At 38.3% G+C, this 121,896-nt stretch overlaps 10 protein-coding genes and 3 long non-coding RNA genes across 25 annotated transcripts in view; 5 read left to right on the top strand and 8 right to left on the bottom strand.

Annotated features, from left to right (window-relative positions):
* Nucleotides 1-450: 450 nt before the first annotated feature.
* On the bottom strand, nt 451-12,391 carry jam2b (junctional adhesion molecule 2b). The gene is made up of 10 exons (XM_042495313.2): nt 12,215-12,391; nt 8,088-8,153; nt 7,833-7,943; nt 7,528-7,677; nt 4,708-4,889; nt 4,476-4,584; nt 4,271-4,378; nt 2,266-2,284; nt 2,113-2,164; nt 451-1,965 (listed from the first exon to the last, which is right to left on the bottom strand). The coding sequence occupies exons 1-10, from the start codon at nt 12,255-12,257 to the stop codon at nt 1,927-1,929; spliced, it is 879 nt and encodes a 292-aa protein (XP_042351247.1). The 5' UTR covers nt 12,258-12,391; the 3' UTR covers nt 451-1,926.
* A 5,198-nt stretch (nt 12,392-17,589) lies between these two features.
* Nucleotides 17,590-20,433, top strand: LOC148188530 (uncharacterized). Its single transcript, XM_088083361.1, has 2 exons — nt 17,590-17,747; nt 18,784-20,433. Exons 1-2 carry the CDS (start codon nt 17,711-17,713, stop codon nt 20,199-20,201), a joined length of 1,455 nt encoding a protein of 484 aa, XP_087939487.1. The 5' UTR covers nt 17,590-17,710; the 3' UTR covers nt 20,202-20,433.
* Nucleotides 20,434-22,007: 1,574 nt separating this feature from the next.
* LOC148188529 (uncharacterized) lies at nt 22,008-32,293 on the bottom strand. 2 transcript variants are annotated; one of them, XR_015777657.1, is made up of 3 exons: nt 32,068-32,293; nt 29,085-29,217; nt 22,008-22,146 (listed from the first exon to the last, which is right to left on the bottom strand). It is a non-coding gene; the product is annotated as an uncharacterized LOC148188529 (long non-coding RNA). The 2 variants fall into 2 exon arrangements; XR_015777658.1 differs by having other exon boundaries at nt 22,032-22,171.
* On the top strand, nt 29,173-36,542 carry mettl21cb (methyltransferase 21C, AARS1 lysine b). The gene is made up of 5 exons (XM_042495312.2): nt 29,173-29,295; nt 31,139-31,268; nt 33,164-33,327; nt 33,410-33,527; nt 35,022-36,542. Exons 2-5 carry the CDS (start codon nt 31,151-31,153, stop codon nt 35,417-35,419), a joined length of 798 nt encoding a protein of 265 aa, XP_042351246.1. The 5' UTR covers nt 29,173-29,295; nt 31,139-31,150; the 3' UTR covers nt 35,420-36,542.
* LOC121949224 (rhodopsin kinase GRK1-like) lies at nt 36,516-42,520 on the bottom strand. Its single transcript, XM_042494851.2, has 7 exons — nt 41,612-42,520; nt 40,799-40,926; nt 39,375-39,532; nt 39,203-39,286; nt 38,966-39,090; nt 38,677-38,878; nt 36,516-37,623 (listed from the first exon to the last, which is right to left on the bottom strand). The coding sequence occupies exons 1-7, from the start codon at nt 42,308-42,310 to the stop codon at nt 37,334-37,336; spliced, it is 1,686 nt and encodes a 561-aa protein (XP_042350785.1). The 5' UTR covers nt 42,311-42,520; the 3' UTR covers nt 36,516-37,333.
* Nucleotides 42,521-44,423: 1,903 nt separating this feature from the next.
* On the bottom strand, nt 44,424-56,756 carry tfdp1a (transcription factor Dp-1, a). 2 transcript variants are annotated; one of them, XM_042495288.2, is made up of 12 exons: nt 56,599-56,756; nt 54,453-54,538; nt 53,755-53,821; nt 52,117-52,238; nt 51,186-51,307; nt 50,891-51,056; nt 50,596-50,742; nt 50,442-50,510; nt 48,602-48,753; nt 47,059-47,225; nt 45,734-45,812; nt 44,424-45,622 (listed from the first exon to the last, which is right to left on the bottom strand). In XM_042495288.2, the coding sequence occupies exons 2-12, from the start codon at nt 54,462-54,464 to the stop codon at nt 45,484-45,486; spliced, it is 1,242 nt and encodes a 413-aa protein (XP_042351222.1). In that variant the 5' UTR covers nt 54,465-54,538; nt 56,599-56,756; the 3' UTR covers nt 44,424-45,483. The 2 variants fall into 2 exon arrangements, with proteins under 2 accessions (XP_042351222.1, XP_042351223.1); XM_042495289.2 differs by lacking the exon at nt 56,599-56,756 and adding an exon at nt 55,354-55,491.
* A 5,027-nt stretch (nt 56,757-61,783) lies between these two features.
* On the top strand, nt 61,784-68,777 carry dcun1d2a (DCN1, defective in cullin neddylation 1, domain containing 2a). Of its 2 annotated transcripts, XM_088083351.1 has the most exons (7): nt 61,784-61,909; nt 64,191-64,407; nt 64,549-64,717; nt 65,051-65,181; nt 65,266-65,348; nt 66,252-66,348; nt 67,409-68,777. In XM_088083351.1, the coding sequence occupies exons 2-7, from the start codon at nt 64,233-64,235 to the stop codon at nt 67,486-67,488; spliced, it is 735 nt and encodes a 244-aa protein (XP_087939477.1). In that variant the 5' UTR covers nt 61,784-61,909; nt 64,191-64,232; the 3' UTR covers nt 67,489-68,777. The 2 variants fall into 2 exon arrangements, with proteins under 2 accessions (XP_087939477.1, XP_042351191.1); XM_042495257.2 differs by lacking the exon at nt 61,784-61,909 and having other exon boundaries at nt 63,893-64,407.
* On the bottom strand, nt 64,564-75,793 carry LOC148188528 (uncharacterized). Its single transcript, XR_015777656.1, has 4 exons — nt 75,656-75,793; nt 72,580-72,667; nt 66,783-66,908; nt 64,564-64,694 (listed from the first exon to the last, which is right to left on the bottom strand). It is a non-coding gene; the product is annotated as an uncharacterized LOC148188528 (long non-coding RNA).
* Nucleotides 72,403-79,773, top strand: LOC121949403 (growth hormone-regulated TBC protein 1-A-like). The gene is made up of 9 exons (XM_042495077.2): nt 72,403-72,542; nt 72,641-72,748; nt 74,034-74,179; nt 74,249-74,407; nt 74,629-74,750; nt 75,711-75,807; nt 77,547-77,719; nt 77,818-78,003; nt 79,117-79,773. The coding sequence occupies exons 2-9, from the start codon at nt 72,687-72,689 to the stop codon at nt 79,216-79,218; spliced, it is 1,047 nt and encodes a 348-aa protein (XP_042351011.1). The 5' UTR covers nt 72,403-72,542; nt 72,641-72,686; the 3' UTR covers nt 79,219-79,773.
* Nucleotides 79,774-80,718: 945 nt separating this feature from the next.
* Nucleotides 80,719-88,986, bottom strand: lamp1b (lysosomal associated membrane protein 1b). The gene is made up of 6 exons (XM_042494608.2): nt 88,626-88,986; nt 85,028-85,221; nt 84,796-84,924; nt 84,596-84,662; nt 83,888-84,055; nt 80,719-83,467 (listed from the first exon to the last, which is right to left on the bottom strand). The coding sequence occupies exons 1-6, from the start codon at nt 88,684-88,686 to the stop codon at nt 83,328-83,330; spliced, it is 759 nt and encodes a 252-aa protein (XP_042350542.1). The 5' UTR covers nt 88,687-88,986; the 3' UTR covers nt 80,719-83,327.
* A 4,203-nt stretch (nt 88,987-93,189) lies between these two features.
* On the bottom strand, nt 93,190-102,139 carry LOC148188527 (uncharacterized). The gene is made up of 3 exons (XR_015777655.1): nt 102,000-102,139; nt 98,133-98,247; nt 93,190-93,326 (listed from the first exon to the last, which is right to left on the bottom strand). It is a non-coding gene; the product is annotated as an uncharacterized LOC148188527 (long non-coding RNA).
* LOC121949471 (T-cell surface glycoprotein CD3 zeta chain-like) lies at nt 93,320-102,507 on the top strand. The gene is made up of 7 exons (XM_042495165.2): nt 93,320-93,480; nt 98,116-98,210; nt 98,853-98,882; nt 99,016-99,039; nt 99,119-99,178; nt 99,267-99,293; nt 100,606-102,507. Exons 1-7 carry the CDS (start codon nt 93,417-93,419, stop codon nt 100,690-100,692), a joined length of 387 nt encoding a protein of 128 aa, XP_042351099.2. The 5' UTR covers nt 93,320-93,416; the 3' UTR covers nt 100,693-102,507.
* A 1,207-nt stretch (nt 102,508-103,714) lies between these two features.
* pou2f1b (POU class 2 homeobox 1b) overlaps nt 103,715-121,896 on the bottom strand; it is a 33,514-nt gene continuing 15,332 nt past the window's right edge. For 5 of the 10 annotated variants that reach the window (XM_088083341.1, XM_088083345.1, XM_088083348.1 and 2 more), the window contains 11 exons: nt 120,620-120,799; nt 119,253-119,373; nt 118,971-119,062; nt 118,634-118,807; nt 118,347-118,487; nt 117,201-117,356; nt 116,146-116,334; nt 114,681-114,795; nt 114,252-114,576; nt 114,045-114,136; nt 103,715-111,117 (listed from right to left, as the gene is read on the bottom strand). In XM_088083341.1, the coding sequence (XP_087939467.1) occupies nt 110,855-111,117; nt 114,045-114,136; nt 114,252-114,576; nt 114,681-114,795; nt 116,146-116,334; nt 117,201-117,356; nt 118,347-118,487; nt 118,634-118,807; nt 118,971-119,062; nt 119,253-119,373; nt 120,620-120,799 (1,848 nt within the window). In that variant the 3' untranslated portion in view covers nt 103,715-110,854. Of the gene's footprint in view, nt 111,118-114,044; nt 114,137-114,251; nt 114,577-114,680; nt 114,796-116,145; nt 116,335-117,200; nt 117,357-118,345; nt 118,488-118,633; nt 118,808-118,970; nt 119,063-119,252; nt 119,374-120,619; nt 120,800-121,896 lie in introns of all 10 variants that reach the window. The other 5 variants (XM_088083349.1, XM_088083344.1, XM_088083347.1 and 2 more) reach the window with 3 other exon arrangements.

Raw genomic sequence — 121,896 nt, 5'->3', positions numbered from 1 at the left:
TCGCTCCTCAGTAACTCCAACCTCTCCACCAAATATGGTCACAATACTTGCTTCGAAAAGCTACAATGGCAACGGCCAAAATGCCGACCTCTTCAAAATGTCAGTTCTCAAACCAAAAGGTGACATCACAGAGCTACATCCAGCATTTGCAGTCATTATTTAGTCATAAAACAAAAAATTGGACCAATTACATGTTTGACCTGATGATGGTGCTAGATTTAAACTCTACTGCCATCCGTTAGTCATGCTAAAGTGTGGTTACAAAACACATCGTGATCAGGATTAAATGACACTGTTAAATATTCAGGGCGCTGGGACACACAAAACTATGTGAATTGTTTTTTTTTTTAACACATGCAGATTTTAATGACACTGATTAAATCCCCATTATACCTCCTACTCCCTCCACCTGGCTCTGTTCCACCAATAAGCCAATAAACTCCGCTGTGCCAATTTTTCATCTTTCTTTATTGAATAAGAGAGAGACTCATCAGAACAGTATCAAAGATTTTAAAAGCTCCTAAAGCACCATTCAGTGTGTGCAGACACCCGTTCAATTCACATGATTTGAATTTATACAGCCAAACGTTACACAATTATGAGATCAACATGCAAACATGTTTTAAAAATATACACAAATAAATTCATATAAAAAAAAAAAACATCTCTGTATCTAAATATAAATGAAAGGCAAAAAGAAGAATATGTTATGTACAGCTTTTGTCATAATCTGTGTGGATGAGGAACAGTTAAGTGCCTATAGTTGGCATATGAGAGGTAAAAGACTTGGCACCCTATAGGGATAGTTAGGACTTTTTGACATGGGGTTGTATGATGTACTTATACGTAGTCAGTGTATTATCTACAGTAGACGTGGTTGGCACACCCCCAGACAGGAGAAGCTGCAGGAGTACAGAAGCTAAGCAATGCAAAGCTGTGCATGGGGGTCAGCAAACAAATGCATAAAAAAAGTCACACCTAAAGATGGACAGACAGACAGATTTACAAGAATGACACAGATAAGATCAAAACGACCTTGACTTTGATTTATATGATAGCTTCAGTTGCCAAACAAAAATCATTGTCTGGGGCGTCAGGTGGATCAGTGGATAAAGCAGACGCCGCATATATAAAGGCAGTATTCTTGGTGCAGCGGCTGTGGGTTCGATTCCGGCTTGCAGCCCTTTGCTGCACGTCATCCCCTCTCTCCCCCCTTGTCACACAAGCAATTTCCTGTCCTAAAATGCCAAAAAAAATATCTTTAAAAAAAAGCAAACACTTTCTGATGGTTAAGTAAAGCGGTGAAAATACTCTATATATTACACACAAAAAGTGATATTGATTTTTTAGGTGGACTTTTTTTAGGGGCCTAAAACAGGTTTTGTTAATGAACCCCATCCATATCAGCAGATCGCTTATCTTCCACATCAGACTCCAGCCTGCTTCTCGGCTGTGTGCAGACTGCCATCTTACTGTCTGTAATACACTGACTACTGACGGATAAGGACCCCATACGACCCCTCCTCAAAAGATCCAAAGTTTCCCTTTAAGTCTGAGAGGAGCTGGGGGGAAAAAAAAGACTTAAAAAACAAGATTTTGACACACAAGAAATATATGATAATGAAACATTATGTGAAAGCATTTGAAAGAGCAGAGTCAAACCCTGAATTTACAGCAGTGAACGTTTGTAGTAAATATGAAAGCAGTAACCTGCTTCCAAAATATCAACATATAAAAGTCAGTGTTTACAAAGCAATTGCGATTTTGCAAAATCTTTTTCGACTCTCTGTTTTTGCAAAACATTTGGAGATCCGTCCGTCCCAGAAAGCACTGAGCAGCCACCCAATAGCAGGGCCACAGTGGAGTAACTTTCTGGTGTGTTGAGTGGAGAGTATTCACTTTAGACTGTGGGAGAGAGTTTCCCCCTCAGATCATGAAGGAGTGAGCCTGCTTGTAGTGTTTGATCTGTAGAGAGCAGAGAGAGACATACAATGAATCATTTCCTTTAATTAGCAAGGGACCAGTGTTATCAGCCACTTATCAACTGAATTTAATGGCAACCCAGCGAGCAAAACAAGCCCTGGCACGATAACAATCCCTCTGATCACTCACGTTGCGGATGGGAGGAGGAGGAGGAGGAGGAGGAGGGCTGTAGGACTTGGTGCTGAAAGACAAAGGGTGGCCGTTCAGTCTGAGCTCATTACGAGCCAGTAACACAGAGCTACAGGCAAAACAAGAGTCCGACTGACAAGTGAAGCCTCTCACCTTTTTGTTTTCTTGTCCTCTGTTCAAAGACAAAGAAGAAAAGTTAACATTTATCATGATCGCTAACATACCAAAGAAGCTGTACATACGTCTGTATGCATTAGGACTCTTGTTTCTGTCCACCTGATAAATGCAAGTCCAATACTCAATCTCTCGCTGCTCTCCTGAGGGAAATGTTTGTGTTTAGAAGCTAAATGCTCCACTTTGTTAACTAGCTAATCCCAAATGTAGTCTGTCTGCTGTTTGGTGCTCTGCAGGGAGTGTATAGTGGATTTATCACAGCTTTTTCACTGCTGACCCATCAACAGAAGCACTTTGCTGCCACGACAGACAAAAAACCCATCAGTATCAGGTAATAATGTTTCTTGTTAAAGATGTTTTTCACATTTTTACAAAATATTTTCATGTTATAACAAGATTTTTTCACATTATTACGTCATAAAAACTTAGATCTGAACTTATGAACAGATTTTCCGTTAAAATCCAGACACGTCCCTGCTGATTTTGGCAGAGAATAGTTAAAATCTTTTCTAGTGTAGGTTTAAAGTACACATACTGATCACAATATCATCCACCAGGCACAATAACTGCAACATTTTGCTATCACTCATCCGAAGTATGAAGTGGAACTTAATCAAATTTGGTAAATGAGCCATATTCTTCATTAATCTGCTCCGCACACAGTTTCCATATTTTAACATGAGCTTCACATTAAATCAATCAGTTAAGTGATCACATTATGACGCAAAACGTTTTATGATACAACAATAAATTATCCCGTTTCAACATGAAACATTTTGCATTGTAACTATAGTTTTCTATAACGTGATAAGTTTGCATGATGTAACAATGTGAAAATGTCTTGTTTTAACATGAAAATATCTTGCAATAACAAGTAACCTTCAAAGTTATTACCTGATACTGATCAGTTTTGTTTCCCCTCTGGTTTGGAAGCAAGATGCTTTCGTACTGATCAAAGCAGTCGCCTGAACCAAAACACAATGAGTGAGCTAAAAAAAAAAGCTCTGTGACGCTGAGGTAAACTGCAGCGATGGATGATCATAGCTGTCAAATGAGATTCATTTTTGTGACTGATTCTCTTTTTTTTTTGGTAGATAACCTTATTCTGCTCTCTGGTTTCTTTAGACAATTAAGTTCATTTCATTAATGCTATATTCATACATTATATTGTATACTACCCTTTAAGATAAAATTACAAGCTACATTATGTGGTGCACCTTCTCACAGCTCTCACGTAATCAACTTATAAAGTTAATGCTGGAAGAAGGCAGCAGCGCGTTTGTTTAGAAATCTCGACACAGGTGCTCAAGATAATCAACAGATTGTGTTGTGAGCAGATTGTCCTCTGAGGACATCATGATGTTTACTTCGACAGAAAAAAAATAGTTCCTATGTGAAACTGCTTACAACAGGGTCAGTGGATTATCTTGAGTAACCAGGTCATGATTTCTGGAAAGAGACATTGCTGTTGAGTTTTTCAAAAAAAGCTTTTTTTTTGCCTCACTGTGTTACTGATGACACGTCTGTACAATTCTGTTTTACACATTAAGAAATGTTTTCTCTCGTATAAAAATTCATTTCACTTGCTTCGCAAGATGCATCTTTATTCAAAGTCAAAACTCTAATTTTCACTGCCGAAAAGGTAAACACTTAATGTATCTGTTGGCGTTGAGTCACTGAGATTTATGGATATGGTTTTTGTTTTAAATAAAAGTTTTTTAAATGACCTGCTTGTTTTTACCTCTTAATTTTTATACTTTATATCTCAGATGCAAATGTTTTTATTAATGAAATGTAAAGTCTGATTACATGAGAAGCTCAAACTGGGGCCTCTCTTTCCATCTCTCTCTCTCTCTCTCTCTCTCTCTCACACACACACACACACACACACACACACACACACACACACACACACACACACACACACACACACACACACACACACACACACACACACACACACACTCAAACAACCACTACTCACTCTTGCAGCAGCCTTGGCGTCGGCAGACACACACACAGATGCAGCAGAAAAGGATGAGCGCCAGAAAACCTGCAGCCCCCGCTATTAGAATCGTCATATTCAAAGGATCTAGGAGGGGAGGGAGGAGATTATTTCAGCATTTTCTGTAGTTTAAATGTCTCACTCCAATCAACAAAGAGGAGTTGTACAAAAAAAAAACACTAACATTCAATAACTTTCAGCTGTTTGGCCACACAGCTCTTTGGCGCCCCCACGCTGTTGGAGGACTCACAGCGGTACATCCCTGCATCTGTTTTGGACACGCTCTTGAACTTCTGCTCCAGACAGACACAAGGTGAATTACAGAAAGCAGCACCTGCATGTGTTTCTGCACATGTAAATCTGTGTGTTTATATTCCTGGTTGCATTTAATCGTTTGTGACTTAGTGTACACTCACCAGTGTGCCTTTGTTTGTGTCGACGCTGTATGGAGTATCTGCTGTGGTCGTGAGAGCTCTGTTGTCTTTGTACCAGCGGTAGGTGGCAGGAGGCACACTGAGTTTGTCCTTACAGAGGAGCTCCAGGCCGGAGCCCACAAACACCGAGCTCGGCACCTCGCACGACGGGATGTGAGGAGGCACTGAGGATGCAGAGAGAAAAAACAGCTTAAAGATTTACAAAAAGATAAGATTTGTAATTTCTGAGAATATAAATTGTGGATGAAGATCCGAAGATTCTGGTGATTTATTTACTGCACCAAAGCACCAATATTAGCAATAATCAATAGGCCTGCACCAAAGTTAAACTGGATTTAAATGACTTACTCCTCTACCAGGTCTTGAAGCTGAAACCGGTGTTGTCATTATACTTTGAGTTGGTGATAATTCTTCGCTCTTTGTATGTTATGATGTATAAGCAATATACTATATCATAATGCTTTTCCATAAAATCAAGTATGAAACTGTTCATGATGAAAAAATAGTGGGATTTTTTATTTTTGGCTAATCCAGCAAATTAAATATTTAAGAGATTAGGAATTTAGTCACACTATGCCATGCAGAAATCATTTTTAAAAAACAATTTTGCCATAACAAACAAAAAAAAACAACAAAACTGCATGTCTCTGAGAAAACTGGATCCGGTAAATTTAAACCGTTCAGTTGTAAGGTGGCCGTACTAACGCCTGAGCAAACACCGTTCATAGCATTCATCTTTTCCCTCGTTCTTTCACATGACACTGAAATACAGAAAACACTAAACAAAAGGTAACAAGGTGGCGTGTATTTTTGTTGTCAGTTGCCTAGCAACGTTGACACTAAACCACTTGATCACAGAAAATATTCACATGTGCACGTTACTGTGTCAAGGACACAACATTATGAGTTACCAGCACATGGGCCTTTTTTAAAGACACCTTGAGGTGAAATAGACATTTTCAAAGCTCTAATCTAGTATTTACACTGCAAAAACTGCTGATCTAACCAAGTGTAATAATCTTATATTTAGATTAAAAAATCTAGTTAGTCTTGTTTTAAGTATAAATGGATTATCTCGTGCTGACTAGGAAAGATCATTTGACTTAATTCAAGTAAATATCACTTGCCTGGTCTTGTTAAGCATCTTTGTCTTTTTCTGAGTTATTTTTAACTAGATACAGGAGACAAGTCTGGAAACATCCACTTCAGGTCTATAGAAACCTTATTTTAAGCACTAGTATGTCCAACTCGGCTTAAATAAATTGCTTGAAATTAGTGTTTTTGATCTTATTTCAAGATTTTATGGGCTATAATGAGAGTCACACAGTTTTACTGGTTTTAAGACATCTTAACAAGCAAAATTAGCTTACTGCACTGGCAGCCAAATTTGCTTCTTTTAAGTGCAAGTATGCTTAAATCTAGGGTGTTTGGCCTTAAATTTGACAGGCCATTTTTGCAGTGTATTAAACATTGTCTGTTGTTATGAGCTAAATTTAAAAGTTAAATGTGTGTTACAATGTGTTTTTAGAATCAATACTCACTACTACTACTACTACTATCAATACTAATGACTTATCTTGAACTCGGGCGCAATAACACAATGTTCTGAATAACGTGATTTGGGGCGACTCTTAAAAGCTCGTAAAAGTGCACTTCACTGTTAGTTAGTAATCTCTATTAACAGATATCTGCATATGTTTGCAGAATCTGAAGGGCTCATTCGAAGGTGACAAAAAGCCAAAGATTCTTAATTTCAGGTTACTATAAACAATAAAAACATAGCTGTAAATGGTAAATGTAATATTTTCCAAACAGATCCCCCTAAAGCAGGGGTTCTCAGACTTTATATTCAAAGGTCCGAATCTGATCTCTATTCAAGGCCAGAGGTCTGAAACAATTGGTGATAAGCAAATTACTTTTATTAACTTTATTATAACTGAATTTCTTTGACATCCCTCGTCTCCATTTTCCCTCAAACAGAGTCTTAACTATCTCATTTAAACACTTTTTAACTACCTCTGCATCAAAAAAAAAGGACTTTTTGCTTTTACCCAGCACCCAGGCCACTCGCAGAGGCTTCAGTAGGTCTCTCTCTGAGATTTAACTGTTGAAGTTTTGTTCTCCTCACCTCTGTATACTGAGAATATTGCTGTTTGAAGTATCTGAGCTTTGTGTCATGGTGGCGTTTAACATTTCCACTCTTTAAAACCTTCCAAATCAAACACACGGGCTTCGTGCTGGATTGGGGCCAAATGAATGTATATTTCTCTGTCCACTCGTCGTTGAAAGCTCGGTTTTCTCGGTTCCTGGTTCTTTTCTTTGCACATTTGGAAATGCACATCCTCACCACTGGAAACATAATTTACACTGACAGAAGACGCTGAACGTCTCGCTTTCTTGTGCTCGCAGTACAGAACGTGAACGCCTGTTAGCCGACCCTTGAACTCTGACCCATGAGGGCCTAAAGACTGCACACCGCTCCTTTATCTCTCATCCTCCTAACCTGACAACAGGTGAGGGAGAAGAACAGTTCTTAGCTCTGAATAATTATGCTGAAACAAAATGTTTAATTAACTCTGATCTTGCAACTAAATCCTGCCCATATTCTTTCAAAATTACGCGACGTTACGGAAGCTAAAGATGCTCTAACAGTAATATGATGCGATTTTAAAAGGCGGCATTTACTGTCCGACACTTCCTGGACAAAACAAAGCAACTGACAAAGTTCACAGCTCATTTGTCCCACACAAATACATTTACATCACCCTGCTCATAATCACAAAAACAAATTTTCTGTCATACCGAGCACATTGAGGGTTACAGTTGCTTCTCCGAGGTTGACGTGGTCCTCGCTGGCAGTAACCTCACAGCGGTATTCCCCCGAGTCTTTCTGAGTTACTGAGTGTATCGTCAGCGTCGCTCCCTCCACCTTCGCCCGTCCGGCATAAGACCCTATCAGTGAACGGTGATAGAAGATGAACAAAACTTAAAAATAGAATAAATCAAATGGGAATTACCAATTGATGACGGGGAGAAAGACAGCTAAATATCAAGGATTCAGTTTGAAGAAGTCTGAGGAATTCATGCGGTAAATGTCTGTTACTCACCAGTAAATTTGTGATTAAAATAAACAAATGTCACCCCCTTTCCTTTCTTCTTCCACTCGATTCGAGGGTTCTGATCTTTCTCCGTCTTGAACTCACAGGCGAGCACAGCATCTGGAAGTCGATAGATAGACTTTTGGTTTTGCAGGTAGTTTTTCCCCAATATTTGTTGCTACTAATCCTGATGTTTTTCTGTCACAACTGCGTACTCATGAAAACTGATGAAGTGATACTGAATATGCGGATGTACAGTCTCACCTGTGTGCTCGTGGACTTCCACTTTGGGTTTACTGCTGCTTACTATCACTGACAGAGAGACGGGACCTGCAGGGGAACATAATCCATCACTGTATGTAAATGGTTAAACAGTTTTAAGTCAAGTACAGTAGTCTAACGTCTGCTAACAATATTGACAAGAACAAGAATTACATACTGCTGTATTTGATATATCTGATATGTCTGTTTTCAGAAGTTGAGCGTGGTGGAGCTTTTCGGACTTAACCAATGTTAACATGATAAAAAGCCCGAAAATGAGTCACAACCTTCACATACAAGACATGGATTCACATTTAAGATAAGAAACACAAACAAAAATTTCAGTACACATATGCATATGTATACGTACATAAAGCTGACCAAAATAAACACAACTAATGGCAAACAAGATTCAGCACATCTGATGAAACACAGACGGCTGTTTAAGAGTTTGGGAGCAGAAACCCTAAACTCAAGGTCACCTCTCGATTTAATATAGGAACGGGGAACAGACAGGAGACCCTGATCGGAGGATCTGCTGGTATATAACTCTGCTATATATGCAGGGGCCAGGCCATGCAAAGCCTTGCAATTAATTAGCAAAATTCTAAGATCTGGGTTTAACTGGAGGCCAGTGAAGGGAGACAAGAATAAGGGTGATATGGGACTGATGATGTACTGCATTTTGTACCAATTGAAGTTAAAGACGACTGCAATGCAAGCGAGGAGGGAGCTGCAACAGTCTAAGCAAAAAAAGATTAAAGTATGCGCTAGAAGTTCCAAATTCTTTGCTGATAGCATTGGTTTCATTTTTGCAATATTTCTCAACTGGAAAAAAATGACTGAATAAGTTTAGTAATCCAAAGTTCAAATGTTGGTCAAACAGGATACCAAGACTCTTATGTGTGTAGCATCATCCTGGTGGTGCCAGGAGCGGTGGCGTGTAGGAATGCAGGTGATGGATGACCCTCCGACAAGCTGCTTTATCCCGACCTGATAACCTCTCAGTAATCTGTCCCTTCAGCTCGTGCACAAAAGCCCACAGAGAGCTCACATTCATCACACAAAAATGCATCAAAGTATGCAAACATGCTGTAATGTACCAAAGAAAAAAAACACATTTAAAGTTATGAAACACCCAACATCCCTCTGCAGCCTTCAGCTGATCCAGAACTCTGCCTCCCAGGATTTTGACATTTCACCATCCTAGCTTCCTTACAGTGACTACCTGTTGCTTTTTTGGATTTTATGGTATTATTGATTACTTACAAAGCCCTGACAGACCACACTGCAAAGGAAATTATCTGATGGGTTACTGCACTGTCCCTTCTTGCACCCCAAGAACCTCAAATGTGTCAATCTTTGTCGTTCCCAGGTCCAAATTAATTTACAAATTGTGATGGATTTCACTAGCAACATGTTTTCACAGCAGAAAAAAACCCAAATCAAACCTTTATTGAAATAGGGTTAAATATATATATTCCTATTAATGTTATGGGTTTTTTTGTATTGTGAAAACATAAATCTGCCATAAATTCATTGCAGCTAACTTCATTTCAACCTGCCCTCAGCTGTTGTCAGTACCTGGATTTAATTCATACATCTGCCATCGAAATTCCATAATGTATTTACTATACCTCAAATATGCAGGATTTTTAAGGAGCAATACCACTTTATACGTTGTCTTAACTGCAATATTTGGTGCAAGAATTCCACTACAGCAATCCTCTGTGCAATTATTCAAAAGAGCAACATTTTTCAACTCTTAAATGTCGGCTATATTTACCATGTTACACATATTGTATATATCCATAATGTTTTTCTTACTCTCGTATATATCTGTTGTACATTGTAGCATCACATGCATATTTTATATTTCCAGCTTTACATACTAGTTTTACACATTGCATTGTAGCACGAGGCACAAAGTTTCATATTTTTACACACTTTAAACACTATGCACATTATACATATTTAGAATTGTAAATATTAACATACAAGTGCTAATTCTTTCTTATGATTACTGTATTTCTATTTTATATCTTATATTTTTACACACTTTACATGCTCAGCACATTATACATACTTACAATTTTAAAATATTTACATACTAGTACCAATTGTTTTTAGTATCCCTGTATTTCTATTTTGTATTTTTACATACTTTGTGCTGGTACTTATTTCTGCTTTATATAATTCTCTAACCTTTGCATCAGAGTGACTGTAATGAACCACAATTCCCCCTGAGGACCAATTCAGTATTTCTGATTCTGATAGAGGACAAAAGTACTTCTAACAAGACAAAAGGGAGCAATTAACAGTAAAATGACAAAAATCTCTGTGTCAAATCACCTGAGGAGCTTTAACTTGAGAAACATCCATGCATACGTCTTGTTTTGGCATTATGAAGAGAATATTTGGGAGCAGTAAGCGTGTGTGTATGTGTGTGTGTTCTTGGCATACACATGCATGGAAAGCATGCTTTTATTGCACAGACAAAGCAGCTCTTTGTGACAGTAACCTTACCCTTCTCAGCTGGCACAACACACACACTCACACACACACACACACACACACACATATCTGTACTGGACAGGATCTATACTGATTGAACCTTTAACCCGCAGTCTGACCTAAACCTGATTTTAACAGCAGACCTGAATCTTCGCCATGAACTAATTTACAGAATGTCAACAGAAAACATTTCTACATGATTAAAAAGCATTATAAAGTGCTTAATATCTACTTTAAATTCAGTATTAGGGACCATACCATTACAATGCACTGGGCACTAATGAAAACGCTTCACCAGCCTTCTCCTAAACTGAGGATAATGATTTCAATCTTTTAATCTCTGTTAGGAAATTTGTTCCTCACAAGTAAATGCTAAAAAAAAAGATCAAAACGAACGTCAAAGCTGCAATTATCGACATAAAGCATGTTGTTTGGAAAGTAGCCTCTGCCCCTTAGAAATCCCACAGCAACTTCAAATACATTATTTCTAGATAACAAGTGGCCGTTTTCATCTCAGTCCAATCAAAAACAGGGTCATTTGGGGGCCATCTTCAAACTAAAATGCTGGGATCCCAGACTCCTCCGCATGTAGAGCCACGAGATGTGTTTCATCAGCTCGTTGATCTCGGTTTCAAACAGCATCAGAGCAGGTTCGATGTAAACATGTAAACCCAGCTACAACCACACCCTGCATAATCTCAGCCTCTGACGCAGTCCCTTAACACAGCACACCTCCTCCGCTTAACATACATGAACTTATCGCACAAACTGATGATCAATAAAAAACAAACTAGTCTGCTTTGTGTTGTGTTATCACAGTATAAATCGCACCTTCTTATTAGAAAAAAAATCACATTGTCCTGCATTTCTGAGGGACTGTGCAAAGGTGATTGTGGAGAAAGAGGGGGCAGAAAAGGGGTAAGGTTATTTTTTCTTTCTTTTTGTTGAAAAACAAAAAACTTCTGGAAGTTTTTTTTTCTGTTTTTAATCTTTAAAATGTATTTTGCCAATTAGTTTTTGGGACTAACAAACGAAGAAATGACAAAAATTATTCAATATTAAGGTGTATTTTCAAGGTTATTGCACTTAAATGTTTATACTTTGTTTTATGTTAATGTGAACTCATTTGTATGAAGAAATATTAAGGTAAATTGTAGGTTTTTTCTTAATGAGGAGGGTCTGAGTAAATAGTTAATACTGTTTACAGTCTTACTTTTTAATTTCTTAAAAAGCAAAACGTTAGGATGACACCCCCTTCCTGCACAAATAATTTTTGTACAGTCCCTAAATGTCTTACTTACTTTTTGATTCTTCTATGGACACCTTTACAAACTTTACCGTTTTTACCAAATTAATTCTACTGAAATATGAAATAAAATATAAGACATCAAAATCCAAAATTGTGAAAATGTAGTTGCGTTAATAAATGAGCATCTTGATAAAAACGCACCACAAACTACAAGCTCGTCTTAACACGTGCCTGTTTACATTTTCTAAACTTCCCTACACATCCTCTGTTCATGCAATGCATCTCTTGACCTATCAGCTTCCCTTTCCAAGATTAATAACTTTAATATATTGTTAAATAAAGTTTCTAAAAGCAGGAGGAAACTCACAGTGCAGTAAAGTGATGAGAAGAGGCAGCGCCAGCATCTTCATGGTGATCAGTCACGGTGAGTTCAGATCCGTCCTGAGGTCTGTGGTTGTCCGCTGAGTCTGGATGGGATTAGTTTTACTCCAAACTTTTTGCAGCTTCTTCAAGTTTCATCTGCAGCACGCGCGCACTTTCGCGTATCCTGGACAACTGGCGGGGAGCGCGCGCAGGGGGTTGAACACACTGGCCTCAGCACGCAGAGCAGCCAGGAGGAATATGAGCTCTGTTTTCACGCAGGTCTGTTCTTTGAAATGTTAGTATCTAATTAAGTATCATTAGGTCTGTCTTCAAACTCTTTTTTTTTTTTTTTACTATTCTATTTTACTTTATTTGACATTAGAATATTAAAAAAATATGACACAATAAAGTCCAAGACAGATTTGCATTGTGGTCTTTTGTGCAAACATAAAATTTGCACAGGAGTCCACATGTAAATGCAGCATCATTCAAGCACAGAAAGGTTGAAATAAACTAAGTTTATTTACTCAGTATGACTGATATTTTTTGTAATCAGAATCTAGTTTGGAAACAATATGACAAAAAAATCTAAAAAATGTCCCTCATAATTAACCTACAGAGAACTGTCACCTGAATCTGCAGCTCTTTTCAGCTTTGCAAAGCTTTACTGAGAGTTTCAGCTCATTGTCTTGCTGTCCAAGCTGTAACTTCAGTGTTCTGCATAGTGTTCACTCTCATTGCGCCATTTTCAGACAAAAAAACCCTTTAAAAACTCACTGTTCACTGCTTAGCCAGCAGCAAACAGAACATAGAAACAGTTAGAAACTAGCCGGCAAATGCAAGTTGCTAACAAAAGCAAATGTTTGATAAAAACTTTACTATACCATCTAAAAAGGTGATGATATATCAGCGTTAACTTGTTTGTGCAGCCCCCAAGTAGCCAAAAAGAATCTGTAATTTTATTTTATTTTTTTAAAGTAAAACAAATCAAGTACAATCAAGTACAGTAGGTTGGCTACTTAAGTCAACCCAATCACCAGAAAGATGTTGGCATTATATGTTTCTGCAAACCATGAATATGTAACATTTGTACATTATTCTGTATCAGATACATTTACACTTTATTTCTCAACAATGCTGTAGTGAAGGTTCAGGTACAAATATCTCTTGGTTATGGTTAGGAAAAGATCATGTTTTGGCTTAAAACACCTCTGTTTGGTAGCACAAACGCTGCTGTAAAAGCAGGGATGGGTTTATAAATAAACCATCCAGGTTCAGTGGTACAAACTCAAATGCTGCAAAGTTCTACCAAAATACGGCCAGTGTCATTTTCTGTTGTACTCGAACAGATGTCTGCAACTGGGCAGGCCACACCCAGGTCCTATGGCTCAAACATCCGACAATGCCACAATTTGTTGGTTAAAAACACTCAGGTTTGGTGCCACAAATGCAGGTGGAAACACCACAAAGGCTCACTAAAATTTGTTTTTTGCTGTTGTTGGTTTTGAACTGGGGTCTGCAACTTGGTAGGCATCACGCTATGATCCATTTTTTCAGTATAAGTCATTGTTCTCAATCGAGGTAAACAACTTTTTCATTTCTCTGTTGCAATATAACTTCTACAACTTAAAAATATAAAAGCCTGTACCTCACAAAATGTTGCCAAATTTGAACATTTTGCAAAAACATCCTCAGTATCTTTGCAGCACAAGCCTCCTCCTTGTTGTCTGCAGATCTGTCAACAAGTAAGAGCCCTTATTGCAAAAAATCTGCACGGGAAACTAGGCCAGCTTTTTAGGAATCTATAAATACAGTCTCTGTCAGACATTTGTTAAAACCATGCGATGGTCCATCTGAATTTAAAAGATGAAAATCACTGTGCTTTGAGTTGTGAGTGTAATAGGAGGTGCAGAGATGTGACAGCTGCTGGTTGAGCTACTGTGTCCTTGGCTATTAGGTTTCTCACCACCAGCGGCCACACAACAGCTCATTGTCGCTCATTCTGGTTAATGTGCACACATGCTTACATTTGTGGCCATATGCACACACAAAGACACACACAGGGTCCCTACATGCAGACACGTGTGCATACACATAAGAGAGTCACAAAATCTCTGCCACAGCACCTGTTCACTATCAACAATCCCAGCTGCTCCGCTGCGAGCAGGACACGCTGATGTCATGTTACACACAGTAACACACACACACACACATCCATAACAACACCGCTCAGCACTCACTGCTCACTTTAGACAAACATGTTTCACATAAACAATCTCCCCCACACAATGAGCCAAACACACGACACTGACACTGATCTTTGATAGCAGCCGCCGTAGTTCCTCACATATTACTGCACAAACTTCAACATAACACCGTGGCTGCTTTCTGCCAAAAAGTTTCGGCTTTCAGACTCAGTGTGATGTGTAAGATCTGTGGTGTTCCCTTTAAATTAACAGCTTAATTTCAAAAAATGTGAGATTTTGCACAACATAAAGCAAAATGAACGAGTGAGTTTAGCATAAAATAAGGAGGAAACCTAATCTACAGACAAAAACACAATTCAAAGTTTCACCCGAGTTTTTTTTTTTAAGATTTAAGGGAAGGAGATTTTGTGACCTACCTGTCTGGCAGTGTCTTTTTTTAGATGAACTTGCTTGCAGGAACAAAGGGAGGAGGACTCAAATGTAGACAAATACCTGTGAGGCAAGGGAGGCAGGTAGGATGAAAGGACATTTTCTTCAGACAAAATCTGGCAAAACGAAGACAGTCAAACAAATCCAAGAGGGCACGACAGGTGAGCAGGTCACAACACGTCAAAATCCAGAACCAAGGAACAAAATCAAGTACAGATTTGGGTTTGGGTGACTGGAAAGCAAATGCATCTTTGTCAGTTTGGCAGTGAATGAGTGGAAATGGGTTGATGAGGGAAACTGGAAACAGGTGAGCGGGGGAATGAGATTGTCAGGTGACTGGGACAGGTTGGTAAGTCGGAGGGCATCTGGGGGGATGGCTGGGATGGATGATGAGGAATGGCATGTCTTGAGATTCAACGGCCTGAGGACTGAGGGGTGGACTGAATCAATGAGTATGTTTACATGCACAAAATATTCTGGTTTTTGCCCTTATTCCGAAAAAGACAATATTCTTACTGAGCTGTTTACATAAGTAATCAAAACTAACACTCTTGTTTACATGCAGTGGTGCATACTCCAAATAACATGTCACTTGTCATTTTGCTTCTTTGCATCAAAATAGGATATTTTTTTCACTTTGTTGGCCTGTGTCCGTCCTTTCTTCACCTTCTTGAAAAGGTCCGTGCTGTGCAATTCCAAAAAGACTTTCCTAGCTCGCCTTCCCAACTAGAAATGTGTGATTTTCTTTTGCATGCATTTCTTCTGCTAAAGACAAGAGGCTGTACGTTGCAAACTGTGATTAAAAAAACAATTGAGACGCATATTCCAAACTGGCTGTATAAATGTCCTGATAATGCTCCTAAACCCTAAACAATACAGACATATCACACGTCTTCATCCAAAAATGCAAAATTCTTAAAATAGTCTAATTTGGAATATTTAAACTGAATATGCTGTTTACATGACCCACATCTATTTCAAAATAATAAGGGAATATCGGTGTGCATGTAGCCAGTGAAAAGAACTGAAAATGTGTGTGAATGGATGAATGAGTCAAATAGTAAAGTGCTTTGTCTGGTGAGGTAGAGAGGTCCAATAAATGCAATCCATTTACTGTCTGATCAGCAGAAAGCCATGCCTTTGAGCCAGACTGCACAATACAGGGACACTGACTCTGGTAAAACTCATAAAAAGATTACTGAACAATCCTACTGGGCACAGGCCCAGGGGCCCAAAGTGTCAGGGGGCCCACCTGACCCTTAACTGCAAAATGTCACTCAAATTAACACAGTGAGCAGAAAGACTAAACATGACCAGCAAAGGAACTGCAAAAAGAGGCAAAATAACTACAAAAGGGGTAAAACAGCTACAAAGAGATTCAAAATGACGACCAAGAGACACAAACTCACAAAAAGATGCATTGCAGTTACAAAGATGAAAAAAGGAAGGCTAAATAACTATAAAGTGTGTGTCTGGCTCCTCTTTAGGAGAGGTGGGGAGGGGGACTTAAGAAAGTCTTAAGGATGAGCAGCAGCCACAGAGCACCCAACCACCCTGCACGTCCCTACCAACCAATCACAGCTCAGAAGACATGTTCAGAGGGACACAGACAGTAGCTCGACAAATTTTAAGGTGGGTGGTCTGCAAGATCAGAGGATCACCACAAAGGATGACTAAAGAGGGAAGAAATATTCATTCTGATTCGGTGAGCTCTGGTTTTGAGCTCTGGTTTCTGTTGAGACATGCTGATATGAGGAAATACACAGAAAAGCAATAAAAGCATTAATATTTATGGTTTACGTGTTTTTATGAACCCAAGTTTAAAGTACATTTCCTCCAAGCCACCGTCATAATGTGCCCCCTTCCATTGTTTAATTACAGCTGCATTTTGTGGCGTCAAAGAGAGAGACCGAAAATAGTTAATTGTTTCTGGAGTTCATCAGTGTCAGACATGAATACCATTTCAAATGAAAACCTTTAAATATGGCTAATTATTTTCAAATTGAACAAGTTAGAGTCCTGTTGTAGAAAACCTCAGTAACTGGAAGGTTGCTGTGAAACTGACACTATTAACTATTTCAATTTTGTGGCTAGACTGTTAGTGAAAATGCCCATATTATGTTTTGTTTTGTTTTTTTAATTTATATTACATGCCAGTTTTACTCTTTGGTCCCCACCTAACCTTCTTATTTTTTTTGGTAATTATCTTCATTGTTGTTGTTGTTTTTCTTTTAAGTTACTTTGTGCATAACTTAAATTGCACCATTATATTTGCTCTAATCCCTGCAATGTTTTAAATCCTGCTAAAGCTCTTTGTAACTTTGTTTTCAAAATTGCTTTATACATAAAGTTTATTATTAGTAGTATTATTATTACTAAATATCAGTTCAAGAAACAATGAATAATCTATACCTTCAGTATTTTGCATTCATATCTAGCATATTAAAAAGATAAATGAGCAATGAAAATATAGATTCACTTCACTGAGGAACAGTTCTGCATTAAGTATGATTGTTTATTTACCCGGTTGTTGATTTCTTTGGAGGAGCCTTGAAAACGTGAACTTTCTACCCTCTTGATTATGATGGACTGCATGCCAAGGGGAAATAGAAGAGAAAAAACATGTCCTTTAGAGAAGATAAGGTACCGGGAAGGCCTCGGTTTATGACTTACTGAAAGAAAGTCAAAATAAAAGGGGTAGGACTTATGGTGTTCATAAAGATAAGGTGTACCATAACCAAACACAGATAAATAGCCGTCACAGAGAGAAGAGAGGCATATGAACAGGTGATAATAACTCAAGGCCGTTTGACAGTAAATCACAGTCTACAATCCAAAACACAGATTCAGTCAAACAGATCAAGATGAAGACGCTGGCACTGCTCTCACTGAGCCTGGCAGGTAAGAGATTTTACTCATATTTATCTACGAGTGTGTTCCCCAAAAGACTGACTTCTACTTCACGTTTTATTGTGTCTTAGAAATTTGTTCTGTTAAATTTTGTATGTCGGATCTGTTTCCTAAACACTTCCCGTTCGCTGAAGATTTGGTATTTAGTATCAACAAAATTTCAATCAATTATCTGCTGTATTGACTTAAGTTAAAACATATCTGCCTGTGATTTGGTCTATGAGCTTTGGCGCGTCATTAAAGAGACTCTAGTTAATTATCAACACAGTGAAAGAAAGCCTCTGTTTCTTGTAGCAAAGTCTATCAAATGACTACAAAAAGACATTATATCATCACAAAAAGCCAAACAAACAACAAGTACCCCTTTTCCACTCAAATTAAAACCAAATCTTTAAACATGGGTAAAATCACCAAGATAGACTGCTTTTCCTTTGCTAGGAGACCAGAGTTGTGTACACAGCCTTTCTGTTTGTTTGTTTTTTTCTGGTGTCGCACGTTGAACATTAAAGATGCACCAGAAAACAGTTAAGAAAACAGTAGAAAGCAGCAACAGAGCCAAACAAAAATGTTACAGTGGTTACCTCATTTTTTCAAAACAAATCTGTTACTTATTCAGTCTCTCTTTCACACTCAGTGCTGATTTATTTTGAGTGATTTTCTAGTGTCGCTTATACGGAAAGTATTTTGTGGCAGCACATTATTGAACCATCATTTCGTGCTATTTTTATCAATTAGCTCCACACTTAGCAGGTGTTCGTATGTTTTTCTGCAGTGGGAAAGGGACTAAAGAGGCACAAAGTCAGACAGTCACACTGTCTTGCTCTTGTTAGAATATTTTTTTATTTTTATAAAATTATATAATAATGTAATATAAAAATATAAAGTATTCACTTACTCCGAATCCTTTTTGAACATGTATGGGAGGTGTTAGTATGTCTGTAGTCCCATTTTCTCATAATTAGTCCATGGGTACAAATAAGAGATTTGCCTTTTTCCATCAGTTTTATATTTTATTTTCTCTTTGCAGTGGCTCTGGGGATGCCATCATTTGCTTCAGATGTGGCACAAAACCCTGTGGTGACCGAAGAAGACCAGAGCCCTGTGATAGGAGACTGGGTTCCTGTGCAGGGTCACGTGGTGGTGGAGGATCCCGCACCACAAGTCAGACCTGTCTCTGAGGAGCAGCAGGAGAAATTGGCTCCCGTGATAGTGAACATGGAGCAGAGTATGGTGGAGCAGGAGATCAAAGTGAAGCCACAAGATGGACAAGAGCAAGAGGGCGAAGTAAAGACAGAGGTTAAAGCAGAGCTGGAGGTTAAGGAGGAGCAAGAAATTAAGGTGGAGCCGGACGTTCAGGTGGAGCCAGAAGTTATGGCTGAATTGAAGGTTGATGACCCCGACTTTCGGGTGGAATCAGAGGTTGAGGTGGCGCCAGATGTTCAAGAGGAGTTTCAAGCGCAAAGGAACCTCGATGCAGAGACTGAAATAAGCCCAGAGATTGAAGAGAGGCACATCGACATGGAGGGAAAAAATAACCTGGCGGGCGAGCCAATCATGGAGCTGGAGCCTCTAGATGATGACAACATGTCCGAAGAGGACTTGAGCAACACTGAACTGTCAGAGGTGGAAAAGTCTATGATAGCAGCATTTCAGAATCAACCGATGTCGGAGGAGGAGGAGGGGCTGATCAGGGAACGTTACTATACTTTAGATGGAGAACCAGATGTTCAAAACAAATATCGGGTGGAAATGATCCCAGAAGCCGAGAAAGAAACAGGTCAGGAGTTCAAAGGGAGGCACATCGACTTGGTGGGAAAGTATGAAATGGCGGGCGAGCCAATCATGGAGCTGGAGCCTCTAGATGATGACAACATGTCTGCACAGAGCAATTCAGAGCTGTTAGTAAAGAGGAAATACGAACCAGTGGGTGAGCCAATCATGGAGTTGTTACCCCTAGATGACAACACGGAGAAGTCCGAAGTGGGAGAGACTTTGAGGGCGACATTTCAGAGTCAAGATCCTGCCAGCCAACTTCTTCCAGAGGAGCAAGAGGGGCTCATACGGAAGATGGCTGGAGAGCCGATCATGGAGCTCGAGCCTGAAGAGGAAGAGGCATTTTTACACCAACAGCTGATGCCAGATGCTGCTATCATGGGCGCAGGGCCGTCTCTGGACTTTAAGGGGCAGCAGATTCAACCTTTAGAGGAGTATTTCCAAAACGAAGAGGCCAGGGTGTGGGCGGACACACGGCCAGACTTTCACCCGAAGGCGGGCTCGGAGTATGTGATGATGGAGGAACCAGGAAGACAGTCGGTTAGGGAGGAGGACCTCTTTAGGGAGCCACACATGGAGAACGACCCTATGCTCTATGAAGGAGATCAGCTGGCGCCTCAAAGAGAAAGGAGGTCTTTGATGAGGCAGGGAGTTGAAAGTCCTGAAGACTGAAGATTATCACCAAAGCCAGACTAAGTATAAATAAAATACTTCACATACAGTATGAAGAGGAATGATTACAGTGACCAAAAATCAGTGTTCACAAGTGCATGTGAGTTTTGTTTAAAAGTAAAAATGTGACGGTATCCTCTAAAGAGAAACAATACTGAGTAATGCTGTAATTTTTTGCATCAGTTTATGCTGTAAATGTCTATTTTTTTCAAAATAAAACAAATGTCCTCTATTACTTTGGTGTTTTTAATGTGAATGTTTTACATTTTGAGAGAAGTGTGGGGTAAAACTTTTAACCAACAGATACCAGAAATATTGAAATGAAATACCCTTATGAGTCATTGCCAAATTAAGTACTCCCTAATTTGCATACATTTCTAAAACACATCTAAACTTTGGATAAAGCCAGGTTCAAATGAGTCAAACATTCTTACAAGGGTATTTGTGGATATCTCTTTTTATCACTCAATAAATTAGAAATTACTGTTCACAGCCATAAAAAATCTATTAAGCCATGTTTTTTTAGGAATAAAATGTTCTATAAATCAGGCTATGGATGATGTATAAACAAATCCCTCTATTAAAACATTCATAATGCTGACATGAATAAAACTGGAAAGTTTGGTGGATATACGTGATTTTTTGTTCAGAGGATGAATACAAAAATACTCATTTTGAGAAAATGGCCTTTAATTGATATAAATAATATAGTATATAAAGTAAAATAGTATTTAATAATAATATAATAGTATATAAAGTAATATAGTAAAATAATATAATAATAGATATTACCATGACATTTCTCTAGCTGATTACTAACAATTATTTTTTGTATTACCAGTTTTATGAAATTTCATGTTTATATATGCAAATGAGGCAGGATCTAAATAATTGTTTGCTTTTTGCATAAATGTCCAGAACAGAAATCTGAACACCTAAATGTGTATTTTGGGTGTTTTCTTTCATCTAGGCTGAAGCAAAACAGGCAAAAATCTCAAAATTAACCAGAGCATGACTAAAAAGAAATGATTTCTCCTCAAGTGTCTCTCGGAAAAAAGTCAAATTTGTTTCTTTATGACACCTAAGGCGAACAACTTTGAAGGCAATAAACATGATGAAGGCAATATGGCCATAAAAATCAAAATTGTGCACGTATCTCCCGGAATTGCCCATAAATAAAGCCACACTGGGATAGAGTAAAGTTAGTACTGAATTATGATATAAAACCTCCAATAAGTGTTCCATATTATACCTGGGCAATATAACTAAAAAGATAACCAATTGGTCAAAATCCTCCTCACAGCTGGAAGGTCAATACAAGAAGAAAAAAGAGTGAAACAAGACAAGTTAAACAGAAAATGGAAAAAATTAATTAGGTTTAGAAAAAAAAATGCGCTGTATAATTTTATTGAAAATAATGTACATTTTCTTACAAAAGTTTTAATGTGCAGATACTGTATATTGATTCACTAGCTGTAACCTCCTGTTTTTAGCTGTAAGTTTAGATGTTATGTTTTTTTGTGCATGTATGAAGGCATTTAAGACTGGAGAGATTTTTAAAGATACTGTACTTCCAGCTTGTGGCCACAGGGCAGAGCTGTTGTCCTGGTGTGATACTGGAGGGGAAATGTTACCAGTTCTTTAGAGAGCCAAAGAGAGCTGAAGATGCGATGAGATATTTAGGCTACATATTCTCCACTGTCGCATAAACATACCTTAAAATCTATAAAAACTTAGACTTTTATAGAAACACACAATGTGTATAATCACCACTCTCACTTTTCCTCTCTGTTTCCCATCAGTCTTTCTGTCAGAAACATTTCCCCGGCGGCCACCTGGCCTCCATCACGAGCCGACACGTCCACAGAGAGGTGATGAACATGATGCTGCGGCAGAGTGGGGCGTGCACGAGCACCTGGATTGGCGGGCTGCGATATCTGGAGGTCTGTGTGTTCAGTGAAGGAGGAAACCTATTAATGATAATTCAGCCTTCACTAATCACATCGTGGAGTGCTTCATTTCATTGCCATGTTTGTATCTGGAGGGTAAATTAAATAAACGACTCCTCCATCTAATTTCACCTCATTAATCTGCTGTTATCTGTCAGACCGGTCGCTTTATCTGGTTGGATGGATCCCACTGGAGCTACGCTGATTGGCTGTCAGGGGATCCCCATAACCCAGCGCACGTGGAGGACTGTGTGGAGCTGCTGCTGATTGTTGTCTAAAACTATACTGAACATATATTTTTCAAACTTTTCTGTCGCACCCAATTTCTAGTTTTTAATCAGCTGATCGTTTGCCTCCTTTAGGAAATGGAAAATTTAATGACTTCACATGTTGGGAACCTCAGGCCTTCATCTGCTGCTACCCTTCTCTGCAGAGAGCTCCTTTTATATCTGCTTATATCTCTGATTTGATGTAGTTTGTTACTTGTAAGTACATTTTTAAAATATCACATATTGAAAAGGCGAATAAACTGACTTAAAGGACCATCACATAATTTACTGAATACAGTAAAATCAGGACTTCTGAACATGTTGTACATTATATTCAGTATGGTTTTATTTGTTTTTGATAACAAGATAATATCCTGTAAATAAAGAAAAATGTATTTAATTCTTATGCTTGTTGCGACTATTACCCTTCTGAAAAAAGCTTACTAAATTGAACATAATTTAAGTGTATAAAGTATACAAGTGTCCCTAATTAACTACCGAAAGCTTTTTTAAAATACATTTAAAAAACAAACTGCTTATATTTTTAATGCCACTAATTATATATATATATATATATATATATATATATATATATATATATATATATATATATATATATATATATATATTAAACAATTAGTAAAAAGTGCACAAATAGCAAGTGCAGAAGCTAAAGCACTTTTTTTTAGTAAGCTACAATCAAAGGTTCAGTGTGCAGGATTTAGGGGGGATATATTACATATTGAAATGGAATATAATGAGTTTGTTTTCTTTAGTGAAAGACATAATTGTTGTGTTTTTGTTACCTCAGAATGAGCGTTTTAATTCTACACAGGAAGCTGGTCCTCATTTCTGTGGATTATGTTTCTACAGTAGCTCAGAACAGATAAACCAAACACACATCAGCCACCAAAGTTAGCAGCCCCTCTGTGACAAGCACTTTCATAAAAATACTAATGTTTTGGTGTAACACTGCTTTATTCAGTGTTTTTACCGGTTTAAATCACTGGGTCTGTTTGTTTTGAGGAGGAGGAGACGCCCGCGGGTAATTTGGCTCCTGTAAAATCCTGCTGAATATTTGGATCTTCAGTTATCAGAGAAAAAAAGGTGAGCACACATTAGCAGGTGCTGTGCTGGGGGCTTTTCTGGGATGTGTCAAACACTGACTGAGAAACACTGCCTTGTCACATGAAACTGCTTTATTCAGTGTTTTTACTGCTTTAAATCCCTGGGTCTATCTTTTGTTGTTTTTTTTTTTGAGAGGAACAGACGCCTGCTAACTGGGAAAAGTTTCAGTTGGTTGCAGTCCTCAATCCTCACTGCTAAATGCTCCTAAATCCCCCTAAATCATACACACAGCTTCTTTAAATATTGTTTAATGCACTTTGCCTGAAAATTGGACTTCAGTAGATTTGCACCTACATGGTGTGTGTGTAACCTTCTCTCACTGATTATTTTTTAAATCATATCAAATGACGTCCTTCACATTTACATGAAGTTGATGTGATGTCCATCAGTGCTACCCAGCATGCCCTCTGTATCCCTGTTTGTTGACCTGGGGCTTTAACCAGCTGTTTTTGAGGTTTAGGTGATGAGTGTTTACCAGGAAACAGTGACACAACCATCAGTCCGATGGGTGTATCTAAACCTCCAGTCCATCCGAGACCCATACACGGCCGGCTCACCTCATCCGACTCACGAAGTCCAGGAATTCTGGCTTATTTATCAGATCAAGACGCAGTCGCTATATCTATCTCTCCTTGTGCCAAAAATCTGTCATGGCTATAGAAGCTGTTTACTCCCAGATTTCGTGTTCACCGTCTGCAACGTTGCTGCCTGGATGTTTATGCTGTTCTGTCAACGTGGCATCTATACTCAATGAATTCCAATCCTCGTCTTCCCCTTTTGAATTACAGGAGCTTATCGCCCATTAACTGATGTATTCACACACTCACGCTGCACATGCAGCTACTGTAAAGCCTGCCAGCTCTCACATGTTGCTGTGTGTGACTGTGACTCATTTTCCACTGGCCTACACAAGCTTTCCCTGACCTTTGGACGTGGAGGTGAGGATTACCACCTCTAAGGTGATGACTGGCAGCTCTTTATCCTTCTATTTTAATTGCAGACTGCTACTAACATACTAATACTAACAGCCACCATCACTATTATGAGAACATTTTACAATCCTAAGCTATTTTTTGAGAAACACAATATTTGACACATGTAAGCGTTATAGATTTTCTATTGTTCCCCTACCTGGAAAAGTGACTTTTGCTGGATTTAGATCACAGTTGAATGTGCTTCTCCAGTCTATAACTGGCCTTGCTGTGTATCACGTGGGTACATTACAAAATTATATTTTTAGACTGTGTGTGCATAAGATCTGCATCATACGGCAGGTGTATACATTCAAACTGATGAATGAGAAATAATTAAACAGCAGTTGTAACAAGAAAAAGAGGCAAAACAAGAACATCTGTGCATTTGATGAAACTGTCAATACATCCTGAAAGCAGTGCATGAGACAGATAAACTGTGAAAAAACATCTGGTTGTCTCTTCCTATTGCTCCTAAGAGCCAACACAGTCAGTCATGTCAATCACTCAGTCAATCTGTCAAACTAGGCAACGCTGATTAACTATGAATTAATATTTTGTTACGGCACTGACTGTTTCTCACCACAAATGTTTTCATAGACATATTTCAGTGTACCGTTTAGCTGTAAAATTATAAAGTTTGGTCCGGCCACCACTTTGGAAACAAGTGAAGAACCATCCACCGGCCAGAGCGAACTTTCTTATTTCACAGCTTAACAGTACACTAAAATGTGTCTCTGAAAGCATCTGAGGCAATAAATAGTCAATGCATTAACAAACTAATTAATATTTGATCTGTGCTGCCTAGTTTTTACACAGTTCACAATCAGAAAATTGACAGCTGCGTTACAGACTGGCTGTTTGCCCTCAGCTGCGGCGTATTCTTGCAAATGCAATTGAGCATGATTGAGCATGATGAGCATGATTTTTTTACAGTCTCATGTACAGCAATCAGGATACAGGGACAATTTTAGCAAATATAACAAAAAAGTTGTTTTTTTTTTCCGAAAAAATACTAACTGTAGCATTAATGAGCAGGGCCAGTCCTGCAAAGTGCTTCTTGTTTTGCCTCGTTTTTTTGTAGTGACTCCTGTTTTATTAATTTATCATTCATCTGTTTAAATGTAAATACCAGTCTGATTAGACTAATTATATTCTCTGTCTCACATTTACTGCTGTCAGGACAGTACGACTACTACTACTACTACAGTGTCAGCTGCAGAAAATATGACAAACGTTACCAACTCTAGCTTTAAGTGATATAAACAACTGCTTAGGGCCCCCCTGGTTTAAGAAGTTTTCCAAATGAATAAGAGACAATAACAAAGTAAAGATTGAACGGCCTAAGAAAAAACACAAGAAAAATAATGAGCTCACAAATTTGCGAAACCACTTAGATAGCCTAAGTGATTTACTGTCCCCATAAAACAAACAAACTCTGTAAAAAAAAAAAAAAAAAAAACATCCACAGGGTTAGGGGGATAATATACAGTCTATTATCATAGTCTATTTTTGACAGTGTTAATAGGTCTCACTTTAGTCTTTACATGCTTATTTGTATATTATGTGTGCTCAAATTAATATTAATTATTTACAAGTTGGTTTAGTGCCATTGAACACATTACAGTTGGGGGGTGGCTAGGGGGGACAAACCAAATCCTACTTTGGGCCCCCAAAAGCCTAGTGCTGCTCCTGCATCTGTGCAGTATATCATTCATCAACAATGACTGATAAATGAAACAGAGAGCTGTGGATTCCTGCTGTCGAGATGCTGATGCTCTGGAAATCCCCTAATACCTCGACTCCTTGTTGTAATGTTGCTGTTTAGATGAGAGTGACTCAGTGTTGCAGCTTGCCATCTGTCAGTTCAACTCATTTTCTAGCTTCATGCAGCCCAAACAGTTGTCTGCTGGTTTGTTTGTGTGTGAGTGTGTGTTCACGCACCAAAGCTGTGAATGCTCCCCACTGAGCCCCACAGCCCGGCTTACAGAAACACTCTGCACAGTGAATACCGCTGTATGCATCCTCGGGCATAAACTTTGCGTTACAGACTGGAATCTGGTACTAAAACAGTCTGTGAACATCGTCGACACAACAGCTTTTTATAGTGCAAATACCAGCTGTAATCTGCACGCTTTTCTTCATGTCAGCGTACTTTTGTCACGATACTAGAACTTCTAACTTTGACTATAACTAGAATAACAGTGATTTTTGAAACCATTCTCAATATCACTGGGAAAAATTGATATTAAGAGCATCAAATTTAAAATATTAATCAAAAGATAAATTTAACAAGGCCATAACGTGACGACGACGACTTTTCTTGGATCAGTAGCAGAGAATAGCAGCATGACTGTCGTAAAAATTAACATTAAGAGAGAGCGAGAAAGTGCAGCACCATTGTATGTGGAAAATGACCACATAAACTATCTCAAATTATCAGAATATGTATCAGTAAAATGATGTCGGTGCACATGGCAGTTCTGTACAGAAAAAATAAAATACTAAAAACTTCCTCATCTGTGTCTGGTCAGATATAGGAGCCATTTTCAAGAAAAAATAGCTCATATGAAAGTCGGTTATGTTCTTAAAGACCACTGTTCAACTGAAGCTTAACTGAAATAATGTAGACTTTCGAACATTTCTTTCTAATTTTGAATGCCTTCGATAAACTTTTAGATTATTTAAAGGTGGGTTTTTTTTAGTTTTGAGTCTGTTTATTGAATTTCACACTGCAGGGAAATCTATGCAAACCGATTGTTTCTTAAATTAGAAGAAAAATACATGAAAACGTTTTGATGGTTATTAAAGCTGGGGTAGGTAGAAATCTGGAAAAGGCTCTCCTCTCTGTCCTAAGCTCCTCCCACCAGAAGACCACGGATTTAAGCACGCGTTTCGTGCAGTAACCCAGTGATTCCCACATACTGATTTATTTCATTGCACAGTTGCATGCAACACATTCACTGACCGCTCGCACCCCTCTTAGAAGTCTAGCGTCCCCTTTGTGCACTTGCATTACAATATGGTTAAAGTTTATTGTGGAATTTGTGCACAGTGACGCCAAAATAAAACTGCCCACCCAAGTTTGAAAGGACTTGTCTCATCTCATTTTCTACAAATTACATGAACTTTAGGTCACAGCTCATCATGCGAAGCATCCTACTGTGTGTGGATAATGCTTATGGAAGAATGAATTAATATGTTAATAAGTCTACGGGGGGGACTGTCATCTTGATGTATACGGAATATAATAAAGAAACACCTTTAGTGCTGTATGGTCACATTTGCAGTTGCATTTTAATCGTCTGTATCCCTTCTGGTGATTCAATCTGTGGCCACTGGTCCTCTTTACTGATGCAGCTGGTTGGCATATGTTGTTTTTCTCATCACATTTAAACTGCAGGTCAACTCCCAGTTCTTTTAGTTCACGGCTAAAGACTTTTCTCTTTGCTACTGCCTTTTATTAAATAACACATTTCTCACTCTACAATGACTTCTTTTTAGTATTTAATACATGTCCTTGTATTTTTAAGCTTTTTTAAGTTTTATATTGCATTTAGATGTGTTTCTATGATGCGTATCTTTTGCAATTTGTCTCAATGCTTTTTATGTTTTTTGAAGAGTACTTTAAATTGCCTCATCGCTGAAATGTGCTGTTGCCTTAAGGGACTCTACGAAAATTACAAGGGTGGTAGAGCCTGGTCTGAAAAAAGGAGGGTATGATAGAGTTTAGGAGAGCGGGGAAGAGTCTTTTATAGCATATTTATGTTGGGTTTTTTTTATACTTATGAGTTATATATTCTGTATTGTATTGTCTGTGGTTCAAATGTGCAAATGTGACACAGACTTTTATTTTATCTCTCATTCTCGTTTCCTGTCATCTCACCTCCATCACTATTTAATAAAGGCATACCCCCCCCCAAAAAAAATATTTTTTTATAATGATAAAGTTAAGCCACCCCTCAACCCCCCAAATAAATTTTCACACAGTCCCTAAAATAGTTTTCCAGTTAATAGCGTTTTCTTCTACGTTTGATTAACTAACAAACTTAAGTTTATGTGCATCACAGTGAGCAGGAGAGAGAAAGACGGAGCACACGGGTTAAAAGATGGCACGCGTCAGATGGGTGTAGAGAGGAAGGATAAATTAATCAAAAGTATTAAAGGTGGAAGTATTAATTCCAGGTCAGCTCTGTATAAACAGCTTTCTGACGCTCTTCTTCTGATTGCTTTAGAAATCAACGCTCGTCTCTGTGGAGTCTGTCAGGTGGCACACATCCACCTCACACATCCATAACAAACCTGGTACACATCTCCCTCCCAGGATAAACATAAATATGCAAATATGTTGGCATTGCTCACAGTGTGAAAACATGTTGTTGTCAAATGTTTGCTTGTCCCCACAGCCCTACCTGAGACCCCTGCGTAAAGCCAGATGTCTGGTTCGTTAGGGATGAGAGGAGGGAGCATTCTGCAGATGTTGTGAAACATTTTCAGAGGAAAAGAAATGATGGATTCTGATTTTAAAGCAACAGTAGCGTAAAGTAATATTCAGAATATACACACCGACAGGAGGAGTTGATGTTGAAGTTCTGGGAGGGGTCAGGACTGCTCATCTCTCTTCCAGAGATTATAAATCTGTTTCTCTGCTTCTGTGTGCCAAAATACCACAGCCTCGCTCAGGGGTGTGTCACAGCGTCTATAAACACAAGAACACAGCAGAGAGAAGTTCAGACACAACAAGGAAAGAAGAAGAAGAGACGACTGCATCGAACAGGTATGTTTCAGCAACACACTTAAAGGCATTTTGATATTTTTGGTGAATGAGAGAAATAATTATAAGAAAATCAGTATATCAACTTTACTTAAAATGAAAATAATTTTAACACAGTATCATGATGTTCCTTCCACATATGCATGAATATGATGTGCATCTGCGGTAAATAACAATCCAACGAGTCCTCTGTATCCCTGCGTGTGACACGGGGCTTTAACCAGCTGTGTTTCTGGGCTCCAGACTGGAGTCCAGTGACAGCCAAAGAGACTAGTGAACTAAATCTAGTCCGTTCTTAACTCGCTCCAACTTTTACTGAGCTTAAAATGTGTGGCAAACATACAAATCATTTACCATACACACTAAAAATAAAACTCCTCGCCAGAAGAACAACGCAAATGTTTGTGATAATCCAGATAATTAAAACGTAAAGATATGCATCTCGACCACATGGCTTTTATGCCTAACTGAAGACTAAACCATGAATGCAATTTTAACAATAATTATTTAAAGACATATCAAAACTTGTTGAAACATAATAAGGGAGTAGTTTTCATATATTTATATCATGCTGTTTATTGCATTTGCTTATATCTTTTATATATTTATATTTTATTTTAGATTTATATTTATTATTTATATTTTTTATTCATTATTTTTGATGTTTACATCATATATCATAACTTTTTCTTGCTTTGAAATGGTGCGGCATTAAAAAAACAATGTTAAATAGGCATACAGTATATACATGCATCTATATATACATGTCTGAACATTTGTGGTAAAAAAAAAAAAAATATATATATATATATACACATGTTTAATCGCTGATTGTGCTTTAATAAATAGACACGTACTATAGCTATAGATGGATCTGTTATATCCAGAGGATGTGCAGAAATTTAACACATAAAAGTCACTATATTTGTCATGAGAAGCTTTCTTAAAATGACACTTCAGCATTTTTTAGCCTGGACCCCCATTTTCCAATGTTATTTATCTACTTTATCTATCTAAAGTACCTTTTACACTTCATCTTCAAGGTGGGAATTTCATGCCGTTATGCGGCCTCACAATTCTGTATAAAAGGTACTGTCTTTGTACCTTTAAGCCGGCAGCAGCGGCAGTAACAGCTCTGGAACCGTGTCTGTATAAACGAGACATCCGTCAGGGATGATGGGTGGCGAGGGTCTGACGTTTTGATAAAATGTTATGTGTGAATCCTTTTTAGCAATAAGCAGCTAAACAACAGCAGCCAAAGTCTGTAAATCTGTAAAACAATGATATGAGGACGCTCCTACCCTCTGAGCAGAAAATGTGATCTGCCGCCATATAACAGCGTTGCCAACATATGTGTTATATGTCACACTGGAGGCCATCGATGTTGTGTTACATGTCACATCCGGAACGCCTCTTTTGATTTTCAATGCCGGCATGCTGTCTATAATCATACACTGAAGCACTAAGATTGAGTGGCAATATGGCCAATGGTGTTTTTTTACCCATAATGGAGACTAAAATCCAGAATATCTCGGTCTCTGCTCAACAAATTAATAATAATATATTTTATTTATAATGCACTTTACATTTGGAAAAAAATGCTAAAACAGTGCTACAAGCATAAAAAACTGATAAAAACAACTAGCATAACAGAATATTACAAGTCATAAAAATATGAGCATAAAGCAAGTAGAGCAACCAGCAAGAGGTTACTCAAATTCATCACATCTAATCCTTGCCTTGAGTCCACTAACTTTTTAAAATGACTTAATCATAGTCAAAAGCTACACTAAAATGTACTCATGTCATGTCATAAAAGCTTAATAGCCTAAATTCTCTTCAACAGTATTCAGTGGTCATGGAGAGATTGTCCACAGGCAGTGAGCATGTCAGACAGAGGGATTGTGGAAAAAAACAAGAGATGGACGACAAACAGGGTGGGAAACTACAGGTGAAGCAGCGGACCACAGATGAAGGTAACTTTGGATTGAACACTCAAGAATAAATGTACAGTGCCTTGCAAAAGTATTCATCCTCCTCAAAGTTTTTCCTATTTTGTTGCATTATAACCTGTTATTTAAATGGATTTTTATTGGGGTAATGGACCTACACAGAGTAGTCCAAATTGGTGAAATGAAATCTAATTGTTTTTTAATTTTTTTAATTAAATTTCCCTTTGCTATGACGCCCCTGAATAAGACTTGGAGCTACCAATCACCTTCAAAAGTCACATAATTTGTTTTAAAAGAAAAAGTCCACCTGTGTGTAATCTAAGTGCCACATGATCTTAGTTTGTGTTTGTGCTCTGAAAGGCACCAAAGTCTGCAGAAACATTGTGCAAAGTTTCGCACCAAGCAAGTAGCACCATAAAGACCAAAGCCATCATCAGATTTGGGAATATGTTGAAATAATATATGAGTTAAAAGACAGAAAAAGTTATAAAGGGGTAGGGATTTATAAGTTTTACTTCTATTTACTCCTTTTTGGACACCTACTTTTTTGTTTGTTTGTTTATGTTTTAATTTTAGGTTCTAAATTAAGTAATTCATTAATTATTCGTTTATGTTTTTGCAAGGCTCTGTATGTCTGTATTTTGTACATCTGTATATAACATCATGCAGATTCTTCGATTCTCGTTTTTAACGGTTCAGAATCGATTAAAAATCCTAAACATCGATTGTGGACTATATTCACTAAATATAGTCTATTCTTAACCCTCTAAATTTTTTATTATTTAGAAAAGTCTTAATAATTTCGCACCGTTTGTCGCCTTACTTTTTTCGCCGGTGAAAGCTGCCGGCTGTGCCGCTCAGAGGGATGTCTCTCTCAGTATCCAGCCTGGGAATTCAGGTGTTTTTACGGGACCTTTTTCAATAAATACACACAGATAGATCCGATATTGTGTGTCTTCCGTCCATATTTTATCCATATTTCGATCGCAAAAGTACATTAGCATCGATGCTAAACGCCATATTGGTTTCCCATGGTTCCTTTGGCGAGGTCAGACGTTTGTTTCGGTTTTCCGCCAATCGGAAGACGAGCCGACGCTTCGTATCCGGTGACGTATGGTACACGTCATCTCGAGCAAACTGCACTGTGATTGGTCTAATCCGACTGTATCTCTCGCTATATGTTATTAGTAGCGCCTCCTGCATTAGAATAAACTCTGGTAGCCCCTATAATAATAATAATGATAACAATAATAACAACAACAACAATAATAATAATAATAATAATAATAATAATAATAATAATAATAATAATGATACAAGGTAAATCAGGAGACAGTCTAACAAGAAGCAGGGCCTCATATGATTGTAAACTCTGTGTTCGCTGCAGGCAGAGCAGGCAGGAGAATCAGGCCCCTCTCTGAAGTGAAGTGAGTGTGATGTGGCCCTCTGCAGCATCACAGAGAGGAGCTGCTTTGCAGAATGGCACAGATAATGGGATACACAAACAACTGAAAAAAAACAACAAAACAATGGGACTTTTTTTTTTTTGGAAAAGTGTGTCCATTTTTTGAACTATAATAATGAAAGTGTTTATTTTTTCACTTTTTTTCAATGACAATGTTTATTTTTTCACTTTCTGATTCCCAACAATAGGTTTCCTACAGCAAAAAAAAGCTTATACATAATAAAACTTCCATAATTTTATACACACATTGCCTTCATAACATAATATGCCACTGGCAAAACAGACTGGAGTAGATCCTAAAATAACACCATATATATTTTGAAATCGTTTTGAATCGAGAATCGATTCTGAATCGAACTGTGACCCCAAGAATCGAAATCGAATCGTGAGATACTGAAAGATTCACACCCCTATCTGCCGCGCTGTAACCTTCATGAAAAACTCTCCTCTACAGTGTCAACAGACCAGAAGGTGATGGCAGGAGAGGCTTCAGACAGGAGGAACATCTGGGAGCCGAGTGTTTACTACGCACTGGGGAAGGAGTCTTTTTATTTTGCTGGTCAAGACATAAGCATCCGAGAGTCTATGGATACTTACGGTGCTCTGATCTGGCCCGGGGTACGCTCTGTTAATATGTGACTGTGTGTATCTGCATATTATCTCACTTCTGTTGTTGTGATAATGAGGATTTATTTTGTAGGCGATCGCTTTGAGCCAGTTCTTGGAGAATAACCAGCAACAAGTGAACCTGATGGACAAAGCAGTGCTGGAGATTGGAGCTGGAACCGGCCTGCTCTCAATAGTGGCCAGTCTGCTTGGTAAGTCTCTGATAATTGAGTCCATTTGCACTTTACAGTGTGTAGGGAGGACAGGAAATGGCTCTAATTTGTCTGTCCTGCACTTTTGTGTGTGTGTGTGTGTGTGTGTGTGTGTGTGTGTGTGTGTGTGTGTGTGCGTTAAAATGTTGAATGTTTCTCAAATGTTTTTACAGCTAACCAAGATTCTTGTAAATTGCTTACCTTACAGCTAAAAGTTTAAAAAAAGATTGCTCTCACAACTTGTATGAAAGATATCCACACAAACACATTATGAGTGTAATTAAATTTGATGAGTTTAATGACAAAGCAGACAATTCTAATTCTAATTCTTGATACTTAACATAACTCATAGAGGCTTTTTGCCAGCTTGTGATAATAACAGTTGGTTTGGTGTCAAATCAGCATTAATCAAGACATTTTTATAAGAGCTGTAATTTAAATTTCATACCTAAGACACACCTAGAACAGTCTATTTAATTGTGGCTCTTAAGGAAATCCGTGGAGGGTTTATTGCATAAATATGCACTCAATATTTTGTGGGTTTCTGTTCATCTTTTGTGCAAAATTGACATTTTGGCCTTTTGGTGGAACTCGAGGAAACATCAGCACGTCACTAAAACACTGATTCATTGTGTAGGAGGCTTGCCTATCCACCCACACTAAAATGTCTGCAAACAGGCCAGTAGTTGTTAAGATATTGACAAGAAAAAGTGATTATGCTGTGATACTGATATTTACATCCTTTGGTCTCCTTCATTAAACATGCAGCGGGAAAAAATGTAATTTTATGCCAGATTAAACAGAACATTTATTCACACAAAAGGGATCATTGCAGTGATAAAGAACTGGTTCCTCTGAATCCTCTTCATTGCTTTCCTCTGCCTTTATCAACTAAGAGAAATCCATAAAAGTTAATTATTCTTTCAACAATACTTCAAAACCAGCATCACTGGACACTGGACTTATAAACAGAACCAGTTTTAAATTTTCCCCCAAAGAAGGACATGAATGTGTGAAAAATGTCATGGCATCGCAGCCAATAGTTGTGGAGACATTTCACTCAAAACTGCAAACGTCAAAATCATTTATTTTTTACTTTTTGTAATCATTGATTTGTTTCATCGTACTTTCATCGTATAATAACTCTTTTATTATACGACTACTACGAAAAAAAGGTTAACTTTTCTTCTGGAGTATTAATACAAGTGGGCACGTATGGATGAGATGCGGCTATGTATCAATGGTTTATTATACTCTGCACTAAACTAAAAAACATAATGTCGTCACTAGAGGAAAAGTCAGGGGATCGCCAAAGTCATTGGCATTGATTTTCAGACAACAACAAATATCTGTTCGAAATTCCATGGAAATTCGCTGTATAGTTGGACCTGTATCCTTCCTGGAGCTAAAAATGTGCCAGTAAACAAAGAAAGTTGGCGAATGAGTCTTACTATCTGTACCTCAGCTGCCTCGGTGTTCGTTCCTCTTTTCCAGGTGCTTGGGTAACGGCGACTGACCTGCCAGACATCTTGTCTAACCTGACCTTTAACCTTATGCGAAACACCAAGGGCCGGTCCCGCTACACCCCTCAGGTGGCCGCTCTTACCTGGGCTAAGAACCTGGAGCGAGACTTCCCCTACCCGTCCTACCGCTACGACTACGTGCTCGCAGCCGACGTGGTCTATCCCCACGGCTGCCTCGAAGAACTGCTGGAAACCATGCGTCACTTTTGTCGACCAGGGAGTCGAACGACGCTGCTGTGGGCCAACAAGATACGCTTCGAGTCAGACTTGAGGTTTACAGAGTGCTTTGAGAGCAGTTTCAACTCCATTCTGCTCGCTGAACTCCCGCAGGAGGAGGTGAGGATATACAAAGCCACGGCAAAGGAGTGACAGAGGAGCTTTGGGAGGTGGAGATTCCTGAGAGGTTAAAGGTCCAGTGTGTAAAAAAAAAGGGGGCTATATTGGCACAAATGGAAGGTTTTCATTACTCTAAGCCTTTAATATAGGGAGTGGGTCCTTGTCTAGAGAATTTTGCCATGTTGCACCGCCATATTTCTACAGAAGTCAAGTTGGACAAACTAAACACCAGCTCTCGATAAGGTCATTCGTGTTTTCACGCCAGACTCTCTCCGATAAGTGTTGGAAAACACTGTTTTCTGCTCATTGCAGACAGGCCACGCATTGTTCAAGAAACACTGACTTGTAATGTGAAACTGCGTTATTCAGTGTTCTTACTGGTTTGAATCATTTGGTCTGTTCGTTTTGCAGAGGAAGGAACCTCAACGGATAATTCGGCTCCTGATAAAAAAAAAACTCCTGAATGTCCGCATCAGAACAAAGATGAGCACACATTAGCAGTAGCTCGTCACGATATCCCGAACAGCATCGAAAAAATACAGATTCTTATTGTGAAGCTGCTTTATTCACCATTTTGATCTGTTTAAATCAGCAGGTCTGTTGGTTTTGAAGAGGAAGAAACCTCTGCAGATAATCTGTCTTTCTGTAAAAATATCTCCTTAACATCTGGATTTTAAGTTATTGGGTTAAAAAGGTGAGCATACATTAGCAGGTGCTGTCACAGACCAGGAGAATTTAAACAAAAAACTTCTTAATTTAGTGTTTTTACAGGTTTAAATCACTGGATCTGTTTGTTTGGAGAGGGAGACGCCTCTGCGGATAATTTGACTCCTGGTAAAAACCTCTTGAACAATGAACATTAAAGAATCCTAACCAGGGGAAGTTTCAGCTGTTTATAATCTGCAATCCTCACCACTAGATGTCACTAAATCCCCCTAAATCTTACACACTGGACCTTAAAAGGTTTTTGTGTTTTAATTTGAAAAGAAAAAGTAAATTCAAATTTTTTTTCTCGCTGATTTAAATCAATGTAGAAAGTGGAGTAAAAAAGTAAAATCTTGTTCTGATCCGTTTACACAACATTCCTGGACTGTGCTGTAACTGTTGTCAAACAGAAATGAAGCTCCGGTTTTCATTTCAAAAAGCTATTTTATTTGCCAGCACGTTTTCATACAGTTGATATTTTATGAATAAGTTGATACTTGACTCAACTTTTGTTCAGAAGTTTGTTGCTTTAAACATTTCTCTATATTCAGATTTGTCTCTTGACTACATCAACTTTTATCAAAGGTGCTCTGTTTTTGGCTACTTGTGCAAAAAGTGAATGATGAAATAAAAACGTTTCCCAAAAAGCATGAAACTTTGAGTTTCTGGTGTTGTAGCTTTTGGCATATCAACAGCAGCGGTTAATTTAGCTGTTTATAGTAAAAACTAAGGGACAATGAACTCAGTAAAGAATAAAAGGTACTTTCCTCTAAATGGCATACACTCTATGCAAGCACACACGCAAGAGAGTGAACCCAATACTCTACATGTTCAACATGTGATTGTCACTCAGCACCAAAGTAAATGCTTAAAAATTTGTTTTTTTTAAATGCATTTTAAATCTAAAAGCATTACAATCAATTAACACATGCACACACAAAGAGAGGAGAGTGAACGAAAACAGAGAGGGACGAAGAAAGAGGAAAGATGAAGAGAAAAAGCATGAGGACAGAGGATATAATTTCAATATTATCTTTTAACCTAAATCTATGTTTACATCCATTCCAGGTTGAAAGTCCACCTTCATTCTGTTCTTGTTGTTTCCTGCGTTCACCAATAAAAGTTTAGGGTCTCAAACTGTTTTAATCTGCCATCAGAAAGCTCAGAAGAGACTTGTTTCTGTCCTGAGTATTTGAGTCTTTATGGCGCTGTGCAGTCGATCTTCAAGCTGCTTCAGTGGCTCTACGATATGCAGCAGGTTGATGACTTTGGCTGCTCTAGTATGGACTCCCTGCGGAGGTCGTTTGGGATGCTACCCTCAGGACCCCAAACGTTGAGCTCTCCGTAGATGCCCATTTCGATCATCTCCTCTTGCCAGGGGATGGGGATGTTGCCCGAGGAAAACTCATCAAAAAAGGTCTTGTCCGGATCCTCCAAGGTCACTCCCTTCACCGAGGAGAAAGCCCCGACGTCATCCAGACTTTTAGCGTACACCACTTTAGGGTCGGGAACAAAAGGGGGAGGCAGAATACCTGGGGAGGTGAGAAATGGAAATCAAGGATTGATGCCACTTTTGAGGTATAAAGTTATCAAACTATGGCACATAGTTACTTAAACTGGTGGTAACTTAAACTGAACAAAATAACTGACGCTGCTGCTCTTTGGTTTGTGGACTGCTGTTGTGAAGCCTTGAAATTCAGTATTGGCGGTTATTTTGGAGCCAGAAGTGACCGGATGGGAGGATGGAGATGTAGAGGAGCGAGAGCTGGATCTGACTCTCAGACTGTAGCGATGCCTCGCAGACAGCCCGTCACTCAAAGCGGCTTTGACCTTAAATATGCATAACTTCAAGCCATGATCAAATAAATGTGTTATATAAAAACTAACCCCCCATACAGCTGTCATAAATGTTAAATGACTGTTTTTGTACCAGGCTGTAAATGTGTTTATTTCTGCTGTAAAGTTGGGCATTTTAACATGGAGGTCTATGAGGATTTACTCAGTTTTGGAGCCAGCCTCAAGTGGCCATTCATGAACATAGTGCACACATTCGGCCCTGATTAGTTATGGGCCAAAGTGTGATGGCAAGATAGAAAAGAAAGATGTAATCATGTCTCCAAATGGAAACTACTAGAAAAAGAAGTGTGGATCAGGTGGAGATTTTTTCAAGCAACTCTTTTGAAATTGAAGCAGATGAAAGAGAATCGAGCGCAGGTGGTGGTGTTTATTTAACTGCTGCCTGTGGAGTTGAAGTGAGCAGTGCAAAACATTAAGGCGATTTGACTCAAGTTACCTCAAATTTATATTCAGTAGGAATGGTATGGGGAGAGAACATAAAAATAACGTCCTGGATTAGGAATAAACCTGCCTCCTAAACTGTCCGTATATACAGCTATATAGGAAAGGCCTATACTATGTTTAAATGGTGATTATTAATGGTGGTACTTAGAGAGCCAAAGATTTTCCAAGAACCACTGGTTTAATGAAAAGAAATATGCCTTTTTTTGTTTTTATACATGCTAATTCATTTTTCCAGATATATTTTCCAAACCCCTGACAGGATGTTTTTTTGTTTTAAATGGTACCTGCGTTGAGTTTCCTCCAGTTGACATCATTGAAAAATGGGTGTGCTCTGATCTCATCACAGCAGTTATTCTTAAAACCCATCCTCTGATCGACCTCTTTGGCCAGCAGCCCCGCACACAGCGACTTCGCATGCTCACTGAAATTCTCCGGATATTCCACCTGCCGTGTCAGCATACGCTCTTTCATCGCCTCACGCTCAACCTAAACACAAGACAAATACCATTCTTTTTTAAAAACACATTTTGTGCAAAATAAAAGCTCAAGGTTTAAAAAAAAAAGGCAACTGACCTTTTCTCCTCTGTTTCTGAATGGATTTTTAGCAGCAATGAACTCAAACAGTGTCACCCCCAGAGTGAAGTAATCGACCGACGTGTCATATTTCTCTCCTTTCAGCATCTCTGGGGCCATGTACCCTGCAAGAACCCCATGACAAAAACAATGGGATGTATGTGAATGGGAAAATTACACCTCTACATGTAAAATGAATTGCTGAGTAACTACTTCATAGATGCAGATGACACCCACCTGGTGTCCCTGCATATCCTTTGGTTAGTGTTTTGCCTTCTTTTAGCTCCACAGCGAGACCCAGGTCAGATATACGCACATTCCCTGGTTGACAACATAAATACATCTTAATTAGCTATTAATTACATCAGCAATGGGTGTTTCTCCTTGTGTTTAACTAAAAGTGCATTACCATCATTATCGAGCAGCACATTTTCTGGTTTGAGATCTCTGTAGATGATTCTTTTCTGGTGGAGGTGCTCCAGGCCCTGGATGATCTGAGCGATGTAGAAACAGGCTCTGGGCTCCTCAAACCCCGGGTTGTTCTCATCCACCAGGTAGATATGGTACCTTCAGGGAACAGAGGAGAGATAAGCTTTGGCTACGATGTGTATCAAAATACATAAAGTTAATATAATGCTGTTTTCACATGGGTTTTTTAAATATATATATTCATTTTGCACACAAAATGAATATATTTTATATTTTCTTATTTAGCGCCGTCTGCAGACATTCAAATGTGATTTTGAAGAAATGAAGGGATTTTTTAAAATGAGAAATCAGTCTTAAAATGGTTATGCATTTTCTGAAAGTGTGACTTTAAGTGTCTGGTATATTTTAAGGAACTACTTGGGGATGTTTTTGTGATTTCGAGCCCTTATGTCTGAGAAAATAACAAAATTTGCATAAAACCTGCAGTCAAGCGAATCTTCAACAGTTGATGAATGTTACTGAGATAGTAACGGACACATGCAGCTGCAGACATTTGCGTATTTACAGACAAATAACTGTTCAGCCGTTAAAAGCGACCAAATGTGCATATTATCGCATACAGTCACTCCTGTATGATAATGTAACTGGGAGGAACCATCATTGAGGGATGAATTGTGGCACATTAGATTGTTAAATGTGTTTAAGGGCATAGGTTTAGAGTCAACATTTATCTGCCATAAAGTCTTGATAGTCAAACATTTAATTTCCTGCATTCTAGTGAATTTCTATGCACCAATTTGTGTCTTTTCTGCATCAATTTATGGTGTCAATATCTTTAATTTTGGCAAAATAAAAGTATTTTGCTACTTTCATGGTTTTACTGGGGAAGGGACAAATGCACATGTAAATATTAGGGGGGTCGTGCCACCTCTGTCACCTCTAAAATCTACACCTATGAATGTGTTCTGGTGACTAATATTCAGGGTCTTCGTGGAAAACCTGGTAAAGTCTTTGAATGTAAAAAAAAAGGTTTTGAAAAGTCAAATTTTGTTGTGTGAAATGTATAATCTTCCTCATTATTTTACATAATGGCAAATGGCAACGTTTTGTTCACCCTATCCTCTTCCCCACATCCCCTCTCCCTCTTATGTATGCCTGCTAACTGAAATTATGTGTGTTCATGTTATAGGTTATTGAAAAGACACAAAAATGTTTAGAATTTTGCCACTCAATATTACAACATCTCTCACATTATTTTTTTGGTCAAAAACACCCTCTGCAGACAGCGCAGATGCTAATAAGTACTGCAGAAACATGTTCTGTCTGTCGAGTTTAAAAAGCTGTACGAGAAACATGAGCTCTGTTTCTTCCGTCCGTGTTTGTGCTTTGAGAATGTGAAGTTACTTGAGGTCTCCTCCGTTCATGATGGTCATGACCAGACAAAGTTCATCCTTTGTCTGGAAAGCATACGCCAACGACACAATGAAGCGACTGTGAACCTTCTCCAGAATCCTCTTCTCCACCATCGCCCCCTACAGGAGGAAATCAGGAGAGACCAAAAGCAAACACGTTTTATAAAAGAGAAAAACTGAAATCTACACTTTTCTTAAATCATGTTGAAGACGAGTATTGCTGGTATACATGTTGTTTGAAACTGAGGTTAAAATGACCTCAAACAAGTCAAGGGCAAGATGTAACTGTGCCAAGAAGTTCCATTCAAAAGAGCTTTCCACTAAAGCTCCCAGTAATCACTCTATCCCTGTCTCAGTGTTTAAAACTGCAGGCTAAAGCCAAACGAGACAAGAGGCAGAGACAAAGATGATTAGCACCATCGCAGTCTGCTCAGCGCGGGGCATTTTCTCTGGAACACGGAGCCAGCGAGATGCCTTTATTAATCAAATCACTGCACGCATCGCAATTAAAAGAGCTTTGTGTTTCCCTGAAATGTGATCTGTGGAAATGTGACAATACTGTTCTCATGCTGCGGCACTTAATGTAAACTGGGGCTGGATTTATTAGTGTTTGACTGTTATTGAGATACTGTTAATACGTCAACATGTCAGACCCCTAAAAATATGCATTTCAAACAATAAGTGCCCAAAACTGGCAGCATGCATGTAAATGCAGCCCATATATTAACCCTCTATGTCTATTCAAATTTAACAAAAGACCAACAGCATGGTGAGTACAGCAGCATATTCTCTGTTGTCCTCTCACCTCATAGCCTTTTCTCTTCTTCAGCCTCTTCTTGTTGAGTTTCTTACAGGCGTACAGTTTCCCCGTTGCTTTCATCTGACAGGCAGACACCTCCCCGAACCCTCCTTTCCCCAGCACACGGAAATCCAGGAACCAGTCTGCATCCATGGGCTGCGTCTCCAGCCACTTCCACTGCAGGTACCTCTTCAGATACAAGCTCTCCAGGAAGAAAGTGTAGGGGGCCTCACGCAGATAGTCCAACGTCGTGGCCAACGCTGCGGCGAACAAATCATCGCCTGCAGCCTGCTGGTTCTCCTTCACCTTGGCGATGATGTCCTCGGGCAGGAAGGGGCAGAAGTGTTTGGCAGAGGGGTCCATGTAACGCTGGACAATCTTTGAGGCCTTCTTTTCCCTGTCTGAGTCCTCCGCCAGGTCATATCCCTCGATGTCTTTCCACAAACGGCAAGCCCCGTGGTACTCTGTGTTTGAATCCAAGAATTCCCTAAAGAGGCGTTTGCCGATGGGCTGCTCCACGCAGACCGTGTCAAAGGCCAAGTCCAGGGTGTCCCTCAGGCCCTCACACACTGTGATGTGGGGCAGCTTGAGGCGAGAGTGGTACTTCTTATCCCGAGCTGCTGCAGCACTGGAGCCATCGATGCTTCCACGAGCGTTGATGTACGCGGAGTTCGCTACCACTGTGGTCAGTCCGCCGATATCCATGTCCAGGGCCGGTGACTGTTAGGCAACGCAGAGATGAGACATTGCAAAGAGAAAACAGGATAAATGCTCCTCGCTGATGTGCAGGTGGTAAAAGTTTGAATCAAGGGTGCGAGGACAGGACCCAGATCAGGGAGCAGTGGGACAGGCAGCATGAGAGAGAAATGGGAACCTGAGACTGGTGTCTCGACTAGATCCCAGCACACTTTGAGCACTGCGTCACCCTCATTTACACACGCGCACACAAACACACACACCTGAGTCAACACCTTTCGGTAATCCATTAACACCCTAATGCCCCAGACAAAGTGTGCGAGCAAATGCTGGAACAGAAGAACACAGGCAGCATGAGCAGCTGGAGTTTCACCAGGCAGTCAGCTGGCAAATCACAGTGGGACGTTCATGTGGTGTCATCAAACAGTTGCTGGATGCTAGAAGCGAAGCGCGGCTTTGAAAAAACAATGTTTCCGATTAACTTGGAAACCTACGGTTGATGAAATACATTCAAATGACCTTTTTTTTCACAATACACGAGCTGGTGTTAAACACAAAAATTACATTAAATCCTCCTTTAAATAAAACATCCTTTAGAGTGGGAAATTTTAAATAAATTAAATCTTAATACAGGTTGATATGCCATTGTGTACAGTGAAAGGGTTACTGGTTGCAGTAATTGCCCGTGCTAGCCTCTAAGAAATCTAGGATCAAATTCAGTGTACGTGATTGGGAGACAACAGCCTAGTTCAGTGTAAAATTAAAATTCTTTAGTTCAGTTGAGCAGTCTGCTCTTTTAGTCTTTAAAACATCAAATTACTTTGTGTCGCTGTCCTTTTTCCTGCTGCGCAAGCAAACAGGTTGTGGATGTACAAAGAAGGAATCTTGTACAAAAAAGACCAATTTCAGAGGATATTCTCTTGAATTAAAGGGACGTTCAACTGCAAAATAAAAACACAAATTATTCCTCTTACGGATTCTTATTTTATCTTTTTAAACTGTGTTTTTAAAATGACTAATAAACCTACTTCATCAGAAGTGCGTTTTAAATGTCTAGATTGTTTGGGTGTAAGTTGTCAAGTGTTGGAGGTAACAACCAAAGAGGTTTCCGTCTTCTTCGCCGACATTGATGTTGAAAATCTCAACATCAATGTCTCTTTCCAGAAATCAGGACTCAGTTACTCAAGATAATTCACAGACCTTGCTGTGAGCAGCTTCACAGAGGAACTGTTTGTCTACCCAAGTACACCAACTGCATCACCGTGCAGAAGGAAGCGTGCATCTACTCATGGATGAGAAGCTCATGCTTGTGACAGCGGGTTTTATTCTCCCATTACTTGTGCTGAAATCACTCTAAGAGATTTAGTTGTTGTCAGTATTAACAGGTGGAGTAATTACAGCAACCAGTAACTGTTTCATTGCACAGATCAGTTTTAAGATGGAAAAACATGAACCTTTCCTTTAAATGCACATGGGATTTTAAGGGGAAAAAGGAGCTTAAGTGTCATGCACTGACACGTTCTGCAGCCTCAGGATCAGAATTATTGAGCAATCGCAAACACTTTACAAAACTTGGAAATTATTCAGTGCCTGCAGCATGTGCTTCATTCTGACCCTTATTGGTTCTCCATGTCAAAACCATTTGGGCACATTAGAAAAAAAAGAAAGGGTCCAGTCTCAAAGTCAGCGCATGGACCTCTTGATTCTTCCGTACATTCAAATTAAAAGCTGATAGATACTGAATGATTTTAGCACAATGTAAGTAAGTAAAGGAACATTTGATCATTTGTTCTCACCTCACAGCATCTTCTTCTTGAGTCTCTTGTTGTTTGTTGTTTCCTGCAGCTTTCCTCTGACAAAACCTCTCCGACCCCACCTTCCTCCAGCACACTCCAGTTTTTTTTTGTTTTTTTAAGAGCCATGAGTCTCACATCAGTTGAGGTTCCTTAAATCTGAAACTGAAAGCCTACGTACTTTGACATGCAAACATGAATTAATAATAATCTTACATTCTGTGATGTATGATTTCTACTTACCTACCGACAAATTATCCATCACTGCACCCTGACAAATAAACAACCTTCTTGTTTCTGCATAAAACCCACAAATTATAGATGCAAAATTATTAAAACAATCTATATTTTAATTTGCAAACTTATATTAGATTACAGAAAAGGTTTTTGGAAGAGTCAGTACATGTGTTGCTAAGTTTTAAAAGGGAGATCTTTGAAGGGAGTACAATAAAGACCTATGCAACCACACATTTTGTTACATCAATAATTTTTGAAGGTCTATCTTTACCACTGGCCTCTAAAGGATACTATAAGCTACAATCGTTGTAGGATTCATATACGTAATTCAGAAACAAAGCTTATTTACCTATCAGGAGCCTGGGTTATAAAAAGTCTTTACCTTGCTGGTGCCATTATTTTGTAAACACTACCAAGGCGTCGACAGGGCGGTGACGGAGAATAATTCAACTCCAGAATACAAAAAATAAACAAAAACAAAAAAACTAGCAAACAAGATCTGGAAAGCAGCTGCCTACAGAACAGAAGGAAGCCAGCCCAACACAATGGAGGATAAGAAACTATTTCAAATTATTGCCCAGAACACAAAACAAAAAGTATCAACACTTCTGATGGAGCCCCATCCTCGGATGCAACTGTATCAGGCCATCAGAAACCCTGGTGATGCACCAACACAGCATGTTAAAGCAGACACTTTGGCCATCTCGGAACATTTTGATCATCATCATGTCTGCCATATGTAATTGCAAAATAATAGGAATAACTATTCAAACAGGTACATTATACATTCTCCAACAGCAGTAGGTTTTACAGAGTTTTTTTTTTTTTTTAGTGGGATGGCTTTTTGAGAAGTGGATTAAACATACAAAGACTTGAGCGTGGTGGCCAGGCCACAGACTACAGTTCCCTTGGACGACACCTCCCCCAGAGCTGTGGTGCAGGTGCACGTGATTCAGGAGCAGAAAAAGGTGGGTGCAACATACACCCCTGTTCTTTCAATATTCATCTACACCCCTGAGAAAGCCAGACAGAAATACAGGCATGGGGAAACAGGGGAAAAGGTTGAAGAAGCACACACAAAAGGGGACTAAATTCCCACGGTGAAGGTGGTTTGAAGGACTGTGCTTGTTGGAGTGGCAAGGCGTAGAGAGGTTAGTCCTCGTCGTCGTTCTCGTCGTACTCGTCCTCGTCGTCGTCGTCCCCCATATAAGACACTGGGGTCTCCACACGAGACCCGCTGTAGTGAGAGTCATTGGAGCTGGAGGCCATGGTGCCATCGGTGCAGCCGTCACTACAAGAAGAGTTAAATTAGTCATTTCTTGTAATTCAATGGTGGAAGAGGTGATAGAGCAGCAGAACAACATCTGCTTTATGTCATTAACCAACAGGTAAGACCGCTCACCTGCTTGCAGGGTAACGGGCTCCGTTTGCTGAGGATCCTCCAGTGATGTAGACGTTACTGATGGGACCCTTTGCCATCTCTGGGGGGAAAAAGGAATTACATCAACATGAAGACATGATTGCTGCAGCCTGGAGCGCCCAATCTGCGCTCTCCTCATTGAGTATGCAGCTCATATGTTGAGCTGCAAAAAACCTTTAGCATTCTTCAACGTTAGAACCAGAAGCACCTTTAGCATAGTCAGATTCAGGGTTCAGCGGCTCAAAATGAAGCTGCTTACTCATGAGAGCTACATTAAGGTAGACCGAAATATTCTGCAGCCATGTTTTGGCACTGCACGTTACGAGCAGTAATCACGAACAAGCTGCGTCGCTAGCTAGCTCCCGCCTGACCCGTTTGGTGTACAGTGCATATTGACCGAGGGTAATGTTAGCTAACCAGTGGGGAGCAGAAGGTGGGCAGTAGCACTACGTTTTTGCACAGTAACACACATGGCCAGCTGTCTGTGAGCAAAGACAACAGAAAATAAACTAAAAAACAACACATTTACGTCACAAAACTTACAGTTTCGCCATCTCTACGTGGTTAGTATTTGAAATGTAACAGTAAAGCTCACTCAGTCAATAGAGCAATAAGACAGGGCTCTGCTGATTCGCGTCATTTTGCGTTTTTTTCCTCAAAAATGGACCAGTTAGTTAAGGGTTAATGGGTTTTGGACAAACAAAAGCAAAATTGACCAAAACTGGCATTCCTAGTTTGTATCCGTAACAGTGGAGGAAGATATTCATCTACTGCAGGTAAAGACTGAACTTCCAGAACCACCACTGCAAATCACTGCAGAAGTATGCAGGCCAATGTTGCTCACATTTTAACTAAAGTTGACATTTTATAACATCCCTCCCCATTTTCACATTGCCGTGTTGCTTCGTTTTCCATAATGTCTTGCAAAGCAGTTTGCTCATGGCCTCCAAAATCTTCACAGGGACAAATTTTAAGTTGACCTCAGTGGATCTTTAGATACAAATTAAAAATCAAACAATTATAAAAACACTGTAAAAGTGCTACAGTCAAAGATGATAAAATCAACACAGGTAGCACTTTGCTTATAGGTTGATAAACTCTTACAAATAATCAATTTCTAATTCATTGCGTGCCAACTTAATATCAGCACATCAAACCTCGTGTATGAGTTCAGGATAACTTTATTTCTATCAGAGGAAATGACCGGACTGAGTTAGAGTCAGGATTTGCTTTGGGGTTAAACAATATCACATCAATGCAGTCACTCCTCATGTCATATTAACTCCAAATAAGCATGTGGTACTGACCTATAACGTAGGGCTCCAGGGCTTTGGGCACCAGGCTACGTGCAACCTTCAGATCCTCTGGAGAACACTTTCCCACCTCCAAACCGCAGGCCATGCCCATACGCTTCAGCACCTCGATGTCGTCATGGATCTCAAACATGCTGTCGAAATTGAACAAATACTCGAACCTGCAGAAGAAAGGAAGAACGAGAGGCATAAGAAAGCATAATTTATAACTGTTTTAAAGAAAAAAATATGTGCTCTTAATCTAACTTTATAGTGCTTTGAGTCAAATGTGGAATTTGGAAACATTTGCACCATGTTTTAAGGAGTAGTACGTGCATGCCGAGACACATCAAAAAGACATCAAGGAACTAGTGGCGATAAAAGCCAACTGTTGCATCGTCACACATGGCTTGTGTCTCAGCCAAAAAGACCAGAAACACTTAAATTCTACGCCTTTGTGAGAGCGAGTAACTCCTGCCTACTGTCCTGTTTATACAGACATGGTTTCAGCACCGTTACCTCAGATGCCGGCTTAAAGGCGACACAACTCTGCCCCCCTATTTCACAATCATACTATACATATATATATATATATATATATATATATATATATATATATATATATATATATATATATATATATATATATATATATCAGCGCAGTATTCTCTCTTTGAACAGGTAGAGTGAAAAGGGCTTGTAATAGTTTAGATATGCCCCCCCAAATGCATTTTTTAACACAATCTTTTTTCATTATGGTGGGGTAGAAGGTGATTAAGTTCAGACTGCAAGAATTCATAAGCCCCAACTGCTGCTGAGCGACATCTGAGGCATTGCCCTGCAGTGCCATGAGCAGCATACAATCCTTGTTAATGGTACACACAGGGTTGGAAGTGCTGAGAGCAGGACAGGACTATTTTTGATCTTACATTGGCCTTAATTATTTTAGACACCAGAGGGGAGGTCTCACATTCAGAGTCAGCAGCTAAACAGCAACATACTGACATGTTGAGTCAAGAAACTGTTTATCACACCCGTCCTGACACCCAACCTTAATAACCTGGCACTCAAGAATTCAGAATAACCCTTTAGTTTAGCTGTCAAAGGCTGGAAAACCTGTTAAGCTGCAAATTCTACATTTTACTAACCCAAACAGACGCTAAATGCAGCTATGACACTGTTTACACCTGGTATTAAACGTGTGTCTTGGGTGATTTGATCACAAGTAGACTCCTCTAAGTCCGTCTGTAGAAAGCTAGACATCCTTCCCATCTGCAAAGACCAAATGGGTTTTTTTTTCAACCAGCACATTATTTTTTAATGCAAGATGTGAACTTAAACTGGGGAGTTAGATAAGTGTCGGAGGTGAGGGCCATGTGCAGGCAATCCCGGTCAAATATAGCACATTAAAATTAAAACCTGACTAAAAGGGTTGTTGATATTTATCCCAACAAAATACAATGTTATTTTGCTATTGATAAAAAATAACAGTACTTAGTGTGAAGTAACAAGTTTTCACACAAAGGTGCTGAAACTGAAGGCTAGCAACATCACATACTTGTCATTGGAGATGCTGCAGTCGATGACAGTTTTCTTGCTGGTGTTGACAATAATGAAGGGGAGGTGGATGATGGAGTTGGGAGGTGGGGGTCTGTTCGCCTGCTGCTCTGTCTGTCTGTTCCTCTGGACTAGGTTCCTAAAAGCTATTTGCTGTAAGACAAGATGAAACAAAGATAGAGACTTTGAAGCAGGTACAGAGATAAACAGCACATTCAATATTTCAAGAACAAAACATTTCTGCTTCAAACTTCAGCAATGTTTTCATTCAAATTTATGCTCCTGCATTTTTAGAGCAGTCCAGCTGTAAATGTCTCCAGCAAAGCAACTGGTTTGTAGTTCAGAAGAGAATTTCTCCCGATGGTTGAACAATCACCATGTCACTAATGGACGTGAAGAAATTTGTCAACCCCAGAATAACAGCAAATATAAACACTGATGCAAGACAACATCTCGGTGAACGTTTCCAGTTGGTGTCGGCCTCTGCCAGGTTTGTGTCTTGTTACTGGTTCTGTTTGTGATATTCATGGACAGGATCTCAAGGAGCAGCCGGGGGGGGACAGTGTCCAGTTTGTGGACTTCAGAATTGTATCTCTGCTCTTTGCAGATGTTGTGGTTCAGTTAGCTTCACCAGACGGTGACCTCCAGCACAGACTGAGGTGGTTTGTCACCGAGCGTGAAGTGATCAGTCTGAGGCCATGGATCGGGGCAAGAGGCTGAATGAGTTTCTTTCGTAAAGTATAGACGAGGTGACGAGCTCAGACATCCGGAGGGAGCTCAGAGTAGAGCCGCTGCTCCTTCTTATCGAAAAGGGACAGTTGAGTTGGTTTGGGCATCTGATCGTGTTGCTTCCTGGGCGCCCTTCGTTAGAGGTTTTCTGGGTGAGAGCCCAGGGTAGACCAAAAAACAGGCTATAGCAATTATATATCTCATTTGGCCTGGGAACGCCTCGGGATCCCCAAAGAGGAGTTGGGGAGTGTTGGGGAGAGGGACATCTTGAGTACTTTGCTCAGTCCGCTGCTTTCACGACCCCGTTCCAGATAAGCAGATGAACATTGATGGATGAATGTATCTCAGCTATGAATTACATCTTTACAAAGATAATTATGTAAAGTTCTGACTGACATGGTCAGAGAGGTACTTAAATACTTTTCTCACAGTGTCTATTAAAACTAAACATTATCTTTGGTACAATTTATCAGCCTGGGAGCCACACAAACCTGCCAGCTCAATGTTTTATTTGCTCTGGCAGATGCGTCTGGTCTTCTCCCAGACAGATTCCCAGCTGACCAATCACAAACATTTATCAAATATGGGGCGTATTTCAGGCAACTTGTGGAACCCTCGTGCTTTACACCAAAATATGCGATAACCTCATTTTTGGCTCGCACGTCCTCAACCCGCCCTGAAGTACTATTTTCACATTCTGTTGGCAAAAATGACAACACTCATTCACAGACACATTAATGCTACACCATCACAGCTCCGCACGCTGTAGTCTGCTGCATCACCTTTTGCTGTAGCTCTATCTAATTGTGTCCAGAGGCACTTTGATCTGCATCCACTGATAGCACCCCATAGAAATCTAAAATGAACTGAGAGGTTTCAGAATAACTGACATTCGTGAATTACTCCAGTGATGACAGGCTAAGAATTTATGGCAGAGCTGTTGGATTGCAGGGGCACATAATGAAGTGGAAATTGAGCATACATTCATACACTCAACAGGGGCCATAAGGAGAGCGCCATGTATGAACGATCACCTCAGAAGAACTGACATCATCGACACAGAGGCTACAGGAGAAGACTCTCCTGATAAAGTAGAAACTGCTCTTTCCCACCTGCAGTATGAGCTCCTGGAGCTGTGATTGTTTCTGCTTAATCCTCTCCAGCCGCCTTTGTCTCTCCACCTGCAGTTGATAAAGGAAGAATGATTAATGGGTGAAAAGGGCAGACACAAGCTATTGTACGACGGTCTTCACTGTGTGTTCCTACCTCTAGGTTTTGGCACTCTTGCGCTGAGTTGGTGGGAAGGCCAATCCATTTGATTTCTTTCTTCTCTTTAGAGATTATGTTCATGGCCATGAGCACATTAAGTGCATCGTACACACGCCGCCGAATGTTCTTCTGGTCATACACGTGCTAAAATGGAAAAACAAGATTTCAAAATATTGACAAACGCCTGTTACTTGCTGACAGATAAAATCCACTAGCACTACATTACATGCTCTTTTACAAATATATATTTCTGCATCATTCTGAGAGGAAGTCAAGGGGCTGAAGCGCTCACTGCGTCATTGGGTGACATGTGGTTGTCTGCAGAGCTGAATTCTGCGACCAGTTCATCCGCCACTTCATTGTAGGTGGTCACTCCTTTCTTCTGAACCTTCTCACATACTTTCATGGAGAAATGCCTCAAGCCCTTCCCATTCTTTTCCCCTTTCTTACCACGTTTTCTGCGGACAGAACAGATCGCCCGCGTAACTCAGTTTTCATATCAAACACAATGATTAGTAACAGGCAAATGTTTAAAACACAGATGCTCACAGCCGTTTTATAGACTTAAAGACCTTTGGAGGACTTACCCTGATGACCACGGCGAAGCATCCGATGGTTGACTCTGAGTGAGAAACTGGGAACTGGGTGTATGTGGACTGTTTACCAAAATGGTATTGGATACCGTGGGCCTCTGGGGTGTTCCTATCACCTACAAAGGGGCAAAGCAAAAGCAAGGAAATAAAATATGAAAGCACTGTGGTTATTAACTTGCTGGTGTTCAGGGACCAGGAAAGTCCTTTTGACCCTCTCTGGAACCACTGACGTGCAGCTGAAAGTCGTGTACAACTATCTGTTTTGTTTTATCGACATTAGGAGACAGGTTGTAATCCTTGATGACTCCAATCAGATCGTTAGTTTTAGGCTACGGTCCCTTTTTGTTGATACAATGATGGACTGAGCTTATAATAATAAGAATGCTGCATTTCATAACTCTTAATACAAACTAGAATTATTGTTTAGCCCTTTGAATTAGCTCAGCCGTTTGTTGAATAACGACAGGCTCAACAGAAGCAGTAAAGTTGAAAGACAATTTGTGACTGAATAAAGTTACTTTAAATTTGCATTATCTATTTTATTCCCACATTTATTCCTTCACTAAGGTGATAACTAAGCTGATTTCCGTTATGTATACATTCCATGTATATAATGGGATGATGGGTGTAATCCTGCTGACTGTAGAGTTGATAAGCTTAGGATCAACTGCCTCCACCTACCCTCCGCCCGGTCACCTCACAATGATAATGGAGGGGCTTACACAACAGTAAGACACAGCACAGAAACCCAGCGAGCAAATCTATACACAAATGCATCTGTGGGTCTCTGACAATTCAGAGCGCTGAACTTTTTTTTTTTTTAATTCATCGAGAAATTTTAAACCATCATATAAATGTGTTAAAGAAAGCACAAAGGTGTGACATTACACCACACAGGGTGGTAGCTGTGCAGAGAATCACTCACCATGTGTGGCACATGTTGCATGTGTGCGGCAACGTTCACATTGGATGGCCCAAGTGTTTTGGGTAGTAGCTGTTTGGCCACAGGGGCAGCTGTAGGCTGGACAGTTACCAAAGATAGGACACCTAATGGAAGACAAGCAGAGACCAGTAATGAGTAAAGCTCTTGACTAATACTCCATTGCCCCCTATCGTTCAGCTACAAGCACATAGGCCTAAATGTGAAAATCAGCCTTCCCTTTGTGGTTTGGACAACAAATTAAACTTTATGTGATGTCCACAACTATTGTCGGACGCAGCCCGATCTCACAGGTGGCATCTTTTTCAGACTCAGTTAAGACGATGCTGAAGTAAATGGTTAAAATAATATTAGGTAGGGGAGGTAACAAAGTAAACTCAGGGTTCCCACAAATGTTTACCGGTGAACTTTTCCATAATATTTGACTACATTTCCATGCCTTTACTGAAGTGGTTAAAATTGGGTAAAGCCTATATAGCGATACAGCCATACGTTATGAGACACGCACTTCACAAGCATTTGAGAGTAAGCAAACTGCTAGGGCTTGCCAACTTTCCTTGCTCATTAGACATTCACACGCTAACTAGCTGCAAATGCCAAGAGACCAGACCAGCACATATGGGGACCTCCTCAACTTGAAGGCTGCACCGGTTCTTGAGGGATATAAAAACAACAACAAAGATCCTATAGATGTCAATGCATGTCCCATGTTTGGGTTCTTGTTTTGTGACCTTTCCTGAACCTTAGCATCCATGAAACCTTAATAAATGAATGCTGATGGCTGTCATGTCTCTTTATTTCTCCCCAATCCAACTGAATTCATCACCCAACACAGTGGCCAAATATTGCTTATACATCTATACTTGAATAAATGTCCCGATCATGATACCTGGTGATTTAATCAAATACATTGAACTGAATAACCAGGTGTCATTAGGCATGTTTTGTCTCAACCTGTTCATAGCCTACTGTCAGAGACGACAGACTGATGATGATATGCTGTGTGACTGTATTGCAGCAGCCTCCTGATCAGACTAATTCAGCTACCCATCAGTAGTGACTGTTATCACCATCATTTAGCTTTTTACCAAATGCACAGTGAATCTTAACGAATCTTATGTGCCTCAGATCTCTGTGTGAGCATTGGATAACCAGCTACACAGCAACCTTTCAGCATTTTCCTCTTTCTCTCATTTTGTGACAGTTTCTTTCCCTCAAACGGGTGCACAGGCTTGGAAATGACGGTCAAGTCTATGTGTATCATTTGATGTTTCAACAGCCACGCCAGAGCCCTAGATTTTAAAGTCACAAGTAACACATTTTGCATAACATAACATTAGACATGTTTTGGGATTTTTATGAACATATTTTAAACAATATCCAAAATAATATATTGATGACTTTAGCAAAATATAAACTCAAAATGATTTACAGGCCTGGAGTGACTGTGGGAAGCCTATACTTTCACACCATTAAACGAACTGAAAGCATTACATGAACATTTATATAAGTAGTTAAAGGGAAATGATAGGAAAAAAGTGGCAGAATCAGGACAGGGTGACGTGAATGTTAAATAAATACTGTGCAATTGCTGTTTAAAAAACAGCTACAAAAAATGTATACCTTTGCTAGGGCTCAGATTCTGATCGATGAAAACCTTCAGCTCGCCATTTGTTTCTATCAGACCAGCCTGCAAAAGACAAGAACGTTATACATTCAGAGATCACAACATTTAAGATGCTTCACAAGCCCAGTTAAACTGGGTGCTTTAAATGTCATCTATTACATCTTTCCCAATTTATTGTCTATGGAGCAGCTCCAGACTTTCGTACCCTGTGACATCACATATTTGTGTTTTCAGTATTTTTAGTTTAATCTTTAGGATTTGGCCTTGGATTTTACCTTCAGTTACATCAAGGTTCTTACAGCCTAAGGCAAATGGGATCTAAGACTTTTCACGGCTTTTTAGTACCACTTGGACTTAAATTAAAAACCAATTTTACAGAAGGGAAAATTAAAGGGAGAAAAACATGTCCAGACATTAACTACTTAAGGTTAGGGGAAAATTTTTCAAATATTTATTGTAACATAAAACATGACTCTTTGGTGATGTAAGGCGAGAGGCATTCAGCATTTCTGTCTACGCATTTCCAAGACTTGATATAAGATATTTCAATGCCAATTAATGCCCAATTTTTACATTGATGGATTCAATGCCCTGTAAGACTTTAAAAGGATTCACAAGACCCCTGTACAGTGCCTGTAAGTTAGCTAACAAGCTAAACAGCTTCCCAGTGAAAACTATGTTAATAGTTACTTACATCTTTAGCCATGATCCCAAAGGACCGGAGGGGTTGAGCTTCAGGCTAAAAAGAAAATGTTCTTCTCTTTATCACTTTTCAGACCCCTGAGGACAGAGAGGGGGCAAACTATTAAATGACAAGTTTCTATTATCGCTCATTCATCACATTTTCTTCCATAATATTTCCTGGTCTTAAACATATTTCACTCTATTTTTGATGTGGAATTGAACTAAACTTATTTATAAGGCCCGTGTGAACTGCTTGCTGCCAGCACACTGTCCATGGCTACATCACTAACGTTAGCTTGAGTTACCGTGTTTCCTTCTTGCAAGACACAAATGCCGGAAAACGCGTGTATTTCGAACCGATCTCGACTGTGTGAACCTTTGAGGGCTATTTCTGAATACACGGCGTATGCAGAAAAACACATTAATGCACCTCCTGATCCTCACAACTTTTCCTACGCTAAGTGTGCACAAGGCCTACTTCAGGTACCGAGCACGTCCGGAGGAGAGGCATCGTCGAACTTCTGCTAACGTTACAGGTCACGCAAAACATGCTAACTTTCTCACACCGGCGCAAAACTATTAACGTGACTGAAGCGATAGCATCATGTGGACACAGATATTACCCCTGCGTGCTGTATTAACATCACTCGTATCGTACGACGACAGCAATGGACCTTTTGTTGAGTGCAGCTAGCTAACTGTCCCTGCTAACAGTTAGCGCTGGGTTCAGCTTGCTGGCGTTAGCTAGCTAGTTAGCTTATGCACGTTTTGAAAGGATTCACACAAAAATCCCCGATTATTTGGTTCCGTGCTGCAGATTACAGACAAAGTTAAGCATGGGTTAACATTTAAGAAATGTGTGCACATTTAGCACGGTGAATGAAGTTAATGTAGAGATTCTGTGCACTTACGAGTGCACTCTCCTGTTTCTTCGACGGCTGTTGTTGTTGGCATTTGAGAATGGAGGAAGAGGAGGTCTAAATCCCTACCAAACAGGAAACAAACTAAGCAATGTCGAAGTACTTTTCGCTAATTATATTGTTAATTTTAGGGTCAAAATATGATACAAGTGTTGAATATTTAACCCTTGACTTTATTTTTTCCTTAACTTTCTGTCTTTAGCCGCTGCACAGTGAGTAATGGGAGGATTTGCCTGTTTGGTCGATATTGAAACTGCACTGAAAATGATCATTTTTAACTGAAGAAAGAAGATACACTGAAAAACTACATAGATAAAGTGCATATAAAACAGATGCAATATGTTTAATTCAGACTGCATATACAATAATACATTTAAAACCCACACACAACGTATTTAACCACAACTTCTGACACAGCAGTTACTTTTTGGTGGCTATATTATTGATGTTTAATTGTGGTCTAATGACAGTTATATCTCACTTGTTGTGGGCTATTTCAGCAACCTAGCAACTAACATAATAAAAGTGAGCTTGTCCCGAAGTTACATTAAAAAAAAACTGAATTTACTTTGTTACAGATGCATTTAAGTAAATCTTACTAGCATGATTATTTTATTTCGAATAAAATATCGACCATAAATTACGATATATAACTAAACTGACGCTACGTGTGTGATTTGTTCAACCATTAAAAATACATTAAAGACGTTTCAGGACAACAACGTCCATATAAACCATCAAATAAAAAACGTACCGTTTAATAGCAAACGAGCTTAATTCAACTAAATCGATCACAATCACCGTGAACCGTTATGTTAAACTGACCAAAGCCCTGTTGATGACTCCGTTACCGTCTGCTACATACGGTAAAGCAGCAACTTGTCGGAGTATACATTGACGGATAAAGTACACCAACTACTAGTATTTTGCTAGTTAGCAGTGAGTATTTTAGCAACGAGCTAACTCGCGATTACGGTTGAAAAGCCAGGACCACCGACGCTTTGTTAGCCAACGGGCGATTTGCTAGCTAGCAGCTAGCGGGGAAGCTAATCCACAGCTGTCATCGACAACACTGCCAGAATTAGCTGCGATTTCACTATGTTAGCTTCGTGTCTGACGGTAGCATGTCTTTAATGCATTTAAAAACACAATATGAGCTAAAACATATATTTCGCGTCCGGAGGTTTGTTTTGCGGTGGGTGGGTAGCGAGCCACAAGTCGATAAATACGGCTTACCGGTGCACTTCACAAGTTAGCAAATTGTTTGTTAGCCTTTTCTGTCCACTCTGTGCTAGCCTTGCTACAGCGGCGCGTCTCACAATCTGATCTTGGCGGTGTCTCTCTTCTGCGGGGTCTGATTGGACCGCATCGGTGAGACGAAAGCAGAGCAGTCAGAGAGGTTCATGCCCACAACCTGCGCCTCCTGGGATTGGTGGATACCAGCCAGCTGCAGATCCACGTTTACCGCCATCTGCTGTGCAGGAGTATGTGAAGAAGCAGGTTGACATGAAACTTTATAAATTTTGATTGGAAAAATAAACTCCATTATTTGAAAAGGACTGTATTGTGTAGCAAATATTGTCAAATTAATTTGATTTTGGTACATTTAATACATTTTTGAAAATCAATAGGATCAAAAAATATATGCAAGGAATTAGAATCAGAGATACTTTGTTGATCTTTGGGGAAGAAATTGTGGAAAAGATAAGATGGAAATTGTATATTATGGGAAGGTAAATTATGGTATATTATACCAAAAGCTATACCTGAACTTATACCAGAAGAAGGTTATTTTTTAAGATAAGATAAGATAAGATAAGATAAGATAAGATAAGATAAGATAAGATAAGATAAGATAAGATAAGATAAGATAAGATAAGATAAGATAATCCTTTATTAGTCCCCAATGGGGAAATTCACATTGTTATAGTAGCAAGGGTGTGTTCAAGATAAGTAAGCAAACAAAAGAGCAATATAAGTAAAAAAGGAGAGTGTAGTATTAAAAAGCAACAAGGTGAAACAGTGAAAAAAAATAAAATAAAAAAAAGATGGTGCAAACTCAACTGTTAAAAAAATATTTGCATCAATTGCAAATATGGAGGATAATTGTACTTGTGAAGATTGCACTTTTGGTGTAGGTCTTGGTGTGTATGTGTGTGTGTGTGTGTGTGTATGTGTGTGTGTGTGTGCGTGCTGGTTGTACAGTCTGTCAGCAGCAGGAAGGAAGGATGGATTATTGTTAATTGAATTACAATTACATGGCAGTCGTTGCCATTGAAAAACTTGTGTCACAGTCTCCTTCCAACAATGTGATTTAAGTATTTATTTAAAAATAATAATATTATAAAATCCCATAACAAAATGAGAAGTAACAACACGTTCTCATTCCAAGTTGGCACATTTTGCAGCTTTACAGTGGACTACTGTGCTTAAATGTTACGTTTTAGATATCCCTCTGCATCTGTTATTTACATTACGGCATGCCGCAGTGTGATGTCAACAAATGCATAAAGCGGTGCAAGTTCAAATAAAGGATTAAATATAACATAATATTATATGGAGTAAGTGATATAAATCAGTAGTTGAATGAATACACAAAATGTAACAGGAAAGGACTGGTAAAATGTATGCTTAGCAGGACTGTATATAAATATATACATATAGAGGTGCAAACAGTTTAGATTTAGGAAAGGTTAAGTGACATGAAACATAAAGAGACAGTGACCAGAGTTAGGAGTTCAAAGCTCAGAGTTCAACAGTCTTATTGGTCAAAAAAAAAAGGACCAATAAATCTACCTTGTACCTTGTGTTATGGCCTGAGGGATGAAGCATTCTACAATTACATATCAGCTACACATGCTGGGTTTTGGGGCATTTTACACTACACATATTTAAAATAACAAAACAGAAGAAATAAATATATATATATATCTTTAAAGAAAACAAAATAGATGGATTTAGCATTTCTACACCGAAGTTCCTACCAATGTTGGGAAGCCTTCAAACAGCCGTAAACCACCTTGTTGTAAGACAAGATTTATAGATAACACAATTTATCATTTAAATTAAGAGATAAATAAATATGGAAAATAAAATTGGTTAAGTAGTTGGGGGTTTTTTTTAAATATACTAAAGCGCACATAATAATCTGCAATTAAGGTTAAATGTCTTCCTCAAGGACACTTTGAGAAGTGGACATGAGGAGCCTGGGATCAAAAGTCATGCTACGTTTAAATGGAATTTGTGAGCTCGTGTTTACGACACAGGAAGTCGTGTGCATGAAGTCGTAGCTCAGAAAATTTCCATTCACCAGGTTGTGAATACCACATCAAATAGGCATTCATATGGTCTCTTCATGTAAATGTGAAAGCAGCATCAAACCCTGCAATTAATGGACAGCCTGTTCTGCCTACTTTGCAGAAAAAAAGGAAATTTAACAAACTTTTATTCATGCGTAGTCAAACATTTATAAGAGTTGGTAACAAGCGCTGGGGGAGTGACCTCAGTGTTTTTAAAATCATGGGTACACCGTGGCAGGGTGCAAAATGTGTAATTTTTTCCATTTGACTGCACATAGCAGTTTGCTGCAGACAACATCAGATGGAAGCTGGGAAGCAAAATTCGGTAACAAGGGGTTTGTTGAAATGCAATCTGCAAGGATAAAGATTAAAGGACAGAAGAAGACAACTTCTGTATTTAAAATAACATACTGTATGCATAAAGCTCTCTGCCCCAACGGTCCATCAACCATCTCTGTCTCAGGTCCATCAATCAACCTAAAGGATCCAAATCATAACCTGCTGCACACAGCCTCCTCTCTCCCCAAACATGTCAACCAGGAATCCATCACCTTCTTCCCAAGTGCCATATAGGCACGTCAAGCTTTGAAAACCCTGTTTTAGTGTTTTTGTGACATCTGATTCAGTTTAGTTGTAAATTCATTTTAGTTACCATATTTGAAAGTGAACAGCTGTAAGTGAAACATGTCATGTTTGTGTTAATTTTAGCCAAAAGCTGATCAGAAAGCAGACCACAAACAGAGACTGATACTGAAATACAAGCACACAATGAAAGTCGTATTAAATTTAGTAAGTTTTGCTGCCACAATGTTCCTCTTTATTCTATCATAAGTTGACATTTCTCTCCCACGATGCCTGCAGAATCTCTAATGTGCTGTATTTTAGGTCGTCATGGAGCACATAAATAGTGACTCATTATGCCTTGTGAGAGCGACTAACAGTTTGGCAGTTTACGATCAGATTCACAAAGTTTTTGAATGAAAAGTCAAACATTCCTCACATTACCCAGATATATTCTTTACTGGTATTATCAAACATTAGGGTATTTACAACTTACAAGTACACTTAGTGGTTGGCATATTAGGAACACCTGACTAAAACTGACGCAGTCTTATACAACAGCCTTAAAATAAATCCTACCTTTGTGAAGGTTATACTGTTGTGTTGCTTTCGAACACTTTTTACTGAGAAATAACAATAATAATATTAACCTACTTCTAGTGAAGTTTTTGTGTTTTTCATGGAGTGTTGATTCAGGTTATTTTATAGGGGGCGGGGTCACTATTTGAGGGTAGACTAAATATTAGAAACACCTCTCAGTATAACAAAACACAATTCAACAGCCCCACAAACTCCTGAGTACAATCAGAGCTCAGGAATGTGTTCTACAATTGGCATGACTGACAGGAGTTTTCCCAATTATCCATCACGCTGCATCCTGCGAGTGAGCCAGTCTGAAGTGACGGTTCTCAAATCAGGCTGCCATTTATGTCTTTTTCACTGTAAAACAAAAAAAGAAAAAGAAAACTGACATCCACAGATACAGTTATCTACACACCCTTAACATTTGTTGGAGGGTGTATTCAACTTCACATGAGATAAAACTCAGCTGAGCCTGAGTCCACCCAACAGACGGGTATTTATAAGGCGAACACTTGTGGGCTTTTTCTCATGTTATAAGGGGACTCAAGTTCCTCACTGTTCACAAAATTTCATACAACAGTGAAGGGGGCAACAAATGAGATGATTAAGCCCCTCTCCCTCATACACTTGTGTAAAGTGTACACTTCTTCTATGACTGAATACTGCCTCATAGGAGTAGGCCGATTGATACTGAAATACAACAGAAACGATTTTACTTTTAAAGATCAATTCTGGCATCAATAGAACTGATACCAAAAAGGGGATCAGTTTCTTTCTGCCTTTTTGTACCCATTTGTATTTCATGAGAAAAAATGTCTGTGCAAAGAACGTCCTGTTGTCCTGAACACATCTAAAATCTGCTTCTCCACTGTTGTGTGCATTTAAGCAACACAGGATTATGCATGTGCAGCACACTGCGAGGGAGAGGCCCAGGCAAGGAATATCCAACTTTACAGAGGCTCAGAGAAATTAATACTTTAGTCCAATCAGATCTTCAGCATTGGTTAATGTTACATTTTTAGACAGTAACTGGTCATTATTAGCTCTTGCTTTAGCAGACTAATCGTTCGACACACTGCTTTTCTGTATATAAAAGCACATTAAAGCACAGAATAAAACTGTTTCATGTTGAAAAAAAATCACAGTTGTTGCGACGCTAGTTGCGTGTGGGGATCACCAACAATAGAAGTCAAAGAAAAAAACATTCGGAGGTAACAAAAACACAATGATTCTTACTTTCAGGTGATTATACACTAAAGAAAACATTATTATATTCCTGCCAATATATCCCCCAAATCCAACACATTGGACCTTTAAGTCATTTTACAAGAAAACAAATGCCCAAACTCCAGTGGTCAGCTGCTCAAGTGTTAGAAATTGCTTCTTCTCTTATTCTTTATAACAGTTTAGTGAATATCTTTGCAGTTTTGAGACATCGCTTTGGGCTCAGAAACTCTGATGAGCCATTTTTACTGTTTAGCTAATGAGTAATAAATGATTGATAATGAAGACAATCTTATATTCCAGCCCAAATCAATAATATTCAGTCAAAAAATACAAATCCACCTCCTCACACAGCTGCAGTATTTGAATATGTTAGTATATTATAACCCATTTTTGCCAATATATCTCCCTAAATCCTACACACTGGACCTTTAACAAAGTGTTGTAAAGATCTCACTTTCTTGCTCTTTCACACACACGAAAAAGGCTTAATTTTGGCAAATAACTACAAAAAAAGCAAGTGACATGAGAGCTGTGAACCTTTATTTCTTTCCACTGAAACCTACAATAACTGCTCGTCTACTTCCGCGCATGCGCAGAATGAGCGTCAGTCGGGCTACCAAACTGGTCAAACAGCGGGTGTGAAAATGGTAGGTAACCAAAATAAACACAAACCCAGGCATCGGCTTTGGTGCCATTAAGGCTTATATTGAAGACTACTGTTGTAGTATTAAAGTACACGCCGTGTCGCGTTTTGGCAAGTGTGCAGTGATTAGTTAGTTGTGTTCGCTGCTGTTACAGGGAAGGTCAGTTGATATTTTGAGAGCAGCTAGCTAGCTACACGTCCCTTTTTGGCAGTCTGTAACTTCGGCTGTGAGCAGGTCAGTCGGTGGACATTAAAGACGGACAGGCACGGTGTAGTTTGAGTGAAATCCCGGCTTATCCATAACCACACTGACAGTCTATTCCTGTAATTGTATCCCCATAGTTTATGTCAGTGATACATTCTGGCTAATTTAGCTAACGTTAGCCCGCATAAGTTACTAGCTGTGGAAAATGCTAACCTAACGTTACCCATCTGGTCGCACAATAATCCGCGCAGTCTGAACAGCAGCCGGTACAGACGTTTGACTTCATGTGGTCGTTATTAACAGAAATCACTAAGGGTTGGTGGACTCGTTTGCGGCTTGGTGAACTCAGAGTTTTAGTCTCCGGTTTCAGGAAATACTGCTTTTCTGTGAAGTGCAAGTGCTCAGATACTGCAGCTGTGAGAGGAGATGGCGTGCTGATTTTTTTCCAGTGAATATTATCGAAAAGATCTAGAATATAAGATTATCATTATCAATTACTCTAGTGTTTATTACTCTTTAGTTAAATAGTAAAAATTGCTCATCATAGTTTCCCTCAGCCCCGAGGCGATGTCTCTCAATTGGTTGTGTCCAAAAAACAGTCCAAAACTTAGAGATATTCATGTTACTAGTGGAAAATATTTTAAAAAAGAAACAAATGCTAACATTTGAAATGCTGATCACTGGAGTTTGGGCATTTGCTTTCTTGTCAAAAGACTTAGAGGTCCAGTGTGTTGGATTTAAGGGGATATATTTTCAGAAATTAAAATAATGTATTTTTTAGTGTATAATCACCTGAAAATAAGAATCGTTGTATTTTTGTCACCTTAGAATAAGTTGTTTATATCTACATAGGAAGTGGGTCCTCATCCACTGAGTCCGCTATGTTTCTACAGTAACGGACAAATTAAACACTGGCTCCAGACGGGGCCATTCATGTTTTTGTGTTGGCCCCCCTAGTTTGAAACCCCATTAGTGTTTGAAAAACACCTTTTTTTCTATGATAAACTGCTTTATTCAGTGTTTTTACCTATTACAATCACCTGGTTCATTTGTTTTGAAGAGGAGGAGAGCTCTGCGGATAATTCAGCTCCCTGTTAAAACCCCCTGAACACTGAACGCTGAGGGAAATCGAACTGGGAGACGTTTCAGTTGGTTGCAATCTGCAATCCTTACTGCCATTGAATTCTTCTTAATCTTTCACTCTGTTACACCTTTAAACCATTATTCGGTTATCAAATTTGTTATGAATTAATTTCAGTAGATCAACTAATTGACAAATCAACAAAGCATAACATGTATTTAGAGGGTTTGGAAACCAGATGTAGTCTGGATTTGATTTAAGTATGACTATGACTTCAGTACAAGTTCAGACAACTTTGTTGATCCCAAAAGGGCAATTTATTTGCAGCTGTACCCCGTCTATACACAACACTCAACTCAAAGCTAAATGTTGTTTACTGCTTGTCTTTCATGACAATTACAATTAAATGATACAACATCATGAACTTATTTGTCTGTCCAGCCAGGGTTGGAAAGTAGCAGCAGCTAAATTCTGTAAAATATGCACTTGGTTTTTATATTTGGGTCACTCACCAGCCAAAACAAAACCAGTGGTAATCTATTGAGTGGCTGGTCGATTTTGGCGGCCAACAGTCTCAGTGGCAGGTGGACAAAAAATTTCTAACCCTAACACAAGCAGGGTGAAATGTACACTGAATGCCTCTTTGTGCTTGTATTTACAACTGATTTATTGACAATTTCTGATGTAGACATACTTTATAAAGGTCCATAGCGCACATTTCTGCAACATATCAAGATAGAAATCAGACAGTCATGTGACATCTGATTTTTCTTTTTTTAATATTGCCGTGTATTTCTGGCAGGGTGCTTGTGTTACACTCCAGACTTGTTGCACCTCTAGGTCTGGGTGATGGCATCCCATTTCTCTACTCATGTTACATCTATGACTGTAGTTATCTGAGGGGCCCTCCCGGGTACAGCATGTGCCCTGAGAATCCACAACATCCTCCCTCAGAAAAAGCCCATGTTGCTTTTGGATAGGACATAATTACCGCCACAGCGTCTTGGCTCACCACCTATAACATGTGTGTGTCAGTGTGACAGACTAACCTTTTGAAATATGAGTGTTTCTGAGTGTCTCGCAGTCTTTACTGTTGCCTGAATGCCTGTAGATGTATGTGTCTCGCTGTGTGTTTTTGTCTGTGTGTCGGTCTGTGTTTGCGTGTTGCTGTCCGTGCTGCCTGGTCTGATCGCTCCCGTGTCTGACAGCCCATGTCCTGTACTCACACAGCATAAGCTGAAGTCTTCGCAGAGGGACAAGGTACGGCAGTTCATGTCCTTCACACAGGCTGGGGAGAAGACAGCTGTGTACTGCCTCACACAGAATGACTGGAAACTAGAAGTTGCGACCGACAACTACTTTCAGAATCCAGATCTGTACTGTAAGGAATCCATGAAAACATCAGTAGACCGGAAAAAGCTGGAGCAGCTCTACAATCGCTACAAAGGTACGTGGGGCGGTTTGTTTTTTATGCCGTAACTTGAAATATTTACTAGATTAAAGTTGTTCCAGAAAGAACTGTATTGTTGAAAAGTTAGACAACACTTGTAGGCAAAAACTGTCAGTGTAACTTTTTATTCCTTGGTAGATCCCCAGGATGAGAATAAGATTGGTATTGACGGGATCCAGCAGTTTTGCGATGACCTCTCGCTGGATCCAGCCAGCATCACCGTTCTGGTCGTCGCATGGAAGTTTCGTGCCGCCACTCAGTGCGAGTTTTCCAAGAAGGAGTTTCTGGATGGAATGACAGAGTTGGGGTGAGTGTTGACATCAACAGCATGAGACGCACTCCAAAGTGGGACATAAACACTGTGCCTGAAGTATCCGCATGGTGGTTCTCTTCGTGTAGCTCCAGGGAGGGAAGGTTGTCTATATATAGAGCCACTCAACCACAGCTCGAGTATTCTGTGTCTTCGTGGAATGACTCAGTGAAGGAGCTGCGGTGTTTTGACTTCAGGGGTTCATGTGTCAAAGTTAACTTCAGCAAATTTGTCATCTGCATCAAGGCGGTCATGTTGCAACTGGTTGAGGTGTCTGTGTTTATTCAGTTAGTTAGTTTGTTTATTGCTTAACTGGTTTATTTTTTTAAGGTGCGACAGTCCAGAAAAACTGAAGGCCCTTTTGCCAAGATTAGAGCAGGAGCTCAAAGATAGCGGGAAATTCAAGGACTTCTACCAGTTCACTTTTAACTTTGCCAAAAATCCTGGACAGAAGGGTCTAGGTAAGAAGAGTGACAATCGCAACTTGCTCAATGGTATCCCACAAACTGTTTGGACTAAGTGTTGTGCTTTTTGTCTTTGTGCAGACTTGGACATGGCTGTAGCCTACTGGAACCTGGTTCTGTCAGGACGATTTAAGTTCCTCGATCTTTGGAACAGATTCCTGTTGGTGAGTCAAACAAGGGAAATTAAAGATGCACCAATTTGTATCAGTGAGTATGTTTGCATTAAAATGCAGAATGGATATCGGTCGTGACGTGTAGACCTGTCACAGTAATTATCGACTTATCGTACGATGTGTGTCATTTTGCTGACCTTGATATTGTTGTTAACGTGTGTGTCACAGAAGAAGGTCACTAACATTTAGCAAACATGTTGCTAGAAAAGAAAAAAAAACATCAGGGTTTTCCTGACCGTCATCAGTCTTGGGCGTAGCTTTTCCTCTCCTCCTCTGACAATTTTCACGAGTCATTCACGCTCCGTTTCCAGTGTCTGAATATTCTTAAGAATTCAAATGTGAATGAATGTTTATTTTCTCATCAAGCGTCCAGCATGTCTGTGTAAGTACCTATAAGTTTCATCACAGTTATTAAAACAAACACGTCCAAACAAATACAATTAGCAGCATTAGTGGCAAAAGTGCTGGACTTCAGTCGTCACAAGTGACGTAAAATAGTCTCAAAATGACAGTAATATTGCAATTATTCGTGGGAAAATGTATCGCCCAAAAAAGCAGTTATTGTGACAGGGCTAATGATGTGACTTACAGAGACACAGGAATACAGACATACATTTTGGAGAATAAAAACAAGGTCCCTGATATTAGATCTGTACTTGGTTAGTTAGATTGGTGCATCCCTCATTGAAATCTATTTACTCCAGTGATGGGGAACTTGGCTGATGTCAGCTTTCATGACATCGACCTCGCGGGGATCAGTAAGCAGATGGTTTTGGTTTGAATGACTCTTGGACCCTCAGAACACAAGCTGGCCCAATGATCCATCGGTTACTCTGAGTTGCTGCGTGAAACCATGATAATACCAGTATGTTAACCAGCACTTGTCCTTTACAGGAACATCATAAACGATCCATCCCAAAGGACACATGGAACCTATTGTTGGACTTTGGTAACATGATTGCAGATGACATGTCAAACTATGACGAGGAAGGTGAGTCGGACTAAATTCCTTCAGAGGCTGAATCCAAATGTTCGGACTTCACTGCACTTCCAAACTTGCAGATTTTGTATGGTTGTTCATGGAAGTGCGAGTATTGAGGGCTCCAAATCCACAATTAATCCTTAAGCGCACTTTCTGCAGACTTCCAGAAGCCCTTTTTGCACAGAGAACGCACTATAGAGCCACTATTGAGTCCTTCCTTACGCCGCCTTTGCTTTTTTACACTGAACCAAATAATGGTGCCATCGTTCTGCTTTAAGACATGATTTAAGACGACTTGCTAGCATTGCGGAAGCTAAAGAGGAGTTAGGGGCGTGATGTTTAACACAACTGGGTCAGCCTCTACTGTGATACATAACAGACGTGTCTGCAGCGCTTTCTAAACAATAACTATGGCTAAAGACACGGCAACAACAATTACTCACCGTCTCTGTTATATTGCAGCTGATCTGTCCTCTGGAGGGTCAGGAGCTCACAGATCCTGTTGTTTTCCCAGTTTGCGGACATTCACTGCTGCTGATCTAACTGCTGCTAGTTGCTTGTTGAATCTCCTGCGATGGGTCAACACATAACACGCTGTCAATTTGTCACACCCGTCCTGCTGGCTGTCTCTTTTATGCAGAACTTGATGCGGCTGTGTTACTATCTCTGTTTGCAGCTTAAAGGCGAGACCACTCTGTCCCCCAAATCCAGGATCATATACCTTTTATACAGAATGAAAAGGTGGAAAAACAGCATGATGTTCCTGCCTCGAACAGGATGCGTAAAAGGGGCTCAAGATTCACCAACTACAGGGATTTTAGTTGTGCCTCTAACATTTCCACTTCAACAAGTGAAACACACTTTGCAGTCTCGCCCCCTCAGACACTTAATGATGGTAAACATGTCCCAGTACGTATAACTGAAGTCTTTGAGGACTCGGTCCTGAAGTCTGGACATTTGGATTCAGCCAGATTTAGCACGGATGCATCTGTTTTCTATGCAATTCTGTGAATGTGGACTTTCCTATTTGAATCACCGTGACACTAATGACATGTCGTTTCTTCCTCAGGAGCATGGCCGGTCCTTATAGATGATTTTGTGGAATTCGCACGACCAATTGTAACGGGATCAAAACGTAAAACTCTCTAAATCCAATCCCAACTCTGGAAAGCCAGAACCTTGTTTCTTTTACAGTGACTTCATAGTTTTTTTTAAGACTTGTACAAAAAAAAAGTGAAAATCGTAGACTTCAGAGAGAAAACAGAAGCACTTGAAACTGTCAGGAAACCACCTTTCAGGGAGCTGAGTAAAAACTATGAGAATAACTGGCCACATCTTTTGTCCTCGGGAGACTGAGGCGTCACACGGACTTTGCCGGATTCGCCGTTGTCTCTCCTGTTGGATTCTCAGCGTCCTGGACGCCCCTCTGCTCTGCTCCAGGAGGAGCGCTACCTGTCAGGCCCTGTAAGAGGGGACGGACACAGCACTGAGAGAAGGTTCACCGGCTGTGTGTACTCCAACGGGACTGGAGAGGAGAAAACTGTGTGTTTTAAGATTCTTCCTTGTCGGCTTTGTTTTGTTATATGAAGCTCTGAGAGACTGTGCAAAGTTCCCGCGTCTTACTCGAACTTCGGGACAGAGTGCTCACTACACCAGCACCAACAGAACTGTTGCAGTTTTTACTGTACATACTGTATCTATTGGGACAGTTTACAAAGAGAGCTATATGAAGAATAATATAAATACGTTCAATTTATAAATGCAACAGATGATTCTTTTATGTACAGTAAATGCTAAGATCTCTAACGGGATGCCTCAATATCGTGGATGATACGCCGTTGGTTTAATCGTTTGGTGGATCCGTCAAGTCATGGAGTCGTGAGCTTCTCATCGAAAGCATGATAAACACATTTTACGTCACCTCGGGCTGGTTTCACAAATACACAAGTAAAGGCAGTGCTTTAATTTAGATTAATGATTTTGGTTGGTGGTGTTCATTTGTCGGGAGGGGGTCTTGAATCCTAAATGTGACGCTGTCCATGTTTTGCTTTCAAAATATAATTCCTTTGGAACGGCTGAGGAAAGAGTTTTGCTTTTATCCCTCCCGAGATATTACTGATGATAATTCAGCAGCATTTAAGTGAAATTTAAAATTAAGAAATTACAGACCCTTAGGATTGCATGGCACATATCTGTATGTTACGGCAGCGCGAAGTTCAGAAGCGAGGACACTAAAGAGGGCGACAACAGGACGACAAAGTAAGCCTTAAGAATAAATATCTGTCTGTTCAATATTTATATTTCTGTTGAAGCCCATCTGTCCAGTGTTACTGAAGGTAGTGAAAATTAGAATATATTGTTAAAACATCATGTAAGTAGCGTAAGTATATTGTTCATTTAAGAAAGATGAATAAAGCATGAGTTTTTCCATAATCGTACACGCAAATAGTTTTTTTGTCGTTGATGAGTTAGACGAGGGATGCAGTGTAAATCACTTACAGAACAATAAAACTGCTCAGACAGGACTAGATATCATAAAGCAGAATTATGAGTGTAAAAAAAGACATATAATCATATTGATCTGAATGTGTTTAAGCTTTAATTTTACATTTTTTTTTCAGATTATCCCTCCCTGTTGTTGATTGTTAATAAAAAAAAAAAGATTGTTAAAAAGTATTTAGCCATGATAATTTGGCCAATTTGATAATGTATAGTTATTATTTCCCAGTTTTTGTCTTTACAGTGTCACACATCAGTGGTGCGGTGTTGGACGAGGATGAGCTGATCATGGTTATTTGTAGTGTGGTCATAAAGTTTGATAGTATGTTTATTCAGCTTCCTACTCTATTGAATACAAGTCAAGTGACTTTAAAACATATTTATGATGCTATGTATTTGCATGTTTTGCCATCCTTTGCAGAAGTGCACGATCACTTTGAATTTTGTTTTGCAGAGAGAATTTTAAGTTTAGAGTTTACGTTTTCAAGACCCAAAAACACGTAATTCTGTAACATTATTGTTGCGTACTGCTGAGAATACGGTTGCAGTGATACACCAGTTTTATGGTATACCGTGGTGTGAAAATTGATGGTTATCATACAGTGTACATTTGCTTATCTACGGGGTTGGAAAAAAAAAAAAAAACGCACCTGTACGGGTAATCACTTTTATTTTCCCCATTTTTTTTTTTTTACGGGAGACATTTTACACAAACTTTAATTTAAAAATATATATATTTTAAGTTTCAAATTATAGTAATAAAATATTCAACTGAAGTAAGCCCTTCTGTTTTTACTTCGGGTCATTGTAACGGATTGTAGTAATAATTCTCCAATAATGTGAACTTGCAATATGTTCTGTCACAGTTTCCCAACATTATACACTGAGAATGACAGAAAACTAACTCAAGCTGTAGCTGTATGGAGCTGGAACAGTGACGATAAGTTTTGGCACCGAAAATAAAATTTGGCTTTGTAAAAGGAAATATTGGCACTGAAAAAAGTTCCACTTCAAAATAAAATGCAGGCATTAAAAATTCTCTATTTTTTTGCTTTCTATTTCAATTTATTTCATATTTTTTTCATTATGTTGTGTTTTTTGAAAACAACCTTCAGATTTTTCTACATGTCACTCCTTATTTTTAAATCTAGTGTTTGCGCTCGCTCTACAGGGTTCCCACAGTCATGAAATTCCTGAAAAAAAAAGATAAAATTACAAAAACTGTTTTCTAGATCTGCAAATGGTTTGAACTTAACATAATGTTTTTTAAAGGTCTGAATATACATTGTTTTTGGTTATTGATAGAAATATGATCATAAAAAATAACATAATGCAAAATACAATTGATTTTTATGGATTTTCAGATTTCTAGCCCCCAATATCAGCGCAGCATTGACATATTGTAAAGTACTTGTATGTGTTGGTCTGGTCTATTGAAATGTCCGGTTTGTGAATACAGATATCAAGTGCTAGAAGTTTGCTTTTCCGCAAATACCTGGGAAGTGCGCGTCTATAGGACTACCCATTTTAAACAGCTTAAATAAACTACTAAAATGCGTGGGAACCCTGGTTCCACCAGAGCTCCGCCAGACCAGTAAATCATCACCTTTAAAGTTCCCTTTAACCAGTTCTGCTCTATGTTTGAAACAGGAAAGAGAAAAAGACCAAACACACTCAAACGTTAACAAGACATTAAAGTATGGTTTTATTTTTGATGCAAAAACTGTCACAGTCACTATTCAAGCTCCACATAGCCGTAGCTACCGTGTAAGGGTGGTAGGCTCCTGTTTTTGTTTTTCTTTTAAGTATTTAAGAAAAACGGCTGGGTGCTAAAGGACTATGTACTTTGTCTCTCATCACTTCCTTAAAAAGGGATGTTTGAATGACCAGTATGAACGGGAGGAATAATAACAACAAGCAAAACCTGTTTCAGTGTAAATATGGGCACCTAACTGTTGTACTCAAGAACCAACATGAAGTACTGTATGTGTCCGTATCCACTAAGGACAGCAAGGACGTGTCCTCAGAAGAGCTGCAAAAACATGAGGAGATGCAAACCAGGCAAATGTTAACCCCAAAAAATTGAGAGAAGGGGCCCCAGATGGCCACTCATACTGGCACATTTTGGAAAAACAACTATAAAAACCCTTAAACTTTCCATAAAGGCACTGTACAGTGCACCACAACTGGGGCCCCTTCTCTCTGTAAAACCTTGATGGGCTTCTCTGCCATCTCTGCCATCGACAGATTAATCGACGATAAAAAATAATCAATACGTGCAACCCTAGTCCTAAAAATTGTAATAAGTATCATTTCCTTAGTGTAAAATCACTGGTAATTTTATTTGATTTTTTTCTCGTTATCTTAGAATAAACTATTTATATCTAAACTGGGAGCGGTTCCTTTTCCACGTAGTCTGCCGTGTTGTACAGTAGCCCAGAAAGGACAAACTAAACGCTGGCTCTAGATAGGCCCATTTATGTTTTTGCTCTCCGACATGCTTTTCACTCTGGAAAAGTTTCAGTTGGTTGCAATCTGTAACCTCTCCACTAGATGGCACTAAATCCTTCACTGAATCTCTAATTTAAAAAAAAATTATGATAACAATATTGATGAAATGTACAGACAAGATATCTTAACAGTTTAAACAATAGGTTTTGTTTGTTTGTTTGTTGTTGTTTGGGTTTTTTGTTTGTTTGTTAGTTTTTTTGGTAGCCAGTTAAACCACTGAAACCTGGAGTGACTTAATTTTTCTTTTGCTGCTTTTGAGTGCCTTTCACAAGTATTTAAACCTCTGATCCCTGAGAAAAATCATGCGATTTCTTTCAAACATGGGAAAAGTGATTAAGAAAACATTTTTTTAAATTCTATTTAGAACAATCATAATCATATTTTAATTATGTTACAGAATTATTATATTTTTTAAGCACTTTTGCACTTTTTCTTGCTTTTTTGCCTTGTTTTGTTTGACTTTTTTTTGTTTTATTTGCTAATTTCTTGCTTAGTTTAGATAGATAGATAATTAATCCATAACAGGAAATTACATTTGTTCCGGCAGATAATTTACAGCTAACCTATAACACAACATATAACACAAAAGCATAACTGTAATTTTCCACAGGGAAAAATAAAATCTTAAAAATAAATATTAAATGATAAATACTAAAGAAAATACTCAGTTCTAATAATAATAATAATAATAATAATAATAATAATAACAATAAAATAACAAATACTATGTAGTGTATAACATTTCAGCATGCAAAAGTGCAGTTGTAAAAAAAAAAAAGGTCATTTAAGAGCATTAAAAAGTCTAATGGCAGCAGGCGGGAAAGTCTTTCTACATCCTTCAGTCCTGCATCTTGTGGTTAATTTCTTCTTTTGTTGCTTATTACTTTTTTCCCATGTTTTTGACAAAATCAAGCCATTTTGTCCAGGTTTTTAAGGGTTAAAATTTTCTGAGAGGAATTAAAGTTAAGGGAATTTGGACTCTGTATTTCTAAAATCCTGGCTAGGCATTAATGTCTTACCGTCTACAGAAACCTTGTTTTGATAAATCATTGACAGTAGTATACACGGGGACATACCCACACACATTACTGTTTCTCTTCCTCCGTTTGTTGTGCATGCAAATAAAGCCCATACCTGCGGATGTTACCTGGGCGTTATTTAAGCTTGCCCCTCCTCCCAGTGAAAACTGTAAGGTGAGTCATTTGAAACTCAGATCACTTTGTTATTTACCTTGACAGCAGCCGGCAGTCCTTTCCCAAGGAGAAGAAGTGAAATCGGCTCCTCTGTTCAGGTTGTTTACGGCCGCCGTGGACTTTACCTGCAGCACATGACACACAATGGAGATGGAAATGAAAGGAAATTCTTCTCAGCCTCTTACATGCAATAATGGCAGTGAAAGGTGAGCTTGATGTTGCGTTCAATCCCACTCTTTTAATGTGTTACATGTATAGTCTTCACTACCAACTTAATTACATCTGCTAACTCATTTTATTTGCACTTTATATTTTAAGCTGTTAAAGGCCAACCACCAAGCTCAGTAAAATATCATAGCTAAGAGCTGATTTGTGGAAACATATTCTAAGGTTATTTTTGAGCTTGAATTTTGCTCCTTGCTACTAATCCCACTTGGAAGTAATTTAAAACTGTCTAATCATCCAGCTGAGGTATCTGATCTCCCCGCTACAGAAACCCAACCCAGTGGAGGCTGTTGTAGTGTCTGCCATCAGGGAACAGAGTGAGAAAGAAGGGTGGGGAGGAAAAGTGACCCCAGCTGTCAGCTGTTTCTTTATAGTTTAGTTCATCAGGATCCCCATTAGCTAACGCCAAAGCATCAGCTAATATTCCAGGGGTCCAAAAATAAAACACGCAATATAACAATTATATACATTATATATATATTCAAACATCACATTACATACAAACAAAAAAGACAAAAAAAAGAGTCACATATCAAATGTGAGACATTTCAAATAACATATGCAAGCCAGGTTTTTGTATGTTACATCCTGTAATTTACTGTTGGGTCATGTATTCTATTAAATGCTCTTTTAACCCTTTGAAACTTAGATCGACATCAGTTTCCTTGTGCTGCCTCGAGACGCCATTCACGAGCATTTAAACCTTTGAATCATCAGCAAATTGGTTTGATTTCTTTTAAAATGGGAAAAGGCAATCAGCAGCTTGTCATGAAATGTACTGCAAATTGCAAAAAAAAAAGAAAAAAATTAAAGTTGACGAGAAATTGACTCAAAAATTACTTTTAAAATACAGAGAGAGAGAGAATACTTAGAGAATTGTCAAATTAGTGGAAAAAAATATCAAGAAAACAATCTTATGATTACTATAAATATACATGTAAAATTAAGTTACAGAAATATGTATTTGTTTTTAATATTTATAAACCTTTTTCAGGCAATTTAAGGTGACAATCTTTGCTCATTTCAGGTAAATTTCTTGTAACTTTTTACCATTTTTTTTGCTAATTTTTGCTTTCTTTCCATGTTTTTACAAGAAATCAAGCCACCGCCAGGTTTCAAGGGGTTAATTCTTTCTTGAAAGCAGCTGTGGTATTTATTTTAATAACAAGATTTGGTAAATGTGTTGGCTCTGTAAATCACAGAAGAAAACTGAGGCTTGAATCACAAACTCAGAACATGGTCACGGTCGTTCATTTGTCCCTGCAGGATTGACCCCTATGGCTTTGAGAGACGTCACGATTTTGAATCCTACAAGGAGATGATGAACGAGTACGTATCCGTCCTCAACAGGAGGTCGATGAGATGGTCCAAACTGCTTCAAGAGAAGCCACACGTGGAGAAGAACTTGACAGGTAGGAAGTAATAAACATTCAAACACACAGCTGTTTTGGATGATGTAATAACAAAATCTGTTTTGGAAGTGAAAAGGTATGTGCGGAAAGGCGTGCCTAATGAGCACCGGGCCAGGATCTGGATGGCGGCCAGTGGTGCACAGGAACAACTGGAGAGCAACCCGGGTTATTACCAGTCTCTGCTGACCATGGAGCACGACGGCAAGCTTAAGGAGACCATTCAAACAGGTGCAAACGGCCTTTCAATTTCAATTTAGCTGCTACAGTTTCAGGTTTGGTATTGCTGGCTCATTGTCACATTAGGCGGGTTTCCATTGCAGATTTGTGTGAAACTTGAGCGATTTTTTTGAAACACTGATAAAACACAATTGTGAGATGATTGTGTGTCCATTGAAGGAAACTTGTTTGTATCTCCAAATAATTTCAAAATTCTTGTCATGTTTTTACAGACATGCACAGGACTTTTCCTGACAACGTCCTCTTCAGAGGAGGAGAGCCGAGCCTCCAGAGCGCTCTTTACAACGTGTTGCTGGCCTATGGACACCATAATAAGGACGTGGGGTACTGTCAGGTAGGCGATTGACTGATTTTTCAGGGCCAATACCGATACTGATTATTAGTACTTAATGAAACTGATAACTAATATTTGGAACCAATATGTATTTACATTAAAAATGAAAATATTTCTGTCAAAATTTTGAATTTGGAATACACCAAACTCCAACACATAAGTGCTACTTTTTTAAAAAATAAAATTTAGTAAAAAATTTTTTTAAAAAAAGTTGTAAAGTAAAAATAGCTCCCTGAAACTTTACATCTTAAAAGTTCCTCCCATGCTGACAACTCTTTGCAGGTATTGCAGACTGCTTTTCCTGCTGTTGGTTGAGTGTAACAAACACAATTTTTCATGAACTCATTTGAAATCATTAAAATAAAATGCCAATACAGATAATCGGCATTGCCAAATATGGGCCCTGATAATCGGCCAGGCCGATAATCTGTTGATCCTTACTGTCAGGTGAAGAATAAACTTTCTCTCCTCTCGCTAAACATAACGTCTGTTTAGATAAAGACTTTTACACAGAAAACAGGACCAGCTAGTTCGGTATCGATTTAAATATTCTGTGGTATATTCCTCAAATGTGGCTTTCTGTGCAACATTCACTATTTCCTGTTTTCTTTCCTGTAGCTTCAGCAAAGTTAATCGTTTAATCTAAATTTCAAAGTCATATTTTGGTGTATACTGATGCCGAAACTTCTGGCCAGGTATGCCACCTCTGTAAACCAAGGAAATCAATGTTTTTATAAAAACAAACAGGTCAAAGGTTACCTGTTTTCCCCAGTTATGCAAGTATTTCATGACCACTAATTTGACAATATGTTGGAGACAAAATCACATCTTTAACTAAGATTTTGGAGACATGTTGTTGGTGTGGATATGTGCAGTATATGTGCTGCATGTGTCTGTAAACTCACAGTATGTCAGTGGGTTCACACGCAGTCAGATCATCGCTGTCTCTGTTCATGTCAGGGCATGAACTTCATTGCAGGCTACCTCATGATCATCACCAAAGATGAGGAGAAGTCCTTCTGGCTCATGGATGCGCTGTTGGGCCGAATGCTCCCAGGTAGAGTTTCCATTTTAAATCCACATCTGCACTGCAGAAGACTGCTAAACCAACCAAAGTCAATGCATTAACAAAAATGGCAAAAGTGTGATTTGTCTAACCCTCAGAGCTGCAACAAAACTAACATGACCGTGAGGGAGATGTCAGTCAAACTCCTGAAAAGAGGTCTAATCAGAGAGCTGAAGTGAAAACACCTGTGTCAGTGAACCAAGGTCACTGGGCCTTCAATCAGTCTAAGTTTACGGTACATATTATGCTCTGTGCCTCACAATAAATGAATGTAAACTAATGAAAAATACAAGAAAAACCTAAACATAACGAATTTAAACAAAGACATGCATGACTAATATATTAAACGTACTAAAAATAGACACTGGAGAGAGTTAACCCTTTGAAACCTGGATAGTTTTCTTGTGCTGCATTCACACACCTTTGATGCCCAAGCAAACTGGTTTCATGTCTTTAAAAAAAAACAGGGGAAAATGGCAATGGCCAGCTTAACAAGTAATGTCATATAAATTGCAAGAAGTTGATAAAAGGTGACAAGGAAATTACCTAAAAAGTAGTTTTACGAAAAGGGGGAGGTTACTAAAAAAAATAGGGAAGAATATCCAAAAAACTATATTTATATTTAGAATAATTTTATATTTAAAAATATGTAATGGAAAAATATTTTAGATGATTAATTTTTAAGTATTTTGTTGGGTCATTTTATTTTATTGTTCTTTGTTGTGTTGTTGTTTGTTTTTTTTTATCTTTGTTGTGCTTATTTCTAGGTAATTTTCTTATAACTTTTTTTTTTTTTTTTACCAATTTTTTGCTTTTTTTGGGCCATGTCTTGTTAAGTTGCTTGTTAGCTTGCCCCCACATTTTGAAAAAAATCAAACTAATTTGTAAGGTTTCAAAGGGTTAATGTAGCAGAGATGTTACAGAGGAGAAGTTTGTGGGCTCACCGAGTGGCATAATTTGACAGCATGCAGTTTTTAAGGGAAATCCTGTCAAATATTTATATCATAACCAGTTTTAACGATCTTAAAATCTTTTTGATTAAGTCATGTGAGATGAAAGAAGCGCAGACTCTTTGGAGCAGATATGATGAGCTCTTTGCTCCAGTTGAAGCCGTGGCAGCAGCATACTGAACAAGTACAGACTTCACAGACCTGAAACTAGTGCAGCACAGTAATTTAACTCTGCTGACAAAGGTCAGCATATGTTCCTGTTTATAAAGGGAAGAAAGACAAGATCTTATGTTTGCTACATCACTAATGACATTTATATGTATTTGCCTGCATTAGTCAGTGATCCACTTCTTTTGTACCTCTTTAACCACTTTTTGTTCTTCTTTTAACCACTTTTTGTACTCCTTCACTGTATTTTATTATGGCCTGTTTGGGTCACTGATATCAGATTTTTTTTTTTTTTTAGGCAGCTAAAATATTTGTATTAATGACTATATAGGATTGTGTATCAGCTGCAACAGTGCAACTGTATAATGCTTTCTCTGGACTCTAGTTGTTATATAAAGACTAAAGAGTAGTGGACCCCGGTTGGAGCCTTGTGGGACTCCACGTGGAAAATTTATTCTTGGAAGAAGTTCTTGACTAACACGGAAATCTGAAACATTTAGTACTTAGAGACAGAAATAAACCAGTTCAAAGAAGTGCTCAAAAGGCAGACCGTTAAGAACCACTACTGCTCTCAGATAAAAAAATAAACTCACACTTTGTTTGATGTTGTAGACTTCTACAGCCCAGCCATGTTGGGCCTGAAGACTGACCAGGAGGTCCTTGGGGAGCTGGTGAAGGCAAAAGCTCCTGCAGTAGGACAGCTCATGGCCCAGTATCCTGGCATATGGACACTGGTGGTGTCCCGCTGGTTCATCTGCCTCTACATTGACATACTCCCAATTGAGGTGAGGAAAAGTTCGGTTTTAATGGTAGACGAATTAGGAATTCATGATGTTGAAGCATGTCATTTTACAGACGTAATTATTTTTTCTTGTGCTTGTAGACAGTTCTGCGGGTCTGGGACTGTCTTTTCTACGAGGGCTCAAAAGTTCTTTTCCGTGTTGCCCTTACTCTCATAATCCACCACCAGCCAGAGATCCTGAGAGCTCGCTCTTTGTGCGATGTGTGCGAGTGCTTCAAACAAATCACCAGTGGAGCGTTCACTCTGGACTGCCACACATTCATGCAGGTGTGTCGAGAAAGAACAGAAACACCACCATGCCACTGGCAAAACTATCTAAAACTCTAAATCTGAAACACATCAGACATTTTTATTATTAAGTTTTCAGTGGAATACTGTGTCAATTTGATGATTAATCTCTCACTCTGTAAAATGTATCAAAAAAACTGTGAAAAATGCAAATGAGAAGTTTACAGAGCACAATTTGATGTCTTCAGAATATTGTTTTGGCCATACAGCAGCTCTAAACCAAATATAATCTATTTAACCTAATATAATCTAGTTGACTACCTTAATATAATCAAAAATATCTTACCCAGTATAATCTATCAAACCTATATGACTAACTTAATATAATCTATTTTAGCCAACCTATTATGTTGTTGACTAACCTAATATAATGAAATATGTCCATCCTAAAATAATCTTATATATATATAGCCTTATTGTATAACATATATATCTAACCTAGTTTACTAACCTTATATAATATAACCCAATATCACCCAATGTAATCTTATATTTTTTATCCAATATAATTGACTTACATAATATAATTTACTATATCTGACCTAACATAATCTAATTTATCAAACCTAATTTAATCTATCCACCCTTATATGATATAAATGAGTATTCTAATATAATTTATCTAACCTAATCTAATCTAGTTTAATATATATAACATAATATGATCTAATATATATAACCTATTATAAGCTTATTGGGTAACCTAATATAACCTGTACCTTATATGTACATTAACTATCATCTACGTCTAACAAAAGCAACATTTGAGAGACTGGAACCAACAAATTTCTGTCATTCTGTTCTAGAAAAAATGACTTTAACTGTTACACAATTATCAAAGTTGTTGCAGATGAGTTTTGTGTTGATCAGCTTAATTAACTAATTGTTTCAGCTCTGAAGTGTTTTTTGTTATTGTTGTTTCACTGCTGTACTTTGTTACAAAAACTTTATCAAATATAAAGATAGAAATGTTTTTACCATGAGGGGAATTACAGGCTGCATGTTGGTGTGTATGTCTTTAAGGGAATAATCTTGAAAGTTAATCCATTTGGTGACGTTCCTTCAAACTTTTTTTTTTTTTTTTTTTTGCAGAAAATCTTTACAGAACCGGGGAGTCTGTCGATGTCCACTATTGATAAACTGAGAGACAAATGCCGACAGCGAATACTGGAGGAAGAATCTGGACGGCCATGAACTGTTGGATCCAGCATTTATCTCTGTTTGGCTGGATTACAAAAACAGCTCTCATTAACTCCGTACCATCAGGCACCAAATAGACAAACTGGGTATTTTTTGGCTGCTGCTGTTAAAAATTGCTTTTCACACTCTAATAGACTGAATATCTAAAGGATGTGCTGAAGCTTCCTTGACTGTGTAGATTTTTTTACTGTCTTTTGTTCATGGTCCCATATTCTGCTGCTATAGATACTTCACCACTGGATGCTTTGAATAAAGTATTTAAATCTGCCACATTGTAGTACAGGATTTTTTTTGTGGAGAATAGAGGAAAAAGCTAATTAATGTCACGTACCCTGAAACACCGTTGTAACCTTCAATTCTCTTTCTGAAGTAATATGAGACACAATTTTGTTTTTCACTTTTTATTATTAACAGAAACATAATAATTTGCCCTATGCCAATGCCTGGTTAAAAGCAGTAAAGTAGTATAAACCCCACCCTGACTAGGGGGGCGACTCTGCCACCTGGACTCTGACTGGCTGCTCCTCTGGCCCCCTCCCTTGAAAATCTGCAACATGAACTGATGTAAATAAACCTTTTCCTGGTTCTATTCAAATCATTTAGTGAATATACTTTTTGTAATCGGCTCCAGGAGCCTGAGGGCCGCTCTAACAGTCAAAACACCTTTGGACAACTGTTCTCCACCCCGCCCTGCAGACAGACAGACTGATGAGCCCCGAGGTGACGAAACTGTGAAGAAATAAAACACTGCAGTTCAGAGTCCTTTGATTTCAGTCTATAAAACCTGCATGGCTGAGCCCCAATCTATTTAGTTTATTCAAGGCTCAATAGTGAAAGTTTGGTTAAATTATTTAATCTTTTAAAACCTGGGTCAACATTGCTTTTATTGTGGTGCTCCTTGTGCAGACGCCTTTCATTTAAACTTTTAAGGTTTAAACTCTGAGCAAATTGGTTTGATTTCTTTCAGAAACATGGGAGAAATTACAAGAAATTAGATTTTAAAAAATATTTAAAAAATAAGCTTGGGCAAAATGTTCATTAGGCTTTATAATTATCATAATTATATATTGAAAATTGTTGTTTTTGCATTTTTTCTCAGGTCATTTTCGTGTTTGTTGTTTACTTCCCTTTTCTTTTTATTGTTGCCAGTTTCAGGTTATTTTCTTGCAATTATTATTTTTTTCTTAATTCTTTTTTTTTTTAATTTCTTGCTACTTTATGGGGTCATCTCTTAAGTTGCTCATTACTGTCTCCAAACAAGCCAATTTTCTTAGGTTTCAAAGGGTTTAAAAAAAAAGTCAACATTTACTCAAACTCTTTACACAGTAATGCGCTTTAGTCTTTGATACATAAAAAATAAAAACAAAACAATGCATTCTGAGTATTTAATACCACAATCATTCAGAAATTCACTGCACCTATTCTTCTAACGATTCCAAACAAACCAGGAACAGGTTTGACGGCTGACGAACCGCACGAGGGCAAAACACAAAGTCTCGTTCATTCACTTTTATTGACCTCTCCTTTAGAAAACAGTTCAAACAAATCCATTAAAACCTTATTAAATCACTACATGGACATTTAGATGCGGGAGAAAAAAAACAACATAAAAAACAAATATCTGCACTTTCTCCTACAACATCAAACAAAGCATATTTATGGTAGTAACAGTACACGAAGGCGATGTGAGACACAAAGAAAATGTCCCTGACATGGCAGCACACAGTGTCATTGAGTGAATGAGCGAGTACCTCTGTGGTATTGGCTTTACTTTAATCCCATCTCCGTCACAGCTGGGAAGGCACTGATGAACACTGACCAGAGCATTTTGGCCACTTTAATTGTTACATGGGGCTGTTTGTCAGAACTTTAGTGCAACGTCTTTCCCTTTAAGCAAGAAAAATCCCCAGTGGGCCCAAATCAGGGGAAAAGAAAACAAACAAAACCACCCAGTGGAGTAAAACACTTCAACATTATCACACTCTTACAGTGATGTCCTGAGCTTTTTCATACACGTAAAACAACAGATGTGGTTTTTTTTTTTCTTAAGCAACTCCTGTTGCGTGCAAATATTGTAACAGCAAAATCCAAACGAGTGAAGACTGTAAGTTCAAAGGACCCAAGAAACGATCTTTTGTATATGAACTTCTCACCCCGTTGACTTGAATTTGTGAAAAGTTTGTTTTTATCGCATCGCTCCACAGTGAACAAAGAATCCAAAAATAGAGAAAACTGCAAGTATTTTTGCTAAAAAATGTCAATATTTAAAACGTTTCCAGATACAAGTAGGTAGCGTCAGCATGTTCGCGTTTTTCACTGAGCTTGCACATGCGCGTTTCTCGTATGCAGAGGTGATTTATATTGTTTTAGCGAAATGCATGCACGAGTTGTGTGAGTTTGTAAATTGATATTTGCTGTAGTTTTCTGTTGTTAAACACTTTCCTGTTTACTGCGATTCAACAGTTATTCTGTCAGTTTTTGGATTCTCCGTTCACCGTGGAGGTTTTCTACCCGAATTCGATGCAACATTGGGTGAGTTACTGATATTGAAATTGTCATTTTGTTGGTGACGTATTCTTTCAAAGGAATATTTCTTCAATATGGGAAACATCAAGGAATACAGGCCTAAAGCTGTATGAGAGGATTGACGACAGTCTCATGTCTGTACGTACGGTTATATTAAAAATGCAGACAGCAGATGGTTTGCTTAGCATAAAAAGAGAAAACTGGGTAAACAGTTACCCTGGCTCTGTCTAAAGGTGCTAAATCTTACTACCAGCTCCTCTAAAACTCACTAATAAACACTTTATTTTTTTGTTTTTTTAATCTGTACAAAAAATTAAATGCAAAAAACATCATGTTGTGGTTAACGCTTACATGCCGAAGTATTTTATGGCTTTTTTAATAGTTTTTTTAAAATTTCCTTCTTCTTTTGCCATTTTGGGGATGTTTATTGGCGTGTAGCCCCCAGCTGATAGCAGTGTGCATGTGAAGTTTGGACGTCATAGAAAGATAGCGATTAGGTAATAGCAGCAGGACACATCCAAGAGAAAGCTACAAAAATCATGGACACAGCGGGGGGATATAGTGAGGCAAAAAGCTGGGGTTGGCTTTCACTTTAACACGTCACTTTGACATCAATAACAACAAGTAGGCACCAATCCTCCACAGCATACCTTAAATTAATGAGATATAATAAGTTAATTAGTGAGCTTTAGGGACCAATCACACGGAGAAGCGTCACTAAAGAAGCCAGCAAAACCATTTTCTATATTTATGTTTTCACGGCACACCTGCCAGGTGGAATCAATATTCTCATGCAACTCTCTGCAACAAAGCTAATAAATCTATTTCCCAGAATGCTGAATTATTCCTTTAAATGAGGCGAAGAGGCCCAAACACCGTTATCTTACAAAGCTTACAAATGCACAGTCAACATACAACAAGAGGGAACGAGCCGCATCATCACTAATCCCAGTGAGCAACTTAAATCCTGAATGAACCTCACAGATCATCTTTCAGGACTGGGTTTTTAGTGTGTTACATAAAATCTGCATACTTGGGCTAAATGTAGAGCTACAATAAAAAAAAGTCTTTACTGTCTGAAGTGGATTAAGTTAAACAGTCAGAAATATTCCCTTTAGAGTAACAACAAACCTCATCGACGACTAAAAGGTGGTCGCTCCAGAGCAGATAAACGATAAGAAAAGCTACAGTAGCAATTCCCTCAAAAATCCCACAAATCCCTCAAAATTCCTTTCACAGAAATCATAAATAGTACAATTCAATGTGAGACTCTCGTGGACCCTCTGATCAACAACACTCCCGGCTTTATGGAGCAGTTAAATCATTTCAATACAATCTCCAAACAAAGCCCCTTTTTTTTTTTATGAATGAGCGGGTCAGTTCAGAAAGAGCATTTCACCTCCACAAAGTGATGAAGACTAGTTACTGATGAGGGCAGAGAACAGCACACAGAGGCAGGGACGGGGAGGGACAGAGAGGGGACAAGAGGGGAGTGTTAAGTCTCATAAAACAGTGGTTAATCTGAGGGGAGGGACAGCGTGCTCTGGCCTCTGGGAACATAAGAGTGACCGGTGACCTCAGATGGTCTGGTAGCCGGCGTGGCTCCTCTTCCTGCCGATGAGGTAGGCCAGGAGCACGATGAGGACGAGACCGGCTAAAGCTGCTCCGACTATGATGGGGATCAACATGTCGTCTTCATCCAGCTGGCATTCCTCAGCTGAGAGCGAGGGGACAAATTAGAGCAAGAGAGCAGATTTATTTTGTCGCATTTTCTTTTCTTTTTTTGAAATTGTTTTTATTTTCTTTTTATTCTTTTATCTTTTCAATTTATGTTTTGTGTTTTATTTCCTTTTATTTGTGGTGTGATTGCTTTTAATGTTTCTGTTGTTTTTGGGCTGTTTCGTCGTATTATTTTATATTGACGTCACATGTCCAGCACCTTGCATTATTTGTCCTCTGGTTTTAATTTTATCCTAACTCTACCCCAGTTTCTTCTCGCTTGTGTTTGCTGGGACTGTTTGGCTTCCTGTTGTTGTATCGCCGTCTAAGCTCTGTGTTCTTTGTAAACTCTAATATTATTATTATTATTATTATTATTATTATTATTATTGTTGTTTTACTAGACAGAAGTGTTTACCTGCTCCAAACTGATCTCCGGTGAGGCCGAAAGGCTGCACCTGCACCTGGAAGGTGTTGATGGTCAAATCGTCCGCCACATCCAGAGTCTGCTCCTCACGGCACATGTAGGAGTACCCCAGGGTGCCCCGCAGGTAGTCCAGACTGCGGTTATGGGCTGAGACGGGATCTACAGGAGAGGACAGAACAGGGAATGATTACAGGAGGAAGACAGACAGGATACAAAGTCACACATTTGACGAATAGTTTTAAATGAAAGGAAATAAACCGTCAGTAACGTTTCGTCGTCAGCTCCAGAAAACACGTCACTTTGTTATATTATCTGAAAGATTATTCATAAAGACGACTGTGATAATTGGACTACATTAAACATGAGTTTTCCATAACTGTCAGATTTTCCAGAGCTTTCAGCTGCATCTATGGTTTTCTCTGTTGATTGTAATGTTCCCTTGCTGATACTACTTTGTCAAAATATCAGTTTTAAAGGCACTCTTGCAGCTCAGTGGTTAAGATTGCAAAGACGTTGCATTTCTTTCTCTCTTGCAGGTCACATTTTGTCCTTTGTTGTGTCTCCAAACTGACATCCATGGTACATTTTGAACCACACTACATGCATTATATTTCCATACCCAATATGAGCCGAAAAAACCTGCTGATTAATCTGATAAAAAGGCAGTTAGAGTGAATATGGGATGTAAGCTGCACTCACCTTTCATGTCTGGCCAGCCTGCTGACAGAGACACTTCACTCAGGTGGTACTTACTGGTTGTAGTATTCTGCAGAAAAACATCAAAATCTCAGTAACACTGAGGTAAGTTTACCTTAAGCTCCCGCTGCCATCTAGTGGCTGTTTCGGGAATTACATGGTGTCATTTACACATAGTTGTGAGGGCAGACAAAGTAACCTACCAGAGTAAAGGTAAAGGTGAGGTTGGTCTTTTCTGCATCCGTTGAGAGCTGCAGGGTGGCGTTGTCTTGGTCACATGATCCAGAGAACTTTGTCACATTGGGCCGCAGGTTCACAACATCCTGCACAGTCTGTAGATGAACAGGAGATCACATTTAGCATTTAAAACCTGTTAATGTGTCTATATTTTTAGCTCCAACAGAATTCAGACAACTGCTTGGGGGATTTAAGTACCTTATTCTGGGAGATGGAGTTAAAGGTGATGTTGAGCTGGAGACCCATGGATGCCAGTAAACAGGTGGTGCCGTTGCTGTTCTTGACCTGGTAGGTACCTTTCTCAGGTTTGCCGGGGTCTTTGTGCGGCGCAGCGGTGGTTTGGGCTGTTGTGTGCGGAGCAACGGTGGCAAAACCCTGGTGCAGGAGAGCACCTGCGAGAGGTATTCAGTTATGAGTCTACAGCACCTTTTACACATGCACTACAAACCTGAAATTATCCTAAGGAGCTGTGTGTGAGAACGCAAATATCCAAATGAGTTGGATTGAATAAACAGACGTCACCCTGCCATCTCCCTGGTACGATGTCTGTGTAACGTCTGATTGAGCTCATGTGTGAATACAGCAGGTAACTGTCCCGAAAATTCACAGCTAGTGAGTGGGTGTGCTGACATTTCAATCACAAGGCTTTTGCAAAAAGTGAAGAAAACAAACATCCGAGGGTGCAGAAAAGCGGTCATTTCTGCAAAGATGGCAAGAAAATGTCAAACTGGAGAAATGACGAGATTTGAAATTTCTGTAAGGGCCCACACCGAAACTGTCAGACAATATTAAGGATCGACAAAAGACTCTGACTCTTGTTCCCAATACCAGAGAGCACTGAGATTAGTGGTGCCATCTAGAAATACTATGGTGGAGCTTGATTTTAATAAGAAAAATAATAATATCGTGGCCATAACAAATAATATGTTTTTGTTTGTTTTTTTTTTTTACAGTTTACTGCTTCTATTTTTTGTCAGTGAACATGCAAGTGGTTTGAACTGGTCTGAACCACTATGGGGTGCTGCTTCCTTCTCAAACACACACCGTGTGTGAGAAGGAAAATCTAACCATTAATCCTCTATGAGAGAGGCAAAGCTTTCCTGGGTATGTACCACCCTGTTACATGCCGTCTTTGTCTTTAGTATAGATCACGTAGAGTACGTTATTAGGTTATCAGCAGCACACAGATTTTTACAAACAGCATTTTAACAACAGCTACTAATAGAAGTAAGAAGTATGGATCTGTTATTGGGTAATTCAGTGGTCAAAAAGATGCATTTGCAAAATGCAAAAACATTCATCTGCTGAAGGGAGGAAACTTTCTCCATGCTCACATTAAATCTCAGTTTCAAACGTTGACATATGAGCACGATTTTGCTTTAAGGTCAATTATGTTTCAATATGCAGTTTCCACAAGCGTGATGCAGAAACCTGAACCTCCTGGTCCAAATGCTGAGAATGTACTTTTCAGTGAAATAGGAAGAGTCTTGTGACCAGCAGTTAATCTCATGAACAATTCTGCATATTTATGGCCTCTGGATTAATCAGCAGGGCAGGAGGAGGAAATGCCACTTTTATAATGTTTAACCACATAACTGAACTTTTTTCACTGAGCCTCATGAAGTAATCTTGGGAAATTCATAACCTTCCCTCCCACGGGAAGTGGTTGTTAGATTTCAAAATCTTGCACTTTGATTTGTGGATGTTAAAAGTTGAAGATGAAATCCTGGAGTTGAAAAAAGTCTTGGTATTTCACTCTTGACGTGCAAGCTGGTTAGTTTGTTTATTGTTAGTAAAATCTTAAAATGAGTAAAAAATAAATGAATAATAAATTTATAATAAAGGGAGTTTCGACAAAAACAACTATTTTAAGCTTAGATTTGTTTTAGTTGTTTTCATGTGAGCGTTTGTTCCACATAATGTGTTCAGGAACTATCAGAAATTTTAAAATCGATATGAAAAACTATCAGCTCTGTTCTTGCAGTTTCTGGCTATGATAAATGGTGTAATTTTTTGATTTTTTAAAAAAGAAAATATGCATGTTTTTTTTTTTTTTTTAAGTGAAGCAAGACAAACCAGTTGAGAACAGGCAAGACAGGACAGAGCTTAATATACTGGATGACATGACAGGTTTGTAAATAAACAAACAAACAAGAGGGAAGAAAAAAGAAAAAACTAAAAGAGAATCAAGTCTTGTCGGGCGTGTACAAGCATGTTTTCTAAACACAAAATACGGCATAACATAACTGGAAATGCCTTCCCCCTTTTGCATCACCCCCTCCCTTCTCATAAATACAGTCCCTTACATCATTTTTAAAATACGTACTCAATAAGTAAAATACACAGATAAAGTACAATTACCTCCGAAATGAATTTATGTAGAAAATTTGAGTTTTGAGCATGTATTACTTTCTACCACTATTAATAGCACACTTCCACTTTTATCTGTCATTTTTCTACTGTTCACTTTCACTTTTGGGGAGGAATAGGGACAAACGCAAAGACAGGGTTACTGCAGCTTAAGGCAAAGTAGATTTAAGACTTTTAAAAACTTTTTAATGCCACTCAAAATAAAGTCTGGGACACTTTTCTAATAACTAGAACTAAAAAATATGTTTTATTTATTTGGGTTTTCAATTTTGCCAAAATATTTATAGTAATATATGTGCCTTTTTTTGCCCAGTGTAAAAGTTCAATTAACTACATCAAATGTTGAAAAAGCAACCATTTAAAAGGGACAAAAATGACAGGCAATGAATATATTATGTTATCATAAAAATGTATATTTGGTTTAACAACTTAACTGGAAATAGCTGCCATTTCTGGACAGTTTTCTTGGCAAATCTGTGTTGCAGTCAATCTGCATATGAGATTTCACAGTTTGGATTCCCATCATGGCGCGTTATGTTATTTTTAAAAAATTTTTTACAATGCAACATGAGAAAAAAAAAGATTCATAAATTCCTATTTCCCATATCTGAACATTTGTAAGACTTTAATTTAAGTCAATGCAATGACAATGCAGGCCTTATTTTAAGATTAATGAATTCAATGACATTTAAGACTTTTTAAGGATCTGTGTGAACCCTGAAAGAAGCAAAGTGACATTAATCCTGATACCTTTGCTCCGTGACTCATTTAACGCAGTTTTTGTTCCTTGAACTCATCATTTAACTACCCACACAGCATTCAGCAACCCCACATTAACCCTTTGAAACCTGGACTGACATCACTTTTTTTTCCCTCCATTCAAATGCCTTTTCGAAGTATTTTAACCTCTTAGCAAGATATATTCTAGAAATTATAAAAAACAGTTTTTTTAAAGCATAGGGGAAATGTACAAAAATATGTCATTTTAATTATCATAATGACATATTTAAAATTATATTCGAGAATTATTTCAATTTTTTTGTAATTTTATTTTATTTGTTGTTGCTTATTTTCAGATAATTTTCTTCTAAGTTTATACGAATTACTTGCTAATTTTGGTCATTTATTTTTAAGTTGCTCATCGTCTCCATCCCATGTTTTTGAAAGGAATTCAGCCAATTTGCTCAGATTTTAAAGGGTTTACTAAGATCTGCAGGCCTGACAAACTAACCACTACAAAGACCTACATTTCTACTGAGTCATCACAGTTTAAATCTTTAGAAAACACACAAAACTGTGTGTTTTTTTCCTTGCTAGCGTCGGTACAAACAGTTAGGAGCAGGATATCAGTGACCTTCGGTGACGTTACTGTTTATCTAGATAGGTAACCGTAATTAACCGTAGGATAAACCGGATCGTTACTCACCTAAAATCAACTGTAACGTTACTCCCAGGCACCATGACTGGACATTAAAAATCTGCGTCATGTTTCTTCGGCTCCCCGTCAAGACAAAATCACAGCAACACAACCAGACTGCTAGTTAGCTAGCTTAGCAGATGTTGTGCTAGCTAGGCTAACGTTAGCGTAACGACAGCAGCGAAGTAAAAAGTCACGCGCAGTGATTTGTCGGGTTGGTAAAGCGATGCTTCCGGTTACAAAAGCCACCACCGTGTCTGGCTACGAGTTTAAACTTTTTGTATATTTGTATGTGCTAGCTGCAAGGTTAACTTCGCTCGCCTTTAACAGTTTATCACCGCCGCTACAGCAAAAACTGACGCCGCGGTCATGTGACAGAGGCTTTAAGAAACACCCAGAAAGTCACGTGGTGCACAGCAGCAACACAACATGCTGGTATGATTTTTTTAATTTGAGACAACCCTTTAAAACTTAAGAAAATTGGCCTAAATCTTTTCAAAAAACATGAGAAGAAAGCAATGAACAACAAAAGAAGAAATGACTCAAAAACTGGCAAAAGTACAAGAAAAAAATTGTAAAAAAGGACAAGAAAATTACCAGAAAATTAGTAAAACAAAATATAATAACTAAAAAAGAAAGAAAGAAAAAAACAAGGTATACAACACTTGGAAAACGTGGTAAAAAAAAAAGATAATTCTGTAATATAATGTTAAATATGTAATTATGATAATTATAATTATAGATTTGTTTGTAGTTTTTTTAAATATTTTTTTGCAAATTGTATAACATTTTTACCAAGTTGCTCAAAGCCTTTTCTCCAGTGTTTTTTAAAGAAATCTCATCAATTTGTGTAGGGTTCATGTTTCAGATAGATAGATAGATAGATAGATAGATAGATAGATAGATATACTTTATTGATCTCAAAACTGAGAAATTGGGATGTAGCAGTGCCATACAGTAAGAACAGAGAATAAAGAGCACACATTTTAATAGAATATAAAGGAATATGCTTAAAAAAAACTAAAAAAAAAAAACAAACTACAAAAACTAAGAGACTGTACATATCACATATCTACATATATACATGTGTAAAGTACGGAACAGTATCTGAATAAATATAAATAAAAATAAAGTCAGCAGTGTAGAGTGACATGGAGCTAAGACTGGAGTTTAAAGCGCAGACAGAGGTGAGTTATTGTAAAGGTGAATGGCTTGTGGCAGGAAAGATTTCCTGTATCTGTCCTTTCGACAGATGTCTATGAGTTGCTAGCAGCTCCACCTATGAGATGTTTCCCCTTATTTCCCCTAAATTGACCCAAGTAGGTCAAATTATCCAATATTTTACAAAAAAGTCCAAAGACTGAAAACAGATTTGTGTATTGTAAATCTGCATTTACTTGTTTCCTTTTATTGATCTTCTCATGATCCCATCAGATTTATCTCGTGACCCTTCAAAGGTCAAAAGGTTCAAAACTGACTAATTGTATATAAAGAAGTTGAAACTCGATTCACCTCAGAAAAATGTTGCTTCACACACCGATGCATCAGTATTAACAATTTAGAAATGTCATGTATGTATGACATGTCAGTCCCAATGGCCAGTCAAGAATAAGTACTTTTACTTTTTATAATTCAAATACTTTTAGCAAACGACACTTCCATACTTCTACTTGAGTAAGATTTTCAGGACTTTTACTTGTAACAAGTGGTGGACGAAGTATTGACACTTTTTGCTTAAATTAAAGTAGCGATACTACACTGCAGAAAAACCTTGTTTCAGATAAAAGTGCTACATTGTTTCTGTAGAATGTGACACATTTCAGAATTATATATGAAATATCACCGAATTGTTGATGCAGTAATGTGTTCATCTCTTCATTTTTTTTTAGTTTTAATGAGTTTATTATTATTATTATTATAATCATTAATAGTGTAATTAATATAGCACAATTTATCAGATTGATTGCTTATATTTTCTATTAATAATCAGAACCTGTAAAATAACTGGTAAATTAATGTAGTGAAGTAAAAGTCTATTTGATTCTAAAATGGAGCAGAGTGGAAGTATGACTTAGCAGAAAATGTTAATATGCGAGTGAAGCACCAGTACCTCAAAACTGTACTTAAGAATAGTACTTTAGTAAATGTACTTAGTTACAAGTCTGCTGGGGGGGGTCATTGAATTCATTAATCTTTGGCTACTACTACTATGTGTGTGTATATGTGTGAGTGTGAATGTGTGAATCTGACTAGAGGTGTTAAAGCGCTTTGAGAGGTTGTAAGACTAAAAAAGCACTACACATGTGCAGGTCTATTTGGCATATTTTGCTAATCAGTTGCATTCATTTGACATTCATTTAGTATTTTCTATATTCCACATATATTATATTACATTAATATCTTACATTACATTAACCATTTGTACTTTATAGCATGGTATATACACTAAAAAATAAATGCATTATATCCCAGATTTGTTTATCTGTCTTTCAGTTTTATGTAGTTTTGTTGCCAGGGCTTTGCCCCTCACAGGACAGCGACAACCACCTAATTAAACCAATTACCTGGGTCCAGAGGCTTGAATGTGAGCGTCTAATTAAAGGTCCCTGAGGTCAGACGTCCCTGAATATTTTACACACATGTGCCAAAATGAAGTCTCCTGTCTGTGCAACATCACCTGACCTCACTTAACTGCCTGCACGTTCAATATTCTCTGTGAGTGTCACAGATCAGTGTGATTATGCAACCCGAGTCCGACACGACTCTGGAAAGATGCAGAGGTCTCATGTTTCTAACCTCTTCCTTTACACAGACACACACTAACATTCAAGCAGCATAGGGTCATTTTATCTTTTGACCTTTTGAACACACCGTTTCTTAAACAGACTGTAACTGTCTGCAAATGTCAAATCAATCTGTCAGCAGTCTGCTGATGGACTCCTCACATTTTTCTAGTTGTTCACCAACAGGCACATTTTGTACTTTATAAACTCTACAATCAGATTTTTATTCTCTGCTTGATAAGACGTGGTGGTCTGCTGGCCACATCTTTAGATAAATGCAGGGCAGTGATATCAGCTGCAGTTTTTAAAGTCTGTTTATCTCTGCAAGTAGGAAAACTGATGCAATATATCTGTAAATGTGCAGGGTTACACTGAAACAAAACTCACCCAAAATCAGATTACTTCTTCATTTGCAAAACATTGCTGACTATTTCATAAGCTCGTACACCTATAATTTTATAATTTGTATTAAAAATTCACACAAAACACTTTGTTAACCCTCCTACTCTATACAGCATCTTTAAGCAGTATATAATAATCTTATAATTTTGTTATACTGTAATGTACTTATCATTGTATTTGTCAACAACTACAACTCATATGAAGAGCTGGTGCATGAAGAGTTAATAGTATCTATAAAAACATGTATTAATAATAAGTAAGAAAGGCATAAGAAAATCCCCATAAGGCAGTAAATGTTTAAAAATGTTAAAGAACTCACAAGGAAACACATAATGTTTTATCTTACAACCACACAACACTTACACACGGTATGCTACCCCTTGGGGAAATTTGGAATACTGCAAGAGGTATGTTTGTTTGGGGTTTCTTTATTTAAAAAGTTATAAATCAGGGATGCAAAATTAACTATAATCCTTAAATATTAAAGAGTGCTGCAAGGATGACGTTTTTCTTCATGCTTATGTGGAAATTAACATCACAGAGGTTCGCTCGTTAAAAAGCCTACGGGAGTTTTCCATTGGATTATGAAGAATTTTGCGTTATTGTTGCAAACAAACGTTCATGATAATTAAATATTTTATTCAGCCAGTTAATCTTCACAAATGAACAACAATTTTATGATTTTTGAAGCCGAAATGCTAGGAGTAAACAGCTGATGTTAGACCATAAATAAACTACACAACAGATGCATGATTTCAACGTCGTGGCAACATTAAGGCCGTAAAGTCGTGTTTGGTGCGTCTCGGCGAGATGATGTTCTGTCGTCTCATTTAGCCACTTGTTAGCAACTGCCTTTTTCAAAATACATAAAAGCTTCATTGTTTGCAAGTGAGGTATTTAATGACATATTTTATGTCGTAGAAAAAAAACCTACAAGTCCCTTAAGTTTGTGTTAACCACAGACCTTATTTCAGGCATCTTACCAAAAACCCATTTCCAAAAAACACTGACTTTGGGACGAGAGAACCGGGAGTCCTAAAATTTAAACTCATTACCAGGTTTTCGTTCCTACACTGTACTGCATGAAGACAGTTTTGGTTTGCTATGAACTGAGCAGTGGATTCTAAATCACCATTCTGCGCTGGTCGGGGTTACCTGACTGAAAAAAACTATTTATATAAGGGGTACATTCATTGAAAAAAGTTTAAAAAACACTGCAACTACAGTTTGTATCAACTGAGTACATATTACATGTTAAACAGGGGAAATAACTGAGGGTTTATCTGAGATGTGGCCTGATTGTACGTGTAAACTTGTTATATAATCTCGAGGCATAGCGGAGGAGCTCATCGCTGATGTTCAAATTAGCCTTGAGGGACAGATGTTTGTCACTTTTTTAGGAGGAAACAGTTGAGCACAACACAGTCAGTGAGAGTTAATGTGGGTGTTGAAGGATATGCCATGCTTGAAGTTCAGAAAGCTGACGTCTCAGTCCATCGGCACGTAGTCCGTTCAGCCACTTCCTCTGAACGCAGAGTGAGGCAACCAGAAACAAGCAGGAGAGACAGACAGAAAAGCTCCATTCAGACAGACAGAGAGACGAGGAGGGAGAGTCATGAATTCACAGAGGACAGGTGTGTTTGTGCTGTTCGTGCTCCTGGCGCCTGTTTCCGCCCAAGGTAAGTTTAACAAACACAGCAGCTATTTTACAAATGAGTTTGAGCTGAAATGGTTGCTATCATGGATGTTCATATCACCCAGATGATCTTTGTTATCTTCGGTAACACAGGCCTCCTCTGCTCAGTGATGCAAAGTTGAGAGAACATGCGGCATAAATTCTTTAAATTAATTAAAATCACTTGTTCATTCGCTGTTTTTGTGAGAAATAATATCTTAAATAGAGCAGTAAATATCTGATATCTGTTTTGAAAAATAGCTACAGTGAGATATTTTTGCCACACATTATTATCTTATGGAAAAAGTAGAGCTATTTGAGGTTTTGCTCAGGAAATTAAGACCAGAGAATACTAATATTTTCCCTTCGATGTTATGAGACTAGTTGTCTGTATTTGCTGTTCATTAATGATGCAAAAATGGAAATCGGATACAGATAATGAACGCTTTTTCCTCTGAAGTTCCACATCCTGCAAGGGGACTTTGGTTATTTTATTCCTCTCATTAACTGTCTTGCACTCACATGTTGGTCTATAATAAATCTATATGTGTCTGACTACAATTCAGCGGTGTCAACATTAAGTATTACTCTCTTTCTTTTAAGTTAACCTTGAGAAGTTGCCATGAGAAAGTTTATCCGCATTTGATGTTTCCCAGACTCGCTTTTATGTCGTAGTTGTGAAAAAATATTTTCAAAATGATCAAAAAACACTTTCAAGTCCTGTCTTGTATTTCAGTCAGACTCATCATGATGAAGGGATTACAAGAAAGCATGCATGAATAAATAATCGCCCTCGTGCAACAACACTACAGGTGAATTTCTGCGGTCAGTTTTCTGCAGCGACTTATGGAGATAAAACATCAAAACTCCCTCAGCAGAAAAACTCACTATATATACTGTGTGAAGCAGAGTTGCTTTCATGGACATGTTAATTTATTTAACACTTGGCTGAACGCCTGTAACAGTGTGACCTTTTGAACACTCAACTTTATCAATCTATTGACTCGGCGTCAGTTGGTCGTTATCGGTGTATATACATATCTATAGACTTATGTTATAAGGCTCTTGCTACTCTGATTATGCCAATATCATCTATTAAACAGATGTTGTTTATTAGTGAGACACTGAGGAGTTTCCAGCAGCATTTGTGCCCCCAAATGTGGGTGTTTTATAAAATATACCACAATATAATAATAATCTTAATTTAAAAAGCAGTTTTCAAAACAGAGTTACAAAGACAAACCATTAAAACAACAGGCTTTAAGAGGAAACAGACAGAAGCACTGAAAAAAAAAACGGGGAATAAAAGACAGTTTAAAGGAACCTAAACTCCAGTAAAATCAGAGAAGGCTCGCCGATAAAAGTGTGTTTTAAGAAGATCACTGACTTCGGCAAACTGAATTCTGAACATATATATGTATATGCAATGTGTGTGTGTGTGTATATATATATATACATATATATATATATATATATATATATATATATATATATAAAAAATATATACACACACACACACACACATATATATATATATATATATCATGTCTCACTGGTTTAATCCATCCAAAAACTGAGGTGCTGGTTGAGAGAGCCAGTCTTGCATTTTACCACTGTTGTTGTTTATAGTCGTTATGCTAATTTAAGCTAACTGGCTGCCGTAGTTTCATATTTAGCGTATAGACACGAGAGTTGTGTCATATCTTCTCATCTGTCTGTTTTAAATGCTGTGCAGTCAAACATTATTCAAACTTTTTTCTTAAATTCTACCAAAGAGAAAAAAAACATCTGAATTTGGGGAAATGTGTACATCACATCTCATCATACATCACAAAAAACGTTGAATATTTTCATTTGATGAAATGCAGTAGCCATAAAAAATAAATAAAAATAAAAATAAAGAATTGAGTTTTGCTTAGCTCCACTAGCTGCTGAATGAACTGCTGGTTGTAGCTTCATATTTAATGTAAAGAGACAATTATCGAAATAAATCGAATGGAATTATTTAATTCTGCAAGGAAGCTTTTACATAATTGTTGGCTATTTCCCAAAATGTCAAAAACCTCTCATGTCTGTCTGCGGTTCGACATGAAGCTACAACCAGCAGCTGGTTAGCGTAATTTAGCACAAAGACTGGAAACAGCAACGGGGGGAAACGGCTAACCTGGCTCTGTCTAAAGACAAGGAAGTCTGCGTACCAGCACCTTAGTTTTCAACGATTACGTTCTCCCTGTTTTCCAGCCTTTATGTTAACCCTTTGAAACCTGGAACGATGTCTGTTTTCTTGTGCTGCGTTAAGAAGTCTTTCCCATACATTTAAACCTTTGAAACCTGAGCAAACTGATTTATTTTAAAAACATGGCTAAAAAGGCAATGAGCAACCAGGCAAGGGACGGCCCACAAAAGTGCAAGAAATTAGGAAAAAGTGACAATAAAATGACCTGAAGAGAAATTAAAAGTTAACAGTACTTTTTTTTTAAATAGGGAGAATGTCCAGGAAACGTATTGTTATTATGTTACATGTTACGTACGGTCACATACGATGTCCAACTAGAGAAGACTGAAATATTCTTTGATATTTAGCAGCCTTTTTTTTTAACTTACTTTGAAACTGTGTGTGTGTGTATGTGTGTGTGTGTGTGTGTGTTTGCACTAATGTATCATTTCTTAAGTTCCTGGCTATTTTGTTCAGGTGTTCATGATGAGGGACAGGGAGGAAAGGGAGGAGGAAAAGTCTGTACAGTGAATGTCAATGTATGTTTGTTATTTTTTCCCAAAACATTAAAAAAAATACTTTAATTAAAGTATTATTATTATAACTATTTTACATATATATAAAGTTTCATGTTCATCTTTGAATGTTATTTACACTTTAGTGTTATTACTTTAAATTTCAATTTACAGTTGAATGTTTTATGTATGTTATTAAAAAAAAAAACACAAAAAATGTACAATTTACATAAATCTATATAACAATGAAAAACAAGATTTTAAAAAACTGGTGAAATTTTGAGAGCTTTTAACAGCGAGTATTTGACCAGCCAGACTAATCACTTTAACTTTCCACTCACCAACGCTTATTACTCATTTTTTCTTTTTGAAGTATAAAAATAAACCAAAGACGAAATGTAACATCCTGAGGCAACTTAAGATGATTACGATTTGACGAGGACGTTATAGCTTCAGTGAATCACCACCAATGGTGACGCTCCAACAACATGGCTTCCGTTTCGACCGCACGGCGAGATAAACAAGCCTCGCCAGAACCACAGAGCGCCCATCATCGCACTGACAGGAAAACATTCACACATTCAAACATCTACTGAACTGCAGATATGTCGCTTATTTCCTGTTTCAGGGGGTCTTACTCAATTCTCTCATGTGCCCCAAATGTTGCTATTTTCCATCCTATGTTGCTAAATGGATATCCTGTGTGTCATGTAACACACACACACACACACACACACACACACACACACACTGTGTCCTACATTTATAGGTTTTTTCTGAAGCCAGAGGAGAAGAACTCAAACCCTTTTTCTCACAGTAATTTAAAGTAATAATATCATTTATCTCAATCAAAATACTATATAACAAAAGAAGAATACTGTTTGAAAAAATATTTCAAATTCAGTAAGATAGTGCTAGTAATTAATATTACTAAAAAATGTGAAATACTTCACTGGAAGATTTTTCATTTTTGTTCACTGATGTCAGATCCGTCAAGATAAATGATTTTTACCACCAGACAGAGGTTACACTTGTTTGATGTTGATTTTTTTTCACTGTATTAAGTAATTCCCAAATAATCATTTCGCATACAGCAAATGAAAGTAATGATATCAAAACAAATAATAAAACACGTATCAAAATATATTATCCTACATTATTATTGTTTATGTATTATCATGTATGTATCAGTGTTATTTCTTATCTTTATTATTATACATAAGCATTACATGTTATATTTACATATATTTTTGCACATTTGTTGCATACTATAAAACAGTCATATATTTCTTTAAATACATTTTTTGTATTTTGTGTGCCCATATTTATATGATGTGTATAAGGATAAACTACAGCTACTTGTTCCTGCATCAGTTTTATTATTGGACACTTTGTTTTTGCATGTATACATTTGTGTAAATATTGCTACAATTCATTGACATAGTTTAAAGTGATGTATAAAATGTATACATTTTATGTTTTGTTTTGTTTGTTTTTTTTAAAAAAACAAACATTTCATTTATACAACTTTTTTTTTCTTGTCGCTTGGCCTCACCACTCAAATTTTTACTTCTGCAAAAGGACACAACTATGAGCAGAAAAGTTTATCTTATCTTTCAGTCAAAGTTTGAGTATTAAATAAATATAGTGGAGTAAAAACAGCAGAATTTCAATTTAAATTGTTCTGTTATCCCCTGTGGATGATAAATTTGGTCATACTTGATATTATCTATGTAAATATGGATCTGCAAGCACCTGATACCTGATAAAAGTTGTGGATTAAAATGAACATTTCCCTCTGAAATGTATTTAATCGAGGAGAGGTTTCACTAAACAGAAATAATGAAACCCTTTAGTAATATTCTGTATAAAATATTTATAATATTTCTTTGGTGTGTTTGTCCTGCAGAATTTTTTTTCACTCACCCGGTCATCTGCTACTTCTTGGATGCGTTCCTGGTTGTTTACTGCATCACTGCCACGGCGCTCTTCTTCAAAGAAAAGGTGAGTCGCTACAGGAAGGACCGGCTCCAGACGGAGGCTGTAGGTAACGATAATAAGAAGTCGATTAATTGTTTAGTTAACTAACATAAAGCTACTTGATGACACTTTTTAGAAGCAATTATACACTGCAACATCATTCAACAAGTAAAAGTACCCAAAGTTTTTAGTTAAAGTTTAGTTAAAGTTAAAGCTTCTCAGGTGTTAACGTGCTAACAATTATTCTTTATCAATTTAAATAACAGTAACAATTGTTATTATTTAATTTACTCTCTAAATAGTGTCAAAAAACAGCAAAAATGCAAAGGCCCTGAATGGATGACAGCATCATCAAATTGCTTTTTTTGTCCAACCAACAGTCCAAAACCCAAAAATATATTTAATTTATGATGATATAAAACAGAGAGAAGCAACAAATCCTCACGTTAAAGAAGCTCAACCCTGAAAATATTTGACTTTTTTGTTCAACAGCTGACTTCATCAGTTAATTAGTGCTAATTGAAACACGTAATTTTGCACTCTTGTAACTTGTGATGCCACTTCATCATTATTAATCAATTACTTGAACATGCTGCAGACCTCTTATGTAAAAGTGTTAATGTATAAAATATGTTTGTTGTATATTTTCTCTTCCTCTCTGTGTAGTTTTCCTCCGTCCCATCTGGTAGAGCGCCAGTAAGTCAACATGTTTCCATTTCTTTACTGTAAATTGATAGATATTTAAACGCTATTTATGGGAATACATGTGTATTATTATACTTGAATATGTAGATTTCGATGTCTTATGTTTTTCTCACTGATTAAACAGGCAGATGATGGAGGCATTTACCAGGTAAGAAGGGCTCTCACCCACCAGATGATGTTAAACTCTGCTGTAAAGTATTTATTTATAATTTATATTTCCTCTGCAGGAGCTCACCAGACCGGCGGATACTGATACGTACCATGTGCTTGAACTGTCGAAAGGAAAAGTAAGTCACTGAAGTCTTTTAAAGGTCAGGTTCTCGTCTGTTCTGGTGCCTTAACTGTCAATCATTGTGTGAATTTGATCTCTTCTAGAAAAAAGGCAAGAAAAAGAAATCTGAGGTAAGATGCTGCACTCACTTTTTTTGTGGGTATATTCAAGATCAAAGGAAATGTTTTGTTCCACTTAGTGTTTCTACAAAACTTACATATAATGTAATTATATGTTTTTCTCAGTAACTGTAACTGATTACAAGTACATGTATTTTGTAGTTTTACTACATGTAACTAATTACTCGAAAACACTGCTCTTAAACTTAAAAAAAATACTATTTAAATAGTTTAATTAAGTGTTTTCTCTTTGTTGAACCATAATTATTTGTTATTTGGGGACTTTGGACATGTTTGGTCAGACACCAGATGTGAAAATGACACTGGACTCATAAGACAGAAAGATGTTAAATTTTGGTTGGGAGGAAAACTGGGCTGACGATATTTTAAAAACAACTTCAGAATTTTACTTTGTGTGGATTTTAACGTCACAGTGTTTTGCAGACATTTGGTTTTTTATGGGTTTTAGGGTTCTCCAACATTTACGATGGTGGCATTTGTTGTTTTGAAGTTGTGTTGTTAGGTAACTAAATACTTTTTTTTCAAAACAAACTTAATATGCTGGTGAAATTATTTGTTTTTTAGGATTATTTCGTTAAGTTTACGCAACAAAATCACTGCAAGGTTTAGGCAACAAGAGCACATGGTTAGGTTTAGAAAAACAAACCATCGTCGGGCTTAAAGTAAGTACTAGTAGGTTCTCTTACTAACACAATGTCACAACACATGACATACATCATGAAACACGAGTCACTAGTGTAGCATGTGACACATACTAGCACATAACATTATATTAATAACTCTATAGACTTTTGATTTCACATGAGAAACAAAAACACTGTGCATTTAAAATGAAAACACCTTTTCAGAAGTTAGTTTTCTCTTTGTGATCCAGAATGATTTGCTATTTGGAGACTTTGGACATGTTTCTTATGATTATGGTCAGATCCGATATGACTTCAGGGGCCTAATGTCTGCTGGCCTTCAATACAAAAACAAAACAAAAACAAATCATTAATTATACAGCTTGTCACACCATGACTGTTGAGCAAAAGCAAACTACACTGCAGTGTTTTATATCAGAAGTGGGCTACTAACACCAGAAAATGTAACACACTTTTATAAAATAAAACTAAATTTAACTTTTCGCACATTTTATTATATGTGTTACTGACAGGATCTGGGTGCCTCATCACCTCTGCCTCACAGTTTCCTCTGTCAAACTGATCTGTGGTCAGTGGGAATGAAAACACGCAGACTGGTTCCCACTTAATGTCAGCAGATAAACAGCTGCTGGTGTAAACTTTGTGTCTCTCCTGTACAGTCGACCTCAGCTGAGGAGAAGGACAAAGATCCCTATGAGTCTCTGATCCCCAACGGCTCGGCTCCACCGCCTCAATCCCCCCAGTGAAGTCCACCACGGTCAAGAGCAGCAGGCGGGGCCCCTGAAAAGTTCCATTGAAGGGGCCCTCACCAAATCTACCTTACTCATATCAATGCATGTGCATGCGCCGTCTCTCCCACTACACACATATTGTTACATTTTTGTTTTGTTTTTGTGAACTTGGACATTGATATCAAACAGTCCAAAAAAACAGTTATATCATTCACATAAGCTAAGATGAGTGAGGGCAGCAATCAAACAAATGAAATGAAATGTAAAATCTGACAACTGGATTTTATCCTGAATAATCTTGGAAACTGATTGCCTTGAAAAAGTAAAGTAAATATAACTATGAATTTTAGTTTATGTTTACTTTATATCCAAGTGTTAAGTTTACTTGAAATTTAGCTGTATTTCCTTAATTTTTCTGAAATTGTTGCAACTTAAATAATGACAAGTGAAATACCTTGCTCTTTTTAAGTATTCAGTAAACCAAGTTCGTCTTATTTACCTTGATCATGATGAAGATTTTGCCAATGACAAGGTCAGGAGATCTGTGATTTCTGTTTTCTTAACATATTTAAAAACACGCAAACATAATTCACTACTTTTCAAACAGCAGAATACAGTTATATGGTACTGTATACTTTGTTCACTGATGTTGGTAAAACTTAGGAAGACTGAATTAATTCAGTCTCTCACTTTTAAGTTGCAACTTAAAAGTGAGAAATTGAATTAAGTAAATATACCTTAATTTTAAGTTAACAACAATTAGATATAAAGTAAAAATAAATTAAGATTTATATTTACTTACATTTTTCAAGGCAATCTTTTTCCTTAATTTTTTTAAGATAAAACAAACTTGCCAGATTTTACAGTGTAGACAGCGTCAAACAATTATAAAAGCAAATAATAAATCACGAGACGTAAACAACAGTTGGGAAAATGTAAGGCTTTTTTGATTTTGCAATACATCTGTGATTTTGAAATGATTTTATCTTGTTTAGAGAAACAATATGGGTGAGATTTTAAGAAAATGACGTCTGTGAGTAAAATACTATGCCAAGATACCACTGGCATAGTAACTCATGATTTCCACATTCGTTTGTTTTGTTACTCTCCATTTGAAGACCAAACATTACATATGTTAAAATCTGAATATTTTGGTCATTATAAATGATCCAGTATTGGAAAACATCCCGCATATAACGTGATGTGATGCTAGCTAGCTGCCTCTTGGCTAACGTTAGCTGTGAAGTTTTTTCACCTCCTCAGCCCGGCCAGGAGCAGCTTTTCTCAGCTGACCAAAAAAGACATAAAAAGTTTGTCCTTACATCATTAGTTGTGTTTACAGGCCTTCCCGGTTCCCTCTTTTTCTTCTCCTTTCGTTTCTGACATGCTAATGTATGTGTTGTTGTGCTAACATAGCGAGAAATCTGACTCCAACACAAACTAGCAGTTCAACAGTTGTGATGCAGGCACGCGCGCCTCGGACTGTACCATTTCCGGAGCAGGTGATGCGTTCATGAGCTTTCAGTCGTTATGTGGAAACAACATGGATGCTACAAAGAAGATATGCTTTTATTTTATCGCTCATAGTATTTAAACAGCACGCTGTTAACAGTTTGAAGCTTTATATTGCAAAGTGATTTTATCCCAGACTTGTTGCTGCAGCGAAACACCCCCAAAAACTACTTAAATATTGTTTTACCCGATTAATGCTGATTAATAACTTTTCAAACTCTCTCCACTTGCACTTGGACAGCAACCAACAGTTGCAACTTTATATCATATTAAAAATTACACGTTAGCAAATATTTGGCATTAAAGATTTGACTTATACGTTTTTAAGTATTTTATTTTATTATTTTTTTGTTTAATCATTGACTTAACATTTCCTTTCTTTAGCCATGTTTCTGCATGTTTCGGCTATGGTGTAGATCAGAAAACATTTCACCAATAATAAATACAAGTAAAACAGGCAATTGAGGTTAATTTTGAGCAGAATGTTTTCTGTGAATATTGCCTCATATATATGTATGTATATATATATATATATATACACACACACACACACACACACACACACACATATATATAGGTTAATTTTTTTTAACAATCATCAACTTCAGTATTTTCTCTCTTAGTTTTGTGTTTAGCTTGTGTTCAGTTTTTCACCAACCATTTATCCTTTAAGACTTGTTTTAATTTATATCTTGAATTGTAATCTGAATTTTTAAAATAACAATTTAAGTTTTTTTAACAGGGATTAATGAAATGTTGAAATAGGGCTACTGTTTATTTTCAAGAAAAGTTTTTCTACACATCTTAACAAATGTTTGGGACCTGCCAGGGAGCTTTGGGGACCCCTAGTGGGGGTCAGGACCCTTAAACTGAGAACCAGTGGTTAAAATAATATAACAAGCAAAATGCCAAACATCCTCGCAATCCAGTTTCTTAAAAACTAGTATTTGATGAAGTTGTTTTTGTTTTAAGTGATAGTAAATTAAATGTCGTTGGGTTTTTTGACAAAAAAAAACATTAACTTGGGTTTCCAGAATATTATAATACACCCTTTTCTCCTTTCTTTTACATTTTATGAACCAAATGATAAAGAAAATTATAAATGAATAAATAATGAAAATCATTGTAATTCTAGCATGAGCTTCTGCAACCAGATAGACCATTAACTCTTCCATTTTTTTGAATTTACACATCTAATAGCCACACCTGTGTACATAAATAAAATCCTCTAAATAATAGATAAAAGGTAAATGAAATGTTAAAAATAATACAATAGACCATCTAGTAAAACAATAAAACAGACTAAAATGTATAAATAAATAGTCAATAAATAAAAAAAATTAAGATCAATTAAAATAATAAAAGGTAAGTCTTGAGTTTACTTTTAGTTATATATTAAAATTTAGATCTTATGTGGCACTATATAAAAATTTGTTGTGATAAGGTTTTCTGGCAGCTGTAAATCATCACATCATTATGCTTCATCGTGATACTGAATGCCAATAAAAGACCAGGCACATGTCAAAACACTTGGAAAATGGTTTAATGATGTTTACAACAAAAGAGAACTGTACATTTACAGTAAAAGATTATCTTTATATGTGTATAAAAACAAAACAAACAAAAATACAGCAGACAAATGCATCAAAATCTACTATGTATCCTGATTCACATACTTAAAAATCCTACACAATCTTTCAGTTCTACGCCACCGTGACTGGAGGCAGTTTTTTTTTTAGGTTTTTTTTTTTTTTTTTTTAAGTTTTCCTTGTAGTCAGATCGTAGCAGTGTCCCTCAGTTTTATTGTCCATGATGGAAATCAGGACTCTTTACATTACGAGTCCTGGACAGACAATTATCATCAGACTGCAGAATAAGAAAAAAGGGAAATAAATCGCGGACACATTCCTTTAGATGAGCCCAAGCTTTCCAAGGTGAGTAGTAAATGTTTTACAGAATGCAGTTCTTGAGATACACAGACGTAATATGTACATGGTTGTTGTTGTTTTTTTTGTTTTGTTTTTTTTTTGTTTTTTGTTTTTTCCTCTTATTGAAAGCCATGGTCACTTGGGCTGTGAACTGATAAATCACACACATGACACACCCAAAAACATACAAAAATACTATATCTTTAACCTACCAAGAGTAAGACAGTTCTGCAATTAGTTCCATGCTGTGACAGAAAAAAGAGATTACAACAAACAAACGAGAAACAGACGCTTTTTTTCACGCAAGTTTTTCTCAGAAATATACCAAAATATACATCTAAGCTTTGGAATTACTGAGGCTAGGACTAAAGCCAGTGCTGGGTTTGTCTCTTAATACACATGCTGCAGGGTGGAGGGGAGAGAAAAAACAGAGAAAAGACACAGGACAGAGAGATATCTTTGGTATCTGCGTTTGTCAAAAGTTAAATATTTGGATTTTTGCTTTGGGATAGCGCTTGCGAGGTCCTACAACCTCGCTTGGAGTAAAGCATTAAACAAAGTGTCACTGAAGCCCGTCGGCTAGAGGTCTGAGCCGGAGGGACACAGTCCATGCAGAGTGACGGACCATGATGCATAGTGTCACAGCTGATCAGAGTCTGTAGTGAAGAGACGATGTCGAAAGGAGAAAGCGGAAGAAGGGGAGGAAGAGGAGAAGAGGGCACAGCAGTGAAGGTTTTAGCGACCGCAGGATGTGTATTTCCTGGAGACAACAGGGTAAAATGTCCTGGGACTATACAGTGTACAGATGAGGAGGAAGAAACAGACACACTGTGAGAGGCAGGAACAGCATTTTCACCACAGTCCTTGAGAAAGAGAGAGAAAGTGGAGGAGGAGGAGGAGGAGGGTGGGGTGGGGGTGGGGGCATCCTAGCAACAGCGCTCAAGACAGACAAAACATACAGAGTCCTGAGCATGTACAGTGTGCACAGGATTAACCCTCAGTGTGTATTAACAAACATCACCCAGCTACCACCAGATTGGTTCGTGTCTGTCGGAGAAGCCCGCTCAGCTCCCGGTCGACCCCCTCCCTCTCCTCTCCGATCCCCGCCCACAGGCACTGAAACCGCCGCGCCGACAGGACGCCGGAGTGTTGTCCGGGGCGGATACACATTCGCATGCAATAAAAAAGCAAAATAAACCAGATGAATTGGAGAAGGGAGCTCGGGTGAGAGCGTGCAGCCCGGGATTTGATGCTGAGCAGTGAGGCGGGGATGGGCTGAGAGACGGGTGTCGTTCGTATACAATCAGGTTAGAAGTCTTTGGTTAATGTTGGTACCACAGGAAAGCGAGAGCGGGCTGCGACAGCGCACCGTCACGTGGGAAGACACGCACATACCTGCACTTGTGAGAATAAAAACAAAATCAAGATAGGATTGTCAAACTTAAAGTGTTCAAACATGTAGTCTAGAATTATAACAAAAAGCAACTGACAGTAAGGGGATACACTGAAGTTAAATCTCAAAAGTTACAACAAATTATTTCCACCAGTGTGCAGCATAAAAACACCAAATTGTGAAAAAAGAAAAGAAAAAAAAAAAACAGCAGACATTCATGAGCACTGGTATGTATTCTGTCTCCCTCTCGTGGTGGCATTTTCCACAACCCTTCACAAAGTACAGGTATGAACGGGCTTCTCCACTGACACGTTTGTGTATTTTCATCTTTTTTTTGTGATTTTTTAAAATATTTTTTATCTTATAAGTAGATTAAAGCAGGTTTCACTCAGTCTTGAGTTAGAAATGAGGTATACAACAGCTCCTTCTGCCTTAACTGGTGCTCCACACTTCCTTTTGTCAGCGTTAAAAAACCAGCAAACCAGTGTGGTGGGTCGACAAAACTACAACTCGATGCATGGCGGATCCACGAGAGCATCTTGAAAAAAATCTCAGGATCACACAGAGAAACTAAAGCGTTAAAGCAAAGCCAGTGGCTAAAAGGTCGACAGTGTCAATTATTACAGTTATTAGAGATAAACAGTCGTACTATTATCACAAACTGCAGTTTTTGCTTTACAAACCATAAACTGGCTTGCTTTAAAGGGATAGTTCAGATTTTTTTAAGCGGGGTTGTATGAGGTCCATAGTCAGTGTATTACAGTAGATGTCAGTCAGCACGCCCCCAGTTTGGAGAAGCAGGCTTGTGTCAGATATGAAAGCTAAGCAATGTATTGATGTGGATGGGGGCCGCTACAAAAAGCATTTTTGCCACCTAAAAGAAGTCCCACCTGAAAAAAACCAATAACAGTTTAATTGTATGCTGTATTAAGAATATTTCCACTGCTTTATCTGAATGTCAGAGTGATTTCCAACAAATTGAAGTTGTTATATAGTTGTCTTTAAAGTCAGACTCCATTGAGAAAAAGAAATTTTAGCTCGCTGAACATGGGAACTGCTGGTCTGCTGCTCCCTCGATTAGATTGTGTCATTTTGTGTCTTTTGCATTTAAAAGGGTTGTTTAATATTCACCAAAGTTACACATTAACACAGGCTAGCTACATCTTTACTGCCTGTTATTTTGGTGACCACTCTGCAGGAGATTTAAAAAGCCGCCGTTGGCATTAGCAGGTAGTTCAAGGTAGAACAGTGGAAAGGGCTGTCTGACAGCAAGGTATAGTGCTGAAAATACTCTCAATGTAGTGTACACTGAAATTGATCTTCTTTTTTTTTCTTAGGTGACAAAAATAAATTGTGTTGTTGCCCTTGTCCACTGCATTACATTGCTTAGCTTCTGTGGCGGTAGCCCAGCCTGCTTCTCCAAACTAGAGGTGTGCCAACCAACATCTACTGTATGTAATACACAGAATATAGATAAGAACCTCATACATCCCCACTTAAAAAAATCCAAATTATCCCTCTACGCTTTGGTTAATCAGTTGAGACTCCCCTTTGGACAAACACAAAAATAAATACTCTCATGTCTCACCATTTTTAAAAAAATCACTCAAACACTCGCTGGAAGATGGAAAAAAATGCACCATAATGGTTTGCAGACTGCCCTCCCTATTCTCTCTTTATAAGACACTCACTCACACACACACACACACACACACACACACACACACACACACACACATCCACCTGCTGGAATTATTAGTAAAGCTTTTCTCACAGGTATCCACCTGTCTGAGTCACACCTAAAAAACATAGGTAGCAACATAATCATCCCATGCTCCAAAATGCCCAGAGTACACTGTTTTTTTTCAGTGAAAACAATGCACCAGGTGAGCTCACGCTCTCCCAAACGCACACACACACACACACTCACAGACACACGACAATGCTACAATGCTCATGTCTTCTACGTAACAATAAGGCATAAATGATAATGTTAATCTTCTTTGTCAAACTAAGAAAGCCAGTGATCTTGCCCTCTCACACTATACAAAACAATTAAAGGCATAAAGTAATATTAAAAAAAAATCAAATGATTGTTAAAGACAGCACAACAAATCAAGTCCACAATGACTCAAACCCAAAGAAAAAAAAATATTAAAAAAGATTAAGATCAGATGCTTCAGAGTCAGGAGCGCCTGAACAAACACTTCCTGTTGAAAAGACCTCACACGACAGACGCGGGTGTCAGCGACTCACGCAGGACCGAGGCGTGGTCTCAGATTTCATCTCTTATTTTTTGGTCTTGTCAGTTAAAAAAAAAAAAAAAAACATTTCCGATAATAAAAAGGAAGATTTAGGGGAGTTTTTTTTTTCCGAGTAAGCATGATAAACACTACATTCAGTCTTGATAACATACTGGTTCAAATATAAAATATGAATATCTTACACGTGTTTATATATATATTTATATGTATAGAATTAAGAAAAGTTCATTTCTCTAATTCTTTCCTCAGATAAATATTTCAGTAACATCCTATGGTGCCGACGGTTCATCTTGCTAGTTCGACTCTTTAGTAACTACAAACAGCACTGGAACAGGACTGAGTCCTCGAGGCCCGCTGCGGCCTGAAAGACGGGGAAACCAGCAACGTGAGCAGCCAGACACCCGCCGATAGCTGCAAAGAGAAAGGCTTTTACTTTGGCAAGAAGGATTTCAAAATAATATTTAAACCTGGAAATACCCCATAGATAGTAGTACTAGAAAATAGCAGTAGTAGGTTGTCCTTTTTATGTGTGGTTCCTATGTATCAGTATAAACTTTGAATGGCGAGCCAGACAGTACTTATACATTCTACACTGTTTTATACACAGAAATGCCTAAAGGTGAACCTTATGTTTAAGTGCTGCTGAGGTATATTCAGTCAAAATAATTCAACGACAGAAAAGAAGTACACAAGAGGATAACATGGACAGATTTCACTGCTTACAGTCTCAGTGATTCAATCGTCACTGTTCATTTTGTTGTTTGGAAGCAGCACTGCAACGCTACTTTTGATGTGGGGTTTCGTTGAATGTGTAGCACGTGACAGATAATTTGGCAGGTTTTTTAAACTTGTCAGATTTTCGGGAGCAGCAGCACATTTGTTTCAAAGCATGCTGGTTTAAAATGTCGGCGCTGAGAGGAGTGTGTTATCTAATGATCCGATCTATGCATTTACAAAAGTGAGCCCTCCTGACGGGAGGGTCGAAACCACAGAACCTGATTTTCACAGGGTGCAGTCATAAAGCTATAGGAAAGCATGCAGGCCTCTCAACAGCTCAACTCCACCGGGAGTTTCAGCAGCAGGTTGTTAAAGCTAAAAGTTTCTGTGATCCTCATCCAGCAGCACCAAATCAGAAATTTCCGGTAATGACCAAGGTGGGAGAAAATCATTTGTCAGCAGAGTGGCGAGTATAGATCGTGTGAACGGCGTGCTCGGACAGGCACAGCAACTACTGAGGAAAACCACTTTGGTTCAAGCTGTTGTTTTATGGCTGAATATTAGTAGAAAACCAAAAAACAGAACCTTTCCATTATGCTTCAGAAAAGTAAAAAACTGCTACCAAAACGGCCAAAACAGAAAACAAGCCATCACATGGCTGAACGAAAACCAGGATCAGGCGTCAGGGGCGAGGCCCCGGTGATCAATTTAAAACAAGTAAAAGGAAACTACTTTCTCGTGCCTCAACCCGCCAGTCCCGCTCTTTTTGGTCAGTTGTGCTGCCAATTAAAAAGTCGAGCATGAGACACTTTGTCAAATCAAAAAAGGAAAAGGTCATCTTTGGAAAATGATCATCAAAATATTGCATTTCTATATTCTGTTGACAATGAAGAGAGATTCTGTACTCATAAATATATTGACTAGACTAAGCTACACCGACTACACACAGCAATTATTTTAACAAATATTTTTGGTATATCTTAAAGTACGCAAGCCAGTCGAACGACTGCAGACAAAAAAAAAAATAAAGACAGAATTTCATTCCTCCCAAAACAGGCAGACTGCAGCTCATCAATCCAGTTTTTTGGTACAGATACTGTGCACAAGTAGATACGACGGTACTACTATTAAAAAAAAAAAGTAAAAGAAAACACAATACAATAACCCCATCTAGCCAACGCCATCATACATTTGGTATGACGACCACGCCCTTTGACTAGTCCTCCCCAAAACAGACCAGTCAGCCGCAGAGCCTTGTGGATCATGCAGTTACTGAACTCTCAGCACCTGCCTGAGCTGTAGACAACACATGCAGACGTCTATTTTTTCTACCTCTGAATCCAAACATAATGTACAGTTTTCCAATGGACCACCACCCAAAACAAACCGCCCTCAGTCAGACACGGGACTGCATGCCCGCAACTCTTTATAAAGCTCTAAACGCAATGTCTTCAGTCATTTTCTATCAGTGTCTATTATCCGCATCCAGACCGTCGTTTTACAAAAGCTCAGGGGCGACTGTGCCGCCGCAGCAAAATGTAAAACTCAGTGTTTCCAGAAAGAGAGACTCAGAGAGACGCGGCTCTCTGACCCTTAAAGCAATGATAACCTTTATATCGGCCACTTATTACTTGTTTTTAAAGCCTTATAACCACGATTAAAAAGTGATAGTTGAATCTTAACTTAATATTAGACTTACAAAGTTCTGAAAATGTCAAAAAAACAAACAGCAAAGATAAAGAAAAAAAAAAGTCTCTACAATATAACTTTGATATGATTTACGTCAAGGCCTGTCCAAAAAACCCGAAAGAGATAATTAAAGATGGGGTGACACACAAATCCCCATTAGTGATGATGATTATTGTGAAATTAGTAGTAAATCAGTTTGAATGTTAAAAGAGCAAAATCCTAAAGTTTTTTTGGTTAGAAGTATTTCAGAGAAAATTCTGACCTGGAAATAGGAGGATATATATATATATATAGATATATACAAAATGTGAACAGCTTGATGGTGCCGAGGACTTTTGTCTTCCTGGACACTTTTCAAGGTTCATGAGGAGCGGCAGGCCAAAAACAGTGTCCATCTGGCTACTGTTTGTGGGGAAAAAAACATCCAAGAATCATAAAGGAAAAGACAGGAAACAAACTAAAAAATAAAGGTCAACCTCAACCTCATTTGAGGTTGTTTTCTTTTTGGTGGCAGCAAAAGGATTAAATAATGATAGATACAATGGAAAGAATGTGGGGTGGTTAGTGAAGCGCAGAGCCTAAAATCTAACGCCGTCTATTCCCTACATGGTGTGAAAGGAGTAGTGCACGACGTAAGGAATAGGGCGTTCATTCAGGACGCAGCCCGACTGGCTTCACTGAGCCTTGGAGGCAGTGGTAATGGTCGAGGCTTGCACAGGCACAGCAGCCGAGGCGGCCTGATGATGATCAGCGGTGACCTGCAGCCCGCCCGTCCCGGCCGACACCAGGCTGACGGGGTTGAGCAGCGACAGGTTCGGGGGGTTCAGGAAGAGCGACGTTGGCACCAGGTTGGGCGTGCTACCGGCGGAGGTGTTGGCGAACAGCAGGTTGCTGCCATCCAGAGATGTGATGGGGATCGTGCCACCCGATGCCAGAGCTGCGGAGGACACGAAACAATCGCTGAGTTTAGACAGTGTCGTGTAAAATCAGGTAATATGAGATTATAATCTGCCACACAATGACACAAATGACTTCCATATCTTTTGGAAGTGTCACTCAGTGGTTCCTTTTTGGACTAAAATTCATGAAATCCTCAAAAATGTTTTTTCAACACCCTTTTTCACCTATTTATTTGTTGATTCTATTTTATTATTTATTTGATTTCTTTACTCATTTATATACTTATACACTTATTAATTTTCCATTTTTACAAATTAAAAGGCCTTCGTGTTCAGTTGGCTGTGCATTTTTATTTTTAACATATTTCATATGTTAACATAAACTGAAAAATGAAAGAAAATTACAAAAAAAACAAGTGCCTCACTTTTTGGGGGGACAGGCTAACTATCATTATTATATTTCATATTTTGATATGACTGGGGCCTGAAATGGTCCACTGAGTGAGCCCTCCCCAAATCAGCTTTACTCATATCAAAGGATAAATGACTCATATCATTTTCAGGACAGAGGGTTTTCATTATGACACTGGCTACATTTTAATTTAAAACAAAAAAATAAATAAATAAAGTGGATATCATTGCTTGTATATAGGATGAACATAATCAGTCAGAATCAGTGACCGCTTTAAAAACTACTTAAAAAAACATATTTTTATGACCTTGGTTTTGTGATGTCATCACTTTATCTTTATTTTTTATTGAGTTGATATCCTATAACCACTATTGTTATTTATTATATTATGATTATTGTCATCATCATTTTGTGTCTGCTGCTCATATGCTTTTTTTTGTATTTACTTTTATTGGTATATTCTATTTATCATTATCACCTGTCCTTTTTCTAATACATTGTTGCTTATCATCTCATTTATTTCACCTTCATTTCTGTCTGGTCTTATTTCAGCATTACTGTTGGACTTCTATTGTTATATTGCCTCTGGGCTAATTTGCTTCTGCTTTGCTTTTTTTGCAAAACGATTTGTAAATTCTGTTTTTTTTTCTGCTGTATATAAAAAGATACTACGCCCTTTACGGGCAGCCAAAAAGTAGACACATAAAAATAATGACGGCTTTACTGTCACTGCAGGACTCTTCTTTCAGCAGGATTTGTTATTTCATCATCAAAATGTCTCATCACTCAGCAGGATTAATGAAGTAATTTTCTCTCAGCGCTATTAACCTCATGGGTGTGGCCTGCATAATTCCCCTTAATATGCAAATGCATTTTTTTTATTATACAAATTTTACGAATAATGGGTTATCTTCATAACTTTGCTTTGATGACTGATGATTATTTGCACTTTTATAAACTTAGATTCTATTGCAATTTTATTATCCATTTTCTAATAAGTCGAGTTTGGTCCTCCAAACCTGGGCTGCAGACCAGCAGGAGATTATATAATTTTTCAAAAAGAGCTGAATAATATGTATATTATACCTGCCATTAATGGATATTTTTGTAGTCTTTCTTGTCAGTTTGAAGTTTATTTTTCCTCATTGCTTCCTGTCATGCTACCGATGATTAAACTGGTTTCTAATTAAACTGCATTCAGAGGAACATACAGTCTGTGGGCGAACACTGAGAAGCTGTGTGTATTCGTTAAATCTAACCCTCTAAAACTGAGCATAACCTCTACACTCTACAAAACACTGAATGACTTTGGAAAGGTTCACAAATTTAAATTGTGTCTAAACTATGAGATTTTCAACTTTCCAACGCAATTTGAATGGTTTCAGCTGCAGGGGCAGATGTTTTTAGGCATTATGTTTTCAGTGTTATCATGGAAACAGTTTATAATGTCACGTTTTCACACGTGTGTGTGTGTGTGTGTGTGTGTGTGTGTGTGTGTGTGTGTGTGTGTGTTTGCAGTGAGGACTACAAAAAATATATTTTTGTAAAAGTAAATGACTGCAGTCTTCTATATATCAACCGATTACGTTGTCTAATTTCAAATGACTCATTTCGCTTTGATATTAACTCTCACACTGCGTACTAAAAAAAATGCCAATACAATATGCAATAAATGACTACAACTCTGCAGTCTGAAAAGAATATCTAACATAGTAATATAATACCTGTTGACATAAAAGAATGTGTTCGCAGAATGATAGTATCTTTATAAATACTCTGAGACTTAATACAAAATTTGGCAACAAAAACAAAACCAATTGATGCATCTTTTGACTGATTGACAAGCTTAGCGAAGCCTCAGGAACACCGTAGCTAATCCGCCTGCAGTGCTGCTGGGAGGGATGACCTGGAAGCTGGGTGGTTTTTAGGTGGATTTATGGAGAGGAGGATAAATTTGTTGTTAAGCAGAGCTACAAACAACTCACTTTTTTGGCTCTTTGTGAGGGGTTGGCAGAGTAGACTGAGATGGAGAGAATAAAAGGGGGAGAATTGCTTCTCCAAAGTCTGACGATGGTCAGCAAAACCCTGTTTATTCTGGCAAACACACATGTAAACACAAAGGGTAACAGACTAGAGCAAAATGATCCACAGTCATATGCACACGAAGTATGACGAGCTGATAGTAGAATAATGTGTTTAATGACTTGAAAGCTGGATTTGTGTTTTCTTTTGTTGTTAATTTTGATGTTCATTTTTTTGTTTGTTACTTGCTTTCTGTTATATGTGAGCTGTTTCTGTGAACATGCTGGCTTTGTTTACTTTTTGTAAAGTGTAAAATTGAAAAAGAACTGAATCACGTGACACTGACGGAAAGAAAAAAGCTCAAAAAACTATGTCCACGCAGGCTTTAGAGGATTTAGGTAAGTAACCATTATGAAATGCTGTTATAGATTTGACTTTTAGTTCATTTCTTTTGCTTGTCCACTCTCCCTCCCTCTCATCTTTTTCCCCCTCAGTAAAAGCAGTATTTAATAAACGTACACTGGTACACACCTTGGATGGTAGCTAAGGTGCTGTTGCTCATGAGGGCAGGACTCAGCGCACTGCCAAGGCCACCAGGAGTCAGACTGAGGGCCAGGGCACCCCTGGACACAAAGACACAGACAAGATCACTCAGATCAATAAAGAACACGTCTGAACACTTGACTGACCTCAAGAGACAATTATTTGATTCACTGTTTGAACATGACCAATACTAACCCCGGAGCGAACTGGGAGGAGGCCATCAGTCCCGGGTTGAGCCCAGCAGCAGCAGCCATAGCAGCAAAGCTGGCACTGGTGGGTAACTGGGCACCCTGCAGCGCTGCAGACAGCCCTGGAGACGCCACCATCACCTGGCCCGTCCCTAAAGTGGTGGCTATGGATGAGGGGGCCTGGGTTACGATGGTTTGCGCTTGAGTGCCGACTTTGCTCTCTGTGGTCGTGGACTGAATAGGCGACGGGCTTAAAGATGGAGAGCTGGCTGTGGTAATCAAAGGTGCAGCAGAGATGACAGATGCAGTGTTTGTGGCTCCAACTGTCGTGCCTGTGAGGGAGGGCAGGGTGACAATATAATTTAACCTTTCATTTTTTCATTATGTGTGGCTGGATGCATACTTTCATTAAGGCAAACACCCACGTCCTACACACCTGTGAAAGACAAACTGGAGACGCTGGTGCTGGTGGGAGGCATCACTGGGTTTACAGTCAGAGTGGTGGGTGTGTTTATAGTCGGGCTGCTCACAAGGCTCGCTGTGCTGGCCACCTGGAAGACAGAGGAAGCAGGATTAAATGAGCTACTCGTTAAGCCCCTTTTACACTGCCCCTTTAAGGCGGGAATGTTGCCCCGTTGTTCTGCCTCTCCATTCAGTATAAAAGGTACGATCGCAGTCGGGGGACAACAGCTGCAAAAGCGACTGAAAGTAAACTTTCTTCTCCTGCTGTCACACAAGTTAGACCCAGCGCTGGACGGGATGGATGCAGCGTTTTGAAGACGTGTTATGTGTGCAGCCTTCTGCTGGTAGATTTAAAATGCAGCTTAAAGCAGTTAACAGCTAACTCAATAACGAAGAGAAGCAACTGAAAATGTCCACAAAGTGGGAAAACAACAACGTCCAGAAGCTCCTTACCCTCCAATCAGAGGATGAGATCAGCCACCACGTTAAAGGAATGGTAAATGTTTTTTATTGCCATTTTATGCCATTGTTAATGTTTATTAAGCACTGTTGACGGCTGTGGAACAAGCAGGGCTCTACAGCTTAAAGCATAATAGATTTAAGACTTTTTAATACTTTTTAAGTGCCGTTCTGTATGAAATTTAAGAGTGATTTTACAATAACTGAAATAACAAAACAAAACTGGATATGGACAATTTTGACTAAATGTTTATTGTACTTTAAACCATGATATTTTGTTGATTTTCACAAATCTGCCTTAAGTTAATGTGAGAGGCATTTGGCAAACTATTTATAAAATATACATCTAGATATTAAAGGTACATGGATATCTAATTATGCTGAGATATTAAAAATGCAACGTAAGAAAAAAAACTGTTTTCATAGACTTCTCATCTCCCAAAGATTTTTTAAGACTTCTTAAAATTTAGTAGTAATTAAGGTCTTATTCTTAGATTAATGAATTCGATGCCTTTTCAGACTTTAGTGTCTTAAGTGTGACGTGTAACCGTGGGAACTCTACACGTCACACTAGACGCTGTTGTGTTATGCTAAACGCTAGTCACACCTCTTTTGGTTCCAGGATGCCAGCATGATATCTAAAAATCACACACTGAGGCAGCATTATGCCAGTGTTGTTTAGTTCTTTATAAAAACTTATAGTCGGTGTGATAAGGGGTCTTTGTTGGGACGCTCTGACTCTATTTCACTGGATCGCTGCTAAAAAAAAGGCTTTGTAGTGTCATTACAAACAAATACAGAACTACAAATGTTAAGGCATTGTCGCTAGTTCCAGAGAATAAGTGACAAAATCCTGATCATGATACCCTTCCAACTAAAAGTTTAACTGATCCTCAAATAAATTCAGGAAAAAAAACAAAAAAAAAGTCTATAAAACAACCATTAAAGAATCACTTCAGTGTGAGTGTGGTGATTTTTACCAAAGGGCTACTGGGGGTAAAGATGGTTTTGATGGGGGTGTTGCCTCCTCCGCTGTTGCCGCTGCTGGGGGGGTTAATCCTCTTCTCCTTCTGCCGGCGATTGCAGAACCAGACCCGAATCACCTCCTTCTCCATGTTGAGCTGGTCAGCGATCATGGTGATCTCTTCAGAGGTAGGTTTTTGGTTCTGCTTGAAGAGGGCAAAAAAGCCAGAGATTCCCTGTGAGCACTGAGGAACCTGTTGTTTTTATAACGTGATCATTTTACATATTTTACTAATAATGTTGTGTCTCCAATCAGATTGTTCTGCACTTATAATTGCTATTTTGAGTGCACGAGTGCATTGACACTGACATGTATGGTAAAATGCAGTGCATTAAGAGCACCCGGATGGTGCATTTATAACTGTCAAAAAGTGTTGCTTCTCACCCTCAAAAGGCCGCCATGTTGCCTGTTAGCTGACTACCCCAGTGACCACCTAAGCACTGTACAAATACACATGTATTTTTCACTCCCACGACACTGTTGTTAGATCTCAGTGTTAGATCTCAAGCTCAGTGCTTAACAGTTAAAGATGACCTACTTTAATTTAAATTAGAAATTAGAAAATTCTTTGGCAATGTAAGGCTTCACAACATCGTCATTTAAATATAATCTTACCCAGTGTGTAGATGGGCCCTTTAAACCTCTGACACAAATACTTATCCTTATGAAACGCATCGATCAGCAGTTCTATGGGCAAAGTTAGATTTGGTGTTTACGCATATCAAAATGTTTAGTTATTAGATTTGTGGTCAGATGGCTAGCAAGTTATAAATATCTGCAAAACGCAGCATCATTAAAAATAAAGCTGGTGTCGGAGGCAGCCAGTATCAGACACAGATATTAATAGATATGTCAACATGCCGTGAAAGCACGTTCATTTTAATACAATTACTCGATAGATTAATACAGAAGAAGTCCAATGTGAGACACGTTAAACACACACTGAAAGCTAAAATGCTTTTTTTCCTGCTTAGATCAATAAAGTTAACTTCAGGAATATGAGTTTCTAACCTCCAGAAAGCTCTTTTCTAAGGCCACTCGGATGTTGGTCTCAATACTGGTCCTCTTCTTCCGTCTGCGGTTGATCCCCTCTATGCCCATGCCCGGGGAGCCCAGGGCACTGGGGCTGGACAGGGCCTGGTCAGATGTCAGGTTCTCTGCACAAACAGCACCGACACAAAGGAAGAGCAGGGAGGTAAAGACAAGGCAATGAAAAGATACACAACCTTCCTTGTCTTTTACCCGTTACACCAGATTAGGGCTGGGAAATTCAGCAGTGTTATACAGGGTTAACTACAAAATGTTATGGACTTTTTAAGAACCCATAATATTATTTTTATCCTTACCAAACTTGCCCAAAGTTTTTTTTAACAAATCAGATTCAAATTTTATTTAAACATAATTTTGTATACATGAAGGAAGACAGAACGTGGAGAGAAAATGAAAAAATGTCCGTGATGGTGGACAGAAATTTTTGATGCATGTTAGCACTATTTTCCATTGACAGCTATAGAAAATAAATAAATCTATACATTTTCCAAACTTTCAGTGATTTCTACAAATTCCATGACTTTTCCAAGTTTTTCATGATGGTGGGAACCCTGATTTTATCATGCTGTGAAATTGGACTAAATATCACATAGATTTTTCAGTGTTGCCTTTTCCTGGTTTTAAACGTTGCATTACAGTAAAGTAATTTTCTGATCTCACCAGACTGTTCAAGCTGTTTGAGCTGTTATTTTTTTCTTCACTCACTTGGTCATTATATTAGTGATTAGTTAATATTATTGATCACAAATCTCATTGTGTAAACATTTTGTGAAAGCACCAATAGTTAACCCTACAATACTGTCGTAACATTGATGTATTTGCTGGGAAATATTGTGCTATTTGATTTATTCTGCATTGCCTGGCTTGTGTTCTGTCTTGGGGGTTCCTGTTTGTTGTAGCTGTTGCTGTCTTTATGGTGTCCTGCTGCTGTTGTGTGAATTTTATCATTTTACAGGTTTCAAAACATCTTGCTAAAGGACTACTGTTGAAAATTATCCTGATGGCTAACACTGGCACATTTACAGAAATTCTGATTAATGTGAGAATATATGTGCAGGGTGATCAAAGCGTTCTCGCAACTCATTCAGGTGGGTTCAGGGACAAACCTGCATCGTTGAGCCACTTCTCCAGCAATGGCTTGAGTTTGCACATGTTCTTAAAGCTCAGATTCAAGGCCTCAAAGCGAGAGATGGTAGTTTGGCTGAAGTCGTTTCCATACAGTTTCCCCATGGCCAGGCCAACGTCCCCCTGGTGAAAAGGAAATAAACAGAGAAACATGAAAAATAGAGGCACCAGCATCACAATGCCATCCTATGATACGTACGATACATTGAAATTACAGATCTAAGCTAACAATCACTGAACCCTTGAGGATGGATACATTTTAAACACACCTGTGTGAAGCCAAGTTTGATACGCCTCTGTTTGAAGGTCTTGGCAAACTGTTCCAGTTCCTCCAGATCACTAGGCTCCTCCATAGTGGGGGTATCCAACCGTTTGGGTGGTGTCTGACTGTGGGGCAGGGGCTGAATGGGTGTGGCTGCTGTTGTGCGGGTTGGAGTGGCAGGCTGCAGAGAACAACAAAATGTAAAAGGTGATTAAAGTCAAGACTGCAGAAAGGGGAAATGCAGAAGAATTTAAAGTGGTAAATATATAAACGTTGGCTTTGTGTCAGCGCCGGGAGCATTGCTGAATCATATTTAAGAGTTTAAAAGATGCTTCATTACTTACCTGAGGTGCAAGGGTGATGCTTGGTTGAGTCGGCAGGAGGTTAGCTTGGCTTTGAGGTAGTTGAGTTAGAAGACCCTGGGCTTGCAATATGCCTACAGAGTGAAAGACATGAGAGTTAAGATGACAAAAAATGCTTTTCTAAAAATCAAAGACATGAAATATATATATATATATATATATATATATATATATATATATATATATATATATATATATATATATATATATATATATATATATATATATTTTAATTCTGCATAAAAATAAAGAAATTTTCCTCACCCTGTTGGGCCTGCGGTGTCTGTGAGATGATGAACTGAGTGGGCTGCAGTTGCGTGGCGATCGGGTGGCCGGGCTGCACCAGAACAAACTGGGGCAGGCTTAGATTCTGCGGCTGCAGCTGCTGCATGAAAAAGCAATTCTGATTACATTTATGTGGGAAAATGAGCCATTTTTTAACATTGCACTTTTCCACAGCATTATGAGTATGTACAAGATATGCATTCTCTCTTTGGAATCATGGTTTAACCCTTTGAAACCTGGAGTAATCTCACTTTTCAGAATTTAAACCTTCGACCCCTAAGCAAATTGGTGCAACTTCTTTTAAAATACGGGGAAAAGGCAATGAGCAACTGGTTATTTAAATTATATCATTAATTCAAATTATTTTCAAAAGACTAGGCAAAAGTGTCTAGGAAAAAAAGGAAAAAAACTAGGCAAAAATATATTTGAAAATATCATGATAACATTTAGATTTATGTTACAGAAATATTATAAACTTAAAACATTTTTTCCAAGTATTTCCTTTATTTGAATCGTTGTTGTTTTTTATTTGTTTATCTATTTATTTTACTAATTTGGGGGTAATTTTTCATTTCATCGTTCGATGCCTTCTTCCCAAGTTTTGAAAGAAATCAAGCCAATCTGCTTAGGTTTCAAAGGGTTAAAATGTGTCTTCTAAAGGGTGTCTACAGGTATCATAAACTTAGATGTAATGCTTATTAAGACCTTTTCAATAGAATCATTTTGACATTTGGACACATCATCTTTTTCAAGCATTGCAGGTCAGTATGAAGGTAAGTAAATATATATGTGGTCCGGTGCAGAGGCGAGTTTTAAATAGTAACATGGTAATTAGAGTGAGTTAGGTTGATCTACATTTTGCCACCGGGTAAGTGTGAGCATAAAGTAAAAAGACAGAATTAGGTTCAGCAGTTGTTTGACTGTCACGCAGAAGAGCCCGACTCATTTTGACCAAAGGAAATTAAAAGATGGATAACTGACATCAGATTAAATGTTTGTGGCAATTATGAACTCACTAATTGAATTTTAAGACAATTACCTTTAAGGCCTAATGTTATAAAATGTAATGGTCTAGCGTAGGACTTAGTGTCATCTGGCAGTGAGATTGCAGAACTTAAACTATAACGAACTTACTACGATACACAGTGTTTTCAGCTTTAATCTTCCAATGAGGTTTCTTAATGAAGTTGAAATTGGATATACTGTTAAGTCCTGCATTGCTTTGTAAGCAAACTGTGGAAATCATTTGACGCCTTTCAGGGCTGCGAGGTTATAAACAGAAAATTCCGTTTAAATATTCTGTAAGGATTTGCAGAAATGCCGGTGCATGGATGATTGTGTCTTACGGAGGCGATCTGGATGGGCTGTGACAGGGGCAGCTGGGTAATGGGTGTGGCTGCGGAGGCCGAGATGCTGGCCCCAGTGGTGCTGTTCTGCTGGCTGGCTGAATGCTGCACGGCTGCGGCCAGAAGTTGGGCTTGGGCCTGCTGGATCAACAGTTGCTGATGCGCTGGGGTCAGGGTCAACTGAAGAGCCAAGAGAGAGAGACAAAGACAAAGATGGACAAGAGAGACAGACAGAGGGATGCAGTAGTGATAGGAGGTCAGAGAGAGAGTAAAGAGAAAGATAGATAAAGTAAGTAGCGTGTAGGCAAATCAGTGATGTTATCTAATAGAGATGGGATGAGTTAGTGTTGTCACGATACTGGAGTTTTGGTTCTGATACCCATGAAAAGTTTAATATCTAATGTAAAGATAAATAGTACAAAACCATAACAAGATACAACAAAAAACATGTTCAATAAGTGACACACTTACACACTTGTCCTGACGTGTCAGCTCGAATTCTGTCAATGAATACTTCACACCCAGAATGATTATTTGTATCATTTACTCACCCCTGTAACCTTGAATTCATTAAAGAAAACTTTCTTAAATGCTTCCCACAGTAATGGCCAGGCAACACTGCTTGCATGAGCAGTGCATGACAGCTACTTCACTGAACTGCTGCGGCTCGCACACTGCGGCACTGCTGCAGAGCTGCCTGCTCTTATAACTACTGTATTTCTACAATTAAAAGCCGATGCTCGACTCATTTATAGTCTTGCACACAATTGTGTGAATACTTCACACTAAAATGCCTTGTATTAACAAAAAAAATGAGAAACGTTGTCATAGACCCTTTGTTTTGAAATGGAAACAAGAAAGGCTGAGTTAAAAAAAAAAGAAAAATTCATATGTTTTGGTGCCCCATGTACAGAGGCTATGTCATTGCCGCGGCAGCCTCGGGTTCAACATGTCCTCGGCCCTTTGCCGCATGTCTCCTCCCCCCTCTCTCTCTCCCCCTTTCACTTTCACACTGTCCTGTCAATCAAAGGCAAAAAAAAGCCCAAAAAAACAAACTTTAAAAAAAAAAAAAACAATCAAGAAACTGTCGTAAAAGGTGGTATAATGTCAGCATGTTTAACAAAAGCTCATTTTCAGTGACTATTTTTGCTGAAAAATGCCTGCGTCATGGTGCAAAAATAGCAGTGCATTATCACCTGAGCAGTGCTGCTCACATGGGCAGTGTGGCCTGGACTATGTTTTTAGCAAAAATGCATGTGTTTGGGAATCACTGGGCA

Source organism: Plectropomus leopardus, chromosome 10 (assembly GCF_026936395.1).
Source record: "Plectropomus leopardus strain MGB_pleo_1.0 chromosome 10, ASM2693639v1, whole genome shotgun sequence".
NCBI classification, from domain to species: Eukaryota; Metazoa; Chordata; class Actinopteri; order Perciformes; family Serranidae; genus Plectropomus; species Plectropomus leopardus.
The sequence above is the reverse complement of the archived record's forward strand: the minus strand, read 5'-3'. Positions and strand labels throughout refer to the sequence as shown.

Bases quoted from the DNA above. Each gene is read 5' to 3' on its own strand.
- tfdp1a (XM_042495288.2), bottom strand. The intron at 47,226-48,601 runs GTATGTGATGTT...TTTCTTCTGCAG, and splicing joins TGCAGCATCTCCAATGACAA to GTTCGAGTATTTGTTCAATT. The intron at 45,813-47,058 runs GTCAGTACCACA...TTTTCCCCCCAG, and splicing joins CCTGGAGCCCTACGTTATAG to AGATGGCAAAGGGTCCCATC.
- mettl21cb (XM_042495312.2), top strand. From the start codon at position 31,151: ATGGAGAGATTGTCCACAGGCAGTGAGCATGTCAGACAGAGGGATTGT. The intron at 31,269-33,163 runs GTAACTTTGGAT...TCTCCTCTACAG, and splicing joins GCAGCGGACCACAGATGAAG to TGTCAACAGACCAGAAGGTG. The intron at 33,528-35,021 runs GTAAGTCTCTGA...CCTCTTTTCCAG, and splicing joins AATAGTGGCCAGTCTGCTTG to GTGCTTGGGTAACGGCGACT.
- lamp1b (XM_042494608.2), bottom strand. From the start codon at position 88,686: ATGACGCAGATTTTTAATGTCCAGTCATGGTGCCTGGGAGTAACGTTA. The intron at 84,056-84,595 runs GTGAGTGCAGCT...CCTCTCCTGTAG, and splicing joins AGGCTGGCCAGACATGAAAG to ATCCCGTCTCAGCCCATAAC. The intron at 83,468-83,887 runs GTAAACACTTCT...CCTCGCTCTCAG, and splicing joins CGGAGATCAGTTTGGAGCAG to CTGAGGAATGCCAGCTGGAT.
- LOC121949403 (XM_042495077.2), top strand. From the start codon at position 72,687: ATGGAGATGGAAATGAAAGGAAATTCTTCTCAGCCTCTTACATGCAAT. The intron at 72,749-74,033 runs GTGAGCTTGATG...TTGTCCCTGCAG, and splicing joins TGCAATAATGGCAGTGAAAG to GATTGACCCCTATGGCTTTG. The intron at 74,180-74,248 runs GTAGGAAGTAAT...CTGTTTTGGAAG, and splicing joins CGTGGAGAAGAACTTGACAG to TGAAAAGGTATGTGCGGAAA.
- dcun1d2a (XM_042495257.2), top strand. From the start codon at position 64,062: ATGCCTGTAGATGTATGTGTCTCGCTGTGTGTTTTTGTCTGTGTGTCG. The intron at 64,408-64,548 runs GTACGTGGGGCG...ATTCCTTGGTAG, and splicing joins GCTCTACAATCGCTACAAAG to ATCCCCAGGATGAGAATAAG. The intron at 65,182-65,265 runs GTAAGAAGAGTG...GTCTTTGTGCAG, and splicing joins TCCTGGACAGAAGGGTCTAG to ACTTGGACATGGCTGTAGCC.
- jam2b (XM_042495313.2), bottom strand. From the start codon at position 12,257: ATGAAGATGCTGGCGCTGCCTCTTCTCATCACTTTACTGCACT. The intron at 4,890-7,527 runs GTATGACAGAAA...CTGCATCCTCAG, and splicing joins TGTAACCCTCAATGTGCTCG to TGCCTCCTCACATCCCGTCG. The intron at 4,379-4,475 runs GTTAGTGTTTTT...CTCCCCTCCTAG, and splicing joins ACAGCTGAAAGTTATTGAAT to ATCCTTTGAATATGACGATT.
- LOC148188530 (XM_088083361.1), top strand. From the start codon at position 17,711: ATGAAGACGCTGGCACTGCTCTCACTGAGCCTGGCAG. The intron at 17,748-18,783 runs GTAAGAGATTTT...TTCTCTTTGCAG, and splicing joins GCTCTCACTGAGCCTGGCAG to TGGCTCTGGGGATGCCATCA.
- LOC121949471 (XM_042495165.2), top strand. From the start codon at position 93,417: ATGAATTCACAGAGGACAGGTGTGTTTGTGCTGTTCGTGCTCCTGGCG. The intron at 98,883-99,015 runs GTAAGTCAACAT...CTGATTAAACAG, and splicing joins TCCCATCTGGTAGAGCGCCA to GCAGATGATGGAGGCATTTA. The intron at 99,040-99,118 runs GTAAGAAGGGCT...TTTCCTCTGCAG, and splicing joins ATGATGGAGGCATTTACCAG to GAGCTCACCAGACCGGCGGA.
- LOC121949224 (XM_042494851.2), bottom strand. From the start codon at position 42,310: ATGGATATCGGCGGACTGACCACAGTGGTAGCGAACTCCGCGTACATC. The intron at 40,927-41,611 runs GTGAGAGGACAA...TTCCTCCTGTAG, and splicing joins AGAAGAGAAAAGGCTATGAG to GGGGCGATGGTGGAGAAGAG. The intron at 37,624-38,676 runs GTACCATTTAAA...TCACCTCCCCAG, and splicing joins CTGGAGGAAACTCAACGCAG to GTATTCTGCCTCCCCCTTTT.